General features: G+C 40.9%; 8 protein-coding genes and 1 long non-coding RNA gene across 12 annotated transcripts; 6 read left to right on the forward strand and 3 right to left on the reverse strand.

The window, feature by feature from the left end:
* Window positions 1-4,359: 4,359 nt before the first annotated feature.
* On the forward strand, window positions 4,360-18,029 carry LOC124269635 (NFX1-type zinc finger-containing protein 1-like). Its single transcript, XM_046704672.1, is given in 6 exon segments — window positions 4,360-4,654; window positions 10,306-10,362; window positions 10,842-15,678; window positions 15,681-16,088; window positions 16,091-16,304; window positions 16,769-18,029. Coding segments are annotated over 5 exon segments (5,682 nt in total). The 5' UTR covers window positions 4,360-4,654; window positions 10,306-10,333; the 3' UTR covers window positions 16,963-18,029.
* Window positions 18,030-20,545: 2,516 nt separating this feature from the next.
* Window positions 20,546-27,885, forward strand: LOC124269636 (NFX1-type zinc finger-containing protein 1-like). Of its 3 annotated transcripts, none has more exons than XM_046704674.1 (2): window positions 20,546-20,689; window positions 22,429-27,885. In XM_046704674.1, the coding sequence occupies exon 2, from the start codon at window positions 22,498-22,500 to the stop codon at window positions 27,769-27,771; it is 5,274 nt and encodes a 1,757-aa protein (XP_046560630.1). In that variant the 5' UTR covers window positions 20,546-20,689; window positions 22,429-22,497; the 3' UTR covers window positions 27,772-27,885. The 3 variants fall into 3 exon arrangements, with proteins under 3 accessions (XP_046560630.1, XP_046560631.1, XP_046560629.1); XM_046704675.1 differs by lacking the exon at window positions 20,546-20,689 and adding an exon at window positions 20,713-20,797; XM_046704673.1 differs by lacking the exon at window positions 20,546-20,689 and adding an exon at window positions 21,468-22,034.
* Window positions 27,886-33,868: 5,983 nt separating this feature from the next.
* Window positions 33,869-41,382, forward strand: LOC124269639 (NFX1-type zinc finger-containing protein 1-like). Its single transcript, XM_046704677.1, is given in 7 exon segments — window positions 33,869-34,058; window positions 35,050-35,618; window positions 35,905-36,552; window positions 36,725-36,764; window positions 36,989-38,276; window positions 38,278-38,766; window positions 38,768-41,382. Coding segments are annotated over 6 exon segments (5,475 nt in total). The 5' UTR covers window positions 33,869-34,058; window positions 35,050-35,101; the 3' UTR covers window positions 41,261-41,382.
* Window positions 41,266-42,498, forward strand: LOC124269611 (NFX1-type zinc finger-containing protein 1-like). Its single transcript, XM_046704639.1, has 2 exons — window positions 41,266-42,031; window positions 42,293-42,498. Exons 1-2 carry the CDS (start codon window positions 41,266-41,268, stop codon window positions 42,496-42,498), a joined length of 972 nt encoding a protein of 323 aa, XP_046560595.1.
* Window positions 42,499-42,508: 10 nt separating this feature from the next.
* LOC124269640 lies at window positions 42,509-43,867 on the reverse strand. 2 transcript variants are annotated; one of them, XR_006896558.1, is made up of 3 exons: window positions 43,680-43,867; window positions 43,102-43,348; window positions 42,509-42,610 (listed from the first exon to the last, which is right to left on the reverse strand). It is a non-coding gene; the product is annotated as an uncharacterized LOC124269640 (long non-coding RNA). The 2 variants fall into 2 exon arrangements; XR_006896557.1 differs by having other exon boundaries at window positions 42,554-42,583.
* Window positions 43,868-51,243: 7,376 nt separating this feature from the next.
* On the forward strand, window positions 51,244-62,091 carry LOC124269637 (NFX1-type zinc finger-containing protein 1-like). Its single transcript, XM_046704676.1, has 4 exons — window positions 51,244-51,303; window positions 53,454-53,532; window positions 54,180-59,368; window positions 59,722-62,091. Exons 2-4 carry the CDS (start codon window positions 53,489-53,491, stop codon window positions 59,922-59,924), a joined length of 5,436 nt encoding a protein of 1,811 aa, XP_046560632.1. The 5' UTR covers window positions 51,244-51,303; window positions 53,454-53,488; the 3' UTR covers window positions 59,925-62,091.
* A 1,802-nt stretch (window positions 62,092-63,893) lies between these two features.
* On the reverse strand, window positions 63,894-75,024 carry LOC124269612 (monocarboxylate transporter 12-like). Its single transcript, XM_046704640.1, has 5 exons — window positions 74,823-75,024; window positions 71,197-71,340; window positions 70,116-70,262; window positions 68,962-69,948; window positions 63,894-64,258 (listed from the first exon to the last, which is right to left on the reverse strand). The coding sequence occupies exons 1-5, from the start codon at window positions 75,022-75,024 to the stop codon at window positions 63,894-63,896; spliced, it is 1,845 nt and encodes a 614-aa protein (XP_046560596.1).
* A 33,164-nt stretch (window positions 75,025-108,188) lies between these two features.
* On the forward strand, window positions 108,189-113,128 carry LOC124269613 (monocarboxylate transporter 5-like). The gene is made up of 5 exons (XM_046704641.1): window positions 108,189-108,234; window positions 108,563-108,826; window positions 110,009-110,155; window positions 110,830-111,816; window positions 112,543-113,128. The coding sequence occupies exons 1-5, from the start codon at window positions 108,189-108,191 to the stop codon at window positions 112,728-112,730; spliced, it is 1,632 nt and encodes a 543-aa protein (XP_046560597.1). The 3' UTR covers window positions 112,731-113,128.
* Window positions 113,129-115,377: 2,249 nt separating this feature from the next.
* Window positions 115,378-142,059, reverse strand: LOC124269641. The gene is made up of 18 exons (XM_046704678.1): window positions 141,660-142,059; window positions 135,844-135,896; window positions 133,005-133,153; window positions 132,748-132,878; window positions 131,100-131,235; window positions 130,534-130,602; window positions 129,900-130,009; window positions 128,789-128,870; window positions 128,442-128,609; window positions 124,745-124,831; window positions 124,499-124,593; window positions 122,906-123,013; window positions 121,587-121,647; window positions 120,919-121,026; window positions 119,587-119,651; window positions 117,524-117,595; window positions 116,806-116,975; window positions 115,378-115,581 (listed from the first exon to the last, which is right to left on the reverse strand). The coding sequence occupies exons 1-18, from the start codon at window positions 141,671-141,673 to the stop codon at window positions 115,379-115,381; spliced, it is 1,881 nt and encodes a 626-aa protein (XP_046560634.1). The 5' UTR covers window positions 141,674-142,059; the 3' UTR covers window position 115,378.
* Window positions 142,060-144,179: the final 2,120 nt, after the last annotated feature.

The following is a 144,179-nucleotide window of genomic DNA, read 5'->3' on the forward strand; positions in this document are numbered from 1 at the left end:
TGCGTCTCTGCAAGTTCCTGACAAATACCTTGATGCATTTTAGGATATGTTGTATTATATTTACTGATGTACATAAAAAGAATTTATGTTGATTTTATTCACACACTTATAACAATATGTTCAGCAGTGTAGATTTAAACTGATTGTGACCCCAAAGTATATTATGGATCTCTATAAGAAGATTTTGTAATCATTAACAATGTTTAGCATCATTCATATGCTCTATAAGAAGATTGTGTAATCTTCAATGCTTAGCATCATTCATCAAGCATTGCTGAGATATTTTCAGCATTGATTTGCTAATGTATCCAGAGAAATGTATATATATTACACATATTTATGATGATCTTCACATGCATAATTATAAAAAGCAGATCTGGTCATTAGTACGTGTGTTTATCTCAGGTCAACAGGTGATGAAAGCATCAGGATATAGGCCTTGCTTACTGGAGTCCTGTGTCATTGACTGTGAGATGTATCCCCACAAGACAGTACTAGGAACTCAGCGTGTTAAAAGTAGAAAGTGTACTAAGGAAATATTGCTGTGTGGGCAATTTATTTCTTTTTCACAAATATAGCCGTTACAGTTTTAATGTAGTTTTCCAATTACGACCTGATTTTCTTTATATGGACACACATATATTTTTGTTACAAGCCAGTAAGACGTGATTTAATAAGATGCGTCCTTAGTAGAATAGGGCTTTTGCAAATGTATACTTCAATTTCGTAACATGTTGTTCTCACATGATAAAAATTTCAGTGGACATGACTTAATGTTTTAAAGTTAGTTTCAGAGATGAATATCTGTTGACTTTGGTCTATTACAATCGTGTTAGACTGTTGACAACCTCGCATTTTCATTTCTTATACATCTGGCCAGTTGTGTTATGCCAGCTTAATAATATGATTACACAAAGTCAAGACTACCAGTTGTCGGACTTCAATTTTTGTAGAAGTGGCTGAGCAGGTTAGGCGGCTGACTTTGTGTGCTGACGATTAGGTGACTGACTCTGAGTGTGTGGATTCGAGTCAGTGGATTCGAAAAGTACTAGAATCTATACTTTAGTAAGAACATGTAATTCCAAATATAGCATATGTTGCAGTTTAATAATAGACAATACGTCGGTATGTATGTGTATATCTATTGCTAATTTGGTTTACCAATTTGGATAAAAGGATTAAGTTGTTTCAGGACAGACACCAGCATGTAGGGAACGGTTCCTATTATCCCAATTTCTCCCTCTCTCTCTCTCTCTCTCTCTCTCACACACACACACACACACAAACATACATACACACACATATATATTATATATGTACAATACACACATATATATCAATACACACATCTTTTATGTGTAGTCTCAGTAAACTTAGACTCTGTATTATTCGTTTCACTTCTGTACTGTCTAACATGTTGCACTGCTTTATGTGACAATATATAGTAACAACATGCATGATGATAATATCTTATGTTTGTAATATGTGTGTGTTTGAGCTTAATAAACTGACTAACCACAATTGCCAATATCCCTTTGTATATGTTTATGACGGGTGCAGTCGTTGGAGCAGGTCACCGTTTCGTGAACACTTGGTATCATCACTTGTTGACAGTAATTCATAACGTCATGATATCTGCTTACGATTCCACTTTCGGGTGAGTTTTATTGTGGGTGTGGAAAGGATTTATCGCTTTTGATTATAACAGCTGGGTACAGCTCGGATCAAGCAATAGATACAATGTTCGAGTGTCGGAACGTCAGTCTTCCTTAATATAGAACAACTTTTTTATGGATAACAACTTCTTTATTTCGTGAGTGCGACGTTTCACTCTTGCTTGACAACGGTACAAGAATCTGTATCGAAACGTCGCACTCACGAAATAAAGAAGTTGTTATCCATAAAAAACTTGTTCTATATTGTACGTCTCAACTTCTAAAATGCCACTCAAACAAGTCAGTCTTCCTTGTATTGTATTTCAATGTGCCAAACATTGGTGTAACGTTTTAGAGGCATGGTGGTCGATCCACAGTAACCTAACATGACATCATGTCGACATCAGGGGCACGAGTTGCCATAGTATTCAAAAACTATGGATCTTTGCTGTTGGGAGTTCTGTCCCTTACGTGTTCCAGGATGCAATGGTTTTGTGTGTTTGGTACACCCAGATACATCTCTGTTTTAGCACCCTTATATTGCTGGTTGGTTACCATCGTTACGGCAGTGTCTGGCATTGATTTCCTTTAAGTCAACGTTATGCTGATGTTCAGTGATGTAAGAATGTCTTTCAAAGTGGTGTTGAACAAAACTCACTCCCTCACTCACATATTATGTTGCTGTGGTTAGTTGAAGCCGACCTTGATTATAATGTCGCTCATCACTGGGCTAGTTTTGCCCAGCTTAATATTCGTATTTCAAAACAGGTTTCGTCAAATGGGTTTGACCATCCCTACCTACTCCTCCAAACACACAAAGCTCCAGTACTCATGTTTATTATATGCTCATGTAGACTTAAGATAGGTATACAGGGGTGCAATGCGGATGACGAGGTCAAATTCCGTATTGCAGCCCAGGTTCCGTATTGAACCCCTACCGCTACGCTATGATTTGTTTTAATAAGTAACAGATAAAAATGCAAGATAAGAGGGTATATAATTAATATAGAACGTCATACTAGTGTATTTGGATGTTTTGTATTGAACGAGAAGAGGTCATGAGAGCATGGGAGTTGCTTCTCTGACATCTTCTCGTTCAATGCAAAGCATCCAAATGCACCAGTATGACGTCATGGGAGTTCTATATATTTATTAAATCCTCATTGCATTCAGTGCTCAGTCACTCTAAACCCTTTTTTAATATATTCCAGTGGATGGACATGATGCATCATGAAAATAGCAATTTCATGTAGCATTGAATCCAAACGTGATTCATTTTACAAAAGGTTTTGCTCTGTTTATGAGTCCTATGGTGTTTATGTTTTGAACATGTCAACAAAACCCACCATCCGTAAAATACCCGTATGTAACAGCATGATTTTCAATTTCGGCGTGTAGTGTCACAGAATACACAATTCACATGCAATGCAATGCAATTCCTATATGCGTTTCTTTTTTGGGAGAGTATATTTACTTCTTATTAACATGATGCGGCTATAAAGAGCAGATTTGTTCGTCGTTAATATCTTTTTAAGAAGGTAATCTCGAGACGTTGTGCTTTTGTGTATATATTTTGACTGGTTTGCTTCAAAATAATTGATTTCCTCGTTTAAGAATTTAAATATCGCCTCATACGGATGGTTTTACTTGGATTTGGATATCAATCACGAAACTGGATATGTTCGACACAAAAATTGGTATACAGTCGAGCACCGTTGTGTCGAACTCTGATAACTCGATATCTCGGTTGTCTCGAAATAACAACTCGGTCCCGGCAAAATCGTTCATAATTTATCAGTTTAGCGTTTTGTTTTCTTTCATAGTGATATGTGATGATATGCCCTGGTCGGATGTCTCGACGTTCGGATAACTCGACATTTTTTCTTGGTCCCATGAATATCGAGACAACGGTGCTCGACTGTAGATGATAGACCAACACAGACATTACGGCGAACATAGATAAGAGAGAAGCGCATCCCATTGTTTTAAAGCATAACAAGTTAACTGACACATAAGTCTTGTTAATAATGATTTTAGACGGGTTTACAACTATTTTGTTTCATTTAAGTGAGTAATTTCGTTAATAAACGTAAACTACACCTCGAATTAAGAGCAGTGGTATCCACCCCTTTCCGTAAAGGCTTAAATCCATCACTAAAAAATATGTATCCACGCATATGCATAGACTACACTCCCGTCCTTTTGGTGAAAATATTGTACAACAACTCAACCTAACAGATCGAAAATAAGGCGTACGGACTTGCCTCCCTTACATAGCTTGTCACTGCACTTGCGATGCTGAAAAGAATGGCATGTATTTCTCCTCCACCCTCAATCTACCTGTAGCCCCATTGCCATTAACAGTTCACACCCCAACATACACGCAAATGCATACGCCTACGCACATATCTGTGTTGTTCACTCCCCGACTCGGGTACTGTTCTTCTCTCTCTCTAGTTCAGGTAAGCATACATGGGTATTACGAAACTACCACTCTGATATGTAATTCGATAAACTCGTTACCACATCATGTGATTGAGATAGCCAACATTTTTTCACAAGGCTGTCTGTTCAATCTGGTTTCAACGAAACTGTGATAAAACCCCACCTCTCCATTGCCAGCATCACGGCTATTTATAGACGGTCACGTAACCTTGGGAAATCCCAGGTACGGTCGATACGCTGAGTGAAATTCAATAGGCGCCCTTCACCGACACGGTCCTTGGTGACATGACAATACGTCTCCATGTATCTCTATGCTATGAAGCATGTGATAGCACTTGCTGTAATCGCTCATAGGTCTTATCGCAAACAAAAACGAAAGCGAAAATAGAGTGATTTGGCTGAAATTCTGATGACGTCACAGCTCTAATACAGTTCCTGGAAAGCCCGTGTGGTCGTCACTTGTATATACAAGGGGGTGTTGTGTGTCACTGATCAGTTCTTGGAACTCTAGAATGAGATCTGGCAGAACTTAGAGGTCCCGTCAAAGGCCGATGGTAAGTACAGTAAGCTTGAAGCTACCTATACCCACTAGCTTGTCCCTCTGATCACCGAAACCCGACTCAGCCGTGTTGGTTCGACCTGATATGCAGGAATGTGTGTATATGTGTTTCATTATTGACGAATAATTATTGTGGCCGTCATTCAATCGTCTGTCGACATGGATACTAGTTTGACAATATATGTGAAGGTTGTAAGCGGGAGATGTTATGAGCAGTAAACACGGTTCATTGGTAGAGAGCCCATACATTTTTCCGCAAATGCTCCAGGAAAAAAAATATTTGCTGTGTTTTACATCGTTCGAAAATTGTGTTTAATTTGATTATCTATCAGATGAGTACCATTTTCACTTTGAGATACTGTGAGATATCAGACGATATCTATAAGGTACGATCTTCTAAACGAAAGGGGCGGTAGGGTGAGATTCAGGCATACTGTATACATGCCACATGGTGAGATTCATGCATACTGTAAATATGCCACATGGCGAGATTCATGCATACTGTATGCATGCCACATGGTGAGATTCATGCATACTGTATACATGCCACATGGTGAGATTCATGGCATACTCTATACATGCCACATGGTGAGATTCATGCATACTGTATACATGCCACATGGTGAGATTCATGCATACTGTATGCATGCCACATGGTGAGATTCATGCATACTGTATACATGCCACATGGTGAGATTCAGGCATACTGTATACATACCACATGGTGAGATTCATGCATACTGTATGCATGAAAGATGGTGATAATCATGCATGCTGTATACATGCCACATTGTGATATTCAGCCATACTGTATACATTCCACATGGTGAGATTGATCTATGCAGTATATATGTCACATGGTGAGATTCAGACATACAGTATACATGCCACATGGTGAGATTCTGGCATACTGCATACATGCACGATGGTGATATAACTGCATATTGTATACATGCCACATGGTGATATTCATGCATATTGTATAAAATGCCACATGGTGAGATTCATGCATACTGTATACATGCCACATGGTGAGATTCATGCATACTGTATAATTATGCCACATGGTGAGATTCATGACATACTGTATACATGCTACATGGTGAGATTCATGCATACTTTATACTGTAGATTCATGCATACAACATGGTGAGATTCAGGCATACTGTATGCATGGCACATGGTGAGATTCATGCATACTGTATACATGCCACATGGTGAGATTCATGTATACTGTATACATGCCACATGGTGATTCATTCATGAATGGTGAGCTGTATACATTCATGCCACATGGTGATATTCATCCATATTGTATACATACCATATGGTGAGATTCATGCATACTGTATACATGCTACATTGTGAGATTCATGCATACAGTATGCCACCTGGCGAGATTCATGCCATGTATGTATGGTGAGATACTGTATGGCACATAGCAATATGCAGATTCATGCATACTGTATACATGCCACATGGTATGCCACACGGTGATATTCATGCATAAAGTATACATGCCACATGGTGAGATTCAGGCATACTGTATACATGCCACATTGTGACATTCATGCAATCTGTATACATGCTACATGGTGATATTCATCCATATTGTATACATACTTTAATGTGAGATTCATGCATAATTTATACATGCCACATGGTGAGATTCAGGCATACTGTATACATGCCACATGGTGAGATTCAGGCATACTTTATACATTCAACATGGTGATATTCATGCATACTGTATACATGCCACATGGTGAGATTCATGCATACTGCTGACATGCCACATGGTGATATTCAGGCATACAGTATGTATGCCACATTGTGACATTCATGCGTACTGTATACATGCCACATGGTGAGATTCATCCCTATTGTATACCTGCCACATAATGTGATTCATGCATACTGTATCCATGCCACATAGTGAGATTCATCCATATTGTATACATACCACGTGGTGAGATTCATGCATACTGTATGCATGAAAGATGGTGATATACTGCATACTGTATACATGCCACATTGTGAATATTCAGGCATACTGTATACATGCCACATGGTGAGATTCATCAATATTGTATACATGCCACATGGTGAGATTCAGGCATACTATATACATGCCACATGGTGAGATTCATGCTTACTCTATATATGCCACATGGTGAGATTCATGCATACAGTATACATGCCCATTCATGAGATTTATCTATACTGTATATATGCCACATGGTAAGATTCATGCATGCTGTATACATGCCACATGGTGAGATTCATGCATACTGTATACATGCCACCTGGTGATATTCATGCATACTGTATGCATGCCAGATGGTGAGATTCATGCATACTGTATACATGCCACATGGTGAGATTCATGTATACTGTATATATGTCACATGGTGAGATTCATGCATACTGTATACATGCCACATGGTGAGATTCATGCATACTGCATGCATGCACGATGGTGATATAACTGCATACTGTATACATGCCACATGGTGATATTCATGCATATTGTATAAAATGCCACATGGTGAGATTCATGCATTCTGTGTGCTTGCCACATGGTGAGATTCATGCAAACTGTATATATACATTATGCCATACTTGGTGGTGATTATGGCATACATACTCTATACTGTATATGCCACATGGTGAGATTCATGTCATACTGTATGCATGCAACATGGTGAGATTCATGCATACTGTATACATGCCACATGGTGAGATTCATGCATACTGTATACATGCCACATGGTGAGATTCATGCATACTGTATGCATGCCACATGGTGAGATTCATGCATACTGTATACATGCCACATGGTGAGATTCATCCATATTGTATACATGCCATATGGTGAGATTCATGCATACTGTATACATGCTACATGGTGAGATTCATGCATACTGTATACATGCCACCTGGTGATATTCATGCATACTGTATGTATGGCACATGGTGAGATTCAGGCATACTGTATACATGCCACATTGTGACATTCATGCATACTGTATACATGCCACATGGTTAGATTCATACATACTGTATGCATCCCTCATGGTGAGATTCATGGATACTGAATACATCCCACATGGTGAGATTCATTCATACTGTATACATGCCACATGGTGAGATTCATGCATACTGTATACATGCCACATGGTGAGTTCATGCATACCGTATATATGCCACACGTTGATATTCATCGATACTGTATACATGCCAGAAGGTGAGATTCAGGCATACCGTATACATGCCACATTGTGACATTCATGCAATCTGTATACATGCCACATGGTGAGATTCAGGCATACTTTATACATGCAACATGGTGATATTCATGCATACTGTATACATGCCACATTGTGATATTCATGCATGTTGTATACATGCCACATGGTGAGATTCATGCATGCTGTATATATGCCAGATGGTGATATTATGCATACTGTATACATGCCACATAGTGAGATTCATCTATATTGTATACATACCACGTGGTGAGATTCAGGCATACTGTATACATTCAACATGGTGATATGCATGCATACTGTATGTATGCAACATTGTGATATTCAGGCATACTGCATGCATGCCACATGGTAATATTCCTGCATGCTGTATATATGCCACATGGTGATATTCAGGCATACAGTATACATGCCACATGGTGATATTCATGCATGCTGTATACATGCCATCTGGTGATATTCATGCCTACTGCGTTCATGCTACGTGGTGAGATTCATGCAAACTGTATACATGCCATATGGTGAGATTCATGCATACTCTATACATGCCACATGGTGATATTCAGGCATAATGTATGCATGAAAGATGGTGATATACATGCATACTGTATACATGCCACATTGTGATATTCAGGCATACTGTATACATTCCACATGGTGAGATTGATCTATGCTGAATACATGCCACATGGTGAGATTCATGCATAAAGTATACATGCCACATGGTGAGATTCATCCATGTTGTATGCAGACCGTATGGTGAGATTAAGGAATACTGTATACATGCCACATGGTGAGATTCAGGCATACTGCATGCATGCAAGATGGTGATATAACTGCATACTGTATACATGCCACATTGTGATATTCATGCATATTGTATAAATACCACATGTTGAGATTTATGCATGCCGTATATATGCCACATGGTGAGATTTAGGCATGCAGTATACATGCCACATGGTAAGATTCAGGCATGCTTTATACATGCCACATGGTAAGATTCATGCATACTGTTACATGGTATGTGGTCCATTGGCAACATGTATGTTTCACAGTATGTAGTACATAGACAGTATCTATATATGTATAATAGTATGTGGTACATAAACAGTATGTATGTATCACAGTATGTGGTACATAGACATTATGTATGTTTAATAGTATATGGTACATAGACAGGATATATGTATAAGAGTATGTGGGACGTAGACAGTATGTATGTATCATGTTATGTTGTACATGTACAGTGTGTATGGACCACGGTATGTGGTACATAGACAGTATATATGTATAACAATATGCGGTACATAGACTGTATGTATCATGGTATGTGGTACACAAACAGTATTAATGTTTAAAAGTATGTGGTACATAGACAGTATATATCTAACATTATGTGGTACATAGACTGTATGTATCATGGTATGTGGTACACAGACAGATAGATAGATAGTATCACGGTATGTGGTACATGGACAGTATATATTATAACAGAATGCGGCACATAGATAGTATGAATCTTTAAAAGTATATGGTACATAAACAGCAGATAGATAGATAGATAGATAGATAGATAGATAGATAGATAGATAGATAGATAGATAGATAGATAGATAGATAGATAGATAGATAGATAGATAGATAGATAGATAGATAGATAGATAGATAGATAATATCACGGTGTGTGGTACATAGACAGTTTTCATGTATTACACTATTGATATGAATATCTACAACTGTTATGCAATGCCTTTAACTACCAGTACACCACTAGCCTATTTATAGAGATTGTTTCTGCAACGGGACTTGACGACGAGATAAACACCTATCAGCCGCGTCAGCACAGTCACTGGAACTGCTATATAATAGGGAGTGACGAACGGTGAATACTGGTTATAATCCTTTGTCTGAGGGAATATTTGCCTGTGCTCCTCTCGTTTAAGTGTACATTTTAAATTCACCGACATATTATCTGTTATACCACACGTGTGTGCGCTATGAATATGGTTGATAATTTATCAGTGTTTCATGAAGGAACTACACTGATTGTGACAGAATCTTTTCTGAAAAAAATCCTTCCATTTTTTTTAAATATGACGGATATAATGGATAGTGGAATAACACATAACCTTGCATGTTCATGAATATGAGTTATTTGAAAAAAAATATGTTGATAACACGGTTAATGTAAAGGTTGTTTCGTACTATAAGAAACTCCGATAAAACCGGAACTGCTTACACCACATGCAACAGTAATGCCATAGAACCAGGAAGTTGGAACACCTGCTTTATGCCTATAGAACCATGTATACCTTATATTAATTATAGATATACATGTAATTGTATTTTTAACCGAAACGTTTTGCTATTTTAGATCACACAACACATCTGGCTTCTTTACCATGGACAACGATGATGACCACGTCCATAGGTGGGATGTTATTTCAAGTTTATCTTGATTAAGATGATCTTCTCAAATATTATTCGAAGTATTCATGTTGTCAAATGAATTCATTTGATATATTTTCTGTTGGTTTTAAGGTACCTTAACATTCTAAACTATAGACATTTTCTTGTAAGCAACATGATCTTGATGTAGAAGTAATGCAAAGTATAAATGAATTATCGCGTCACTGGATTTATTAATCCAGATGCTGTCAGTGGATTGTATAGTAGGTCCCCCAAGTGTTGACGCTACCTCCATATGGTGCTGGTATTCAACAGTTCGGGTTGGGGCAACAAAAATTACTTGAATTATTATGCAGATTTTGTAAGGGCCTGGTATCTCCCATATGTCATTTCTTTTCGATGATAACGAAGACACACTTTTCTTAGACGTCACTTTAAATAACGCCGTTTGATCCATATTCTCAGTGGTTGTGTCATGTTGAGTCATCTCTGCCATTACAGACCTGATTACGGACAAGATCAAGGTGATGGGAGAGGACGAGGTCGAATGAGAGGTCGAGGTCGATGGGGTCACGGACGAGGCTTTAGAGGTGCCGGAGGATGGGGAAGAGGTGGTGGACGAAACGAAGACGAACACAATTTGGATCATGGAAGGTTTGGAGGGAGAGGGCGAGGAGAACACAGAGGTAGGGGCGAAGGACACTGGGGAAGAGGTGCTGATCGCGCAGAGGAAGAAGGAAGAGGTCACAATGACGGTGATGGTGCCAGAGGAGGCCGAGGACAAGGGTTCCGAGGAAGAGGTGGAAGAGGGGGAGGTCATTACCTTGATTACAGGCAATTGCAAGAACTGCGGTCAAAGGATCCATCTACAATTGTTATGACACTTGGCCAGGAATCAGGTCTCGGCTCACTCCTCAAACGACACAATCTTTCATCTCATATGATGTATGCGATTGTAGGTGCCCTTGCACAGGCATGTTTATGTAAATCTGCTCAGACTAACCTTATTGAACTCTTGCTCACTGTTCAGCGGTCAAAATTTTACGACCATGTCCCTGATGTTTTGAACGACATCAGAAACAGACCAAATGAAAATCCCAGAGAAAAGAGGCAGTTCATCAAAGACTTGATATCAGTTATGAAGGAACTGGCTACCAGACTGCCACATTCATACATTCATGTTCTTGGAGTGAAGAGCTTCCTGGAAATGATCCTGCCTGAACTTGAACTAAAGTCTGATATCGTAGATGAAGAGATGCTTCAACACCTGAAGCAGCTGCAGGATATGCAAACGCCAACTGTTGACAGGACGACAAAAGAAGAAGGTGGGGATGAGAAAAAGGAGTATACTGATGGGACACCACCTAGTGATTTCAGAGATATGTCCATATTTCCAAATGTCGAGGACATTCACCCTGAGGAGAAACCTTTTCTTCGCAAGAACATAGATGTTGGTAGATACAATGACCTTCATCATTACTTGGACGTCCAGTTCCGTTTGTTGAGGGAAGATTTTGTCTACCCTTTGAGGAACGGCATTGCAGAGTATCAAGCTGCCAATGTTCCAGGAGAGAAAGGTCAGAGACTGAAAGACATACGGGTCTATCATGATGTCCAGATCGTGCGGACAGTGTGCTCAGATGGTGGACTTCTCCACAGAATCATGTTTGACATGAGCAAGCTTCGCAAAATCAGATGGGAAAATTCTAAGCGACTGATATATGGATCGTTGGTCTGCTTGTCACATGACAATTTTGAAACCCTTCTCTTTGCTACTGTTTCTGATAGAGATCCAAAGAAACTTCAGGATGGTATACTTGATGTATTACTTGAAAATGATGAAGATCTTGATGACATCCTTTCCCTGGATACCCGTTTTGTAATGGTAGAGACATCAGCTTACTTTGAGGCCTACAGACATGTCTTGAGAGGTCTGCAGATGCTCCGTGATGGTGATCTTCCATTTGAAGAGTACATTGTCGAATGTGAGAGTGAGGTGAAGTCACCTCAATACCTCCGGGGTTTAAGGACTGTCAAATATGACCTGCGCCCACTTGTGGATGAAAAAACTGTTCTAAGGGAAGACACTGCTTTGAGACTGCAGAAAAGGGAGGTGAGCTACGACTTTAGTCGCGAATCACAGATTGCCAACAACATTGAAATACTGAATCATTTGGATTGGCCGTCTGCCATCCAACTGCATCTTGATCCGTCACAGTACAAAGCCTTAAAAACAGCCCTCACCAAAGAGTTCGTCATTATGCAAGGACCACCTGGTACAGGGAAAACGTATGTTGGTTTAAAGATTGTGAAGGCCCTGTTACACAACACAAAGACCTGGAATGCAAACAACAGATCACCAATGCTCATCGTTTGCTACACAAACCATGCACTAGACCAGTTTCTTGAAGGAATAATATCCTTCTACAGAGGAAGTATCATCAGAGTAGGAGGAAGGATCAAAAGTGAGCAACTGGAGGATTACTCACTCAAAGCACAGAGACAAAGGGCACGAAAATTGCACGGTTCCAGAGATATGAGAAATACTGGACGGATGAGATGGGAAATTCGTAACAGTATGATGACCCTGAAGCTTGAGATTGAAAAGATTGGTCAGCAAATAGAAGCAGCCGAGAGGGAGATATTACATGAAGATGTGTTGCGACCATTCATGGGTGAAAGCTATGATGATATGGTGATGGCGATGAATATGATGCTAATGCAGATGCAGGAAGCAAATGGCCATGTGCCACCACCAACCCCTGTCATGGTAGAGTGGTTGGGCATTGGTGCGTTTGGCGAAATGGTGAACCCAGCTGAGCAACCGCAACCAGGGGAAGACATTGAAAATGAGGACGAGGATGGTGGACTGATAGATGTTCAGGAAGAAGCAGATCTCTTGCAAGAGCAGAGACAGATGCATGACATGGACGATGGTGACATGGAGGAAAGTGAACTTGACAAGCTTCAGAGAATGATTGAGCATCTTCAGTATGAACGAGGTGGATATGTTGCCTTTGATGTGACAAATTTGGACAGGAACCCGAAGGAACAAGAAGATGCAATGCAGTTCCAGTTACAGCCTGAAGCCCGAAGACGTCTTAAAAGACGTATTTTGAAAAGATTGAGATCCACACAAAGGATGACATCAGCAGAGGCTAATCGTGTCCGGGATCCTTGGGCACTCCAAATGAATGATAGATGGAAATTGTACAGATTCTGGGTACACTGTCTCTGTGAAAGACTGCAACGTGACATATCAACAAAGGAGGCTAGATACAAAGCAGTGGTAACTCAGTACAAAGAGTCACAGATGATTGAAGACAAACAGATCATGGAGACTGCAACAGTGATAGGGATGACAACAACAGGGGCAGCCCGCTATCAACAGGTGCTGTCGGAGATTGGCCCCAAAGTCATAGTTGTTGAAGAAGCTGCAGAAGTTCTTGAGGGACACATCATCACAACTCTGAGCAAGAAATGTGAACATCTGATACTTATCGGAGATCATAAGCAGCTGAAGCCAAACCCTACTGTATACAAACTTGCAAAGCAATTCAAGTTAGATCTGTCTTTATTTGAGAGAATGATCAACAATGGCATGCACTGTGACACGCTGGCTCTTCAGCATAGAATGCGCCCTGAAATTGCCAGGTTAATGAAGCCAATCTACCCCAAGCTTGAAAATCATTCCTCTGTCCTCAATTATGAGAAGATCAAGGGGATATCTGACAACATGTTCTTCATCAACCATGGATATCAAGAAGAACATGACATTGAACGTGTCAGTCACGCCAATGAGTTTGAAGCTAGATATGTCGTAGCACTGTGTGAATATCTGATGAAACAGGGATATGAAAGATCACAAATCACAATTCTCACAACCTACTCAGGACAGCTACTGAAACTGAAGAAGATGATGCCAAAGCAGATTTTCCAGGGAGTCAGATTGACAGTGGTGGACAACTACCAAGGAGAGGAGAATGACATAATCCTTCTGTCACTCGTGCGAAGCAATGCTGAAGGAAGCGTTGGATTCCTGAAAATTGAAAACCGTGTCTGTGTGGCACTTTCACGGGCTAAGAAAGGATTATATGTCATCGGGAACTTTGATCTCCTTGCCCAAGAAAGTCAGCTGTGGAGGGAAATAAAGAAAGATTTGCAGATTAACAACCAGATAGGAACAACCTTGAACCTATATTGTCAGAATCACCCGCGGGACACGGGCATTGCTGCAAAGAAACCGGAAGACTTCGGGAAAGCTCCTGAAGGTGGTTGCATGAAGCAGTGCACCTTCAGACTGGAATGTGGACATGTCTGTTCTCGACTTTGCCATCCTTATGACCCCAACCACGAAGAATACAAATGCAATAAACCCTGTCCAAAATCTATATGCCAGAACAATCACCCATGTCCACGATTGTGCTATCAGCAGTGTGAGAAATGCGAAGTGCCAGTCGAAAAGGTGATACCTCGTTGTGGACACAAACAGCTTGTCCCCTGTTGCATGAATCCCAGGAAATACGAATGTCAAGCTAAATGTGATAAGGTCTTGAAGTGTGGACACCCATGTGGAAACCCATGTGGAATTGAGCATCAGTGCAAACAGATGGTGAAGAAGACGTGGAGATGTGGACACACAAGTGATGTTGAATGCATGAGGAAAGACTCGGCTGTCTGCAAGGCAAAATGTTCAACAATGCTGGAATGTGGACATACGTGTGCTGGCAACTGTCACGACTGTCATGAAGGAAGGCTGCACGTATCATGCCGTAAGAACTGCAAGAGGATCCTTGTCTGTGGACACGAATGTAAGGACATGTGCAGCAACTGTCCCCCATGCAGAAATGTTTGTGAGAACCGATGTCCGCACAGCAAATGTTACAAAATATGCGGCGAGATTTGTGTACCATGTAATGAGCCCTGTGAGTGGAAATGTCTGCACCATGCATGCACCAAGAAATGCAGAGAGCCATGTAATAGACCTCCGTGTGACGAACCCTGCCTGAACGTCCTTCGCTGTGGTCACCAATGCATCGGACTATGTGGTGAGCCTTGTCCACGTCTGTGCAGAGTGTGCAATCACGATGAAGTCACATCAATCTTGTTTGGCACAGAGGATGAGCCAGATGCAAGATTTGTTGAGCTTGAGGACTGTGGTCATATTGTGGAAGTATCTGCCATGGACAGGCTCATGCAAATGGATCCTGAAAATGATGCTATTCAGTTGAAAACATGCCCTCACTGCAAGACGCAGATTCGACGGAACACCAGATATGGATCTCTGATCAAGAAAATGCTGAAGGATATAGACACAGTGAAAAAACGTTATATTGGAAAGATGACAGAATACGTGTTCTGAAAGCTAAACTTGAAGCTGAAGCCAACAGGGAAGTTGACCCACAAGAACGGAATGAAAAACTGGATATGCTGAAAAAGGGTTATGTCAACACTGAAGTTGGTCTTAATGCTATTGAGAATCAATTTCGTTTCTTGAAACGTGCGTCCAAATTATTTGATTCCTATGAAAAGCTTGCAGAGGACTGCAAAGAAGCCGTTCTACGTCCCGTTCTCAGGGATGCCATTTCCAGCATGAAGGAGCTGGAGCAATTCCGAAAATGGCTCATGGGGACACGATCATCCCTCAGTGATCAGGATGTCTCAGATGCCCAGGATGAAGTTGACAGGAATAAGGCTATCATCAGGCTCTTAAAGGTAGAGAGAATTATAGCCATCAGAAACCCTGAAATGCCAGAGGCTTTGAAAAAGAACTCCAAGCTCTACAGGGGACTTTGAAATATGGCAAAAGGTTTACCAAACAACGGCAAGAAAGAGTGAAGAATATCTTCGAAATTCTAAAGAAGCATGTTCCAGAATCTGGTCTTGGTATATCTGAAGAAGAAAGGGTGGAAATAGTGAAAGCAATGGCACTCACAAAGGGACATTGGTTTAAATGTCCTAATGGTAATATATTTTTCGTAATGTTCTCATTTACCCATCTTTAAATGCACTTTTAGACTTTAGTTAAATTCCTTATGTTTCGATGCTAAATTTACATACGATCGTCCTGGTTCGGCCTTCACTGTCTTAGTTAATAATTTCTATAAATCACTGTTATTTGTTCAAAACCTGAAGTTATCATTTGAAAACAACCATTTCAAGAAAATAATTGTTGTTGACAGACAGTTACTTCATATACTTTTGACAATTTTATTCACCTAAAAATGGGATATTTTAGATGAATCTCTAGTCTTGAAGTAAAGCATTTGGATGTAGGATATTGTGTTTGGGGTCCAGCCACATCATGGCACAGGACAACAGATCTGGGTTCCAGAAATTGCCATTGAACTCGAGAATTGACAAGCGAACACTCCAAGTTCTATTCCACAATCTGATTCCTTAAGTAACTTAGTTACTTTCGATTTCAGGGCATGTCTATGCAATCGGAGAATGTGGTGGAGCAACCATGGTGTCGAAGTGTCCAGAATGTAACGCTACAATCGGTGGTACCGGGCACAGACTGAGAGGCGACAACGCCCTTGCACCAGAGATGGACGGAGCTGCGTTTGCAGCATGGTCAGAGCAGGCCAATCTTGGGAACTATAACCTGGATATGCTGTGACCATCTGTGTCGGTCTTTGGACTGGAAACCACATCATGTACTGTTGATATAGGAAGTGGGATATCCATAGCGATCGACATATCCATCCATACTTCAACCCAGCTGACGAAAGTAAAGGGTTAAGGATAAGGCAACATGCTAATGCTTCTTTGAATTTACAAGTACAATATTGTCTTTCTCCGCTGTGGTGTAGACAACCTCACAGTATCGTAATTGTATTGAGTGATTCTGTGAAACAGAAATTGTAAATTATTTTCCCTAAATATGGACCTTTTATGTTGAAAACATAAACCAAAGTGTGTAATTGAAGACTGTGTGTGCTAGATATCAGCAAAATATAAAACAGCGTATTTTGCAAACTTTGATTGGTGAAAAAAAATGAATATAACCTGTTAATTGAATGCATAAAATGATGTCATTTGTAAACAGCTAAGATATCATAAGATTTGTAGTTCCTACATTGCAAAGTCTAATAACTCACTGTTTAACACAGAATGGCGATATACACAAATTTCATATTTTTGAGTGAATTGCAATTACCGGGACATCCTAGTTTTTACTTAAAGTGGATTACAGCTGACTACTCGTGAATGACTTGCAAATTAAGATTGATGGGGTTCACATTGTCTGCAATACTAAATCACGAAGTTATCTGTTAGTATAGAACCTCGTATGACTAGATATATGTTGCTGGTTGCCTTCACATGGCAATGTATCTTGGATTAACATTACTTTAATATAGTGTTATATATCCGTCATGGACAAACACCAGGATTATGAGTAATGTTTTTGAACATGTAAAGAAAGTTTTATCCATGGCTTTTTTTGTGGAAGCGGTGGAAGACTGTGGGGGATGGGGGTTTATTTTGAATATTGATACGCGTTAAGTATACTAAAATGTGTGTGTGTGTGTGTGAGTGAGAGAGAGAGAGAGAGAGTGTGTGTGTGTGTGTGAATTTGAAGTTTTGTCGCAGAAATCTTTTTTAGAGTGGACACCTCTGTTATTCGTTAAAATGATTGATCAGCTTTATTTGTGCCTTCACAATAAATACTTACTATTCACTTACTATTCGACTGCTGTTTTAAGTTGTTTCCTATTTATCAAGTACGATTGATGATCACTAGTCAACAAATCACATGGAGAGGGAAAGTCACTCCTCGTGTCTTACCCTCATGTTGACTGAAGCGGAGCTTGGGTTATATTCTAACCAAAATTCCGACTTTTGTGTGATCGGGGAACACCTCTTGGTATGAATCACATTTAATGAACAAAAAAACGTTCGCATCTATTAAAACGCGAGTGTTGGGGAATGAGTTCGCCTGGCAAGAGGTCTGACCATACCAACCCACACACAACACAACACCTGAGTAAATAAACGTGGAGTTTATTACAACGCAGTCACTGAACGATATGTTTCATAGTCAGGCAATAACAGAATGATTTACAATATATACTACCCATCAAAAGTTTAGACTCACTTAAAGCACTCACTATATGTTATGTATATGTATGTGGTTACATCGAAGATGAATTTCTCCACCAACTTGGGGGAACCAACTGAAAACCTTATGCAGATGAATTGCACAAGGATGATGCTTCATGGCTACATTTACACTAGTGAGTCTAAACTTTTGATGGGTAGTATATTATTACAGCATGTTCACAATGCAGTCATCTGTCAAAGAACATGAACATCATGTGTACATTTGTTACACATACTACCTTAATCACGATACACATTCAATAGTATACAACGTAATAAAATTGTTCAATACTCTACACCTCACCCCAGCGGGTGTTCATACAATCTACAAAACAGCAACGTATTCACTACATAATACAATACATAGAGAATCTCACCCAAGTGTCTTCTGATATCAATTATATCAACACGAGTTGATAAAGTTACAAATATCCGAGGCTTGCCGAGGATATTTTTACTTTTATCAATGAGTGTTGATATATTTGATATCAGAAGACACGAGGGTGAGATTCTATTTATCATCCAAAATCACTCTTCATTAATTGTCAATGAAAATGTACATCTCTGAACATGGTACTGCCATTAGACTTGCAGTGCAGCGATGTCATAGCATTGTGACGTCATCAAGTACATGACGTCATAGCATTGTCAGGGCATTGTACAAAATCTACTGTCAAAACGATATCTCCTAGGAGATATCGTTTGATCTCACACAAGCGATATCTCCTGTGGAACACAGTTTTGGATGATAAATAAAATATTCGACACACTCGATAGTCTTGAGAGCATGTCATTTAGTTGGTCCAAACATCGATGACCTGTCGCGAGTATGCCACGAAGGTATATGTGGCACGGGATTTGACCACGTGATAGAAACATATGCTATAGATAAATACAATGCCACTTATCAGGGTGACCCTCGGCAGTTTTAAGATAATGAAACGTTGACAAGTAGTCTGTAACAATTCAAGTTTTCAAAAACACATATCGTTATAAAATATTGGTGAAACGTTGTCCAGTTTTTCCGTGTTAATGCATCCATGAAAATGCAATGAGACTTTGCATTATGGAGCTACATCAGAATCACCGATACCCTGAGAAGGATATCAATGTATGCTTGTTTTGATTACACAGCGGTATTATATACTTCCATATTGCGGCAGTATTCAGCGATGACATGATTGTCCAAATGAAGTACATGCAGCTCTTTTTTCATAATTGTTCTGGAATTAATATAAAACAGACCATAGGATTCTTGTTAAAAGCATCCAGTCAGCTTCGATCCATCCTCAAAAAACAGTCCCGTCTAATATAATAAGAATACACAAACACACACACACATATATATACATACACATATATACATATATTGATAGATCTATTTTTTCTATGCATACAATATGTATATAATTGTGATGCATAATATAATTATAGGGACCGCAAAAAGCGTATTTAATTACATATCCAGTTAACCTGATTATATAGACACGCACGCGCAGACAGACACACACACACACACAGACAGATGAACAGATCTCAGGGCAATGTGATAAGACCACATCTAATTTTCCATATTACGACAATTGACACATGTTGTCATTTGAACGAGGAACTGTGACCAGCAAATGCATCCATCAATCTATATGTGTGCGTGCGTGCGTGCGTGCATATGTGCGTGCATATGTATGTATGTATGTATCCGTGTGTGTGTACATGTATACATTATATATATATATATATATATATATATATATATATATATATATACCTCAAAAGGAAATATATATGTATCGGCTGTTACCTCATAAGGCTATATATATATATTGGCTGTTACCTCATAAAGATATATATATCGGCTGTTACCTCATAAGGATATATATATATATCGGCTGTTACCACATAAAGATATAGATATATATACATGTATATATCGGCTGTTACCTCATAAGGATATATATATATATATATAGGCTGTTACCTCATAAGAATATATACAGTATATATATATCGGCTGTTACCTCATAAGGATATATATATATATATATATATACCGGCTTATTCATCATAAAGATATATATATATATATCGGCTGTTACCTCATCATGGCTTGGCTTGCTGGCGAAACCACACGATGTACGTTTGAACCTATCAAATGTGATAGTAGGACTACTTGGAAATGAATCCGAAACTAGAACAGTCACAGCGGTGATATGTAACCTGTAGGTTGGTTCGAAGTATGTGAGGTGAGTGTTACATACGCTATCCCTACATATCTGGTCGGGGTAACAACGATGTCACTGTCAGGCCAATATTTACATATCTTATCAACATTGTGATTCCTGATTATTACAGTATTTATGTGTAACACATTTGCAAGTGAAGTGCAATACGAACTGATATATGTATGACATGTCATAATTATAATCATGGTCATAGGTTGTCGATGAAAAAACATAACCGTGCTTCATTGTCTTAGGGCTGTGAAAAACTATAATATCGTGTCAGAAGTATTTGGTTAATCTAGCTATTTAGAATAACAGTGCAACACGCATATTAAGGTAGTAATCTCGCAGATTTGCTATGTAGGTGACGAAACGTACTTGTAACTATGTATCCGTAGGTCGCTTGAATAAAGTGATGTTCATTCCTCAAACTGTAAATTATCTTGGGTATCGTAATCGATAGAAGCTAGACTTAACACAACTTAATTGTGGGTGACTGTAATAATAGTAATGGACACCCTGTTATTCGTAATATCGTCTGTTCGCAAATAGTCGGTTTTCTTGTATGTAATAGTAACAGTAGCCTGAGTCGTGTAATATTCTTCCCGAAACTAACTCCGAATGTCAATGGAGCATATTTAGTAGCAGGGCCAAGGTCCAGTGTTGATAAAACTGTGTGATATTTACTCTTGTAGCAAGCACAAACAAGTGATTGAGTTTAGTTTTGTGCCGCTTTTAGCTCTATTCAAGCAATATCATGGTGAGGGACACCAGAAATGCGTTTCCCACATTGTTCTCAAATGGGAAATCGAACCCGTGTCTTCGGCGTGACGAGCTAACACTCTAACCACAAGGCTACTCCACCACCGCCCAGTAAGCACGAGAAAAGCAACGTATATTCAAATATCAACTCATGCCACGTCTGTAATAGTTTCACAACATAATACAAATGGTCAGTTTAGCCACTTTACCAGCACACATATGACAGGTTATAACCACGATATGTTTAGTCATTTTTGGGAATGAGAGTTTGTAATGATCTGAATTCGTTTGAATGACTAATACATCAAAGGACAATCGACAGCTCTATGGCCTTGACATTGGTATCGATGAGGAAAATACCATTGCATTCAACAGCTATTACCTACAGTTGTTTGTGCAGCTTTATTGCACACACACTGCACACTGCACACAGTCAGTATACTTCAGGACACATACGCATAACATTACCGTGTTGGGAGACTGCCAAGGACTATAAATAGGCGCAACGTTAGCAACGGATCGATTGCTGACAAAGGCGTCCTCTGCTGACATTTAACAGTCCCAGCATGAAGCGAATGCCTTATACAGAGTTCGGCGAATAGAGGTAGGGATTTCCATGAAACTGATTCGGGTAGTCAAGTATTCCGAGCGTTACAGTATACACACTGATATACTGGACGTTTGGAAAATCAGTTGAGTGACATGCAGTAGCACCTTGTATCGTTCAAAGATATTTCACGCATCAAACCCACACGTATGACCTGCTGAACAGAGTGGAACTCGGGTATTCAGGTGTTTACATTACAGCTGTGGGATCATGTGACCTCTTTACATAACACCATTCGTCAAGGGTGTGTTCATAAACATAAGCGATACGTATGAAGTAGACAATGAACGAGAAGGCAAAACGACCTGCTCTCGTATAACCACTGAACTATGTGACGATATATTATACTCACAGTGCCCTCTGGTTCAAATAATGCGTTGATATCTTTCAGGTTATTGAGCGTCATGGCGGTGCTGCTGGGCTACTAGTGTTAGGCATTAGACTTCACAAAACGGTCAAAATGGAGGAGTTCCCACCACTGATGCCTGAAGCCAGGGCTGGAAAGAAGACCAGAGGTAAAGAGGAAAAGATGAAAGAACAGCCTACACCTGCACTTGGTAAACCTTGTTTGAAAGATCTGGCAAGCTTTCTGGAACAGAGGGAAACAACCGGCAGAGATGAACAGCTTTCAGATGACGAATGTGACAGCACAAGAACACAGAGCCCCATTTCTATCAGTTTACCACCCTTATCAACAGTTCAACAGGATATGCATGGAACTGGAACGAAGGCTACAACGTCAAAACCATTGATAAAAGGAAAACAGAAAAAGAGAAAGTTTGTTTCTTTAGACTTTAACCTTCCATCAGCTAATTCAGAAACTCATCATGGAATGTATGGGAGCAATCTTCATGGAGCCCAGGGGCGTGAAACAGCCATCAGAGATTCCTTGAGGTCTCCCGCAAATGTGAAGCCAGATTATGAGATTGAAGATGACGCTGCAACACCCAAATTAGAATACCTTGATGACTCCAACACGGTGGCGAAAAGTGTGATGCAGAAATTGGAAAAGCAAAATCAGAGTTCAAATCTGTGCTATAATCATACCAGCACAATCCACATGATCGAAAACCCCTCCATGAGTGACCAAGGCGATGTGGGGAGAAGTCTGGCATATAACCCAGGCCTTCAACAAGGAGGACCATGTGCAGGCAAAAGGTATGACTGTAATACCAACACAATCTCAACTGTCGAGGCAACACGTGTCTCTGAAACACACGTCCTTGTGGATAAACTGACAGAAGACAAAAAAAGCAACAAACCTTCAAAGAAGGGGAAGAAGCACAAGACACACATGGTGCCTGCTCCTGTTGAGATACTGGGATTTAAAACAAAGAATCCCAGTCGGAACACAAAAAGCGACAAAGGGAGTACAATTTCCAAAGCTTTAGACATTAAGATCTCAACGCCTAAACGTCCAGCACAACGAAAGACTCAAAGGCGAGTCATTCCCACTATCCAGCCTGATGACACGGACAGTTCAGATGAACCGGTGGAGCGAGACTATAAATGGATTCATAAAAAACTCACCGATAGAACGATTTCTTTGTCCCTCTTGATGTCTTTACAAAGTCAGCCATCCCCTTTAATAGCACTGACTCTTGCCAGGAATGTTGATCTGGATGATCTGTTGAATGATGAAGCATCTGACATAGAAGACTGTCTTCTACTTTTGTCTCTGATTTCCAGAGGATGTGAGTGTCAAGTTGTGCCAAAGACTGGATTGCAAATCCTTACAAAGATGACAGTGTTTGTCTCAAAACATTTACGCTCCCTAACTACACGACTCGCAGAAAGAGTGCAAACAATTGAGTCATTGACAATTCAAAACTTTTTCAGAGATATGGTGACAATATTGAAAGAGATGGTACACAGAGTGAAGGACACTGGTACTGATCCAACAGCAATACCCACTCTAATTCTTATTGCTGCAGCTAAACAGTTGACAATTCCTGAAGAGTCACTACAGGCGATCCTCCTTGATCTGAGGTCATTGAGAGACGCGAGATTCAAAGTATGTGAAGATACTTTCTTGCATAAGGATGACAATTTCCGTCAAATAAAGCTCATGCCCACAAATGATGACATAAATCCCGCCATGAAACCACTCCTGAAGAAAAACAAGGTAGTCGGCAAATACACAGACGTTGATGAATATTTAGATGTTCAGTACAGGCTACTCAGGGAAGACTTCATTCAGCCTTTACGAGAAGGGGTTTCAGAGTATCAAGACCTATTGGCCATGAAGGACAGAAGAGCAACACGTCTGTATCAGAATGTACTAGTCAGGCGCTTCTTCTGCTCAGAAGATGGAATCGTATACCGATTACAATTTGATGTAAGCAAACTTTCACATGTTGACTGGGGTAATACAAAGAGACTCATGTATGGATCAATGGTATGCATCTCATCTGACAACTTCCAGACAGTACGGTTTGCAATAATTAGTGATAGAAAGCCTGAGAAACTTCAACAAGGGAGAATTGATATCAAGTTTGATAATAAAGTCAAACTTGATCCAGGAACGAAGTTTACAATGGTGGAAACGCCAGCTCTGTTTGTTGCATATCGACATGTGCTGATCGGAATTCAGCAGATAGAGAGTAACAAACTTCCAATGTCTGAATACTTTGTGGAATGTCGTGCAACACTGGCACCTCCAGAGTATTTGACCAAAGATGACGCCATCAGCTATGATATGAGTGGTCTTGCAAAGACGTCAGAAGACGTCAGCAGAGCTTCATTCAAGTCTGTATGTGTACACCAGGAAGTGGAATGGCCTATTGCTAGCGATCTTGAAATGGACGAATCCCAGTTCAATGCGTTCCATACAGCTCTTACTAAGGAACTTGCCATCATTCAAGGGCCTCCTGGAACCGGCAAGACCTATGTTGGTCTGAAGATTGTGAAAGCCTTGATGCAAAACAGACATGCATGGAACCCTGATAACTCGAGACCATTACTGGTTGTTTGCTACACCAATCATGCACTCGATCAGTTCTTGGAAGGAATTTTGACATTTTTCAAAGCGAAGGTTCTCAGAGTGGGTGGGCGATCAAAAAGTGAAATACTGGTTAACCATAACCTCAATCGCAAAAGATCTGAGCTGTTCAGGCGTAAAGCCCTCCTAGATGAAGACATCAGTGAAATTCTGGAAATCCGACATGAATTGAAGGACGACTTCCTTGTGTGCCAAAGGGAGATAGAGGAGTATGGACAACAAGTTGATGCAACAACAGAAGGAGTCCTTCATGAAGACTATTTAAGGCCCTTTATGAAGCAGCATTTTAGGAAGATTACCAAAACATTCGGTAAGAAGGACCGTTTTTCTGCCCTCCTGGAATGGCTGGATATTAAAGGAATAGGCAAAGAGGTCTCAACGCGCCCCACTCATACAGCAGCAGCCAAGGCAAGCGTAGAGAAGGATGACGTTGGGCAGGTTGATGAACACGAAGAAGAGGATGAGACAGAAAAGGAAAGGAAGCTTGATGACATTGATGAATACCTGCAATTACAAACAAGAAATTTATCCATGTATAGGAATCAGTGTCTAGCTGTTAGTCTTCATGACTGTGATTTGACAGATGACAAGTGGAAAACTAAACACAAAACGGCTATGAAAAGGGATAGCAGACAAACACTGAAAACACGTTTGAGAAAGGAACTTTTGTCCCACGCAAAAATGGAAACGCATGAAGCATCCAGCGTGGATGATGCAAGTGCTCTGACAATAGCTGACCGATGGCGATTGTATAGGTACTGGGTTGACCAGTTTTGCCAAAAGATGCACCACCTGATGGGACCTCTGAAGACAGTATGTCAGAATGCTGCTGATAGGTACAAAGAAGCAAATGCTTTGGTCGACAAATACGTCTTTGAACATTCCTCGGTGATTGGCTTAACTACAACGGGGGCAGCGAGGTATCAGAACCTGCTTACAGATATACAGCCACCGGTTGTAATTGTGGAAGAAGCTGCTGAAGTATTGGAAGGACATATCATTACATCCCTTAGTCCAGGGTGCCAGCACCTCATCCTGATCGGTGACCACAAACAACTTAGGCCAAATCCAAACGTGTATGCACTAGCCAGGAGATATAACTTAGATCTGTCTCTATTTGAACGGATGATCAACAATGGTTTACATTGTGATTGTCTGGAACTGCAGCACAGAATGAGACCCTCCATCTCCAAGGTATTAAGGCACATCTATGACAAGTTGAAGGATCATGAATCTGTGTTTGGATATGAGGATGTCCTTGGAGTTTCAGAGAACATTTACTTCATTAATCACTCTGTTCAGGAATCAGAAAACAAGGAACTCATGAGTCATCTGAATGACTTTGAAGCACAGTACATCTCGAAACTGTGCCAGTATTTACTGAAACAGGGTTACAGTCACAGACAAATTACAGTCCTGTCAACATATTCTGCTCAGGTATCACACTTGAGGTCAATGATGAAAGAAGAGAGACAAGAAGGTCTACTGATAACAGCTGTTGACAATTACCAGGGAGAAGAAAATGATATCATTCTTCTGTCCTTAGTACGCAGCAACCAAGAAGAAAAGATTGGGTTTTTGAAGACCGACAACAGAATATGTGTCGCCCTATCAAGGGCAAAGATAGGACTATATGTTATTGGGAATTTTGATTTACTATGTCGGCACAGTGAAACTTGGAAAAATATCACCCAAGACCTTAAAGATTCAAATCAATTTGGACCAGGTTTGAAACTCTACTGCCAGAGCCATCCGAGTGCAGAGGGCATTGTTGTCACTGACCCAAAAATGTTTCAATTGGTCCCTGAGGGTGGATGCATGAAGCAGTGCCATTATGTATTGGACTGTGGACATAGCTGTACTCTGAAATGTCATGCATATGACCCAAATCATGTGTTGTTTTCCTGCAAGAAACAATGTCAGAAGCAGATTTGCAAACTTGGTCATCCATGCCCAGCTACTTGCTCAGAGGAATGCCCTCCCTGTGAGTTCCCAGTCGTCAAAACTATTCCTAAATGTCAGCATACACTGGAGATACCATGCAGCGTGGATCCGGAGTTGCACGTTTGTCCCAATGCGTGTGACAAAATGTTAGAATGTGGCCATAAATGTGGAAATCTGTGTGGGTATGAACACATCTGCTATGAGACTGTTTCCAAAACATGGCCATGTGGTCACACAGGAGAGGTACTGTGTACAGAGCAGGATCAGGCGCCTTGTCTTGTGGGATGTAATGCAATACTGCAATGTGGACATTCATGCGAAGCATTATGTTATGAATGCAACGAAGGACGGCTTCATATGCCCTGCAAACGGAAGTGTGACAAGATTCTTTTTGCGGCCATGCATGCAGAGCCTCTTGTTCGAAATGTCCCCCCTGTACATTTGACTGTGAGAAAGCTTGCTCTCATGGAAAATGCCAGGATCCCTGTGGCCAGAAATGTCAGGAATGTGACAAACCATGTAAATGGGCTTGTGCACATTTCAAATGCACACAAATGTGTGGAGACATTTGCGATAGAGATCGCTGTGACAAACGTTGTCGGCGAAAGCTCGAATGTAAACACACCTGTATTGGTCTTTGTGGAGAAACCTGCCCACGCCTCTGTAGAATATGCCACAAAGATGATGTTTCACCCTTTCTTACTGAGTCAGAAGACATTTCAACAGCCAGGTTTATTCTCCTTGAAAACTGTGGACACATTGTCGAGGTACATTCTTTGGACAGAATAATGGAGAAATGCAAAGCCAGCAAACAAATACAACTTCCAAGCTGCCCATGGTGTAACACTCTTATAAGACGTAATGCCAGGTATGGGGCTCTACTAAATCAGATACACAAACAAATAGAAATAGAAAAGGCTGCCCTGGGTGAGATGACAACAGAAAGGCTCACAACCCTAAAGATGGTGTTGCATACTGACATAGATGGTCTTGAATGTCAAGCTGATGTATGTGAACTGATAGCAGGTGCTGGAGAAGATGAATCTCGCCTGGTGGCAGTTAAAAACCAGAAGACATTTCTCATTGGAATGGAGAACTTGAAGGCACGAATATGTGAACAAGGAGAGGTGGATGATCAAGGAGGAATTTGGCAGGAGATCGCGAATTTTGAGCAGTGGCTGAAAATCCAGCGAGATGCCTTTACTGAGCAGGAAATCTCAGACGCTCGGAACGAATTCCAAAGGATTACCATTTGTGTGTTTTTACATGACTTGTTATCACACGAAACAAAAGATGGGTTGCTACCCTCGGCCATGGCACTGCTGCAAAAGGTTAGGGCTGTCATCAAGGCGAAGAAAAAAATTACTGAAGATGAATATCAGCTCGTTACTGAATTGAAGAATGAGGTTTGCAACCTTTTCCCTGATAGTGAGATGTTTTATGGAAATGACTCGAAAGGAAAGCTGCCTGTCTGGAGACACCTGAAAGCGGCACTAAGACATTGGTTCAGGTGCCCAGTCTGTGAGTATACGACGGTTGATAATAATTACTCAAAGTAAGAATGCAAGCATGCATAACCGTTAATTAACTTACGGAACATTTATGCAGGTTTATGCAAGTAGACACACAGTCTAACGAATTAATTTATGCTTTATTAGAACACATATCTGGCACTTTTCTTGTTTTTGAGAATACTTTCAAGTGATCGTGTGCTTTGTAAATATCTGGTTATGTTTCGACTGTATTCCTAACTAACGAGTGTCTTCACTGAGTGGCACTTTAGAAGGTGGGAAGTACAAAAATGAAGTTATCCATAAGTTTGAATAATATGAAGATATAGATTTTGAACTTGAAAGGTAAATGTTGAGGGAACTATCGTGTTGCGGGACTCAGCCATGTACTATTGTGGCGAGAATTCCGAACGCATTTTTACCATCCTCCACCCCTCGTATGAAAAGGTTGTATGTAACCTGTTGTAGCCGATGACCACGTCTACTATGCTGAAGACGGCGAGGTGGAAGACGAATGTTATATGTGCGTTCGGGACAGAGCTTCAATGGAACACAAGACATGTGAAGGTAGATATTCATCTGTGTCTGAGTATTTAAGTTGTATTTTCGCTTTGAAAGCTATGTAAGATTAATTTTAATTGATTAAGATTAAGAGTGAAGTTAGCCAAATTGGTTGAACTTCCTTTTCTATTCTTATAATTATGTGGTTATCATAGACAGCCTGGCCTTTACGATAATTAACATCACCGGGTGTTTGATTTTATTTTCAGACTCAAAGGACTCAAGGGTAGATGTCTGAATCCAACGGAAATGTATGGATCGCCAATCGTGAACAGTACTGTTGGTTGTACTCGTCCATCAGGAATATGTATCAACATGGACATTATGTATTTGAGGAATATAACAACTTGTATACATATAGTTGCATACACGTCTGGAAGACGAGTATATCGTGTTCATGATGTGATCGTTCACTACACAGACCTACGTTGTGTCACTTGGATGTCCTTGGAGTTTGAATCGGGGAGTGTTTTGTGTCCCTCAGATTGAATGATTGTTTTTGTTTAACGATGCACTCAACCATATTGGTTTGGTTGTTGTTTTACGACGCATTTGGCAATGTTCCAGCTATATGGTGGAGGTCTGTAAATTATCCAGTCTGGACCAGGCAATCCAGTGATCAACAGCATGAACCTCGTTCTACGATACGATGGCATGTGTCAATCAAGTCAGCGAGCCTGACCTCCCGATCCGGTTAGTCGCCGCTTACGACAAGCATGGGTTATGAAGACGAATTCTAACCCGGATCATGACGGGTCTATGGCCTTAGAAATTATTTTTATTGTTGTATACTTGCCATATGCATGGCACGACATTGTCGTTTAAAGATATTGGTTACCATGATGGTAACAACATTACATAATGATTAATGATGTCTGTACATATTCGTCATTTAATACATTAGGATAAGTTGGAAAGTGTATATGTAATAACGCGACACAATTTCTCTGTCAAAAGTGACATAACAATTGGCTGTATGTTTGAAAATGTTGGCTGAAAGACTGTACTTAGTAGATACTTAGACGATATGAAGGTGTTCTCGTGCACTTTGGAGTGCACTACAAATTTAAGTATCATAATAGTATAATAATTGTGGTTGATTGTGAGTCAGGAATTTATATTATGTACTGGCTATTCTCACTCTTTGAAGCAAGTACCACTGTGGCAACTACAGCCCATTGCACACAACAACATGGTTGAATCAGAGACATCTCTACTTGATACCGGAAGTAGAATCAGCTCTCCACTGCCGGAATCAACAGGATTCCTCCATTACATTACAGAGTTGGTGTGTCAATACAACATGCATAAAAAAAATAAAAACAAAAACACGCAACTTCCGTGAGTGAGAGAGAGGCCATGGCCATACAAGGGTTTTATCTCTTCCCATGGTTGTTTGATAAAGTGAAACCATTTTATGATCTATGTAAATATAAGGAAACCAGGCTGAGGCCCACATATTAAAAAAGTGGATTCGGAGGATATTTGTAGTTTCTGATGTATTAATGCAACTCCTACATTTGAAAACCTTCCGACATTACGTGAGTGAGTGAGTTAAAATTTAAAGTCACATCGGTAGTATTTCATCCATACCGTGACTACAAAAGTTTTGCATACACAGTAAATAAATGCTGTTATTATTGGATCCAGGCACCAAAGGATTGGAAAATAACTCATATCATCATATGTAACAGTGCAATGTACAAACAGGCTATAGATCACCAGCAGCTAAAGGGAGATCATCATACCAGGGACCATGGGAACGTACGGTACCTTTACTACCTGCATGGACCCCAGCAGTATTTACATCAACCAACTAGCAATTGGCGATAATCAGCAAATTTAGCCAAACTTAAAATAACAAGACGTCTGCGATTAAAAGCCTAGCAATGGAAAAACATGCTTTGAATGATGTGATCTTAGGTACCGCCTCAGGCGACATTAAGTGATATAGTATTGTTGCACCCAAAACACCAGGGAGATGGGGATTTGTAAGTGGTACTCAAAGGAGATTAATTTTACAATTTCCTACAATGGTATTGTGTTAGCAAGCCAAATTTGAGAAGAAATAAGCCAAGTGATGTTGAGAATATTTCCATAGAAATATGATTGTATGCAATAGATTATTGTATTTTTTCCAAATACTTTTCCGAAATTATATTATTTGAACATTTTCATTATGCTTCCAATACGTTCTCTCTCTCTATATGCATATATATATATAGTATATATTGTATTCATATATTGAATTCACAAACCAAAATGCTCACCTGTGATAAATATGCTCAGTATTACTGTATATATGAGTTTTATTTGCAATAAATAGGTTTATTAAATGGTGTGATTATCTATTGTATATCATATTGTTTCTACAACGTAGGATCACTGAAGCGATGCAGCTCTGACATACTCCATATGAGCACCCCATGAGCACCGCATGTTGTGTATGGTGCAGACAAACTTGACATCAGTTGTAACCTGGTCTTCGAATCCACGAACGTTTGGTTCTTGTCCAAATACGAGATTGAACTATGCATAGTGAGTTGAGAAACCAAGACGAATGGGGCTCTGACGTTGCCACATGCCAGTGGCACAATGGTCGCCAAGATAAAACAAGGTCACAATACTACGATCATCATTCGTTGTTTCTGAGAAAAGAAATGACATTCACTGTGTCTCGTATTGTTTTAATAATGATACCCCCAAATTATATTCAAAAATGTACATCAGCATATATGCAAATCTAAACGATTCCAGTAGTCTAAATTCTATACACCTTTGTATTAAAACATTTCCCCTGAACTGTCAATCTTCCTCTGTTTCTAATAATTGCATGTTGTGTATTTAGTTATTGTAAATATCTTTGGGGAGGGTTTTTATAACTTGTAAGAACTTGTCCCTGATCCTTTTCACTTTGTGAATAAAATTTAAAGTTCAAACTAAACTATACCCCCATTGGGTCATGTCAGGGGCTAGGTGAGCTCAGCATTCGAGTGTGTGTTGTTTGTCGACAATGATTTGTGATTCCCATCGAAGTACTCATAAACTGCTATATTAGCGTAGCCTTAATCGTTAAAGTCTTGCCGATGACCTTTGTCAGGGGGTTCCCATTTTGGCGGACGCGTTTGTTTTAGTAGTAATAGTAGTAATAAAAGACAGATCTTATGGATAACAACTTCTTGATTTATTTTTCACAACGTTTCTGGGCTGGTTCTTGCCCCTTCGTCAGGTGGATTAAACTGCTTCTGACCGCCATCCTCATCCTCATCCTCATCTACCGGACGAAGGGGCAAGAACTAGCCCAAAAACGTTGTGAAAAATAAATCAAGAAGGTGTTATCCATGAAATTAGTCTCGTATTGCTTTTGTTCTGGATAAAAATTCACTGTTGCTCGATAATCCCTTAAGCAGTAGGGGAGTAACTTATAGTCTGTTTCGGCCTAACGAAGTACACACTATAACTTTATCTCGATTTGTTTTCTTTAATCGATTCAACATTTTTGGTACATATTCTCTTAATGATAAAATTCATAAATGCACATTTCGTACATTTTTAGAAAATGAGAAAATGGTAACTGAAGACATAAATAAATATTCATAAATATTTGTTTGCATACATATACATATATAGACATATTATAGACATTCCAGCAATATACACTAGAAATGAATTTTAATTAGACAGTCGGATTCCCCTGGTCCGTGCCAGTTCTGAGTTGGCCGTTGCTTACCAAACGACGCGGCGTCACGAGCGAACGCTTTCACTCCTAGGCTACCCAACCTCCCCCAGAAAAGGAAACGACAAAAGATTTCCGTCAGAACGGCGTGTCCTACTCGTCCACCCACTTATGCATGCACCAACATACATGCAGACATACATGCAGACATACATGCAGACATACATGCATACATGCAGACATACACGAAGACATACACGCAGACATACACGCAGACATACATGCAGACATACATGCAGACATACACGCAGACATACACGCAGACATACATGCAGACATACACGCAGACATACACGCAGACATACACGCAGACATACACGCAGACATACACGCAGACATACACACGCAGACATACATGCAGACATACACGCAGACATACACGCAGACATACAAGCAGACATACATGCAGACATACACGCAGACATACATGCAGACATACATGCAGACATACACGCACACATACGCACATACATACACGCACATACACAAATACACACATGCACACATACTCATACATAAATTCATGCACATACACACACATGCATGCACGCATACACACACACATACACACAATATAAGACAGCACGCACGCACAAGCGCACGCACACGCGCACGCACGCACAAGCGCACGCATACATACATACATTCATACATACATACATACATATATACATACATACATACATACAGAAGAAGTAATGAAAATATAATTTATCTACTTGTTTGTGAAGACGGGGTGTTAATAATAAAATCCAGCCTCCGCCACTCAGTGATCGATACTGTGGGAATACCTATCCACCCTGTCCCACCTGACTACCTATCCATGTTGTCGCCGACCAGCATACACTCTGCTCTCTCTTTACCCTTGAAAATAATGTCGATTTTTCAACACGTCTACGCATACGCCTACTTTCACGTGCATTTCATAGCACTGGATATCTTTTAATAAACATACGTGTACGTATCACCGAAAGCAGTCACGAGGACAGCCAGCCTACACTTATTCACCCATGACAGCAACACTGTGTGTGTTGACGAAGCACAGAGCTAGCGGGCGATGGAAACAGCCAATCGTTACAGGTCTACTTTCCTTTTCCATTTCCCGGTATTTCCAACTATGGCCAACAAAGAAAAAATACATTTTCACTCGTCAAATTCAGTCAAGGCAAAGACATTAATTGTGTCTGAAAATTGTACACGAGTATGTACACTTGAATTCAAGGAAATGTGTTCAATGTCAGCTTGATGGGATGGTCATGTCAGCTAATGTAAGTCTTCCTTTACCCTTCTTCATACCAGTAATGCAAAAGTTACTCACATAACATGGATACCACTAACATTCTAAAATTGTTAACACCGACGTAGGCTGAGCTAATGTGTAATACGTGAGTTTTGTCAATGGTTAGAAATTGTTAGTATGTAATTACTTGAAATAGTCAATTTGTCATTTTGGGTGCTGTTCCGGAATGCAGAGGTTAATCACTCGATAAAGGAGGTTATTATAAAGTGGTCCCTATAGACATAATATATACAGTGGTATTTACAGGAAATTATAGTGATTTCTTACTGGAAAACACTTCTGAAGTATTGCCAGTATTTTTTTGGCTGCAGTGCAGTACTACGTTAATCAATGGCGAAAGGGAGGGAACTCTGTCGTACCCGTTTCGTCTGCATGTACCTTGCAACCGCCTATGAACTCGGTTAGGTGAAAACAACCATCACATATACCTTCTGCTGTGTCCTCTGACTTAAGGTTATAGTGTGAGTGAGTTTAATTTTACGCCGCACCCAGCAACATTCCAGCTAAGTGGCAGCGGTCTGTAAATAATCGAGTCTGGACCAGACCTTCCAATGATCAACAGCATGAGTATCGAGCTACACAATTGGGATACCATGACATGTATCAGCGACCTGACCACCCGATCCCGTTAGTCGCCTACTACGACAACATGGGTTACTGAAGATTAATCCTAACTAGGATCTTCACGGATATAAGGTTATAGTAATTGGATGCGGCATTTGTTGTTATATGACACGGTATGAAGACGTACCATAATGTCGATGATGGACAATATTGGACATGCACAGATCTACAGTGAGGTATTTGTGTTTATACGATTTTATGCTTGCGTTGCTTCTGTGAGGATGTGTGTTTAATGCCTGATACTGTCGTTGGTAAGGTTTAACTGAGTACTCTTTACTTTATGATATATACCATGCTCAAAATGCAATGTCATTTACATCATCTGATATTTTCAGGAAACATTAAACAAGAGCACGGTGAAACAAAACAAGCATACCATCTGCGGAAATGTCCACGTGTGATGTGGAAGAATCGGTTTGTGAAGTCAGTGATGCTTCCCATATCATGGTTGGACCAAAGAACACTCTCAATCACAGCCCATGTTCCATTGATGTGGACTGTGTTGCTGAGTCACCAGATGATTGCTCTGAATCTTCAGTGAATCCGTTGCTGGGTGAAAGCGCATCTTCCAAAGACACAGAGTGTATTGACATGATAGACAAGGTTCAGAACGACACTGAAATAATTATTGACGGTGCATGTTCCACACAGGAGAGCCACGCGCCCGCAGAGAGCTTGGATTTGGGAAGTGAGGCGTCTACCTGCGGGCTTGATGATGAGGATGAAGATGAGGATGATCAAGCTCAGGAGACTTCTAATGGAGGCAACCTTTCCGTGACCATGGTTGGACCGTCAAATACCCTTAATGTCATGCTACCTCACGTCAAAATCAGAAACGTCTGCATGAAAGGGAATACAAAAGTCAACATTAAGTACAACATTACTTCAGAACCCTCAACTGAATGTGAGTACATTTCAGTCTTATATAACAGTTTTCCCAAAAAAATAATGTAACATATCATTATTTATACTATGAACTATTGTTGATTTTATTAGTGCAAAACTTCAAATGTTGACGTACTCATGATGAAATGAAATTACTATTCATGTGGCTAAAGGGAAACACCCAAAGAAAGCCCGAATAACAGTTTTAGATGTGTTACTTTCACCACGGCTTTCTTCGTCAAGCATCCAAAATATTCATGGTGGACACACGCTCACTCATGTAACATTTCGATTTTTCATTTCAGCGCACAAAGAAAAACGGAAGCTCAGGATAACTATAGATATGGAAGGCGATTCGTCGGCAATGGATGCCGTGTTTGCCAATTATCATCGCCCTAGGACAAGACTCAAACAAAATCTAGACAACCTTTTTGATCGGTTAAACTACGCCATTGACTTGATAACACCAGGGTCCATTGTAATAGAGTTACGACCAACAACGAGTAATTCTATTCATACACTGCTGGAATCAATTGAGAATGGACAGTTTGATAATATAGTCAAGGAACTATTAAGCGAAGAGTCTGTCTTCAAGATGATTGCTGGTAAAGAGGTTACTGTTACTGTTGACTTGAGCATTCCAGAGGAGCTGATCCAGAAGGCTGGGACATATCTCACCGATCCCATTCCTGTAGATCAGACTTGTGGATTGTTAGATGTGACTGTGAGAGTGCGAGAGGAGGGCAACGAGGGCATCCAGAAGGCTGGGACATCTCTCACCGATCCCATTCCTGTAGATAAGACTTGTGGATTGTCAGATGTGACTGTGAGAGTGCGAGAGGAGGGCAACGGGGACAACGACAACAGCAGTCAATCTTCATCGGTTGATCCTTCAGATCCACAAGAGGTTGAAGAAGATCTATCCTCCAGTGTTGACCCAGTATCATCAGCAGGTAGAATGACTGACTTATGATCTTTTCAATATATGATATTCATTTTATGATGGTTAAACATGATCACTTAAATCATAACGATTTAAGGGAAAAAAAATCTGACTCAGTCATGTAGTTGTTATGTGGCTCTCGCTTTCTTTCATCTGTTCACTTTAGTTATTTATCAATTTAGATTCCCAGGGTGGTGCAGCCTTCAGTATGTCACGTTCAAGGTAAAAAATACACAAATTCGAAAGTTTTCCAGTCTAGATAGTCATGGTCTACAAGTAGAAAATATCAATACTAAACATGGAATGATTCTTTTTACATTGTAATAAAAGAAAATGCTGTTTGGAGCCACGTCTCTGCCGGAATTCAATATTAAATTAACTAATTGCTCACTCCTGAATCTGATAATACATTACATGGGCCATGCATCTCAAATTTTGTGTTTCAGCCAAATACATGGTAGACCAGGAAGGCTGACTCTTTCTTCACTAAAGGGATTGCAGGACTGTGATCCATCAGTAATAATAACACGCATCAATCAGGACGTAAGAGGTTTTAAAACTATTTTGTCTAGAAAGGACCTGACGCCCAACGACTTTAAGCTGATTGTGTCTGTCCTGAGTAAAGCAGTTCATTGTGAATCAATGCCAGAGTGGATCAATGTCATTCTCAGTACAGTTGTTATTACCCCATTCTTTCGGACATCTTACACAAATGTTCTGTCACATCTGGACACTAATGATTCAAGACAAGTGACTTTGGAGAGTTTTCCAATCTTCAGAGAGATTTTGAAACGGATGCCATCTGAGGGATGGCCTGTTCTGAACACTGTTGCTCTGCTATCACGTGGCTTGATGGTAAGAAATGCCATAAAAGATGTTGATGTCATTAAATGCGCAGAGGAATTGGATGAGCTTCTGCGGATAACTAAACCAGAAACACCTGAAATGAATGTGTCGACTGGCAGGCAGGACATGGATGAGGATGAAGAGCTTGGAACACCACCAGAAAGCTTCCGTGAACTTCCAGTGATTCCGAGGAAGGAGGAACTCGATGGAACTGAGGAGATCTTCCTTCTGCGCAATAAAGTTGGAACTAGATTCAAAGATCTGGAACACTATCTTGAATGCCAGTTCCGCCTCTTCAGAGCTGATGTCATTATGCCTCTTAAGAAAAACATTCAAGCATTCAAAAGGGCCGACGCAGATACTTTTACAGACTATAGGACATATGCCGATGTACACATTTTGCGTCCTGTCTGTTCACCCAATGGTCTTTGCCACAGGCTCGCTTTTTCTACCAGACATCTGCAAAGGGTCAAATGGGAATCAAGTCAAAGATTGATCTATGGCTCCCTACTGTGTTTGTCATTAGATAAATTCACTGACGTTGTCCTTTTTGCAACTGTTGACAGTCGAGATCCTGAAAGTCTAAAACAGGGATTGGTTGATGTGAGGTTTCTGTCAGATTTACCATATTCCGCATACAGAACAAGAGGAGCTCGCTTTGATATGGTAGAATCACCAGCATATTTTGAAGCTTATAAGGATGTTTTGATTTGTATGAAAGACCTGACTGGAAAAAACCTACCTTTCCAGGAGTATATAGTGCAATGTCAAAACATTGTGAAGGAACCTCTCTATCTGCAAAAACAAAGCCAAGCACTGTATGATCTTCAACCCCTTGTAGATGAAACGTTCAAAGTCTCTGACAGAAGGGGAAAGCCACCACACTGAAACAACTTTAAAAAAATCAAAGTCTGCTCGAAATGTAAAGATTCAAGATAAAAGTTCTTGGCCTCAGATTGATGGATTAGATGCTTCCCAGTTAAAAGCCCTACACAATGCTCTGACAAGAGAGTTTGCCTTGATACAGGGGCCTCCTGGAACTGGAAAAACTTACCTTGGCACACACATTTTGAAGACTCTTCTACATAACTCAGACGTCTGGCTTCGTGGGCAAAAACATCTACCTGTTCTTGTTGTTTGTTACACCAATCATGCTTTGGACCAGTTTCTGGGAGGAATGTTGAACGTTTTTGAGGGTAAACTTATTCGCGTTGGAGGGCGTTTCACCACAGAACTGATGCAGAAACACTCTCTTAAAAATGCCAGGGACGGAGTAAAGAAACAGAAGGCAGTACCATCTCATATCCATGAAGCAAAAAATGACAATACTAAGAAAGATGCAATCTTTGAAGAGGACAATTCATTTAAGTGCAGCTAAACTTGAAGTAGCCAAGCGAGAAATTCTTCATGAGAACAGTTTGAGAAGCTACATGGACGAGAGGTTGAGAAGGCAATTTCCACAAGAGGGTCTGTCACCAAGGGGGTCCATCATAATGAAGTGGCTTGGTGTTGATGCTGATCTGGCCCAAACAGACAGGACTGGTGATCAGAGTTACCGAACAGAAGATGACAGCGATGAAGAAGATAGTGGTGACGAGGGGGCCAGTTTAACTGACTATGACCTGCCAGGAAATAGACGTCATGGAGAAATAGTTCAAGACTTACTACAACTATTAGATCTTGACTTCGACTTAGACACAGAAGACATATTGGATGAGAATGAACCACCTGAGACAGAAGATCAAGTTTCACAGAAATTTGTGGCCTTTAGTGTGACAAAACTAGGAGACGGCACAGTATCCCGGTTTGACTCAGCACAAGGGAGAAGAAAGAAGATAGAAACACTTCAAAAGAAAAGGAAGCTTCAACAAAGTCTGATGAATAAAATCACGTCTCTTGACACAATGACAACGGCTGGAGAAGCAAGTATCAATGACATATGGAAACTACCGTACAAAGACAGATGGCGTCTGTATCGGTATTGGGTTGATCAATTTTGCGAACAGGCATGGAAAGAAATTACTCTGAAAGAGGGCGAATATGAAACCTGTTCTCTTCGATTCCAAGAAATTTTGTTGCAAGGGGATAAGCTCATATTAGCAGAGGCAGACGTCATTGGAATGACCACAACAGCTGCGGCAAGGTATCAAAAAATACTGAATGAGATAGGACCTAAGCTAATCATCGTTGAAGAAGCCGCTGAAGTTCTTGAAGCTCATGTTATTGGTACTCTGAGTAAAGGATGTGAACACCTTATACTGATTGGAGATCACAAGCAACTTAGACCGAACCCCACGGTACATGAACTTGCAAAGAAGTACAACCTTGAAATTTCATTGTTTGAAAGGATGGTAAAATCTGGTCTACACTGTGATACTTTAGAATGGCAGCATAGAATGCGCCCCGAGATAGCTGAAGTAATTCGGCCTATATACCCAAAGCTGAAGGACCATGATATTGTGAAAGCATATGGCAATGTGAAGGGAGTAAGCAGAAATATCTACTTCATCGAACATCAACATCAGCACTCCTATGATGAGGAGACTAAAAGCTTTGAGAACTCTCATGAAGCAGAATACCTTGTTGGCCTCTGCAAGTACCTCTTAAAGCAAGGCTATCAGAGGGAACAAATCACCATTCTCTCCACTTACTCAGCGCAAATACGCCGTCTCAGATTCACGATGAAGAAGCAACAAATAACAGGTGTGAGCGTTGTTGCAGTGGACAGTTATCAAGGAGAGGAAAATGACATAGTTCTCTTGTCACTAGTAAGAAGTGGAAACAAACGCTCAATAGGATTTCTAAAAGAAGAGAACCGTGTCTGTGTTGCATTGTCAAGAGCAAAGATCGGTCTTTATGTCATTGGCAACTTTACACACATTGCAGAACACAGTGACCTATGGAAGGAAATATGCAAAAAGGCAAAGCTTTATGATTACCTTGGCCCTGCCTTACTACTGAGTTGTCAACGACACCCAGATACGGCTTACATTGAAGCTCTTGATCCCACCGATTTTTCAAGTGCTCCTGAAGGTGGATGTGATAGACAGTGCGATTACCGTCTACCATGTGGTCATATTTGCACAAAGTTGTGTCATTCAAATGATCCCCAACACATTGAATTTCAATGTTCAAAACCATGTCAGAAACCATGCAAGAATGGGCATTCAGTCTGCACACAGCCTTGCTACAAATCGTGCACTCCATGTGAAGTTCCTGTGCAGGTGAAACTACAAGCGTGTGGACACACACAGGATGTTCCTTGTCATATTGATGCTGGACGGTACCAGTGCCTTGAGCCTATCACTGTGACTAAACCATGTGGCCACCTTTCCTCCGTTGCTTGTGGAAGGAAAGATACTGACGCATGCAACAATCCCTGTAAGGCCCAACTGACCTGTGGTCATTTATGCCAAGGCACATGCGGATCCTGTCACAACGGAAGGCTACACCAGCCATGTACTGCGAAATGCACGGAGATCCTAATATGTGGTCATGAATGTCAGTCAACATGCAACAGTTGTCCTCCATGCGAGAAACCATGTGAGAACAGATGCAGTCACCGAAAATGCACTTCATCCTGTGGAGATCCATGTATTCCCTGTTCAAATCCATGTGACATTGCATGTAGGCATGCCAAATGCACTTCAACCTGTGGAGACATGTGCAACAAGAAAAAGTGCAATGATATATGTAGGAAGAAACTAAAATGTCGTCACCCTTGCATTGGACTTTGCGATGCCCCGTGTCCAAGCGTATGCAAAAATGCAACCCAGAGGAAATACCGAAAGGTCTGGACGTCTTTGGAACTGAAATCTCCGGGAACACCAGGTTCATTCAACTGGAAGACTGCTCTCACATATTTGACGTGAAAGGCATGGATGAATATATGGAAGGACACTCAGGAGAAGATGAGAAAACAGTTGTCCAACTTAAAACATGCCCAAGCTGCCAGACCCCAATTAGACGGAACCAGCGTTATGTGAACATTATAAAAGGGACTCTTTCAGACATTGAAAAGGCCAAACTGAAAGTCAGTCGAAATGGACGAAGAGTGAAGGAGTTGGAACAATTAATTTTTTCGATGCAAAGCAGATTTCAAGGCTCAGACAGGGGGGTCGTAAAACGACTGACAACAGGCAGCCTTGTTCCGTCGGAGGGTCGCTTGTCGGCACAGGTCAATCAGTTGCGAATCATGGAGAGAGTAGTTCGCCTTGAGAAACTTGTAAGATCAGATGCCGCCAAGTACAGCCCTGATCTGTATGACCAAGTTCTAAGAGCCATACATACCTTCAAGGAATGGCTTGTAATTCCGAGGTCTTGTTTTGGGCAGCAGGAGAGGCAGGATAGTGATGACGAGATGAAACGCCTATCTATGAGCCGTTTTCTCATTACCGCATCCCAGTTGGTTGACTCAGCAGGGAAGGGAACTAGTGCTGACATGAATATGCGGCTTCAAGATATCATTCGACGCCTAGCGTCGTCAGAGAAGCACGAATCAGTTCTGCCTGACGCCAAACTATTGGTGGAAGAAGTCAAGGGTCATGTATCAGAATCCAAGACTGGAGCATGTGATGAAGAGAGGGTCGTGTTTCTAGAAGCGACTGGTCTGAAGCAGGGCCACTGGTACAAGTGCAAAGAAGGTAGGTATATTGTATGTTTTGTATGTTTGTATTATGTGTAATAATAAGCCACATGTGCTTACTTTTCTTGCTTGTATTGGAGTATGTCTAATGGTAATACTTATACATCGTCTGACCAGTGCTATCAGAGTCTTTAGTGGACTGTAGATTGTAATTGCACAATGATAAATCTAAGCAAGTTTTAAACTATCGGACAAGAGTGGAAATTGGTTGCATTATCCATTGTATAGACATTAAGTACTGTGTGTTACGTTTCCTCAGGTCATGTCTATGCTATCGGTGAATGTGTCAGACCTTACGAGGAGGTCACGTGTCCCGAGTGTGGAGGATCTATAGGAGAGGCTGCCCAAAGTCTGACAGAGGACAATGCCTTCGCTCCCGAGATGTACGATGATGAGGACCTGCCGTGGTCTGAGGAGAGTGACCATGAGCTTGCACTAAAGCTAGACAAGGAACTTAATGGATAAATTCGTAAGGTTTTATTCAACAACATCACATTATTTTACATACAAGGTTAAATCGACCTATACACTCACTAACAAACCATGTCACCTATACACTCACTAACAACATTATCACCTATACACTCACTAACAAACCATATCACCAATACAATCACTAACAAACCACATCTTCAACAGACTCACTAACAAACCATATCACCAATAGGGGTGTCGCGATACGCGAATGTATCGATGCATCGATACTTTTTTACTGACGATACGATACGCGATACATGCTTCCGTGTATCGATTCCTATTTTAAAACTTTATCGATTAAAATTTGTATGCTATATCCATCTCTTTCGAAGTCTTGATAGTAAAATTATACGAGATCGCTCCGATAAATAGATGTAGCTAGCTGTACTTAAAAAATAGGTTGGAAACTAACAGCTTTTGTGATTGGCTAGACTATTTTGATGGACCAATCAGCGAGCGCGTACATTGCCTGTAAGGTAATGCTATGAAAAGGCGCGAAAATTATGTATCGCGATACGTATCGTATCGTGACCTTAAAATCGTGATACGTATCGTATCGTGAGATTGGTGTATCGTGACACCCCTGATCACCAATACACTCACTAACAAACCATATCACCTATACACTCACTAACAAACCATGTCACCTTTACTCACTAACAAACCATATCACTAATATGCTCACGAACAACATTATCACCTATACACTCACCAACAAACTATATCACCTATACCCACTAACAAACCATATCACCAATACACTCACTAACAAACCATATCACCAGTACACTCACTAACAAACCATATCACCCATACACTCACTAACAAACCATGTCACCTTTACTCACTAACAAACAATATCACTAATATGCTCACGAACAACATTATCACCTATACACTCACCAACAAACTATATCACCTATACCCACTAACAAACCATATCACCAATACACTCACTAACAAATCATATCACCAGTACACTCACTAACAAACCATATCACCAGTACACTCACTAACACACCATGTCATCTGTACACTCACTAACAAACCATATCACCAATAGACTCACTAACAAACCATGTCACCTATGCACTCACTAACAAACCATATCACTAATAGACTCACTAACAAATCATATCACCTGTGCACTCACTAACAAACCATGTTACCTATACTCGCTAGCAAACCATATCACCAATACACTCACTAACAAATCATATCACCCATACACTCACTAACAAACCATATCACCAATAAACTCACTAACAAACCATATCACCTATACATTCACTAACAACATTATCACCAATACACTCACTAACAAACTATATCACCTATACACTCACTAACAGCATTATCATCTATACACTCACTAACAAACCATATCACCAATACACTCACTAACAAACCCTATCACCACCCGCTATATCACCAATACACTCACTAACAAACCATATCACCAATACACTCACTAACAAACCATATCACCAATATCAAACGATATCACCATACACTCACTAACAAACCATATATCACTAACAATACACTCACTAACAAACGATATCACCAATACACTCACTAACAGCATAACAAACCATGTCACCTACTACACCCATATCATATACAACTAACCAAACCATATCACCAATACACTCACTAACAAACCATATCACCAATACACTCACTAACAAACGATATCACCAATACACTCACTAACAAACCATATCACCAATACACTCACTAACAAACCCAATACGCTCACTAACAAACGATATCACCAATACACTCACTAACAAACGATATCACCAATACCTCATAACAAACCATACCATCACTAACAAACGATATCACCAATACATTATCACCTATACGCTCACTAACAAACGATATCACCAATACACTCACTAACAAACGATATCACCAATACACTCACTAACAAACCATATCACCAATATCACCAATCACTAACAAACACCAATATCCAACATATCACCAATACACTCACTAACAAACCGATATCACCAATACACTCACTAACAAACCATATCACCAATACACTCACTAACAAACCATATCACCAATACACTCACTAACAAACCATATCACCAATACACTCACTAACAAACCATATCACCAATACACTCACTAACAAACGATATCACCAATACACTCACTAACAAACCATATCACCAATACACTCACTAACAAACCATATCACCAATACACTCACTAACAAACCCTATCACCAATACACTCACTAACAAACGATATCACCAATACACTCACTAACAAACCATATCACCAATACACTCACTAACAAACCATATCACCAATAGACTCACTAACAAACCATATCACCTATACACTCACAAACTTTACCACATACGCTCATTCAAAGACACAATCATCAATACACTCATTCACCTATCAATCCCCAATGCGTTTGACACAAGCCCACACTCACATTACCTTTTAAACACCAATGCATTCTGTCACAATTTTCTCTCTTCTACCAGCACTCCTACACACACGAGCGCGCACACACACAAGCACAGACACACGCAGATGCACTTATATGCATTAATTGTGTCACAAGCCCCACCAGCCACTCACATATACTATGAAGCACCAAATGCATTACGTCACTAGCCCCACCACTCATTCACATATCCCATCAAGCACCAGTGCATTGTGTCACAAGCCCCATCACTCTAAGATGCTAATAAACACCAATGCATTGTGTCACAAGCCCCACCACTCTCTCACAGATACCATTAAGCACCAATGCACTGTGTCACAAGCCACACCATTGATACCATTAAGCACAAACCATTGTGTCACAAGCCACACCATTCATCTAAAGATACCATTAAGCACCAATGCATTGTGTCACAAGCCACACTATTCACACAAAGATACCATTAAGCACCAATGCATTGTGTCACAAGCCACACTATTCACACAAAGATACCATTAAGCACCAATGCATTGTGTCACAAGCCACACTATTCACACAAAGATACCATTAAGCACAAACCATTGTGTCACAAGCCACACCATTCACACAAAGATACCATTAAGCACCAATGCATTGTGTCACAAGCCCCACCACTCACTCCCTCGCGCAAGCATCAACCTATCAACGTTAAACACTAACAATAATTCACGTTCATGTAATCCACCTTCAAAAACACTGCGTGTATTCCGTTCACAGTCGCCATTGATGCTTTAATTATTAAACAGCATTTTCATTTGCATAACATTTTAATTTCTCATTGCAGCCCTTGTTCAGGATCACATTCATGAAAACAGAATCCCCCAATGATCATGCCAGCAGCACAGTTACGCCCGACCCCGCTGCTGAGTGCATGTTTGTTATGGACAGAGAGTCTATATTCCTGAGGGAAAACATGTGTCTCTCAAATCCTTCAACACGTGATGTTATGAAGGCAACGCGAAGGTTCCAGATGCCTTCTTACGTGCTAACCTTGACCGTCTAACATGTCAGATGTTGGACTAACGCTTAAAACAGGTGTCTCTCAAATCCTTCAACACGTGATGTTATCAAGGCAACGCGAAGGTTCCAGTTGCCTTCTTACGTGCTAACCTTGACCGTCTAACATGTCACATGTTGGACTAACGCTTAAAACAGGTGTCTCTCAAATCCTTCAACACGTGATGTTATCAAGGCAACGCGAAGGTTCCAGTTGCCTTCTTACGTGCTAACCTTGACCGTCTAACATGTCAGATGTTGGACTAACGCTTACTATGATTACATTTCATACATCTAATCTGATGTTGTCGTGTACTCTATAACGTCTTCTAAGAAATATTTATGTAAATTATGAGTGTATTGTGTTTATTTTCTTATTTTTCACACAAAGTATTATTATTATTATTATTATTATTATTATTATTATTATAGGATATTTATATAGCGCACATATCCAGGCAAACAGTGCATGCTCAAGGCGCTGGTATTTATAGTAACTGTTATCACGTTGTTATTATTCATATTGTGCTTTACAGGGAACAGGGGCCACAAACATGTTTAAAGTGTAAAACTGCTTGATAGTTGGATGAAGTTGAACTCCATCTCAGAGCTATTTAAATGGTGAAAATTTGAATGTACAAATATTCTCACGTTAGCATTCCAAATGTATCAGACTGTTCGTGTAATCATGTTGTAGTGAAATGCCTTGTTAGTTTTCAACTTGTACAGGATTAAAGGAAAAGAAAACCCGAAGTATGACTTTTCTTTCCTCAATATTCACTAAATCATTACCAAGAACTACCCGCTGTGGCTTATTATGCCCCAGGAGTTGATCTTATTTTGATCTCATACTTGCAATATACTCAGTCCTATATGTTTCAAATATAGAACAAAACACAAACCTGAATATTGTCACCAGAAGGACCGCCGTGGTTGAACTGAAGGTGCTACTTCAGACTGCATGATGGTAGGGATGAAACATGTCGAAAATATTTAGCGTTCTGTTTAAGTTTTAATTTGGGCGCGAGTGCTCAACATATACAGACTCGTGCCAGTTATATTCGGACACTTGACGTAGTTTCCATAGAGGGGCGGTGGGGTAGCCTAGTGGTTAAAGCGTTCGCTCGTCACGCCCAAGGCCCGGGTTCGATCCCCACATGGGTACAATTTGTGAAGCCCATTTCTGGTGTCCCCCGCCGTGATATTGCTGGAATATTGCTAAAAACGGCGAAAAACCATACTCAGTCAGTCAGTCAGTCAGTTTCCATAGACTTCCATGTTAATTTAGTGTAGCAAAAATAATTTTCATGATATTAATTTTCGAAGATTCATGTCAGATTTTGCACATTTGTGAGGAATCATCTTACCTACAAACACATGATTTTTGTTTAATTTTCCGTTGCTTAATTATCGAATGGAAACAATTTAATCAACATATATATGTACACTAAACGCCAAAAGGAACGTTACCCTCCTGCCTTAGTGACCGAGGTACCTATCTTCAGCTGGCGTTGTGATTCCACATGTGAAATGGATGCAAATACCGCATGAATATTGCTTTGTTTTGGCGATTGATATTGCTATGTGTACACAGAAAGTGGAAAAATGTTACTTTGCAAGCAAAAATGTTAACAAAGCTAATTTTAGATGTCCCTGAACACCTTTTCACAATACCAAAGACACGTTTTACTTGTTTTCACTAATGCAAATCAGCAGAAAAGATTTGAGAATTCCTTTTAATGATTTGCATAAAGCTGTGTTGTTAAGCTTTCTTGTAAACTAATACCTTCTAACATATCTTTGATAGTTTTTCAGTAATTCATAAAGGTAGGAGGGTAACGTTTCTTTTGGCGTGTACGCCTTTAACATGGCCTATGGGATTGTGGAACCTTACGTAAGTTGATAAATGTGATGTCATTAGTTAACTAGTAGTCGGAAAGTTGAGCTGAAATTATGTGCGCAGGGCAGAAATGATTTCACATTTGCCTGTCAAAATTTACAAAGATCCATCCTAAGCTCTCTTCATGATAATTATTTATGCTACACTGAAATAACAAGTAAATCTATGAAGATTACGTCAAGTGTCCGAATATAACGGGCACGAATCTGTATATGAAGTATGCATAGGCACAATCATACATATTCCTGTGTGTGCACACATACATATACATATAATGCATGCATGCACATATACATACAATCATACAATGCATGCACACGTATATACCATACATACATGCACAATACAAACACACATACAAAGCATGCATGCATAGAAACACACACTATGCATGCTTACAAACATACCAGGAATTCATGCACGTACACATATACACATAACATGCAATCATGCATCCATACATACATGCACACATACCATGCATTCATGCGCACATACATGCATATACCATGCATGCATACATACATCTACGCACACCATGAATTCATGCCTGCATACATACATATACAAAAATAATGCATGCATGTACACATACGTACACACATACAATGCATGCATGCACGCATACATGCACATACACATACCATGCATGCATGCACATATACTGTGCATATGTGCGATCATACAGACACATATGCCATGCATGCATGCACACATACGTACACACATACCATGGATGCACAACACATACACAATACAATACAATACAATGCATCCATCCATCCATCCATCCATCCATCCATACAGACATGCTTACTTACTGTTTACACATAACAATATCAATCGCCAAAACGTAGCAATATTCAAGCAGTATTTGCATCAATTTCACGTGTAGAATGATTCTATAGGGTATAAAGAGAAACTAGAATTCATGATATGATACACAAGTACAAGAAATATGCCACGATTAACAGCTGAAGAGAGAGAAAGAGCCATTGGGATGGTGCAGATGGGGTCGACATGCAATGCCGCTGCCAACGCCCCTCGGATACCACCATATCACGGTTATAATACATATTCAGCGCTACATACATACATACATACATACATACATACATACATACATACATACATACATACATACATACATACATACATACATACATACATACATACATACATACATACATACATACATACATACATACATACATGTTTCAATCTGCAGCCATTTAAAGTAACCTGATCTGCATCTCAAAATCTGGAATGAGAGTTTGTGCAGCGTTCATAATACCATCAGATCTTAGGATAAGATAATTCAAGATTCAAGAAAAATACAACTTTGCAAACATCTTGCACAATCCAAATAACTGATTCCTTTCTATAACATCAGATAAAAACTTGGTATTTCTTTTGGGACATGATTGCCTACTGACACATCGATCTCATCACGTCCGTCGAGGCTGGAAAGAGTGCATCAATCTTACATTGTAGCTCTCACAAGTTTCCAGCAACATCATGGCGGGGGACCCCAGAAATCGGCTTCACGCATTGTACCCATGTGGGGAATCGAACCAGGGCCTTCAGCGTGACGAGCGGACGCTTATAACCATTAGGCTACCGCGCGTCCCATTTTGAAAATGAATGGTTTCAGAATAAAATAAGATGACTGAGGGGAAACTTTCATAGTTTCAGAGGGCTTTCATCCAAATAAAGTCTCTCGCATATAATAAGTCAGAGTGTAGCGCCGCAAGGTTAAGGCCAATGTTGCTTGAGACCAATGCTAACTTCTTCACGAGTATATCCTGTAATTAGACGTATACTGATGTGTTGTACATGTAAATAATACCAAGGTTTTAAGTCGAGTTGAAAAGTTGAATGTGAAGATATTTTTCGGACCTATGTTATGCAGAGGGCACCCACACACAAGCATAGCACTTTCACACCTAGTCTCTCGTACAGACCCTGAAGCAAACATATCAAGAAAGCCCACGCAAGTCTAGAAAATGTGGCAAGTCTAGATTTCCGCAGCTTCAAGCTGAAAATGAAGAAAGTCTCAGGGCTCCTTTTCATTATATATTTTTTTTTTTACTATGAACTTTTTTCAGTAAAATATGTTCATTTCAGAGACTAGTTGTTAGTCTATTTCACACCCAGAACTATATTTTGGTAAAATCAATCGAAGATGTTTGCAAACCAGCTCAGGGGAGGCAACTCTTGCCAGTAGATGAGTTTGGGAGATTTCGTGTAAGATTATGTTTCAAAATGCACATCCCCATAAATAAAACTAACCACGTTTTTAAATACTGTTGTATATATTAACATAATCCCTTATGCTGAATGTGACCAAGTATTTTCAGGCGGGTGACATTTTGAAAGGAACCATACTCGGGAAAAGAACTGGTTAGGCTAGTCATTAATGTATTTCTCCTGCTCTGAAGCCAACTGTACACAGATAAACATGTAACAGCTGTTGAAAGCGTAATTAAAACAGTTTTATATAAATGCATAGGAAAACATTTGGTTTTGTGTAACTATATGATTAGGCGTCACACACACGTACCTAAACGTACGTTAACGTACGACTAATAATATGTAGCTTAAACATACATTGTTGCATAATAAATACCTATAAGCATTTGATAATATGCACTAAAGTTAAAACCTGCCCTGTATACTAGCATAAGTTTAGTATTTTTTCAATTTACAGGTTCAAATTTATGTTTTTAATATCATAGGTCAGTAGAATTCACATTGCTTTGTCATGACTAAATGTGGAGGTAAAAAAAACAGAAATGGGATCAAATTGGATCAGTCACATACCATCTACGTATCAGAATCTGAGAAGAAGCTTACCCTGCTAGGGATGCTACATGTATATTACAGGCAGTGTAGAATTACCGGATATATTTTCAAATAACGGCATCTGTTATACACAGTATTTATTGTCCCGTTGTTTAGAAATTCTCAGTCCCCGTGTCCGTCACGGTCGAGGGAACCGGTGCTCCCCACCTGGCACCAAGACATCGTGATTAGATTTTTGGCACCAAACATTAATCGCACTGGATCAGTGCACATTTAAGCAAAAGTTTTAGGATACTTTGAAAAAAACATTATTTGGGATTTAAATTAATCATTACAATACCATAAACATCTTTACACGCCCACAATCAAAACAAACATTAAAATGAAAGTACAAAAAGATGTTGGAATCAGAAATAGACGTCATATGTTAAAATAAATGCAATGTTCTGACTCAATGCACAGCTCATGCAACTTACACGAGTCACCAATGAAATTCCTAGTTTCGGTTTCTGTTCGGGGAAATCCCTACTGTTCCGAGAAGAGATCATTGGAGCCATATATGGCGCTCGACAATGGCGACGGAAGAGCACACGCAGTAAGTTCCGACTGTTCATTCCGTCTTGGCAAAGGTCGTATGTCGTTTCGATAATGATATATATCTTTGTCGTGCAAAGAACTCACTTCAGAGATCCCAACTTCATGCCATTTGTGATGTAGAAATGTTTCGTCATGCGTATTAGAATGTATGTGAGGTGTATGTGAGCAGTTGACAGAATGTGTGCCTTGAGACTGATATGTATTTGTTCAGTATTGGGTGATATGTCATGTTGAATGTTGTCCAAATATAGAAACCAGCAATGCGTCAAGTCGGGTATATGCTAATGTGGTTAGAATATATTACTGCGCAATACGTTTTCATATTTCTATCATGGATAGCTGGAAAGGCGTGGTGATTGGTTGTGGTGTGATTGTTAGCTTTAATCATCTTCGAAATAGTAATTGTTATTGGCCGTCCGCTCAAGAAGACATGTTGATATCCGTCAAAGTGAAGTGTTTCGGAAAAGAGTGGTGCATTGTCAAGGGAGTTAACTCGTGTGGCGCTGTTTTCAGTGAAACCGATATCACTGTGACGGGAACGCATTCATGTCAGTTACACGTTCGAGACTTGCTCCTGATTCGGTTAATTGATATATTTCTATATACTTACTTGTTTGTATTTGGATCATGGAAAGGTTGATTTGCTCAACAATGTCAGTATGTATGTGTTTATTACTGTGTTCAGTGTTACAGGTATTTGCCATTTATTTGATATGCTGATACATGTATTTGCCGTTTAATTGACACCATGATACAGGTATCTTTTCATCAAATGTCACTCTTATTTACACACTAGTCATCCCGCTTGTTCATTATTACTTTACAGCATTTCAAAGTGATTTGTCAAACGATATCCATCAGTAGAATAAAGTTACCTGCATTATGATTGAATCTCCCGTTAGCATCCAAGTTAGAACAAGTTAGATTTGTCTTCATCTACCCTCCCTTGTAAGTGTCGGTGACGACATCAGGTGTTAGGCTTGTTGGGCCACATGGAGATGATTTCGATATCAGACAGAGAGAAGGTTTATTTAGGCCATGGGCCCGGTTACCAAATTTGTGTATGATTGCACAGTCGTGGGTATTTGTGGATGTACATATATAGTTTGATATACAATAATTTAACAGAGAAATGAGGGATGGTAACCCAAGAGTAAATAATTACAGCATATTCATTGTACTTTCAATTTTAAAGATATTATAAACACATTTAGCACTACTAATCAATAGTTGTACATTATTTGTTTGTAACATGTTCTCAAACTTTATCATACTTGGTCTGGCAATGACATGCTTTGGTAGATAACGATTTCTTATACTTAAATATTTTGGACAAATAAGCAAGATGTGGTATTCATCTTCAAAATCGTTCCCACAAATTGGACACAGGAGATCGTGTAATGGTGTTTTAGGTGTAGTCCGTCTGCCCTTTACAATCATCAGTGTATGTGAACTCGATCTGAACCGTGTAAGAGCAATTCTATATTTCCTTATATCAATATGTACTAGATACTTTTCAAAATTTAAACAATCTTTAATTTGCAAATATATATCCCTCAATGTGAATTGTTTCGGAAAGGGGGCGGTGGGGTAGCCTAGTGGTTAAAGCGTTCGCTTGTCACGCCGAAGGCCCGGGTTCGATTCCCCACATGGGTACAATTTGTGAAGCCCATTTCTGGTGTCCCCCGCCGTGATATTGCTGGAATATTGCTAAAAACGGCGTAAAACCTTACTCAGTCAGTCAGTCAGTTTCGGAAAGTGTGTGGCAATGTCAAGGGAGATAACTCGTGTGGCTCTGTTTTCAGTGAAGCCGATATCTCTGTGTCGGGAACGTATCCATGTCAGTCACATGTTCGAAACTGGCAGCTGATTCGGTTAATTGATATATTTTTATGTACTTACTTTTTGCCCAACAATGTCATTATGTCATACTACTCTAGGCTGGATTCTTTGCATTTGTACTCAACGAGAATATGCTTCACATGTAACTTCTGTTACAGCTTCACACATGTAACTTCTGTTTCACATGTAACACATGTAACTTCTGTTACATGTAACCTCTGTTACAGCTTCCTTCTAAGCTTCACATGTAACCAGCAGCTTCACATGTAACCTCTGTTACAACCTCACATGGAACTTCTGTTACAGCCTATAAAGACCAAGTGAAGACGGATCCCTAAACTATGGACGAAGAAAGCGCGGACGAGCAAGCACTGCCAAGGAGGAGGTAACTATGACAACCCAGACAAGCGTGACATACAAATATACATGTACACAGAAACGGTATTTCTGAGGTTATAAATAATTATTATATTAGTATTATTACACAAGAAGAATATATGTTTAGCTGCTGTAACAGTGATTATATGATACAAGTATTGGCCGTATATTTGAAACTTGCCTGATTAAACAACTATCTCAAGAAATATCCTTTCTCATAGTGAGTGAGTAAGTAAGTGAGTTTAGTTTTACGCCGCACTCAGCAATATTCCAGCTATATGGCGGTGGTCTGTAAATAATCGAGTCTGGACCGGACAATCCAGTGATCAACAGCATGAGCATCGATGTGCTAATTTGGGAACCGATGACATGTGTCAACAAAGTCAGTAAGCCTGACCACCCGATCCCGTTAGTCGCCTCTTACAACATTACAGAATAATATAGTATGAAAGTAACTAATATAGCTGCATAAAGCATCAAAAGGTATCTACTCAAATTAGGAAATACCTAAGAAATGTAAGGTTTATTATATTTACATATATATTGTTATACAAAGCCACTCGTACAACATCCAGTTCGGAAATACATGTATTTAGACAAAAACACAAAGCGAGATTGTTCACAACCGTAATACTTCTTTTGCAATGTTTACAGAGGTGGCACTAGTGGACGTGCGGGTAGGGGAAGAGAAAGAAGGCAAAATACACCAAGGGGTCCCTCAAGGATTACAGCTGGTACACTAAGAGACATGAAATCTCAGGATCCTGCTGAAGTACTCACCCGGCTGAGCAGACCCAACAGTGGACTGATGGAGTTTCTGAAGCAGCAGGATCTCAGCGTCGATGGAACCAAATTAGCCCTAGCCGCACTAAGTAAGGCCTGTCTGTGTGAATCAATGCCCGAGGGATTGAATACGATGATCATGACCGTCCTCCTCACACCATTTTTAGAATCTACTTTACTTCGTCTCCTCACTCAGCTGATTATGGAACCACGTGGCGACAATGGTGTGGTCAGAGACTGTTTGCCACTTATGAAGGAGATGCTGAGTAAAATGCCAACAGAAGGTTGGGGCAAAGTTCAGACGATTGCTGTCTTAGTGCAGAGCCTATGGGAGAAAGGTGGCATGAAAGACGAAGATCTCAATAAAAACATGCTTGAAGTTTCCGACCTCCTCCTGAAGTCTAAACCCCCTCCTCCGACACCAGCAGAAGGAGCAACAGGTGGCCCAGGTGTCAATGCACAGAATGAAAACCAACCACCGCCTGAGAACTTTCGTGAACTACCAATTATTCCTCGGAAAGATGAATTGGATGGGACAACGGAAGTTTTTCTTCTCCCAAATAAAGTGGAAGGTCCTTTTAGGGACCTTGAACATTATCTTGAATGCCAGTTTCGTCTTTTCCGAGCAGATGTAATCATACCACTGAAACAAAATATTGTCGACTTTCAAACTGTTTCTGAAAACACGTCAGTTGGATACAGGATCTACACAGATGTTCAGATTATCAGACCTGTTTGCACACACAATGGTCTTGGGTACAGGCTTGCCTTTGATACCAAACCGCTACGACGTGTTAACTGGGATGCAACAAGGAGGCTGTTATTTGGGTCACTACTTTGCTTGTCCTCAGACAATTTCAAAGATAACATTTTCTTTGCCACAGTTGATCAAAGGGAGAAGGAAAACCTAAAGAATGGACTTGTTGATGTGCAGTTCATCTCCCAGTATGATGAGGTGGCACGGATAACTCGGGACGAAAGGTTTGCAATGGTGGAGTCTCCTGCCTACTTTGAATCCTACAGATATATACTAGAGGGAATGAAAGATCTCACAGACAGAAACTTTCCATTCCAGCGGTACATTGTCGAGTGTCAAAATGATGTTCAGAAACCGCGGTACTTGCGGGAACAACAACATGCTCTGTATGACTTGCGACCTCTTCTGGATGACGATCACAAAATAACAGATTTAGCGGACACTGCTAGTTCAGATAGGGCTTTTCCAGCAGGATCAGATATAGCAAAGGATGTGAATGTTGACGACATTTCAACTTGGCCAATGCCAGATTTTCTACATCTCAACGTCTCCCAGCATACAGCTTTGAAAAATGCCTTAATGAGAGAATTTGTTCTCATACAAGGACCTCCAGGTACAGGCAAGACATACCTTGGAATCAAAATCATGAAGACTCTGCTCCATAACTCACAAGTGTGGCTTCAAGGACAGGACAATCTGCCAATTCTTGTTGTATGCTATACCAACCATGCATTGGATCAGTTCTTAGAAGGGATTTTGAAGTTTTTCAAAGGTAGACTCATACGCGTTGGTGCTCGAAGTAAGAGTGAAACCATGCAAGAATATTCCTTGAAGAATGCTAGGCAGAGAGTAAGAGATCTTAGATCCCTGCCTATGACTGTTCATGCAGGGAAACTGGAGACTCTAAGAGCAATGGAGAGCCTGAAGGCAGAAATTCATACCACAGCAGCCAAACTTGAAGTGGCAGAGAGAGAAATTTTGCATGAACGTTGTTTGAAAGGCTTTATGACAGAAGCCATAGCAAGCTGCTTCACTGTTGGGAATGACTATGAAACTTGCCAGATAGCTGTTTGGTTAGGGATCAAGAAGCGATTGTTTGATATTGAAGATAGGGGTGAGTATCTTCAACACGAACTGGAAGAGCGGAAGTTGGCAGATGAAGGGGAGGAAGAAGAGTATGAAGAAGAAGAAGAGATGATTAATATCGAAGTAAATCACAGCCAGAGAAGGTTAGAGGAAGACTTGATTGATTCAGATGATGAATATGACTTCGATGATGTACTTACCAAAGCACAATCATTAGATGCTGATATTCAGCATGTTCGCAGGGAATGCATAGGGTTAAACATAACTAACCTCGATGCTTCCACAGTTACAATGTTCATGTCAAAACAACAGAAGAAAATCCAGGAGGACAAACAGAGGCAGAAGAGATCCCTGAAAGTCAGTCTCCGCGCGAAACTGCGTTCAACTGACAGAATGACATCACGCGAAGCTGTGAATGTACATAACATCTGGAGACTGCACCTAAAAGACAGGTGGAGGTTGTACAGATATTGGGTGGATGTGCTTTGTCGACAGGCCAAAGGTGAAATCAGAGACAAAGAAGGTGATTACAGGCGTCTGACTACACAATACAAAGAGGTCTTAATGCAAGAGGACAGAACCATCCTTCAGAGCTGCTCCATCATAGGGATGACAACAACAGGTGCAGCAAGATACCAGAGGGTTCTGAACGAAATTGGTCCCAAGATTATTGTTGTAGAAGAAGCAGCTGAAGTGCTTGAGGCTCATGTTATAGGCACTCTCAGTCGGCGATGTCAACATCTAATTCTCATTGGCGATCACTTACAGCTCAGGCCAAATCCAACTGTTCACAAGCTTGCAAAGAGGTACAACCTGGAAATATCCCTGTTTGAGAGGATGGTGAACTCTGGTATTCCACATGATACACTTCTTTGGCAACACAGAATGCGCCCTGAAATAGCGGACGTTGTTCGGCCACTCTATAAGGATCTGAAAGATGACGAGTGTGTTAAGAAGTATGACAATGTGAAGGGTATTGCACACAATGTGTACTTCATCGAACATCAGCACCCACATGAATATGATGAAGAGACAAAAAGCTTTATGAATGAATATGAAGCTCAATATTTAATAGGTCTCTGCAAATACCTTTTTAAGCAAGGTTATCATGCGGAGCAAATTACAATATTGACAACATATTCCGCCCAAATGCATTGCTTAAAGAATAGGATGCCAAAATCACAGTTTGAAGGGGTGAGAGTTGTTTCTGTTGACAGCTATCAAGGAGAAGAGAATGATATTGTACTTTTGTCTCTTGTCCGCAGTGGAGATGAAACGAAAATTGGGTTCTTGAAAGAAAACAACAGGGTATGTGTTGCACTCTCAAGGGCCAAGAAAGGACTGTATGTTATTGGAAATTTCAATCACATCACTACATACAGCCCACTGCTAAAGGACATTGCAGCAAATGCATCTGCGAAAAGATGCCTCGGCCCTGCTCTGCAGCTGTCGTGTCAAAATCACCCTGGTGATATGGGAGTTGGAGTATGTGATCCAAGTGATTTTGAAAGAGTCCCTGAAGGAGGCTGTACCAAACCATGTCTTTTCCGACTTTTGTGTGGTCATGTGTGTCCACGAATGTGTCACGTGATTGATGCAGAGCACAAATCCATCCTCTGTTCAAAGCCATGTAAACGACAATGTCAGAAATGTAAAAGTTACCACTGTGACCTCCCTTGTTACAAGCCGTGCAGACCCTGCCCTGTACTCGTGCAGAAAACCCTACCAAGGTGTGGACACGCTCAAATGATTCCTTGTGAAACGGACGAGGGGAACTTCCAATGTCAGGAAACTTGTAGGGAGAGCCTACCATGTGGCCATGAATGCCAGGGCAAATGTGGACAGCCTCATCCGCCATGTACTATACCAGTTGAAGTCTCCAAGCCATGTGCTCATACCATAGCTGTTGCTTGCAGTGATCGAGATACAGCTGCCTGCAATCATGAGTGTGGTGAAATTCTCAGCTGCGGTGATCCATGCAAGGGTAAGTGTGGTACATGTCACCAAGGGCGTCTGCATCAGCCTTGTCCTTCGGAATGTAAACGAATCCTCATTTGTGGACACGAGTGTCAGTCGTCTTGCAGTAACTGCCCACCGTGTACCAGGAGGTGCGAGAACAGATGCAACCACAGCAAATGTCCCAGGAAATGTGGAGATCCTTGTGCTTCCTGTAAGGAGCAATGCCAGTGGAAATGTCGCCACTTCAAATGCAGCATGCCGTGTGGGGATGAATGTGACAGACCTCGATGCAATGATTGGTGCAGGAATAAACTACCATGTGGTCATTACTGCATTGGCGTTTGTGGTGAACCATGTCCAAAGCTGTGCCGAGAATGTGACAAGGAGAAAATGCCTGATGTGTTCCTCGGAAGAGAAGATGAGCCAAAGGCCAGATTTATTGAACTGGAAGACTGCAAACACATTTTTGAAGTCAGAGATTTGGATTTGTTCATGGACGGACCATCTGAAGACGAGGACAAGACATTAGTTAAACTGAAGGAATGTCCTAGATGTCTCACACCAATCAGAAGGAATCTCAGATATGGCAACGTCATTAAGCAGGCACTGTCATGTATTGAGAAAGCAAAGAGGAAGGTTATTGGCGATAACAAGAATGTGAAGGAGCTCAGAGACTCTATTGACAGGATGAAAAATCGGCTTCGTCCAGATGACTTGGGTCCTGTGAATGACCTCTTAAAATCTTTTTCGGTTCATTCAGTGACTATCCTGTCAACCCAAGATCGACAGATCCGTATCGTTAAGCAAATATCCTGCATTGAAAGGACAGTGAAGGAGAGTCTCGGAAAATTCAAACAAGCTGGTAGTGAAACGTATGGAACTTTATTAAAGTGTCTGAAAGACTTCAAAGCTTGGGCCCTTCTTCCAAGGTCCTGTTTCAGCAAACAGGAGGTTCAGGATGCACAGAGGGAACTTGAGCGCTTGAGTCTGCTGAAGTACCTTATAGACGCAAGGGAATGGATAGATCTTGATAAGAAGGACGTTGCTGTACGGATTATGAGGAACTTGGTAGCGACGATCAGGAGGCTCGAATGTCCCGCAAAAATAGAGGATGGCAAAATGGAGGATGCAAAGAAAATGAAGGAGGATGTAAAGGAGTTTGTGCCAGGGTCAGGCATCGGAGTGACGGATGAGGAACGACTGATGATTGTAGAAGTTATGGGACTCAACAGAGGACAATGGTACAAGTGTAAGAGAGGTGAGTTGGTGCATTGGTAAGTTTTGTTTGGTTTTACTTTAAGGGTTTGAAATATATCTTAAGTTTTCACCAGCTAGTGTGACACTATATTAAGATTTGCAGACTGGTGTTATAAATCACATTTGAATCTTAACTAAGATAAATATTCGTCGAGACACCTGCCTGCAGCTTTGAGCCCTTTAGCTGCAATGGGGGGCAGTGTTTATGATTCGAATCCCATATGCGCCGAACTTAGAATAATTATTTTGTCCATTGTTATAACAAGTGTTCATGCATTTCATCGTGATTGTAATGGATAATTAACTTGACTGTATTGCTGACATATTTAATAGTTGTTTTATGTTTTTACCCAGGTCATGTCTATGCTATCGGTGAATGTGGAAGAGCATACGAGGAGGCCACGTGTCCCGAGTGTGGAGGATCTATAGGAGGGGCTGCTCATAGACTAACAGAGGACAATGCCTGGGCTCCTGAGATGGACGATGCAGAGGACCCGCCGTGGTCTGAGGAGAGAGACTATATGCTTGCTCTGCAGCTTCAGTTTGGTGGCCGCTGATCGCGATGTGCACGACATACGACTGCACCTGCATACACTGACGCCCCTGGCTGTTTGGATACAGTGCTTTCTTGTTTCACATTGACGTCAATACCGACATAAGACTCTCCGGTGTGTTGTGGAGAGAAATCGAAACTGTCTTCAAGCATTACTGTTATTGCCAGTATGTAAATATGGATCAACATTATTACAGGATAATTATCTTATCCTGTAATGAAACTAGTTTGTTTGACAAGTAGTCACCACAATACCTTTACCAACCACTTGTATTCGATGCATTTCAACTGTGATGTTGAACATCGAGGAATGTATTTTACATGGCTTTTGGAATTGTGTTAAAATAATTCATTTTCAACTTTGTTGAGTTTTCTGATAAGCCACTCGTCATGTATTTCATTCATTTTTTACATATAGCATAGCAAGCTGTTATTCTAGTTAGTGTTGCTTGTCTTCCCAAGATTGTTTTGTTTTTAATTTCATGTGGCTTTTTCCATTTTATTGATTGATATTTTCTTGCTATATTGATATAGCAGCAGTAGATAATATTGCCATGTCAATTCTTCAAACGTTATTAACTCAAGTTTTATTAATTTTGTGAATAGCGGTTGATAACGGTTGGTCAGGTCACGCTTACCCTTCTCCCCTTCACGAAATGGAATCTGTCTTTGAGGATAGTCTGTGAATTCTATTGTACTCACTGTATGTTTATATCTACATGTATTTTGTTTTGATCACACGACTGTGTTATTTGATGAATACTGTATATGTAATAACCTTCTATGGTTAACAAACAAATGTTGCTTTAAGTAGGACTAGATAAGTGTTGTGAACAGTTTTGAACATCAGAAAAACCAATATTGATAGGATACAGACAACATGTCTGACAATCCTCCGTGCTATCTATGTCGTTGAGTCAGTTTTTTTAGAACGATTCCCGTGACACCCAAATGTTCATACTGGCGAGTATGTTAATTTTTCAGTTGATGATTATCTCCCTTTGTTCACTCAACACATGAAACGGATATGTTCAATGTGACTCTTTACTTTGATAATCATGTTTTGGTAAAATAATTGGTTTGTGAGCGAGACACTCATTATTTTAATTTTTATAATACATTAGCCGTGTTGCCGTTTCAATTAAGATATCTATAATGCATTTTTTATAACTTTTGTGGTTTTATTGGTACACTTACCCAACTGACTTTTATTCCCACAATGCCTAACAGGGTCAGTATTCTGAATGTTGTGTGTGTAAATAAGAATTTGACAGTATTATTACATTTTAATTATTCATTGTCAGATAGTAAAAAGAAAACAACATTTTTGTAGTATTCTGTGTTGTGCAACTTTATTACTTTATGGAGGAAGTATATATGTTTGTTTTGTCCTCCTTTACATGCAATCATTCTCCAAATTTTCGGAAATTTTAGCTCACCTGGCCGATTTTTAGTAAGGAAATATCTCGATTAGTTTTGAGGGCGGTAGGGTAGCCTAGTAGTAAGGCGTTCGCTCGTCACGCCGAAGACCCGTGTTCGATTCTCCACATGGGCACAATGTGTGATAATGTCCCCCGCAGTGATATTGCTGGAATATTGCTAAAAACGACGTAAGACTAAACTCATTTGATATTAAAAGACACTCGGGGTGTGTGTGTGTGGTGTGTGTCTGTGTGGGGGCGGGTGGTTCTCAATATGTTAAGAACAGTAGTGATTCGGTACATACATTTTCACAAAATACTTTCTATGGTGACAATCGGAAAGGAAACCCTTGAATACACTTCGGAATATTATGGTTTCTGAGGAGAAAATGTTCAGGTGAGCTAAACGTCAGGTGAGATTATCTTTCTTGCTCATATTTCCTGATAAAGGCACACACGTCAACTGGTGTATACCTGTAATTATATGTGGGCACACATTTGTAAGATCACCCTAAAATATGAATATTGTTGTCGAAGGTATGGTCTTTTGTGATGATGACACTCCTCTTATCTGGAACTCCGGATAACTCGATATGGTCAGTATGATTTTGACTGAACGAGGTTGTAGAGTTCGATTGGGTTCAAAACATGTCCTATTTACCAGCTCGTTTCTTAAGAGAGCGTTAGTTTGATGTGATGTAAAATGCATGCATTATTAAATATCAGTCAAAATAAAGGTTTTTAACCAAACAACTAGTCGGTTTCATTGGTGTTCAGAGTCCTAAGTCAGTAAGACAGTCTCCGTGGTGAAGTGGTTAGAGCGTCCTCCCGGAGAGCGGAAGGTCGCGGGTTCGATTCCCGACTGCCTCATACCAAAAGACTTTAACATATGGTACTTGTTAGTCCCTGCCCGGCGCTCGGCAGTAATGGGTTCAACAAGGACTGGTCGGCTCGGAGTCAGTATAATGTGTCTGAGTGGGGTATACATGCTCAACTGCGGCAGGGTATCTCAGTGAGATAGCACTATAAAACCAGCTTCAGTCTGAGCTAGTACAAGCAGCTACACATACACCCGCATAAACGTCGTCATATAAGCGATTATGCTTAAAGGTCACATGCAACCAAAAAATCAAACATAATTAAAACACAACTATCACTTATTCATGACATATAACATACATTGCTGATTATGAAAAAACATATAAACAAAATTATAATCGTACAATTGCAAATCAAAAGTGCAATATTTTGTACTTGGGTTTACTTCCCTCGAAACGAAGCATCCTGGATACCGAATCCAGTTAGAGCGGGTGGGTGTGCACTCAAGTGTAACGGCTGGTTCATTTGCCGGGGTGTTCTCTTTTTGCCGGCACGTTTTGTTTAGTGATTAAAATTACTGGACAGTATTAATCCTTCCAACAATGGGGATTAAAGCTATAGTCTGTAGCAGAAATGCAAGTATGCTGGCACTTGTATCACAAGTATGCCGGCACATTTTGTATGCCGGCAATATGAGTCATTTGAAAATATGGTGACATCTTAAAGTTTACAAATATTCCATGTAACATCAGCAAATACATAAATATGCGTTAAAATAAATATTTATGTGTAAATATACAAAAATGAATTATCTGACATATATCATGAAATTTTAAATCAGCAAATACATAAATAAGCGTTAGAAATAAATATTTATGTGCACATATACAAATATACAAAATAAATTATCTGAAACATATCATGTAATTTTAAATCAGCAAATACATAAATAAGCGTTAGAAATAAATATTTATGTGCACATATACAAATATACAAAATAAATTATCTGAAACATATCATGTAATTTTAAATCAGCAAATACATAAATAAGCGTTAGAAATAAATATTTATGTGCACATATACAAATTTACAAAATGAATTATCTGACATATGTCATGAAGTTTTAAATCAACAAATACATAAAATATTTATGGCACATATACATAAATAAGCGTTAGAAATAATGTGCAAATATTTATGTCATGAAGTTTTAAATCAACAAATACATAAATAAATGGCACACCAGAAATAAATATTTATGTGCATAAATACATACATTCACAATCCCACCAGAATACACCCATTTGCCGATGCCCTCATTGTGTGTGTGTGTATAGAGAGATGCAATCAACAGACATCATAACATGTCAAGTATCACACCTGCCTGTCTGTGTAATTACATAATGTGACAGAGACCGAACTCGGGCCATAAATCAATGCGTTTTGTTTATGGTGTATAGCCTGATAGGTGTTAAGTTCAAATTGCATGTGGTCAGTGGGTTACGGCCCGGGAAAGCGAAATCTGGACTAAACCTCCTCAATTTAAGTGTGGCTTTCGCGGGAACGGCAAAGCTACAGTAAACACTGAATTTAGCGTTCACGGGACTCTCAATACACAAGAAAAACAAAGAAATGTGAGTCGTTTGATACCGTAGTCATGGTAGAAATTCAATAAATAAATAACCATAAATGTTTGAGCCACAGGCTGTTCACCGGTAAGTCATATTGATGGATCAGGTCAACGACGTGATCAGTGAAGTCCAGGACAGCAAACAGTAGACGAACTGGAACATGTGGCCTTGATACTCAGCATGCAGTGTGTAGATCTGCTCGAACAACCGGGGAGCTGAGGAGAAGGTGCCGTCGCCATACACTGTATCTGCTGTACACAGGCGCTCATTGTTCTTGTCTGTCGTGAAGATGATGATGTTGTCGTCGATTCGATGGAGGAAGGGTTCTCCTGCTTCGGCCAAGGTCCAGAGCCCCTCAAGCTGAATCTCACGTCCGGTGACAGGGAGTCGAGGAATGGTTTTGTGCCGTTGTCTGTAGAGAATGGTCTTGAGTGATGAGAAGGAAGGTATTTCCTTTAGCAGGTCGTCTGGAACAACAGTCAAATAAGTCAAACAACAAACAAATTTAAGTCAAACAATTTTTAGTCAAATTCGGATATACATTTAATATTATAATAATTCATGATAATATTTTTCTTACCTGCCAGACCTATTGAAGGATGCCATTCTAGGTAATCACTGACGCTTTGCATCCGGTGACTACACAGCTCCAATACTTCTTTTCTCGGAGGGGTTTCCTTCACCTATACTTAAACTTGTCATAGATCAAGTGCTGAAACTTGAAACAACTGAAACTTCATCTCAGTTAAGAGGCTCACAGGTCGAGTATTGGGGTCGCGCGCTAATCTGATGTAAAGCTGGTACAACTGAGGTGATAGAGTGAAGACATAGACGGAAAGATGGTACAACTGAGTTGATAGAGTGAAGACATAGACGGAAAGATGGTACAACTGAGTTGATAGAGTGACGACTAGTCTGTCTCACAGTCCCTGAACCACATTAATTTCCCTACTGCCAAGCCCTCTCTGCAGTGCTAAAGCCCTAAATAAAGCAAGTCTAGATTTCCTCAGGTTTTATAAATGGGCTTGATTTGTTACTATCAAAATTATATATATTCAGAGACTAAGCCTTAGTCTATCATGTTCCATTATCAGGCTGATGAAGTAGCCTGGAAGGTTGATTTACCAACTTCTGTTCAACATGGTATCGTTTCGCATTCTTCTGGAAATCTCATCCGTAAAGAGGAGACTAACGGGATCCTGTGGTCAGACTCGCTGAATAGCGTACACGTAACTCTGTACCCGTGAAGACCCGGGTTAGAATTGGTCTTCAGTAACCCATGCTTGTCGAAGAGGCGACTAACATGATCGGGTGATCAGACTTGCTGAATAGCGTACATGTAACTCTGTACCCGCGAAGACCCGGGTTAGAATTGGTCTTCAGTAACCCATGCTTATCGTAAGAGGAGACTAACAGGATCGGGTGGTCAGGCTCGCTGATATGGTTGATACATGTCATTGTATCCCAGTTGCCTAGACCGATGATCGTGCTGTTGATCACTAGATTGTCTGGTCCTGGCCGCTGCCATATAGCTGGGATATTGCTGCATGCTCAAGCGTGAGTGCGTGAGTGAGTTTAGTTATATTTCAGCTATGTGGCGGCGGTCTGTAAATAATCGAGTCTGGACCGGACAATCCAGTGATCAACAGCATGAGCATCGACCTGCGCAATTGGGAACCGATGACTTGTGTCAACCAAGTCAGCGAGCCTGAACACCCGATCCCGTTAGTCGCCTCTTACGACAAGCATGGGTTACTGAAGATCAATATTCTAACCCGGACCTTCACTGGTGCGGTGCTAAGCTTCAAGCCAAGTGGCACCATGTGTAAATGGCAATGAAACTGACGACATGGACGGCTTTATTGCGGCTGCATGTTCCATATTGCAACATCTGCCATCGTGACCGTTCGATTCTGATTTTCATCGATCAAGTATCAATCTGTATTGTTTCAACAAGCCTTGATGGTGCCATTGTACCCACTTCTTTTTGAATTCCAGCAGTTTCCTGACTATATCCGAAGAATGTATAGTCATACGACGGTGATTGACCAACATTTTACCAATGTTATTAGGGTGACTAGGATGGTATATGAATTTATATTGATCGGTGTTTTGACTCTGAGAGAATAAGCAACGATAGATACGGTAAAGAATTTATATGATCAGTCAGATCACACAGAAAACATGATCCGAAAAAGCCTTCCAATTGCATTGTGAAAACTTTAGAGATGGAGGGGTAGCCCAGTGGTTAAAGCGTTCGCTCATTAGACCAAAGACCGGATTCGATTCCTCATATGGGTACAGTGTGCACGTGTGAAGCCCATTTATGGTGTCCCCGTGATATTGCTGGAATATTGCTATATGCGGCGTAAAATTAAACTCACTCACTCTTTCACAGCATTATGAAGATGTGGTCCAGATATACTTCTGTACAAGGACCATACGATTGACACACATAATCTTTTACAAATTGAAAACAAGCCTCTTGAAACAAGCATGAATGCACATAAAAACAAGGTCTGCAATTTAGATCTGTGTCCTCTCTCAGTTTGCAGGTTGTACATTCGGCAATGTTTTGTTCATGCACACGAGTGAGTGACTATAGCTTTACGTCACTTTTCGCTATATTCCAGCAACATCACGGCAGGATACACCAGAACTGGGATCACACATTTTACCCATGTGGGGAATCGAACCAGGGCCTTCCATGTGACGAACGAACGATTTAACCTCTAGGCTATCCACCCTATCCCGGTGGGATAGCCTAGAGGTTTAATCGTTGGCTCGTCACGCCGAAGACCCGGGTTCGAATACCCACATTATACAGGTAAGCCCATTACCTGAGAAAGTGATGCTGGAATATTGCTAGCGGCGTAAAACCAAATTCAGTCAAGTCAGTTTATGCAGGAGAATTTCCCTTCATGCGTTCAGACCTAATGTAAAGTTAAGGTTGTTCCTCTTCACGTCGCCCCGACTTAACTGACTACAAAAATTCATTTTACACTTTGCTGAACTAGGCTTGATTTAAGGATATGTATTTTGGCTGGACTATAAGTCTCAGCAGTCAAATCAACTCTCGCGCCACGAAAACAACATCCGGGTCATAAACTAAACGTCGACTGTTGTGGAAAACATTAAAACAATTGCAGGACTGGACTGCATGTAAATCGTGAGAGGAGTGTCGACTATTTTTTTCCAGATCTTGTCCTGTTTGTTAATCAGGGCCTGAAATGATTTCAGGCACTCCTCGATTTTAGACCTTTTTCATTTTGATAAAGATCGGACGCCGCCGTTACAAGAGCAAGTGCAAGTGGAAGGTGGCAACTGATTGGTCAGTCGCTACAACATAGACGGACATTACTCAAAACAGCGACTGGTTGCGCGACGACCCACACACGAAGGGTGGAACTTGACAATTTACTCCAGTAACTCCAGTGCACATTGCCAGGGGAAGGTGTCTCCTCTACTATTTCCACCCTGCCGGTTTATGCTATATTTCGTTTTGCTATCGGAAGAAGTAGCAGAAGGAAAGCCGACATCAGTTGGCATGTTCCCAAGAAGTGGAAGGAGGCAGCATAACTCCCTGAGAAATCTCTAAGGGCACCTACAAACAAATAAAGCAAAATTTGTTTTACATAAATGCGAGGGTAATGACAAACATGCAGAGCTGAGAGAATGGTTTATCTAACGTCGCCCAGTAAATGGCAAAGGGTTTCATTTGAGGTCTGTCAGTGCCACAACTGTCTGTATTCTCAGGTGCTACCTTCAAAAGACCATTATGTCTAACTTTAATGAGTGGGAATGGTTGTCTCCCTCCCCACATCCCACAACCCCTACAGCCCACCATCTATTAGTCTAAAGCGGCATTTACCTGTCTGGCATTATGAACTGACCCAAAGGAGAGATTACAGGGTGGAGTATACGAGGGCGTTTAAAAAGTAGTCAGACTAACTAAATTCACAATGTCCGTTTGAAAAGCTTCCATTTTATTTTGAAGAAATTATTAGCAAAACAATATCCAAAATTTTACATATCACAAAACAATGGGGTATAGTATTTCTTTAAAAACTTGCAAAAAAGGAAAAACGATCTATCATTTGATACCTCTTGGATAATGGCATGCCCTTAGATGATATTATGATTCATATAAAATATGTTCAGTATAATAATTGATGACTACCCGTCATAATCAACATTCAAAGATTTAGATTGTTTGATTTACATTTTGTCCTGTTTTTCAAGGACACCAACATTTTAATCTTTCAAAAACTGTGTGCAGATATTTAAGCTGGGACTGGTTACAATATTTTGAGAATGAATTATGAGAATAAGTTATGTCCTTATGATCACGTCATCTGAAAGGGGTTGGGTAGTGTATCCAAAACAAGCTCTTTTAGTAAACGTAAAGGGGGAATTACTTTAACAAGTGACTGTAGTTTCAAATTGCCTTTTTATGCACTTCAGTATCGAAGTTTGATTCTAGCGGACTACCTATCTCAAACACACAAAATGTTCCTTGCATATTTGGTTTCCTGAAGGTTGTGATGCATTTATTGCAGATTTGGCGTTTTGGGGGGTACCAAGGTAAAAAGTCAAACAAAATGGGGATCGTGGGGCTTGAACATAGGGAAACCAATTTGCTTGCGGTTGACAGATAATAAGTAGAAAAATAAAACATAAAACAACATTTAATACGTTATGACATTATGATATTTAGTGAAGTTAACTAAACCTCAATATTATTGAGCTTTGGTTAAAATATTTTTGTTATCATCCATTAAAACTATTCTGTCAAACTCTTAGTTTGGTTATTGCTCATTAAGATCATTCTCTCAATTGCTAAGTGTTGGGGCTGGTCCATTGTATGAAATAGGTAACAGGCAGGAGATTAGCAGTGCACTGGACCATGAACTTTGTTGTTATAAGTTGTAGGGGTTACGGTGGAAATTACGCTTGTCTCGAAATAATTACATAATCCCTGCGTGTCCAGTCCTCAGTCTGCGTCTAAACAGTTAACCTTCACAGTGTATATGTTAGCTGTTTATCTATAACGTCAATGTCTTAATACAAACATATGCAAAGGAGCACTGTTGTGTTGAAGATGATGCTAAAGATATCATTCTTTAAAACTACAGCTGTTTGCGTGGAAGTGGTTTATGCATGTACATACCCATAACTGGATAACAAACCGCCATCATTGCACCGTGGAATACCTGAACATAGCCCAAAACTTTTGAAAAATATTCCATTCCTACAAAGTCTATGATCACGGCTGGATGGAGAGCTGGGTATATTCCATTAAGAATTCCAAATGCTGCAATATAGGACAAGATAAGTCCAAAACCGTTGAGGTATCTTGTTATTTGGTTTAGTACGCCCAGTGCAACCATACTGAAAGCAATAAGATGGTGTCTTTTTATAAAGGGCAACTCTGAAACAACGCCCGACAGAAGACGGCTTACCAGTTCCAAGCCATTGAAAATAGTCAAAAGCATTGCTGCTTGCATTTCGCTCAGACCTTTCTCCTTCGCCAGCGGTGGCACAAATGTCTGCAGTAAACCCACACCAAGAAACCCAAAAGCTGTAAATCCAAATATAAGAAGGTACAGTGGCTTTTTAAAAAATGATAAGTTCAGCGCTTTGTAGCAGCTTGATACAGCAGTATGCGCTGCTGTATCCATCCCATGCTCAGTGTCAGAAGGAAGAAACATATCCTGCTCGAACTCTTCAGGAACAGATGTTTTTCGGGATCCAGCTCCCTCCAAATTGTCATCAATGCCAAGGTAATCACGTATTCCACATTTCGTTTCCTCATCAGGTACCTCTGCAACAGTAGAAACTGGACTATTTCTCTCACATGATCCACCCGATTTAATGGAACACAAATCCTGATCTTTCTTCTTCGCTTCGGTACAAGTGTACGTCAGTGGTCGATAGAGACTTACGAAAGTTAGAATCTGCAGCATCATGCCTGTCATGACGAGGAATGCTCCTCTCAGTCCGTACTCCTGGATGAGGTACTGGACAAGTGGCGGCAGCAGCATCCCGCCAGTGCTGACGCCACAACTGCATATGGCAGTAGCTAGAGCACGCCTCCTTGTGAAGTATTTGCCAACCATGACCAAGCCTGGCCCGTAGAGCATTGCTGCTCCAATTCCTGAAAATAATGTGAACAGTGATAATTTTAAATCTTCTAGAAATTATTCTGTAAGCACAGTGATTAAGACACGTCCACAGTAAATAACTGTGGGGTTTCAATTGTTACCGGAACCAATGAGGGTTCTGTAGTTAACAGGGGCAGGGCTGTTAAAAACAGAAACTAACCTGCTAATCCTCCTTGGGAAAAGATCAACACATAGACGTTACTTGCAAAGGAGTTGGTCAAGACGCCGGTGGCGAGTATAAACACTCCTAGTATAGTCGTTGTCCGGATGGTGATTTTCTCCAAGACAACGTTGAGGACGAACAGTGCTGGAACAGAACTCAATGAGTGAGTGAGTCAGGTTTAAGCCTGAGGTCACCGATGGTAAACTCTGACAGAAAATTGTTCATGATCAAGTCAAAAAGGGAATCAAACCTTCGATCAGCAGATCCAGGCATGACTAAGGGAAGCAACTTGCTAAGGTATCTTTGAACACCTTTGAAACTACCAATATACCAATACAACTAAGCAGCATAAACCCCCGAGTCTTTTAATTCTCAGTTCTTTGATTGAAACTCTGGGTGAGTTATTATGCTCGTGTGGCGTATTGTTGATGAAAAATAGATCATAGTGATTGTATTATGATGTTTACACACGTTACATATGTATCTATTTGAAATATCTCGTAATGACGTAAACCAGCTACGGCGTGAGTTGAGTTGAGCTGAGTTTTACGTCGCATCGGCATTATTTCATTTCATAGAGCGACGAGAGCAAGTCTGCATACATGGACATTTTAAGTACAAAGCTTAAATGAGTTGGGTTTTAAAAACATGCTTATTCATTACATTGATTATTTCCAAACAGAAAAGGTCATAGCACCAAATTCAAAAACAAGCAATCCGTCATTCACATTGCACAGTTACAATTAATGGCACAGGTCAACTTAGTTTAAGTACTACGGTGATGACCCGTGAAGGTCCGGGTTAGAGAATTGATCTTCGGTAACCCATGCTTGTCGTAAGAGGCGACTATCGGAATCGGGGGGTCAGGCTCGCTGACTTGGTTGACACATGTCATCGGTTCCCAATTACGCAGATCGATGCTCACTGAATTGTCTGGTCCAGACTCGATTATTTACAGACCGACGTCATATAGCTGGACTATTGCTGAGTGTGGCGTAAAACTAAACTCACTCACTCACTCACTACGGGGATGAGAATCATTTATTGTTATGTGAGTATGTAACAACGTCATACATACCTGTGACGCTGTAAGCAGCGGCGTTGACGCCCATCAGCAGCGATGCTACAGACGCTGTTGCATTGAACGTTTTTTCCACCTCCACAAACAGTATTCCGAAACATTTGATGTATCCAGCGTTGAGAACATTCATGAAGAAACACGCTGAAAACAATGGAAACATGTCAGAATCGTGAATCTTTGATGGCTTACCATTCTTGGGTAATTCCAACGTTCAAATGCAAATTCAATCACAGTCAATTCATGATCAAATAGCATATAGCGAATTACGGACGATTCAGAACAGAACCGTTTGACACATGTCATCGTGTCCCAATTGCGTGTATCGATGCTCATGATGTTCATCACTGGATTGTCTGGTCCAGAGACTCGATTATTTACAGAACGCCGCCATATAGCTGGAATATTGCTGACCGCCCGGTCGAGCTAGTCGACTCATACGACAAAAATGGTTTATAACACGGACCTTCATGGGTACATACTGAAGGATCAGCTACTTGAATGATTTCATGTTTCATTCCCGACCGCGTCATACCAAAATACGTTAAAATATGGTACTTGTTGGTCCCTGCCTGGCGCTCGGCATTAATCGGTACAACAAGGACTGGTCGGCTATAATGTCAGTATAATGTGTCTGAGTGGGGTACTCATGCTTCACTGCGGCATAGTATCTCAGTGGTCTAGCACTATAGAACCAGCATAAGTCTGGGCTAGTACAAGCAGCCGAACATACACATACACACGCATGCACGTCGTCATATGAGCGAAATATTCTCAAGCATTGAAGAGTTGCCTCCCTTGTTGATTCGCTGATCACATTAGTGCAGAACCAGCATTAGCCCTAATTGTTATTCCCGCTGCGTCAGCATTATCACTGCGCTCGTTGCATCAATGTAGTTTACGTCATTCTCATAACGTGACATGACTGAAGTACTGTTCAAGGTGGAGTCCAACTCACTGCACTCAGTCATGAAAGATAACTTGTTCACAGAATTATATTGTATTTTTTGTCTTTTCCTTTTTGAACGAGTGTGTTACAACTACAAAAAAAATACACACACAAAATACACAAGAAAACCCAATACCTTTTGCATGTTTTATCATTGTTATCCATTTATACATAAATAATGGTATTTATAACAAGGCCATTTATACTGCGATGAATTCAACGCAGCAGCGACAAGATCTAAGCGCATACGAGATGATGGGCATTATTACCCATAGCCCAAACTGCCTGCAATATGGGGGGTATAAAATAAATGTAATTACAAGATAAAACGACCGGGCAGCAGAAAGGACACGTGACAAACAGAGCCAATGACTACCAAAGATGAGCTTTCTGTGAATCATAAGGAGCTGTGATGACAAGGTGGTACAGTCTCCTGGCAGTTTAGCAGAACCGTACTCGTGGTAAAATGTCTGCATTACTCAGTGGTGTCCTTTCACAAAAGGGAATTCTATTTTGAGAGGTTCTCTCACTTGCTTATTATTTTACAAAGTGAGTAGTGTCTGCAACTAACAAATAGCACTCAAACCTATAGCAGTAGCTCCACCTCACCTAACCCTGCTCCAAGGCTGTACTGAGGGGGGGGGTCCCGTTTTGCCGGACGATTTTGTTCTAGATAAAAATTCACTGACGCGCGATAAACCTTAAACAAGGGGATTAACTTATAGTCTTTTTCGGCTATATGTACACACTATAACTTCATCTCGATGTTATCATTTCAGCAATTCAACATTTTTTGTGTATTTTCTCTTCATGATAAAATTAATATATACACATTTCGTACATTTTCAGAAAATGAGAAAATGGTAACTGAAGACATATAAATAAATATGCACAAATATTTTTCCATAAATATACATAAAGATTTTTGTTCATAAATATACATAAAGATTTTTGTTCATAAATATACATAAATAATAATCATTCTAACACAGGGACACCAACTAGGTCTGAGACAAGATCCCCTAGAATTTGGAATGAACTGAATTTTGCAATGATGGAACCATGTCTACATTCTTTATATACAGGCACAATGGCAGAAATAATCATTTGAATAAGTTTCACTCAATGCAGCTGATATAATTCTATTTCACTCAAATTAGTTACTAGACATCGAGTTCGCACAAAACAAATTGGTGCCTTGTAATTATTGAGTTCGAACTCTGCCAAACACTCATGTCCCCCAAATGAGACTATGGGTGACAACTGCTCACTGAAAACAGACTATAGCCAGCAAACTACCAGACCGTTACTCTTAATCCGTTATCATCACATCAGCTGTCCGGCAAAGTAGGGTATGACCTGTACTGAGTGCTAAGACCATGCACGTGATGTTATTTTAGTACGGTGAGTTGAGGTGAAATGGAGTGTAACTGGTACTTATAGGAATATTTCGCTCATAAAAGATAAAGATATTTATTGCATAGCATTCCATGAAGAAATAGTGGCAATATTCTATAAACTACAAATATAAACACAGCAGGTACAAGAAATAGATACATATGACGACGTACGTGTGTATGTGTGGCTGCTTGTACTAGCCCAGACTTAAGCTTGTTTTATAGTGCTAGCTAGCTCTCTGAGATTCCATGTCTGTTAAGCATGAATACCCCACTCAAACACACTCCGTGCCGATCAGTCCCTGCCGTGCCCATTAATGCCGGGCGCCAGGCAGGGACCAACAAGTATCATATATTAACGGTCTTTGGGTATGACGCGGCTGGGGATCGAACCCTTGACCTTCCGCTCTCCGGGCGGACGCTCTAACAATTACACCACCGAGGCAGTCTCTAGTACAGTACAATAAGGACCCCAGTCTAAGGACAGCAGTCTGTTATATATATTTTATTTTAGAAAATATCATTTCAACTATTCGTTACTACCGTAGAGACTTGTTCATGTCTAACCTCAAACCTGCCTACGGTATTATGGAAACCATCATCAAGGTCAACCGTCGGTCAGCGTAGTTATATTTAGAACTCAGGTCAAGTGGAGCTGGTTACTCCGTTAGCAGGACCGACGGACATTTTAAAAACCATCAAAATAATCACTTCGTGTCACTACTTCAAATCCATTCGTTCTACGTTTCAATTACGGCGTCCCCCATTTCCGAAAGTCATCATAGTGATCATTTTCCGTTCAACACCCAACGTTTCGTTGGGCGGATTATTACTTTTTCTTAGAGTTATAGGTATTTGATATGTGATAATCGTTTTCAGCGTGTGTTAAATGTGACATTCTTTTGAGCAACCTGTCCCTTGTCATTCACCCGTGAAGGTTCGGGTTAGAATTGGTCTTCAGTAACGCATGCTTGTCGTAAGAGGCGACTAACGGGATCGGGTCGTCAGGCTCGCTGACTTGGTTGACATATGTCATCGGTTCCCAATTACGCAGATCGATGCTCATGCTGTTGATCACTGGAGTATCTGGTCCAGGCTCGATTATTTACAGACCGCCGGAATATTTCTGAGGGCGGCGTAAAACTAAACTCACTCACTCACCTTGCCATTCATGTTATTACAAAATAGACATGTTAAATGAAGTCACGAAAGATATGGATTTGACATCTATTACCTGCCAATACCACCCACGACCATCCTTCATCTGAAGCCATCCTCACCGGACATAAGACCAGTTCTCAGTGATACAGCTACAAGCTCATGGGTCATGCGCTCCTTGTCGCTTCTATGTACACAGCTCAAAACAAGCGCTGTGATTGTGCATAAGCTGGTTGCCCTACACGCGAGTAGCACGAGGTCAGTGTTTACCTTCCCGATGGTGTCGCTTGCTTTGGGGTTGACGCCATCAGTTAGCTCTATCATGGAGTACAATACATTAAAATATAATCATTCGTATCTCACTTCATTAATTTTGAGATCCATAAATTTATATTATCGCTTTAGCATAACAATGACGGTATGATTGGAATGCAGTGTGTACTTTTGAACACGGACAATTTATTAAAGTCAATTATCAAGCTGCCAATTCAACCATGCCTAACAACAAAATAGATCATCTTTTTTTAAATCATTTTCACCAATGTAATGTGAAAAAAATAATTGTATGCTTGAAGCAGGTTGTGTCTAGTCATTGTGCAAGTTAATGAAGTATTATTAAACTGAATAATTGTATGACGCAATACCATTGTATATATTTCGGTATGACCATGACGTATTTGTGTGCCAAAATATGGGCTAAATAACGTGTTCTGAATACCGTGGCACTTATAAATCTTCGCAAGAATACAGTATAACATGTCAAAACTGAAATTCTGATAGTTCAGAAAATTAAAAATTGTTTTCCCTTGATAAACTCATTTTAAATTCCGTTCTAATTCTGCCCAGCAACGAGACTGAGATTGTGTTGTGGTTACCGGAGAAGTAGTTATAATCAAACCGAATCGCAAGTTCGTGTTAAACTATATAATCCAGACATTATATACAGGTTAACACTGTCAGGGATTATAGGACATCAAGTCACCCAAGTGGCATAACCTGACCATCAAATATAAGAAGCGTCAACAATATTGATAACGCTCCTAGGCCTGCAGTGAAAAAAACGTTACATCGTGTAACATACGAAGCCGACGTAACAGAGTTCTAGACAAGAGAAGCGTCAACACTTGTTATCTCGACTTGCACAGCAATGTCGGCTACCCATTGGTCAAAACCGGTCACGTGCCGTAGGTATATTGTTCTATGTTAAACTGGACCACGCGCGTCCCAAGCAACAACATACCACCAAGAGTTATTTCCCTTGTTTGCATTATTTGTAAACAAACGCTAGATCAAAGGGAATATGACAATGAAGCGTTTCATCTCATAGTGTCGAGGAAATTGATGAAAAACGGAAAAAGTTACATCCCCAAAAGCACTGCCAAGGCAAATGATCAGAGTTCACGACTTTTAAAGGACTATCTAAAAGAAAAGGGTTCGCGAAAGTCCTAGACTTGTTTCCTAGATGACGACGCAATTTAGTATTGCTACGTCAGGTTGGAGACAATACTCTCCTGAAATACATGCCATCACTAAGAAAGAGTTGCAATCTATAAACAGTATACAGCAATCACTCTATCCGTGCCACTGGGGCCACACTGTTGTCGAGGTGTCACTTCGGTGCAGCTCAAATTATAGCCGTCACTGGCCACAAGAGTGTATCGTCTCTCTCTGTTTATCAGCGAGCTGGCGATTCTGAGAAAGAATGTACGGTAAAAGCCATCCAGAATAAACTTAGCACAAATCCACCTCTTCCTCAATCTTCTACTCGTCCTGCCTTGATGCCAGCATCCCAAAACGTCTCTCGCCCGGTCCCGCTGTCCGCCATGACACTTCCTAGCGGCGATCATGACCGAAGCGTTGACTTCCACCAGAGAGGGGTCAGCATGGAATATCTCTTTGGAGAATTCAGCGACACAAATGCTGTAACTTCTAGGCCAGAAATGCCACTTCTGTACCGGTGAACAATAAACAATCTGCACATTCACTACAGAAAGTAGAAATATTGTCCATGTGTTGACCAGAACATGTCTGGCTGAGTCTAATGCGAGTGTAGTCTCCAGAGTGCATTCCAGTACAGGTTATGTTGACCTAACCTCGATACCCAAGTTGATAAAAGTTTCATGTCAATAGAGCTGCAATTGCTTATGTCGTTGTGTGTTATTAAAGAGTTCTTGAAAATTAAAACGTTTGACAGTGAATGACAGTGTGGATTTCGAACGTTTGATTGCCCAGTTTCTAAGGTTGAATGACTGCACGAGGTGTCCTAACCGTTCAAACGCATATAAGAAATCGCCGTTTCAGCTACCGCTTTGCTTAATTTGTACAAATCCTTTATTTCAGTCTAGAACCGTTGCACGGTACTAGATCAAACCTTTCGTGCTGAATTCAATGGTGTGAACCCAAAAATTGTAAGTTCACAAAGAAAAACGTTATGCCAACGCAACCGTCTCCCATTTTGATTGTCTCATTCTTTCAGTCCATATTTAAAGCATTTAGTGAGGGTGCTCTTCGGGATAAATTCGTTACCACGTGTCCGCGAGTTTGATATGGAGATTTATCATGTGTCCGAGTTTAATATCAAACTCATTCGGACACATGATAAATCTTCATATCAAACTCGCGAACACATGGTAACTTATAATAACGCTCCTACTGTGAAGATAACGTTATATCGTGTAACATACTGGACCGACGTAACAGAGTTCTAGAGACTGACTGACTGAGTTTGGTTTTACGCCGCTTTTAGCAATATTCCAGAAATATCACGGCGGGGGACACCAGAAATGGGCTTCACACATTGTACCCATGTGGGGATTCGAACCCGGGCCTTCGGCGTGACGAGCCAACGCTTTAACCACTACACTACCCCCACCGCCCCTAGAGTTCTAGAGAAGAGTTGAGTTGAGTTGAGTTGAGCTTTACGTCACATCGGCATTTTTCCAGCCATATAGTGACGAGAACAAGTTTGCATTAGTAAACATTGTAAGTACACACTCGGAGTGAGTTTTATTTCAAAGACATTTATTTATTACATTGTCATTCAAAAGCAGAAAAAGTCATAGCATCAAATTTAAAGGCAGGCGGTTTGTTACGTTTCATAGTTACAATTTATGGTTGTTACATTTCACAGTTACAATTTATGATACAGATGAACTTCCCTCAGGTAGTTCAGTATCAGATGGGCGCTCACGCGTGAGAACAGATCTTTTAGGTTTGTTGCATCATAATGTGAGTCCCTTGCAGGCGATAAGTCCACGCATTCAAGCAGAATATGCTTGACGGTGATCACCTCATTGCAAGAGACACACATGGGGGGGGTCCATCCCCATCCGTTTTCAGCAGATAGTCATGTGTAAATCGACTGTGGCCAATACGACATCGTCGTAGAATTACCTCATCGCGTCTTGACTGACAACCCAAGTAGGTATAACCAATTGTTGGCTTCAATTCATGGAGTTTGTTTCTTCCTACTTGAGTGTCCCACCTTTTTTGCATCAGGTCCCGAGTATAGCTTTTGATAGTGGGTTTGAAGTCACTGTACGGGATTAGCAGTGGAGATAAGGGCTTTTCAAGAGCTGCTTTTGCTGCAGCATCGGCCTTTGTGTTACCTGCTATGCCGACGTGACCCGGCAACCAGCAGAGGACGATGTCATATTGGCCAGTAGAAAGGTCGTTGTACAGTTCTAATATGTCCAGGATGATTGGGTGACTTGAAGTCACGTTTAGAAGTGCTTGAAGGCAGGATAATGAATCTGTAAATACGATGAAGTTTTGGACTGATTTTGCTGTTGAATGTAGGTCAAAGCTGAGAAGATAGCTTTGGCTTCAGCGGTGAAAATGGAACTGTTGTCGGGGATCCTAGAGGAGACAGTCTTGGCTCCGATGACTGTAGCGCTGGCAACTTGGCCATCGTCCTTGGATCCGTCTGTGAAAATGGATCTGTGAGTGTTATACTTCGTACGTAACTGGTTGTATTCCTGTTGGAACACCAAGGGATTTGTTTCAGACTTTTTGAGTTTGGTGAGGGTAAGTTCGACCTGTGGTTTCACCATTTGCCATGGTGGTGAGGACAGAAGTCGGTATGGTGCAATGATGTCGAGATCAATTTTAGCTGCAGATATGTGTGGTTTGATCCTGATTCCAAGTGGTGGAACCAGGCTTGGCAGTTTAGGAAATAAGTTTTCATAGAGCGGGTTGAAAACACAATTGTATGCTGGATTGGGCTCATTTGAACGTAATTTAGTGATATACTGCAGTGAGAGTTTAATGCGGCGTTGTTCAAGGGAAGGTTCATTGGCCTCTGCATATAGACTGTCTACCGGAGAGGTCCTAAAAGCTCCCAGGCAGAGCCTCAGTCCTTGGTGGTGGATAGAGTCTAATTTTTCTAAATTGCTTTTGCAGGCTCCACCGTAGACAATGGAGCCATAATCTAGTTTACTGCGAACTAATGATCTGTACAAGTGAAGTAGGGTGGTCTGATCCCCTCCCCACTCTGTATTTGAAACTCCTTTTAGCAAGTCTAGAGCCTTCAAGCACTTGGTTTTCAAATATTTTATGTGTGGTAAGAATGTCAGGTGGCGGTCGAATATGAGTCCAAGGAATTTGGCCTCTTCTACTACCTTGATGGGAGTACCATCTAAAGTTAGGTCTGGATCCTTGTGTGATTTGTATTTACGACAAAAATGAATACAATTTGTTTTGGATTTTGAAAACTTAAAACCATTTTCATTGGCCCATTTTTGGATTTTGTTAAGGCAGAGTTGTAGCTGCCTTTCTATTGTGTGCATGTTCTTACCACGACATGAAATATTGAAGTCATCCACGAAAAGGGACCCATCAACGCAACTGTTCAGAACGTTAGTGAGGCTGTTAATTTTGATGCTAAAAAGTGTGAAGAGAAGCGTCAACACATGATAACGCTCTTGCCGTGAAAATAACGTTTTATTACCCACGTGGTGAAAGTATGGGTAGTTGCATACTAATCTCGTACGTCACCCGAGGGTCGTATCGCGTTGACCTGTGTCGTAAGGACTTGACCTGAGATTCGAACGATTTGATTGGATAACCGATGACCTCTCAATTAGGTCACGTTGTGACGGAACTGCTTTTTCATTCATAACAAACACGTGAATTCTTTCATTCTACAACTTATATGCATTGTGGGAATGTAAACATTGCGAACGTTGCCGTATCGATGTTTAATTGTTAGTCGAACTGAGACATTATATGCGTCGAAAAACATAAACGCAAAATTTCCACCAGTGATGTTAGCCGAGGGAAGCTAGCAACTGCAAACTAAGAAACGGGGTGCTACGGAGTAGTTTACTGTAGGAGGCTGTACGTGTCGATGACAACTGACATGCATCGTGACGTCGGTTACCAAGGGCAGACGAGCAAGCGGTAGTGATGTCATTACAGTGTGACGTCATGCAAAAAGTGTACTACAGAACAACATTCTTCCGCAACCTCTTTATGAAACCGGTTTCGGTTTGAAACCATAAAAATAACAAAAATACGCTATTTTGTCACTTTAAAACATGTAAGACGAGGGTAATAAATAAAATACCACACTCGGTCTCATAACATACGAACTATACGAAACTCGTGACCTTCCTATGGTTTCTGATACCGTGAAGATAACGTTATATCGTGTAACACACTTGACCGACGTGACAGTGTTCTAGACAAGAAATTGGTCAACACTTGATAACGCCACTGCCGTGAAGATAACGTTATATGTTGTAACAAACTGCACCGACGTAACAGAGTTCTAGACAAGAGAAGCGTTAATACCTGATCATATCCTTGGTAACGCTTTTTGACCATAGATTTAACGTCGTCTTACACGTTACGTCATGAGAACAATGTTAGAGACAACAGCAGTGACAGCGCAAGACCACATCACAAAAATGAGTTCCAACCGTGACAATAACAAGTGTCTTTTAAATTTAGCAATATAAAAAATGTTGAAATGTTCAGTTTCTGCCAATTTAGAATATTCTAATATAATTTTGATTTGGTCACTATGCAAATTACGCCAATTAATTTTTTTTACGTTGACAATTGTCAAAACTTTAAAACCATTTTCGATCATTGTAAGCATTCCAGGAACGACTAGACCAACAAAGCTGAAAATTCACATTGTTGCTCCTACCCGCCATGGTACTTTAACCGGTTCGAAATCCGATTCTCAATCGGAAATGTATTTTGGACTCTGCAAAACATATTTTCCTATGAAACTGCCTAGCTGGGGAAGCTCAATTTTGTTAATATGTTAAGGATTTTGGAGGTTTGGATTTTAAAATAATATGCAAAAAATTGAATTGAACTTGTTACGAAATCAATGGAAGGAGTATAGGGTTCAAAGTTGTATTGGTTCAAAGTGAGTTCGTGTATATTCAGCGTTGTTACAAAACAGTATCTATTCTCGTTGATTGCGGATTTAGTTTCTTCTTTCAATTTTCTCCTCATTATTTATGCGGAAGTGTTTAATTAGTAACGTTGACACATTTACTCGAGGCAACATATGCAGGTGAGCTACAGGGCCATATGGTATCATTTGTTACGAATCACCATTATTACCTATATTACAGCAACCATGCTGTCCTATGTCACACGAAATGTCAAAATACATGTTCAAGGATAGCATTAAACCCGTGAAGATCCGGCGTAGGATTGATCTTCAGTAACCAATGTTTGTCGTAAGAGGCGACTAACAGAATCGGATGGTCAGGCTCGCTGACTTGGTTGACAAGTCATCGGTTCCCAATTGCGTAGATCGATGACCATGCTCTTCATCACTGGACTGTCTGGTCCAGACTCGATTATTTACAGACCGCCGAAACATAGCTGGAATATTGCTGAGTGTCGCGTAAAACTAAACTCACTCACTCACTCGTTCGAGGATAGTAACTTGTATTATACTAAATATACACCTGGACACGCATCATACGCATGATACTATGCAGGTATACACGTTGCCACACAGACACGCTGCAGTCGAGTTATCTCAGTGAAGATTAGAGGTCATGTAAATTACTTCAGTGGATATGGAACAACAAGCGCATGAATACACCACGTGGAGAAAGTACAACACGTCACTTCCGGTTTACCGCAACAGCCTTGCGAGCTAAAAATAGAAACCGCTTCGTTTTGAAAAAAATATACACGATCACCTTGTACACGACGGGAAATACATTTGATAATAAATTGAAACAGTAATACATATGTCCCCTGTGAAAGGACTACCGTAAGTGTTTTGGTTTTTCAACAGCCCCTGTACTTTATGTGGCCCCTATATGTGAGCCAATTCTCGCTCATGCATGAGATATTACCACGAAACGCTGTTGCTATTGAACGAGAAATATGTGGAAGCCGAAGCGGGTCGGACTGCCATACACACAGAAGCGTCCATAGATTACATTGTACAACAGATTCCCTGGATCATATGTGGCAACGCTCTGGATATGACCCAGATTCGTACACACACGTGTTAACCCCAGTGCTCGCTCGTCGTAATTAACCGATATGTTGGTGGTATGTCAACCGAACAAGCAAAGGCTGCCATTATATGGACATTGACTTTTAGCACCCACAAACAGTTATTGTGTGAAACTATATCGCGATGTCACAGTATCATTACCCTAATTTTCAGTGTGGATATTATCAGATGCATAGACTGTGAACTGGGTTGCAATAATGGTCAAGTCGTATTACAATCGTGACATGTATTTCTTTCTAAGAATATGCGGATAATTAACAACTGAAAGGTAAGTGTTAATTACATTTCAGTAAAATAACAATGAATGTTATTTATTGATATTTTGTATGTATTCTTACGAAATTAACGACATGTGTTTATGTAATCACACGAAGAATTAAATTGTCCCCATTGTTAACTTTTGTTGTTGTTTTGACTATTTCAAAGATTAAATGTTAACCTAAACTGCAAGTCATCCGCTGATAAATAACAAGTACTCCAGAATTCAAACATGGCGTCGGGCAGCTATTGCTGACCTCATGCACGGGGCCTGACTACAACGCGCGGAGTCCCTCTGACGTCACGATTAATGTGACGTCATAGATTAAGCGACAGCAATATGACCAATGTAGAGCGCGTATTTCACCACAAGCAAACAAAGACCCCTGAACGAGGTGTCATGTCTACCGCTACTGCTGTGTAGCGCCCTGTTCGATCTCAAAAGACGACAGCCTGTGTACCTGTGGTATGTACTTTGTAATTGTAAAATATACGTACATTTGTACGTAATCTAACAGTGGTTTGAAACAATGTGGGTGAATTTGTGCAGTGTATTGTGCGTGGAGAATCTATTCAATCAGTCACACACTAACCCTGTGCCTTTTCCTCCGCTCAAGGACAAGCTTTTCGCCAGAACAGCGAATTTTTTAATGGCTCCTTCGAATAATTAAGGATCGTGATTCATGTCAGATTTTGGTTCAGATTCCAAACTGACTTTTAATTATTTTTCGACAATAAATGGAAACAGAACAGGGTATAACATATGCCCTTGGCTGCGACCTTCTAAATTACCGTTTTAACGTTCTAGGGTCAATGTCAAATTATCCAGCTCAACCACTGGATTTAATGGTTTAAAATGTTCGGATATTGTTATATACATATCTGTACAACCACACACTGTGTTTTGTGTTTAAGATGCATGACATGTATGAAATGATGGGAGATTGTTTCCGGTGGGTTCGCCCGTCACGGGACTGTACGAGTTCTATTCCCAATATAGGGGAATTATGTGGAAAGTTCATTTCTTATGTATTCCCGCTTTAATATTGCTGAAATAATACTCAAAGCGGTGTTGATCACTGGAGATATCAATTTAACCAAAAATTGTTTCGGTACGTGAGAGACATAATCATTGCGAAAGATCGACAGTTGTAGGGCTGAAATTCAGATCAGCTGCCACTACAATCAAACCTTTAACTTCTGACACCTATAGTTTCTGCAAATATAATATATCCGTTGTAACACATATCTTTCATATTGGTCAGTAGAAATTATTATGTTGTACAACCACCATGCAACCGAATATGGTACAATATATAATGAACTGTAAACCACCATATTTATGTCGGGTCAAGATGACCTTTTGTTGGATGCTACCCGTGAAGGTCCGGGTAAGAATGAACCTTCAGTAACCCATGCTTGTCGTAAGAGGCGGCTAACGGGATCGGGTGGTCAGGCTCGCTGGCTAAATTGACACATGTCATCGGTTCCCAATTGCGCAGATCGATGCTCATGCTGTTGATCACTGGATTGTCTGGTCCAGACTCTACTCGATTACAAGGTAATGACTTCAGTGGTTAAATGTCCGGTAGAATGCAGTCTGTCACACAGTCCCTGCCACACATGATTTTCCTACTGCTTAGCCCTCCCTGCAATGCCCAAGCCCTTAATGAAGCAAGTCTAGATTTCCTCGAATCTCCCATCTCACAGTGGCTCCTTTTCAATTTATGGGTCTATTTGATACTATCAACATTATACAAGCGTGGTCTAAGTAGGCTCCGGCAAGTCTTGTAAAAATCGACGGAATGCCATATTGAGGAGATAATCATATAAATGATTCCAGTATGGCATCGATATTACCATTTTACATTGACGTTTGCGAACAATATTTTATTTTCATAGTTATTAAGATTATTCATAATATACCTTTGAACTGTTCTTCGTCAATAGGAAGATATGATTTTCAGGTGGGTGGATATTCATCTCAGACTGAACGAAATATGTATTTTCCTGATATGAAACGCTGTGCACATTCGCGTATTTCAAGGAAGTTCACACAAATTTACAAATTACATATTCTTTCTCCCCTTAACCCTAATCTTCTTTTTAAAAAACAAACAAAAAACCAAAACACAAAACAAAAAACAGAAATAACAAAAACAAACCATATCACGATAGCCTTTCAACAACATGTGGATTATACAGTTCAACTGCCAGTAGTCAGTACGGATGTTTCATACCGATGCATATCACACGAACAATGTATTTTTAATACTATTTTTATAACAGGGAATGCCGGTAGAGACACGGAAGTATCTGAGGCACACAAACTAGCAGCAATGAATAAGGTCACTGTCTGGGTAGAAGTAAGAATTACACCCCGCAACGTTCTGCTCCTCCTGACATCCATACATTTTCACCCTTTAGCACTACACAGATAGGCGATATACGCCGTACATGTGCCGTGTCTGACAGGGCAGCTCTCAATGTGATGACCTAGTTATACAACGACAGCTTGTTTAAACAATAATAGTGCAGACCGAGGGGATAGCGCATTGCGGGTTAGGAGTACTGGTTCAAGCCGAACCGGACGAGTTTCAACAGGGCTGTTGTTTTTGTATCAGAGTCATCTCAACCGGTTTGTATCAGGAATCACACCATGAAGGTTTACATCACGTATCACGCCATAACGCGTTTGTATCAGTGATCACATCATAACGCGTTTGTATCAGTGATCACCTCATTACGTGTTTGTATCAGTGATCATATCATAACGGGGTTGTATCACGTATCAGATCATAACGCGGTTGAATCAGTGATCACATCATAACGCGTTTGTATCAGTTATCACATCATAACGCGTTTGTGTGTATCAGTAATCAGATCATAACACGTTTGCATCAGTGATCACACCATAACGCGTTTGTATCAGTGATCATATCATAACGGGGTTGTATCAGTGATCACATCATAACGCGTTTGTATCAGTGATCATATCATAACGTGTTTGTATCCGTGATCACATCATAACGCGTTGTATCAGTGATCACATCATAACGTGTTTGTATCAGTGATCATATAACACGTTTGCATCAGTGATCACATCATAACGCGTTTGTATCAGTGATCATATCATAACGGGGTTGTATCAGTGATCACATCATAATACGTTTGTATCAGTGATCACATCAAAACGGGTTTGTATCTCTGATCACATCATAACGCGTTTGTATCAGTGATCATATCATAACGGGGTTGTATCACGTATCACATCATAAAGCGTTTGCATCATTGATCACATCATAACGCGTTTGTATCAGTTATCACATCATAACGCGTTTGTATCAGTTATCACATCATAACGCGTTTGTATCAGTTATCACATCATAACGCGTTTGTGTGTATCAGTAATCAGATCATAACACGTTTGCATCAGTGATCACATCATAACGCGTTTGTATCAGTGATCATATCATAACGCGTTTGTATCAGTGATCACATCATAACGCGTTTGTATCAGTGATCACATCATAACGCGTTTGTATCAGTGATCACATCATAACGCGTTTGTATCAGTGATCATATCATAACGCGTTTGTATCAGTGATCACATCATAACACGTTTGTATCAGTGATCACATCATAACGCGATTGTATCAGTCATAACGCGTTTGTATCAGTGATCACATCATAACGCGTTTGTATCAGTGATCACATCATAACGCGTTTGTATCAGTGATCACCTCATAACGCGTTTGTATCAGTGATCACATCATAACGCGTTTGTATCAGTGATCAGTGATCAGTGATCATCATAACGCGTTTGTATCAGTGATCACATCATAACGCGTTTGTATCAGTGATCACCTCATAACGTGTTTGTATCAGTGATCATCTCATAACGCGTTTGTATCAGTGATCACATCATAACGCGTTTGTATCAGTGATCACATCATAACACGTTTGTATCAGTGATCAGATCATAACTCGTTTGTATCAGTGATCACATCATAACATCGTTTGTATCAGTGATCACATCATAACACGTTTGTATCAGTGATCACATCATAACGTGTTTGTATCAGTGATCACCTCATAACGTGTTTGTATCAGTGATCACATCATAACGCGTTTGTATCAGTGATCACATCATAACACGTTTGTATCAGTGATCACATCATAACGCGTTTGTATCACGTATCACGTCATAACACGTTTGTATCAGTGATCACATCATAAAGCGTTTGTATCAGTGATCACCTCATAACGCGTTTGTATCACATATCACATCATAACGGATTGTTTGATCGGCATTTTAGAAGTTGGTGACTCAAAAATGAAGCATACAACTTTATGGATGACAACTTATTTATTCAAGTGACTTTTAGCTGATAACGATGCAAGAATCTACATGGAAACGTCGCTCTACGCAATAAATAAGAAGTTGTCATCCATACAGTTGTATGTATCACAACATATAAAGGGTTTGTATCACGTATCAGATCATATCAGGGTAGCATCACGTACCACAACGGGTTTGTATCAACAAATGAAATAAAATGTTTCATAACACCTGATCTTCTGATACCTGTTCTTGCAAGAGAACAATAACTGTATTATGCAATGGGCAACATAAGTGGTTACATTTGTTTTTACATTATTGTCAACATGACTATCGCGACATGTTGACTTTACCTGTTATCTGGTCCTCAGACCTGGCGATGAGTAATGACTTTCTGCGCCATGTACACGTGATCACATCTTGTATGTGAGGCAGGACCGGGCAGTGTTGGGATGACACTGACACCACGACCGCCCTAGTTACCGTCTCTCTTTACTGAGGACTCGACAAGTCATTCTCCGTGTAGAGGAATGACTTGGAAATATATGCCTTGCTTCAATCTAAAACATTCCATATGTTACAAATAAGAAAGCTTAGACACAGCGACTTGTAACGCAAAAAACACCTCAGGTATATAATGTCACTCATGGGATTTTAGCACCACGTAGGACATAGCTCCGTTAGCACTATATAGAAGGACATAGTTCTGTTAGCACTATATTGAAGGACTTAGTGCTATTAGCACTATATGGAAGGACATAGCTCTGTTAGCACTATATAGAAGGACATAGGTCCATTAGCACTTATATAGAAGGACATAGCTCTGTTAGCACTATATTGAAGGACATAGCTCTGTTAGCACTTTATAGAAGGACATAGCTCTGTTAGCACTATATTGAAGGACATAGTTATATTAGCACTTTATAGAAGGACATAGTTCTGTTAGCACTATATTGAAGGACATAGTTCTATTAGCACTATATAGAAGGACATAGTTCTGTTAGCGCTATAGTGAAGGACATAGTTCTATTAGCACTATATAGAAGGACATAGTTCTGTTAGCGCTATAGTGAAGGACATAGTTCTATTAGCACTATATAGAAGGACATAGTTCTGTTAGCACTATATAGAAGGACATAGTTCTGTTAGCACTATATTGAAGGACATAGTTCTGTTAGCACTATATTGAAGGACATAGTTCTGTTAGCACTATATTGAAGGACGTAGTACTATTAGCACTATATAGAAGGACATAGCTCTGTTAGCACTATATAGAAGGACGTGATAGCTCTGTTAGCACTTTATAGAAGGACATAGCTCTGTTAGCACTATATTGAAGGACATAGCTCTGTTAGCACTTTATAGAAGGACATAGCTCTGTTAGCACTATATTGAAGGACATAGTTATATTAGCACTATATAGAAGAACATAGTTCTGTTAGCACTATATTGAAGGACATAGTTCTATTAGCACTATATAGAAGGACATAATTCTATTAGCACTATATAGGAGGACATAGCTCTGTTAGCACTATATTGAAGGACATAGTGCTATTAGCACTATATAGGAGGACATAGCTCTACTAGCACTATATAGAAGGGCATAGTTCTGTTAGCACTATATTGAAGGACATAGTTCTGTTAGCACTATATAGAAGGACATAGTTCTGTTAGCACTATATTGAAGGACACAGTTCTGTTAGCACTATATTGAAGGACGTAGTGCTATTAGCACTATATAGAAGGACATAGCTCTGTTAGCACTATATAGAAGGACATAGCTCTGTTAGCACTTTATAGAAGGACATAGCTCTGTTAGCACTATATTGAAGGACATAGCTCTGTTAGCACTTTATAGAAGGACATAGCTCTGTTAGCACTATATTGAAGGACATAGTTCTATTAGCACTATATAGAAGGACATAGTTCTGTTAGCACTATATTGAAGGACATAGTTCTATTAGCACTATATAGAAGGACATAGTTCTGTTAGCACTATATAGAAGGACATAGTTCTAGCACTATATAGAAGGACATAGTTCTGTTAGCACTATAGTGAAGGACATAGTTCTATTAGCACTATATAGAAGGACATAGTTCTATTAGCACTATATAGAAGAACATAGTTCTGTTAGCACTATATTGAAGGACATAGTTCTGTTAGCACTATATTGAAGGACATAGTGCTATTAGCACTATATAGAAGGACATAGCTCTGTTAGCACTATATAGAAGGACATAGCTCTGTTAGCACTTTATAGAAGGACATAGCTCTGTTAGCACTATATTGAAGGACATAGCTCTGTTAGCACTTTTATTAGCTCTGTTAGCACTATATTGAAGGACATAGTTCTATTAGCACTGTTAGCACTATATAGAAGGACATAGTTCTGTTAGCACTATATAGAAGGACATGAGTTCTATTAGCATATTGAAGGACATAGCTCTGTTAGCACTATATAGAAGGACATAGCTCTGTTAGCACTATATTGAAGGACATAGCTCTGTTAGCACTATATAGAAGGACATAGTTCTATTAGCACTATATAGAAGGACATAGTTCTGTTAGCACTATATTGAAGGACATAGCACTTATTGAAGGACTATAGAAGGACATAGCACTATATAGAAGGACATAGTTCATAGTGTTAGCACTATATAGAAGGACATAGTTCTGTTAGCACTCATAGTTTTAGCACTATATAGCACATTATATATTGAAGCGCACATATAGAAGGACATAGTTCCGTTAGCGCTATAGTGAAGGACATAATTCTATTACCACTATATAGGAGGACATAGCTCTGTTAGCACTATATTGAAGGACATAGTGCTATTAGCACTATATAGGAGGACATAGCTCTACTAGCACTATATAGAAGGGCATAGTTCTGTTAGCACTATATTGAAGGACATAGTTCTCTAGCACTACTTAGAAGGACATAGCTCTGTTAGCACTATATAGAAAGACTTAGTTCTGTTAGCACTATATAGAAGTGTCACCACAAAATTATTGCTGATACAATATACGATATGGTTATGAATGATAAACAACTGTTTGGTTTCTTACGCTCACTTGGTTGACACGTCATTGTATCCCAGTTGGGCAGATCGATGTTCATCCTGTTGATCACTGGATTGTCTGGTCCAGACTCGATTATTTACAGACAGCCGCCATATTGCTGTACACTGCTGAGTGCGATGTTAAGCCCCCGTGTGCCACAGGGACATATATGTCCTTCCTCTTCAACACTCACCCAATAAAATTCAAAATATATCACGCACACAAATACACTTCACAGTTTCGAATTCTGTGGGACATTTGCCGTTTCTTGATACCAACCACTATTAGTTTAGACAACGATAAGGTGCTGAAGGTGAGGTGACATTGGGTTTTACTGTCGTGCTTGAGAATATTTCGCTCATATGACGACGTGCATGCGTGTGTATGTGTATGTGCGGCTGCTTGTACTAGCCCAGACTTAAGCTGGTTTTATACTGCTAGCCCACTGAGATACCATGCCGCAGTGAAGCAGGAATACCCCACTCAGACACATTATACTGACTCCGAGTCGACCAGTCCTTGTTGTACCCATTAATGCCGATAAAGTGCTGAAAATTATCTTTGAAAGTAGGCCTCATCGAAAATGTCGCCATTTTAGACACAATACAAAATCGCGATTCACAGCGTTATTTGCAGTATGTTTTGAAATGAGAAAATCGGATAATTACAACAAGCAAAGAAACAAAAAATTAAAAATAAACGAATCTGTTTGGCGAGTAAAATAACGATGTGTGCGTTGAAACATCTCAAGTGATTACCGTATATATATGGCTGGTGACAATAAAACCTTGTAGACTGAATAATTCTGATTCATATATTGACGCACGTACAGCAGGACGGAGGTCTCAGTTTTGTTCAAGCCAAGCGATCGTACATTGCACGTCATAGCGACCATTGAGTTTGCAGCTCACATACACTGCAGGTTCAAAACGAGCCCTACTTCATTCAGTGATTACATTTGTGACCGCTTCCTTTCCATAAGCCGGAATGAGAAAGTGCATAGTCTTTTACACCGAACTCAGCAATGTTTCCGCACCAACTAGGTGGGATACATCAGAGCGGTTCTATCTCACATTGTACCCAAGTGGGGCTTTGGTATCTGTTCGGGAGCATCGTTTGGATTAACACATTTCCATTTATTCCACGTACCGTAGATACTCACAAATGTCACTTTGACATAACCCTCCGAACTACGTTTTTACGTAGAGGCAGAATAGATGGCCGTACTTTGTCGTTGATTGCCATGACAACCAAAGCTGATTTCAAGAGATCAGTGTTATCGAGTAGTATGCATGGTAGGGGAGACAACTCTTCGCATCTACTTACATTGTTTGGTCTCACAACAAGCGTGGTGTCAGAACATTTGTATTTTCGTGGCAGATGGATTGTAATAGTTCGTGGGCTTATATTCAACGCAAAAGGTTCAAGACATAATTCTATGTTACGGAACTGAAGGTATGATAGTGTTGATTTGCACACTCTTTGTGGTGTAATTGTCTCGTTGAGAACGATGTTTGAACTGACTTTTCGCGAAAAGCGAATAAACGAGTTACATATAGCTGTTTTCTATTAATCGAATTGTCCAAATTTAAAGCGAAGGCTGGAAAGATCATTACCGTGTCGTTATCGCTCCCTTGAAATTATCGTTAATTGTTTGTAAGGCTAAAATATCGGTTTGTTTATGTCCAATGGGGATGCAATTCGGTACTAGACGATGCCATTATCGTTTTGTACACACTGGCATCAAACCGACATTGTAGTTAAGTTAGTCTGGAATAGTTTCGGATTCTTATTCTGTTCGAGTCAATAGATGCTGCTGCAGGGGTGGTTAAGGCGTCCGCTCGAAACGCTGAAGACCCTGGTTCGATTCCCCATATGGGTACAATGTGTGAAGTCCATTTCTGGTATCCCCTGTCGTGATATTGTTGGAATATTGCTTACAGCGTCGTAACACCACTCACTCACTGCAATTATTACATCACAAGAGGTAATTAAAAAAAAAACAAAAAAAACCCCAGCGAAGCACACTTGCGTTGTTTGCAACATATGGTGTTAATATGTTTCTGCCATAAAATGAAATCTGAGATTGTTTCACACTGAATGAATTTTCTTTCTTTCCTACAGAGCTGAATCCGTAGATCATACGTCGGACATTGCATGATTTACACGACATTATTTACAACACATGTTGTGCTTTAATTCAGTATGAATTATGAGATCATGTGATTTGCTACGGAACTGAAGGTATGATAGTGTTGATTTGCAGACTCTTTGTGGTGTAATTGTCTCTTGGAGAACGATGTTTGAACTGACTTTTCGCGAAAAGCGAATAAACGAGTTACATATAGCTGTTTTCTATTAATCGAATTGTCCAAATTTAAAGCGAAGGCTGAAAAGATCATTACCGTGTCGTTATCGCTCCCTTGAAATTATCGTTAATTGTTTGTAAGGCTAAAATATCGGTTTGTTTATGTCCAATGGGGATGCAATTCGGTACTAGACGATGCCATTATCGTTTTGTACACACTGGCATCAAACCGACATTGTAGTTAAGTTAGTCTGGAATAGTTTCGGATTCTTATTCTGTTCGAGTCAATAGATGCTGCTGCAGGGGTGGTTAAGGCGTCCGCTCGAAACGCTGAAGACCCTGGTTCGATTCCCCTGTATGGGTACAATGTGTGAAGTCCATTTCTGGTATCCCCAGTCGTGATATTGCTGGAATAATTGCTAACAGCGCCGTAACACCATACTCACTCACTGCAGTTATTACATCACAATAGGTAATTGGAAAAAAAACAAAAAAAAAAACAGCGAAGCCCACTTGCGTTGTTTGCAACATATTCTGCCATAAAATGAAATCTAAGATTGTTTCACACTGAGTGGTATAACTGAATGAATTTTCTTTCTGTCCTACAGAGCTGAATCCGTAGATCATACGTCGGACAATGCATGATTTACAAGACATTATTTACAATACATGTTCTGCATTAATTCAGTATGAATTATGAGATCATGTGATTTGCTATGCTACTCCTTAATAAATAACGTACATCGTACAAAGGTGAGCAGTAGGGTATACAACAATGTATATCTAATAGATATACATGAGATGGTTCTTTAAATTTACACCTGTCACATATGTAGTGAAAATATATGTAGATTAAAATGACTGTATGATGTATTCACAAGAAGCAAAATCAGTTTTGTCAGTTGAGTCTTAAATAGAAATGACAGCATATGATCGTCGCCAAGCATATCTACCTTCACATATACATCATCGTCAAATTTATCAATCAGGCAGGAGAAAAAATATTTCTGTCAGACATAAAAGATTCACAGAGCAAAATAATATGGCAATCATGATCAAAGCAATGTCGATTGCAGTGGTTACATTCTTTTGCTCTTGGTCTGGTTTTGACACAGAATTGCGGGGTTGTCTCAAATATGAGAGATGCATTATATTAAAAACGACATGCTATTTGTGAGCATGTATGCTTTTTACAGAATCGTGAAAGATCTATTGTCTGTGCTGGTATCCCTCTCAAAACGTTTTGTTCATTCTTCGAGAGACGTCTGATTACAACAGCCAGCCAAGCAGATTTAGTTGGGAATGAACCACTATAAGTAAATTCCTTGATATGATGGTCTACAAAATATGTTTACCAGTATGTACACGTTTGCTACACATGCTTGTCGAGCATCTAGTACTGTCGATAAAGTTGGTAGGAATATGATCCACAGAATATAGATCTTTTGTTGAGCTAAACTCAGTAAATTCAAATCATATTTCATCACATAGTTCAACGTTTTACAGCACCCAGTGACGTAATTCCTTATAACAAAACAGGCACAACATCAAGGTGATTGTATTGTAACAACAAACTTCCAGTTCACGGGAATACTTCATTTTGTTATTGAGTTACAATCGTTATTACACAGCCTTCCTGGTAATTGCAGTCCACATGTATCTATGTAACCGTTCATTGACCACACCCGTAAGTTGGAAACAGACTATTCTGTTCGATGTCTTATGATCAGGCCTTGTATATGGCAAGAGTAACGCTGTGTTCGTTCAATCATCTCAATACCCGTGAAGATCCGGGCTAAAATTGATCTTCAGTAACCCATGCTTGTCGTAAGGGGCAACTAACGGGATCGGGTGGCACATGTCACCGTATCCCAATTATTGCATAGATCGATGCTCATGATGTTAATCACTGGACTGTCGATTATATAAAAAAACAACAAAAAACAAAAACAAAAAACCTCCCAAAACCAAACAAACAAACAAACACGCACTGTTCACAAACGTAAAATAATTGTGTTGTGCTGATCAGCCGTAGCGGTAAATAAATAATTACCCAAGATACACAGGAGCAATGCCGATTTTCGACACGAGGTCTTTAATTTCATTGTCAACATGTATCTGAAATGGGGTGCAAATATTGGACTTGTCATTTAACTAACTCGCTCTCCATTACAACTATTACCAGGTTCAGTTAAATGTCAGAATGCAGTCTGTCTCACAGCCCCTGCAACACATTGTTCCCCCTACTGCTTAGCCCTCCCTGCAATGCTAAAGCTCTAATTGAAGCAAGTCTAGATTTCCCCAGGTTCTGAATTTCCCATATGACTGGGGCTCCTTTTTAATTTAAATGGGTTTATTGTTGCTATCCAAATTATATATATTGTGAGGTTAAGCGTTAATCTAGGTAAAATGCGGAGTAACACGTTTCCCCTTCACTTTCGAAGACCCGTGAAGATCCGGGATAGAACTGGTCTTCAGCAACTCATGCTTGTCGTAATAGGCAACTTACGGGACCGGGTGGTCAGCTCGCTGACTTGGTTCACACGTCATGGTATCCCAATTGCTCTCGCTCGTTCAATACAAAATTTCACACTAGTTTCCTATAAGTCATATGACACACTTGCTCGGGTGTAGTAATTACTTTATTATCCATTTTATTCATGTCTTTTTGTGCAGTAAAGCAAGTGAAGCAAGTGTGACGGCCCTCTTCATTAACGCCACGTTCTGTTGTTTAATGACGTCACAGACGACGAAATATAGAAACAATGGTTTCTAGGCACAAGTGATGTGTGCACATGTTCTCGCATGATATATGTGACACTGTACTGTTTCTGAAATTCAACTTATGGGTAATTAATTCTGTTACGTATCAGGTGAATATGTCCAATAAATGAGTTTGCACGCTGTAACCTCCCAACACTGGCTTGCAACATGTGGTGAACTTGACGATGAACAGATAAAGGTAAATGACAAATGGTTCACAGAACCAACTATTCAACTCCAATTCATTCGACACAATCTGCCTCTGAAACCAGAGACCATATAATAGATTATATGGTCTCTGCTGAAACACGCTGAACGAATGTGTTGAAAGTAAGTGACGCATATATCTGGGGAGAAAATCACATCTTCTTCCATTTAAACGTTTAGTATATATCCCCCCAATACGAACAAACGTTCATACGTAATAGAGAAGTGGATATATTAGATATTATTTCTCAATCTAGATCGTGGTAAGTGAACATCTCTGTGATATTTCTTGGGTAATGTGAAAACTGGGTCAAACCACATGTCCCGTAACGGCGAGAACTAGGCTAATATAGACTTGCCGCAAGTCTCCCTAGGCAGTTCCGCTCCGACAGTTTGCGAAACTCGGTGAGATATATATACCAGGGAGACTATAAGAAACGGGGTTTGTAGATTATCCCAGATTTGACAAAAAGCTTGAAATAGTCAGTCTGTTATATATATAATACGTTAAAACGTTCCTTTCCAAAGGCTTGTCAACGGATTGGTCAGTCCAAAGACGTAAATATTTACGTCTGCGGTTCTCAAAACAACTGTTATCGACAGCCTGAACACGAAATAGTTCCTCGTCACAACTTTAGCCAAAGAAACAAATATAACACGAATGATTATTTTTGGAGAAGTTCCAATATGTAGTGTTGATATTTCATAATTTGAAGAGCACGAAACCTTAAGAAAAATATTAAAACAGTGAGTACGCCAATGGACTGCGCATTAATACATGTAGACAACGACGCGAGAGTCACTGGGAAGGTCGATGAACCTGCTTCGTGGAATGCAGCAGAGGTCATTGTGCCAGTTTTTTGTGGTATAAAATTGAAAGGACACCCCACACTGCCGTGCGTTCAACGTTGAACGCATTTAACACGCCTGGTAGTTATGCGAGCTTCCGTCGTTAATGATGGCTCGCCAGGTTGTAGGCGAGACTGCCGAGAGGCGGGGATATTCAAGTTTACTTGTAAAGCCCGCGCATAGCGAGACGGGGAATCCCGTGACGTCACTAGGAAGTCTAAGTGAGGGCATGCAGGACGGCTCTCGGTTTGCCTTTTTAACTGGTGGCAGGAATGTTAGTGGATAAGCATATATTTACGCTGCTATTGATAATTTTGCCTTGTAAGACTTGATAGAGAGGTGCAGATCATTATCTCAGAACTTGCTAAGCCCCTTCCAAAATCGCCACTGCTGAGTTGTTCAGATTTCGATCAACAACTGACATTTGACAGGTGCTTGCAGTGCAGCTTGGATCAGACATGAGACATATTCCTCTGTTTCCCAGGGTTTACCTTAGAATAGGTGTTAAGAGAATTAACATTGTTGTCATCACCCTAAGTATGTCAAAGGAGAAACAAAATTAGTATCTATTTCACATTAATTATCAGTAGAAACTTTGCAGTAACATGGTAGAAATTTAAGCATTTTTTCAGTATTTAAAACAGAAAGTATGTATATGTTAGCTGTCGTATGTGAACTATTTCAGAATGAACAGTATATTGTAATGATTTGTTTTTCAGGTTGTAAATTGATATTTTGATAATATTTTACAGAGCTACAGATAACTTTTTGGGTCATTGAGTTATGTACTGGCTTCTTGTGTTCATCTCACATTGGGTATCCTAAGTTTCCTTTGAGTAACGGTTATCGAAACGTTACCTGTAGCTCTGGTAACCAAATACATTGTACCCACCTCACTCAAATTCAATTGGGTATTTTGCCATTTTTCATTAATTTCAAAAATATAATGAAGTTTATATGTTAGTGTTTGCTATTTATATTTGATCTGTAATAAGAGAAACGATAAGAAAGACTGCAAGTTGTCAAGTTCATGTCCTGAAATAGATCCTCTCAATATACTTCAGTTATTTTATCTATCCACCGGTACCGAGCTAAGATTTGACATTTGTGTGTGTACTCATGTAAGATCACATTTATTGAGTATTTACAAAAATTCAAGCATACTTGTACGCAATAGACTTAATAGGAATTGAGTTATCTCGTAAATATTTGCGTAATTTACGCAGATACGCAGCTTATGTGTACCACTGATTTTATTAATTAACCGTCACCTGGATTATTTCAATTGTTGATATGCCACTGTCACTTACTTGATCATGTTTCTGCAGTAGAAATGTAAATCAGTAATATAAAATATATTACATGAACTCAAAAGTGCTCCTTCTTTCATAAATATTGTAAACACAGATCTTGTTCATGTGTAAGTTGAAACTGTTATGTGATAAATCTGGTAATTTACTTTCATTGGTAATTTGCTTTCCCTGTGCAATGGTGGTACCGTTTTCTATTTCATTTATGATGGAACATTGTTTGTTAATTCCTAACTCATATGTTTTGTACTAGTAGGATCATTGTCCAGGGAGGATGGACACATTGCATCCTAAGTTGAAGGCGGATGTGAATCCCGAAACAAACTGTAGGCTGGCATGGGCATCTTTCAAGAATCTCAGAGGAACTAACCCGTGGAGATCCTGGTTAGACTTGAGCTTCAATAACCCATGCTTGTCTTAAGAGGCAATTAACAGGATCAAGTGGTCAGGCCTGCTGACTAGGTTGACATATGTCATCATGTCCCAGTTATGTAGATTGATGCTCATGCTGTTGCTAATTGGATTGTCTGGTCCAGCCTCGATTATTTACAGACCGCCGCCACATAGCTGGAATATAGCTTGTTGTCAGTGTGAGACTTATTTTGGTGGTCAATGTTTAGGCCAAAACAAAAAGTAGTTGTGGTTCCGATTACACCTCTTTAAAATTTAGGGTATGTAGGTAGGTAGGAATTTTCTTCTTTTTCACATATTTTTTTAGACATAAAGTACAAACTAATAACACATTTATCAATGTGTAATTGTTTATTTAATCAAGCTTGCAGCCATCATGTCGACTTTCTCTATCAGAATGACCGATCTCTGTCGGTGCCGGGAAGAAACAATGGTATCTGAACGCTTATTTTATTCATACTGCTTAAAAACATGGGATCGGCACCAGAATTCAAGGGTCGGTTGGGTACTAGTAATCGGAACCACAACATTTATTTGTTTAGGCCTTAGCTACAGGTATTCTGTCATCTTCATCTTCACGTAGCTCCACATCAGTCCATGGAAGATTCTTCAGTTCATTTCCAGTTCTTATACTGATATGTAGTGGACATACCAGCCAATGTGATCGGGTGGTCAGGCTCTCTGACTTAGTGGACACATGTCATCTCGTCTCAATTATGTAGAAAGATGCTCGTCTGGCCCAGACTTGACAGCTTACAGAACATAGTCACGATATGGCTGAAATACTGCCGATATGACTTAATATCTTAACTCACTCCCCGACCATCACCCTATAGATGGAATTTTGCTGAGTGCAGTGTTAAAAAAACAAAAACAAAAACAAACAAGACCAAGTGAAACCTGTGTAGATGCAAGATTGAATTGATCTTCAACAAGCATTGTTTGTCTTAATAGGCGACAAGTAGGACTGGGTGGTCGATAACTTTGTTGTCAGATGTCATTATATACCATTTTGTGTAGTATGATGCACATGATGTTAATCACTGGATTGTCTAGTCCAGACATTTTGCACATATTGCTGAAACACAGAAGGAATTATACTGCCACCCAGAGTTGTCAGTATACTTGCCTGATAGTGAATCAGCCACCTGGGGTTTGTTCAGCTTCCAAACTTAATTTTTCATGTGAATGTGTCTTGGGATCATTTCAGTTGGGTATCTGTATATTTGGTATCTCTATAATTGGGTATTGATACTTCTATTGTTTTTATTGATGATGGATTGTGCTGAAGGATAATACTCCTTTCCATCATTCAAGTATCACACACAAGAATAAATTAGACAAGTATTTGCCAAATTGATCAGGTTCAGTTTTTCTGTGGATTCCTCATTTCACAATCATTTTGTGGGGTGATGGGTTAGTCTATTAGTTACAGCATTCGCTCGTTACGACAAAGACCCTGGTTTGATTCCCCACATGGGCCCTTTTCTGGTGCCCCTGCCATTATATTGCTGGAATATTTCTGAAAGCATAAAACTAATCTCATTCACTTTTTTCCAAATGGCAGGGCGGTGGGGTAGCCTAGTGGTTAAAGCGTTGGCTCGTCACGCCGAAGACCCGGGTTCGAATCCCCACATGGGTACAATGTGTGAAGCCCCTTTCTGGTGTCCCCTGCCGTGATGTTGCTGGAATATTGCTAAAAGCAGTGTAAAACCAAACTCAGTCAGTCAGTCCAAATGGCAATGTCCCTCCATGTTTATTTTTTGTGTTGTCATTTTGTTGAAGTCAAATATATATCTGCATCCTTCCTAGTGATTTTCTTCAGTTCTTTTTTTTGTTTTCACCATGTTCAACCTTTATGTCGACGGTCTCAGTCAAGTCCAAGTATATGCTTGACAATACCAGTTCAATGTCACTGGATGAAATGTCACTCATCCTGGTTTTGTTTTTGCTAGCAGACGAACAAAGGGAGACAACTCCCAAGGGAGGTAACTCTTGACGAAGTAGTTCGTTATTCTCAGGCCATGATAATCCTTCTTTATGTTTTCTTTATACAAGCAAAAATACTGTTTTTCATATTCTTGAAAGTGCGATATTATTTTTAACGAAAATAAGGAATACATTCTGTTCATATGACCATAGAAAAGGGCGACCTACTGATAAATATTTCGAGAAAATCGTACTTTTAAGCATTTATGTGTCATGTGTGAGCGTTACATTAGGAGTACATTAATCGGGCAGTTGTTAACAAACACCAACATACCATTCTGAGGAAGAAATATTGAAAAAGAACCAATATTGAAATACAATATACGTATATTCCTATCGTATATCAAACTAACGTACAAAAACTGATTGATATTAGGCTATACAGAAAAATTACTATATTTTGTATTTTTAATCTACTGAATAATTTCTTTTTGTGTGCCGTAAACGTTACCCTTTTCCAAGAGTTTTGCGCACACTAGAACCAGCACACTAGAACCAACTGGTTTCTTTTTTAATACTTGGTTTGACGCCGCACTCAGCACTATTCCAGGGTGTCCTCCCAGTTGTGAGAATTCCCAGTTGTGAGACACATTAACTAATGGTTCAGTGCACACGGGTGGTGCTTCCCCATCCCTACGACGAAAGTGGGAACAGCCCTGTTGCTGAAGAGTACCCGCAGGAGGCATATTTCATTAATGAGTTAATTAACACAGAAGACATTGTTCATTGAAGAGCATTTATTGTTTTCAATAAAGAACCAGTTAAATACTGAAATACTGAAAAAGATTATCATTATATTTACACAGAAGAAATAGTTCATTAAATATTTCATTATGATTTTTGATTCACACATTTTGATGATTTGCGTTATTATGATGTTTGTGTGTCAATATAAAACACTTTTTTACATGGGTCCATATTTGGAGATTTTGACACTTTTCACATTGATCACGAAGTTACCTACACAAAGTGTTTATTTTTTAAAGCCATTTACCTGAGTAGGTTAATTACTTTATCTTTTAAGCTACCTCCACAAAATTCAGTTAAATAGCTAATCCCTAATTAGCTGGGGTTAATCCATTCTATCAGATAGGGAAGTAAGGTGTGTTTTCTTTGCTACTTACCTACTCCACTGTCTCACAACTGGGAGTTCTCACAAATGGGAGTAGACCCTATTCCAGCTATCTGGCGGCGGTCTGTAAATAATCGAGTCTGGACCAGACAATCCAGTGATCAACAACAAGAGCATTTGTCTACGCAAGTGAGTAAGGTGGAATTTGTCAGCGAGCCTGACAACCCGATCCTGTTAGTCGCCTCTTACGACAAGCATGGGTTGCTGAAGACAAATTCTAACCCGGATATTCACGGGTTTGACTATACTGTGAAAGTCTAATCCCAAATAATAACATGTAACAGTGGAAAGTTTTACATTAATTATTTCACTACAACAACAAAAATATTTAAAATACAGAACACGCACACTCACACCCACGTGATATCACGAATATTGGGGACCGAATAATACGAATACGTGGTACCGAGTATAATATCAAGTCATCAGTTAATGTAATTCGTTATATCCAGCTGAACAGTAACAAAATAAATTCGTTGATATGTTTTGACCACGTTGACAGTGTTTGAAACTAATTGTCACAACAATGCCCTACACTGTCAAACTGAATGTATGTCAGCGTTGTCTATTTTCCTGCCTTCTTTGGGCAGTGGGGTAGCCGAGTGGTTAAAGCGTTCGCTCGTCACGCCGAAGATCCGGGTTCATATCCCCACATGGGTACATTGCTTGTAGCCCATTTCTGGTGTCCCTCGCCGCGATATTGCTGGAATATTGCTAAAAGCGGCGTGAAACTAAGCTCGTTCACCCACTCCTTCCTGGTTTGGATATTTATTTGTTCATATGTTGCTTTGATAAATAACACCAAAATTTGAGTAAAACAGTCGTTAATGAAAAAAATCATGAATGTTTCATTGTAGCGATCGCGAATCTTGAATAGAATTCATGAAGGGAATTTTGATTTCATTTGAGACCGTTGAATTGCTCACTAACACAAAATCTAATAATTGCAACAAAACCAAATTTTGCACGGTCACATTAAATCTACAGACCAACTCAATTTCACACGTGCAACGCGCATACCTGGCTGTTCTACCGGGAAGCGCCCCCCTCGTAAGAACTAGCGAAAAGTGACAACAAAACAATGATCGTCTGTTAAACTACTTTTATATTCGGGTGTCCAAAATTATGAGACAAATCATCAGAGTTGGTCTGTCGATTTCATGTGACAGTGCAAAATTTGGTTTTGTTGCAGTTATTAGATTTTGTGTTTGTGAGCAATTCATCGGTCTCAAATTGAATCAAACGGACAGTATGTTATTCACATAATATGTGAGTGAACCATAACATCCACAAAGCATATCGAGAGTGGAAACATCCTTGTCTTGTGCTCTTGAGTGGTGAAGATTATGAAGTCCATTTCATCATATGCTTTGGACATCGCATTATTCAACATATAAACAATGGAAATAAACAGGGACCGATTTTCCCGGCCCTGATCGGGTTTATACGTGTTAACTGTAACCCATTTTCTTGTGAAGGGTAGCGTTATGGTTAAGCCTTCATAGTTTCCACACATGGTACAATGTATGAACCCATTCACCCTTAGAATCGTGGTAACATGGCAAAGACGGCGTAAAACAATATAGCTACTCATCAACTATAAAACCCAGTTCCTGTTACCTTGGTTACATTAAAATATTTAAACTATACCCAGGCATGGGGTAGTGTGAGTCAGTGTGCACAACATGGCTTGGGTGACAAAGTTCACGACGAAGTAAATAAGTGCTTATGTTGTACAGGTAAAGTAGGCCTACACTGGAGCCACGGCCAGTTTCACATGCAGCTGGTTAGCTTTTGTGGATCACATTCCATATTTTCCTACTTTTCAGTCCAGTTCAGTCTGCAAAGGGCAGTAGGGCAGCCTAGTGAAAGCGTTCGCTCGTCACGCCCGGGTTCGATTTCCCATATGGGTACAATGTGTGAAGCCCATTTCTCGTGTCCCCCGCCGTGATGTTGCTGGAATATTGCTAAAAGCGGCGTAAAACCAATCTCACTTACTCAGCCCGAAAGAGACTGGATTGAAATTGTCCTTTCCTTTCTGTGGTCGGTGTCTTTGTGAAAGTAGTGGATGGACGTTAACGTTTTCTTCTTGAAAGATTGATGTAGAGTTATGAACAGATGCTTGTTTGACACTGATCCGACTTCATGATTGGATGCAACCCAGAACAGCCCAACAATCTGTACTTTACTGAAAAGGTGTAATCCCAACCGTAACATACGTTGTGTTTTACCTCTTTCTAAATGTCATAGTCTATTCATTGTGATGACTGACTGACTGACTGAGTTTGGTTTTACGCCGCTTTTAGCAATATTCCAGCAACATCACGGCGGGGGACACCAGAAATGGGCTTCACACATTGTACCCATGTGGGGATTCGAACCCGGGTCTTCGGCGTGACGAGCCAACGCTTTAACCATTAGGCTACCCTACCGCCACCATTGTGATGACATTGTGCTTAGTATTATATACGTAACTCACAGAACGGACAAGAAGGAACAGAAATCGGTTCATTCACATCAACACCATTCACAAGGACGTAAAATAACCCATGTTTTATCAATATTTAGTTGACAGGTCCGTTTATGAAAAATAATTATGTTGTATTTTGTGTCTTCGGACAACCTCTTGCCGACAGATGCAAACATAATGTATTAAAAAGAATCAACATTAGTTTTGCGTTACCAACAAAACGTGACATGACAGGCTCAGTATGACATTCGGAGATTAAAGCGACTTTGTTTACCTGAATATTGCTGTGGTTTTAGAGAGACCAAAAGGCAGGTACATATTACATATCATATTGCAGAGTTAACTCGCAGGTTGTGTAAACACAGAAACAAGCAACACAAGGCATGTTTGTGACACGAAATCCCCCCACTTGTATGTAGTTACACGGACGGGGACCTAGACCTATCACTCATGAACTTGCATGTTTCCACTCACGACATCCTTATATATTCATTTCGAGTTATGGGAACTATCCTACGGGATGTACCTAAGAAATTGGCAATATTTTTCCAAATAATAATGTCTCATTTTAAGCAACGCCCCAAAAGATAAACAAAAGCGCACGAGTAACATTGTTTATATAACAGGTTAAATGCATGCACAGACAGGTGATCCTCGCAACCATGCGATATGTGGTGGTGGAATTTGGTTTAGCGTCGTGCTCGAGAATATTTCGCTCATATGACGACGTGCATGCGTGTGTGTGTATGTGCGGCTGCTTGTACTAGCCCAGACTTAAGCCGGTTTTATAGTGCTAGCCCACTGAGATACCATGCCGCAGTGAAGCATGAATACCCAACTCAGACACATTATACTGACTCCGAGCCGACCAGTCCCCATCGCCAGGCAGGGACCAACAAGTACCATATTTTAACGTCTTTTGGTATGACGCGGTCGGGGATCGAACCCGCGACCTTCCGCTCTCCCGGCGGACGCTCTAACCACTACACCACGGAGGTGGTCCCATGCGATATGTATACATTACCATTTTGTGTATCATACCGGGAATTCCCGTATTTAAGCCCTGGGCTTAAATACGGAAAATCACTGTTCTAGTGATGAAATTATTTTAACCATATTTAAGCCCAGGGCTTAAATTCGAAAATGATCAATATTTGGATAACAAGGAAAAGAATCAGGATTTTTAATAACTCTTTTAATTAGGAAACTGCTCTATAAATTCAAAATTTAAAGTTAAGAAAATGTTTACTCGAGTGAGTATATGTGAACTTGAATGATAAAGTTGACAGTCTTTAATGCAAAACACGAACTTCAAACTATTATGAGAGCACTGACTGACATCTAAGACAATGTCTAGTCTCTAGATCTACAGTGAGTATTTAGAGCCACGCTGTTTTCAGAGTTCAAAGCTGTGAAAATTTTCACTCGAGTGAGTATTTCAACTGTAAACGGAATGATGACGTTATAACAGTCTATTCAATGCAAACATGAACTTCAAACTAATAGTTTGAGTTGAGTTTAGTTGGGCTTTACGACACATCGGCATTATTCCAGCCATATAGTGACGAGATCAAGTCTGAATTCATGAACATTTTAACTTCAAACAAATATGACAGGAGTGACTGACTGATACGATCTATGGCAGTGACACTATTCAGAGGCAAAGTATCCTCGTTTAGAAAGGGACGTCATTCTAAACACCCAAGAATTAAATCCAAAATCCAAATTTAAGCCCTTGATATTTTAGCCCATGGGCTAAATTTCGCGTGGGCCTAAATACGGGAATTCCCGGTACATGTATTTAACATATATACGTTGTACATAATGACGATGTAAGCATTTACCTCTAATGCCGCAGAACGCGACCGGAGTAGAAATAAAGTTCAGTTCAGTTCAACCTAATTAGTAACGTAAACAGGATTTTACTTTTACACCCCAAGACAACCAGTAAGAATCCTAATATATAATCCTACCCATATATTGCGACCCTTAAATCAGTCACATACCCGTACTCCGATATTTAACAACAAAAGATACCTCTAACACCTTGCTGTCTCTCAGACCACTGACAACAGCTTATTATAGGACATATTTTTTCGTGTACTAAATTACTTCCATATTGCAGAGAAAACTGAAATACTTCAATGTCTGGAACACACGTGGAATGTTTATTGGCCTTTCGTCCATCACATAATTAAACTAACAACTATACAGTCCGTTGGATTTCATTTGAAACCGATGAATTGCTCAGAAACACAAAATCTATCACATTAAATCGGCAGACCAACTCTGATGATTTGTCTCATAATTTTGGACACCCGGATTAAAATTTTTTAACACACGATCAGTATTTTGTTGTCACTTTGTGCTATTTTGTACGAGGGGAGACCACTTGTTGGTAGAACAGCCAGGTGTGCTCGTTGCACGTGTGAAACTGAAACTTCACTATACACACGTTTGTTGATTACCTGGCTGTTCTACCAGCAAGTGGTCCCCCATCGTACAAAAATAGAGGTATGAAGCCGTAATAAATACGCATTTGAATGTGTCGATGAGATAATACTTTATCAGAATATTTGGTTAAGGATGACACATACAAATACGAGCATTTCAAAACGCCTTATCCTTTATGGGTGAGTGAGTGAGTACGGTTTTACACCGCTTTTCCCAACAATCCAGCAACACCGCGGCCAGCTATACCAGAACTGGACTTCACACATTGTACCAATATGGGAATCGAACCCGATGATTTGGCGTGATGATCGTACGCTCTAACCACTCGGCTATATAATTTAATCGCTCCAAAATCATCTGTGAGTAAGTGAGTTTAGTTTTACACCCTTTTAGCAATATTCCAGCAATATCACGGCGGGGGACACCAAATCCTTTGAAAAAGAGGAACACAGTCTAAACATGCAACATAAACGTAAACCATCCTTCAATATATTTGCGTAACGTGTTTTGTGTCTTGTCTTTAGAGAGAACTTTATGAAGTATTTTTTTTTTATATTTCAAGCGAAGAGAAGAATGACGAAAGACAACGAACAGAATGGAGAGGCATCCTCAGAAAATCAGAAGAAGACCAAAAATAAGCTACCCATAGACAGAGGATGGGCATGGGTTATTGTGTTTGGTGAGTTCAACCTCAATACGTGTAATTTTATTCAATGAGGGTAGCATTCACTCATTATAGTTTCGGTGCCCCATGTTTGAAATGTTAAGCTCTGCAGTTAACGTGATTCTCATTATCCGCACATTTGTCTTTTCCGGAGCAGAACTCTAAAACCGTTCACTATTTCTTTTCCAAACTTGGCACATAGATAGATCTGGTGGTGTACTGGTGCCTTTTGGTAGTTTTGGAATTCTGAATAAAATATTTTTGGCATTTCCATGGCAACAAGTTTGACTAAAACAGAAATTAGTGGTAGTGCATTTTTCCGGAGCTGAACTCTAAAACCGTTCACTATTTCTTCACCAAACTTGACACATAGAATGGTCTGGTGGTGTACTGGTTCCTGTTTGGTCGTTTTGGAATTCTGAATAAAATATTTTTGGCATTTCCATGGCAACAAGTTTGACTAAAATAGCAATTAGTGGTAATGCACTTTTCCGGAGCAGAACTCTAAAACTGTTCAATGTTTCTTCACCAAACTTGGCACATACACATGTCCGAACAACCGAGACAAAGTAGCCGTTTGAATCGAAATATCGTCGGCACTGTCGTAACTTTCTTTAAAAGAAGCTACAGATGGTTTAATGTTTCCGATTCGGGCTGTAACGAATCCATGTATGCTTGCTTCGCACGAACGCAACATTAATAGCATTCTTTTCTCCCCTATTTAATTTAAGTTAACTCGACCAGCTGTTTGTGCCATTTGACCTCATGCATATGTAGAGTAGCTCAGGTCAAGCTGAACAAGCTGTACACCGTAATTTATTCGTTCCATCTTTTCTTTTCTCATGCAACAGCCACGTTTTTCATCAACCTGATTCAAATTGGCATGTATCGGTCATTTGGCATCCTCTTCGTGGAATTTCTGGAGGAATTCAAAGCACCAACGTCCTGACGTCTTTAGTCATGGGTTTAACCACTGGGCTACCCCACCGCCCCCAGGCATGTGAAGAATCACAGTTAGAATTGGTCATTATTATATCGTGGTTGTGGTTGGGGGCGAGATATGAGATCGGATGGTCAGACAAGCTGGACTGGTTGATGGATGCTATTGTAACCTAGTGGGATTGTCTTGTCAGGTTCGGCTATTAGAGTCATATAGTTGGTTGTTGCTGAGGGGGCGGTAGGATTTTACGCGCGACTCAGAAATGTAGACGCAGAAAAAAAATATGGTGTCCGATGAGATGCACAATAATATTGTTTGTAACAGATTCATGACATGAAGTAAAGGTTCGTGAGACTGAAAGGTTCGTGAGACTGAATCCGGGTAGAATAGGTCTTCGGCAACCCATGCTTGCCACAAAAGGCGACTATGCTTGTCGTAAGAGGCGAATAACGGGATCGGGTGGTGAGGCTCGCTGACTTGGTTGACACATGTCATTGGTTCCCAATTGCTCGGATCGATGCTCATGCTGTTGATCACTGGATTGTCTGGTCCAGACTCGATTATTTTACAGACCGCCGCCATATAGCTGGAATATTGCTGAGTGCGGCGTAAAACTAAACTCACTCACTCACTGAAATTCGTAATTGGGGTCGTCTGGACCCCACGTTGTAAGGTAAGCTAAAACCCTGAAGTACACAACAGACTACAAATAAACACATACATGTATTTGAAATGGTGCTGATTTCGACCTGCAGATTCAGTTACTTATGCCTTTCCGGTCACCGAAAACTGAACACATCCGAAGAAGTGGATGAAGTGCTTCCCAATGTCTTCTGTTCCTCTAGATTCTTCTCTCGAAGAAGAGAAGATGCGTATTGCGAATTTGAACATTCTGTTAAATCTTATGCCGACAGTAAAACAACACACAACATCAAATACTTTTATTTCTATTGTCACCAATGAAAGCCTTACTCACTTCCAGCTTGTTCAGCTTGACCTGATCAAGTGAATACACATGTCCGAACAACCGAGACAAGGTCGCCATTTGAATCGAAATATCGTCAGCACTGTCGTAACTTTCTTCAAAAAGGAGGTTCAGATGGTTTAATGTTTCCGATTCGGGCTGTAACGAATCCATGTATGCTTGCTTCGCACGAACGCAACATTAATAACATTCTTTTCTCCCCTATTTAATTTAAGTTAACTCGACCAGCTGTTTGTGCCATTTGACCTCATGCATATGTAGAGTAGCTCAGGTCAAGCTGAACAAGCTGTACACCGTAATTTATTCGTTCCATCTTTTCTTTTCTCATGCAACAGCCACGTTTTTCATCAACCTGATTCAAATTGGCATGTATCGGTCATTTGGCATCCTCTTCGTGGAATTTCTGGAGGAATTCAAAGCACCAACGTCAGTGACGTCTTTAGTCATGGGGATGTATTCTGCAGCTTATAGTCTGACAGGTATGTGTGGGTCTCAGTTGACGTGTTTATGTCGTAAGTGTCTTGTATCTAAATACAAGTAACGTAAAGTTTTCATAGAGAACAGGTATGCTTCCTCCATAGGACTCGTGAAGATCCTGGTTAGAATTGATCTTCAGCAATCAGTGCTTGTCGTAAGAGGCGTACCCGTGAAGATCCGGGTTAGAATTGATCTTCAGCAACCAGTGCTTGTCGTAAGAGGCGTACCCGTGAAGATCCTGGTTAGAATTGATCTTCAGCAACCAGTGCTTGTCGTAAGAGGCGTACCCGTGAAGATCCTGGTTAGAATTGATCTTCAGCAACCAGTGCTTGTCGTAAGAGGCGTACCCGTGAAGATCCGGATGACCAGCGGTCTCCAGCACCCCATGTTTTGTCGTATGATGCGACTAACGGGATCGGATTATGAAGCTCGCTGACTTGGTTGACACCAAGTAGATCGATGTTCATGCTGTTGATCACTGGGTTGTCTGGTCCAGACTCGACTATTTACAGACCGCCGCAATAAAGCTGGAATATTGTGTACGGCCTTAAACAAAAGCAAAGCAAAAAACATAAGAGTCGAATTAAAAGATCGAGGCTATGTTTCACCAAGCCATCTTAGCGCTGGAATGATCATAGGCCAATGTTAAAGCATGGGTGTTCGATAACCTTATATCTAAGATCACTTCGTGTAACTGGGCCCAGGTGGTCAGGCTCGCTGAACTGGTTGACGAAAATGGTTATCATGTTGTGTGAACATGCCCAGACGATGTTCATCATATCAACCACTGTCTGTTGATTTTTATAGGATGTCGTGATAAAGTTTTGTCAGCGTTGAATTCAACAAAAACAGATAGAAATTCAGCCATGCCTTACAGATGTAATTGGTGTTCATCAGAATGCCACATTTGCGCAGTAAAATTCAGCGTAGCTAAGATACATATATACTTGCATTGATGGATATAGATTCAGCGTGGTATAAGGATGCTTTCTATGAGTTCACAACTCTGTTTGATGGTCGCGTCAATAAATATTAGGGGACACGTGGTCGCTACGTTGTGCGTTCTTGTCAGATAAACCAGGTGTAACTGATACCGCTGTTTTTAGATAGTTGGTAATAACAACAATATGGTATTAAGTTGCACCCATATGTATTTTGAGTGTCCCTTTTGTGAAACATTTCAGCTTTGTTTGGACTCAATTTTCTGCTGGAGAGATTCAGCATCCGGTTTACATGCCTGCTCGGTGGCATATTTATGTCCCTCGGAGGCATCCTCAGCTACTTTGCCATGAACCTTGAATACCTCATCTTCACTCAGAGTATCCTGCCAGGTGAGCTCCAACCTGTACATCATTATGTGACCCGTGAAGATCCGGGTTAGAATTGATCTTCAGTAACCCATGCTTGACGTAAGAGACGATTAACGGGATCGGGTGGTCAGGCTCGCTGACTTGGTTGACACATGTCATTGTATCCCAATTGCGTAGGTCGATGCTCATGATGTTCATGACTGGATTGTCTGGTCCAGACTCGATTATTTACAGACCGCCGCCATATAGCTGGAATATTGCCGAGTGTGGCGTAAAACAACCAACCAACCAACCAATCAACATAATTACGTTGGATAACTGCCATTATGTGACCCGTGAAGATCTGGGTTAGAATTGATCTTCATGTAACCCATGCTTGTCGTAAGAGACGATTAACGAGATCGGGTTGTCAGGTTCGCTGACTTGGTTGATGCAAGTCATCGTGTCCAAATTGCGTTGATCAATGTTCATGATGTCCATCACTGGATTGTCTGGTCCAGACAAGATTATTTACAGACCGCTTTCCTATACATGGGAAATTGCTGAGTGCGAACAATAAATGATAAATATAACATTTTGCTACCATTTGATTAACGACGTATCTTGAAAGCTATACCTTCTCATTACGCGCACATGACATTGTCTACAGTACCACATTGTTGATGAACCGCTAACCAAAGAGATAACAATTCCAGGAATGGGTTCCGCTTTACTCTATGGTCCGGGTATGGTCATCGTTGGGCAGTATTTCGACAAGAGGACTGCCCTTGGCCAGGCAATCAGCAGCTGCGGAGTGAGCATCGGCGGGATGTGTATACCCCAGATCATCAGATACCTCCTGACACAGTACGGACTACGAGGCACAATGCTAATCGGCGGTGCCATACAAATGGAGATTCTTATATTTGCTCTTTTGTACAGGCCAGCCCCAATTAGACCAAAGGAAGATCAAACAGAAGAGACCATACTCTGCAGTGAAACCCCGAGTGGTGTAAAACACGGCGACAGCGACTCCAACGTTTCCGAGAACGGCGCTCATGCAACTCCGAACACCATTGGAGGGATCATTGACACTCTGTCACAGTCAAGTGTTCTTAAATATGCCAGCAGTTGTGAAATTAATATCGTCTCAACCATGAGCCTCAACAGGAACGTTGTCGACATAGAAGATGTAACTGAGGAAAAGGCTTCTTGTTGTCAGAGGATAAAGAGGTCTCTGGACTTCTCGGCGTTCAAACGAGTTAATTTTTGGCTGATTGCTTTTTTCAACTTCTTCGGTGTCGTTGCTGTTACTTTGTTTGATTCCTTCCTCCCAGCCATGGTACAAGAAGAAGGTTTCACTGACATGGACGCGGCGATGCTGATCACTATATATGCTGCAGTGGACTGCGTCAGTCGATTTGCTTCAGGACTGATAGTTGAATCTGGTAAAATCAAGGCGCAGAATTTGCTCGCTCTGTTTATGTGTGGAACGGGACTGATGTGTCAGTTCACAAGCTTGTATGTCTCGTACGACCTGTTGATCATGTTTGTTGTGCTGTTCGGAATGTTTTCGGGAGGCTTCCAAGCAATGAACGCTGTGGTGATGGTTGAGTTCCTTGACATTGAGACGTTTCCAAAGGCTCTTGGATTTGTGCAGGTCTTCCATGGCGTCTCCCTGGCGATAATGAACCCTGTGCTTGGTGAGTAGATTTAGAGGATAGACTGAGTACTTGAGAGAAATTCAGCCATCTTTGTAAACGCAGCTATGTCGAATTCGTCCACAGTATATTTACATCACGCCATGATAAAAAGTATATTACAGCGCTAGGCAAGATTCACTCAGTACAGATATATATATGCTTGACGTAAGAGGCGACTAACGGGATCGGGTGGTCAGACTCGCTGACTTGGTTGACACATGTCATCGTATCCCAATTACTCGATGTTTATGGTATTGATCACAGGATTGCCTGGTCCAGACTGTATTCTGACTGAGTTTGGTTTTACGCCGCTTTTAGCAATATTCCAGCAACATCACGGCGGGGGACACCAGAAATGGGCTTCACACATTGTACCCATGTGGGGATTCGAACCCGGGTCTTCGGCGTGACGAGCCAAACTGTATTCTTTACTAAACCGCCGCTTTATACCTGCCATATTGCTGAGTCCGACGTTAAACAACAACAACAACACGAAACAAACAATCCAGATATAGGTATGCTGTGAAAATATGAATTTGTCGATATGTCTCTTTTGGGAGCTATGCCGGGTAGTTAAGTGGTTAAAGCGTTCGCTCGACATGATGTATTCGATTCCCCATTTGGGTACAATGTGTGAAGCCCAATTCTGGTGTCTCCCGCCGTGATATTGCTGGAATATTGCTGCTTAAGAGCATACCCATTCACTTTGTGGGGGTTTAATTCCAGGGGCTCTCCGGGACATCACGGGTACTTACTACGCATCCTTCAATCTACTGGGTTCTACAGCAATTGCGTCATCCCTATTCCTTCTGGCAGAACCTTTGACAAGGAGGTGGATGGACGCAAGGAAGGTCAAGGCCAAGGAGGAAGAACTGAAGGCTTTGAACAAAGTAACTGGTGATGAGGTTATATGATAGTGCTTGAATGTATAATATTTTTTGACAAACAAATATTATTTTGCCTCAAATACAGTGTGTGGTACAGTCTGTGACACAGGTGTCCAATACGTACATGACGTCGTCAAGCCCGGTGACGTAACTTTATATAATTGACGTCGTAGGCATACTTATGGAAACAAATATATTATTATTACCTTCAATTGCTCCCTAAATTTGAAATCCTCAAACATGGCTCAAATGTCTACCTGGGTCATGCAATTTGTTATAGGTACAGGTCTGTGATACTTTATGGTATGGTTTAGAAGTCCGTTATAGAATCAGCGTCGATTTGTGTGTCCTTTCATCTATGATTTTGGCACCGTATCCATGACATGTACGGCATGACTACAGATCCATTAAAATATCTACGATCACATTCTTGTTAGTCATGTTTCGTCTGCCTTGCAATGATTGTGTCTAAGAACCTCACCATGACTTCAAACGTTCGGCGCATAATTTGACAAGAGACGCAACGACCCACAGATTTAATTTAGTGTGACACATCAGAGGTAGAGTTTGTATGGGAAATACGTCACTCTCGTCCATCGGTTCCGGAGGAACAATTTAGCAGAGCTGGAATTCGAACACATTTCTGGGAAGCACGATTAGAAACGCAGCTCTGTACAGCTGAAAGACTGCAGGATCATCCATATTCTTGCCCATGTTCTGAAATACCTACATGCACTTTTTCAATAGTATCCTTATGCAACTGAGTGGAAATGCAAAAGTACATGAGCATCCTACAGTATCTCTGTATTTCTATATACCTGTAGTAGATAAACTGTAGCTGGAACAGGCCAAATCTTTACACGCGAAGATCTGGGGCAGAATCGTTCTTCAGCAACCCGTGATTGACCGAAGAGACGACAAACGGAATCGGGTGGTCGCAGTGTTGGTTGACACATGTCATCGTATCGCACATCATGAGCTTCGACCTTGCATGTGATATGACATATGTCAATCAAGTCAGAGATCTCAGCCACCCGATTCCATTATGTCAAAACATCAACGCAATATCTCCTATTATCAATCAGGCAATTGAAGCGAGTATTTATAAAAATATTTATTCAGGTATTCATATTTTATATCCATACATGCATTAGCATACTCACAAATGGTATACACAAGCTAAGAATACTGCTATAATATGATACAATATTTATATCTACAATCATGTCAGGACTATACAACAACTGTAGGAACATGATGGACGGGTTGGTCCTGCGTCGATGGCGTGTACTTAATGGCATACATGTAATTTAAACACAACCATTTTCATGGTCACCCGGGATTTGGTACAATATTAAGAAGCGGCATGCGTATACAACAAGCGTACGACGTTTTGACGATCGAGGTCATATTTTTATCACCATTACAAAATTTCGTCCCTCGATTTCACTGTTCAAACCTTACTCTAGTCGCCGAACTCTTTCTCCAACGTATGCACATTTTATCAGCCCTAACTATGATATGCAGGAGGTTAGTTTTTGATGGATGTATGCGTGTGTATCCATCCATGTATGCGTGTCCATCCATCCATGATGTCTGAACTTAGCACTCTCCTTTGTTGCACACGTTGCTCAAACATACCGATCCAAATTGTTGTGTATGTGCTTAATTTTCTGCAATTAAGTCTCCAATTTCGATGACAAAGGCATTGGATAAAGCTAGACAATATTTAAACTTCAATCTTAGACAGGGACTAACTAACAGACGAAGCTGGATTACCAATGTGAACTAACTTTAACAACACACGCCAGAACAGTCCGACATCCCAACTGTTTTGGGTTAAATCGATGGGTGAGCTTTGGACTTAAGCAACTTCAATATAACCTTTGCTTCAATGGTGAGATGAAAAAGTTTGACGAAGAAGGTGGATAAAGACAATGGCGTCATGTTAGCATCATGATGATACATATGAACACGCACTGATGGGTCCAACAACAGTTGGTTGCACACAAACTAATTCACTCATTGCATTGATAAGGCGTGGCCATGAAGAGTCCAGGGCCCCGTTCCTCAAAGCGATCGTAGCGCTACGACAGTCGTAACTCCCATGCTTTAACATAGACTTACGACTGTCGTAGCGCTACGATCGCTTTGAGGAACGAGGCCCAGGCCGTTGTATGTAGAAGAAGGAGGGCAGTACCTGAAGCCCGAGATTGTCCAAATCTTCCGTGTTACACTGCGAGGGTCCCTTCAAGAAGTTTAATCCATAAAATATCACATTTTATGCATTCATGTACAGAATGTCGTCCTTTAACGGGGATGGTAAGTGACCGTTCGTAATTTATGCCTAGATGATGATTTTAACGGGGTCACCAGTTTTGTGCTGGGGAGGTAAGGGTCATCAATTTTGTACACATGTACTGGGGTGGTGGGTGGGGGTGTGTCATTGATATTGTACATGACCTAATATGAACGGTCCCCAATCTGATGCAATTTCTCCAAGGGGAGATGACTCATGCTTTACCTTTTTCGGTAATATAGAGTTTTGCCTGATCGGCTGTGATGTCGAGAACTTCACTTTATGTGATGGATGGCAGACAAGATCGACCTGACAGCCACACAATAAGATAGAGACAGGGTAATCGTATTGTGAGCACTTGCCAGTCACTCAGTCACTAAGACAGACTGAGTGTGATGAGACACAGAGCCATTAGAACGGAGACGTGATGTGCATGTGCAGAGTCTGTGCACGTCTCCTCTACTTTGGAGGGTCTGTAGTTCAGGATCCAGTGGTCCACGATCTCCTCCAGGATGGTGAGAGGCATTGGTCCGTTCTCCAGCACCACGGAGTGGAATTCCCGGATGTCAAAGAGCTCACCTGGAAATAGTACAAAAAATTGAAAGGATTGTTTTTCATTTCCAGCACGTATATATTCCAAATATATACTAAAGGTGATCGGGCGATTATATAAACATGTAATGAAAGTCCTTGAATCGCATTTTGAAGCGAGACATACAAAGACAGGAAAATGCAGCATTTTCCTTGCATAAAAGCAATAATTTATGGATGTCAAATTCTTTAATTTGAGGAACACGTTTCGGTGGATATTCCTACACCTTCATCATTCCCCTGATGAAGGATGAAGGAGTAAGACTGTAGTCCGAAACGTCATGTTCCTCAAATTAAAGACGTTGACATCCATAAAGTCTAGCTTTTATGCAAGGAAAATGCTGCATTAGGTCGTGGGTTTTGTCATTTCTGACACACAGTTCGGAAGATGGTATTAGTCTTTTTTTGTGGGGGAGCTTATTTACGTTTTTTTATGTGTACTATTTACACTATATCCTAGTTTTAATATATTGCAGAAACAGCTTTCAATTATCCCTGAACAGATTACTGACTACATACTTTGTTGTTCAGACATGGTAGTTCATCGCACTTTCGGTCTTACGCATTATGGCCGTCCGAAGTCACATATGACGTCACGAGTGTAAAAAGGTCACGTGAGGTAATGGCCGAAGCTGCGGTAGCAGAAACTGTTTTCGCAATTAAATTATAAATAATAATACTTTTGCATTAACAATAATTTATTGGAATACATGTTTCTGATGACTTTATCTTTAACCCAGTCAGTTATTGCAATTTTCCAGTATTTTTCTTAAGACTTCCTTATTCGGAGCAACAATATTGTTTTCGGAAACACATAAAATATCCTTACATTCTGAATCCGGAACAGAAGGTGACAGTGTAGTCTGCCTCACGGTCCCTGAACCACATTATTTTCCCTACTGCCTGGCCCTCCCTGCAACGCTAAAACCCTAAATGAAATAAGTCTAGATTTCCTCAGGTTCTAAATCTCCCATCTCACTGGGGCTCTTTTCAATTTAATTGGGTTTACTTGTTACTATCAAAATTATATATTTTCAGAGACACCCCATTAGTCTAGTGACAGTGTCTCCTTGCTATGTTTTTTCCCCGAATGCATCATTTATAGAAATTGCAAGTAGAAGGATATGTAGAAGGTGCAAGTTCTTTCTTGTCATGTTCCTACCTAATGTATAATATGTCGAAGAAGCAGGCTCCTTCTTGTACCGTACTTACCTAATGCCTCCTCTGCCCTCTTCCGCAACTCTTTGATTTTGATTTCGCCAATCTTGTATGCGCATGCCTGACCTGGCCACGTGATATATCGGTCGACCTCTATCGTCATTTCCACCCGGGAGAATGATGTGTAGTTGAGCATGTACTGAATCGCTTCTTCTCGATCCCATCTGGCAACAACACAGTCACGAATAATGACTCGTAGGATTCAGAGTGAGTGAGTTGGGTCTATCGAATACTATATCAGCCATGCCACTGTGAGTCAGATAGGCATGGGGAAACTGCCCCTAGACGTCTTAGTGCTAAAACAATGCTGGTCGAAATCGAGACGATTAGAAACATGACCAGAGGGCCACAAGGGACACAACTCTGCACATACATTTGTTGAAGTATGAAACTGGCTTATGCCTGGTAGATTCACATCAATAGAATAAACCAGGGAGCTTTGCATAACGCTTGCATTCACAAAAGGCATAGAAATATTCATATGAATACTACCCTGACAGGGCGACGGGTTAGCCTAGTGGTTGGAGGGTTCGGCAAACATAGGTTCAATTCTGCCCCGTAGGTACAATGTACGAAGCCCATTTCAGGTTTCCACCGCCGTGACATACTCACTCACGACCCTGACACCCTTGTCACAGTTGAGGTGATAGCCCTGGCGTACAGACGCCGTAATGTTCAAGGAAAAGAACGGCAATTGGACACTTCAGCTTACCCATAATAATGCAGTCCTGAATCCACGACCAGTCTACAAGCCCGGAACATCTCTAGGCTGTACCGGCCCATGCTGAAATACAGGGTACACACTGACGTGAGTCACAAGGTTAGTACAGCCTTTGCGGGGAAAGGGGTAGATCCACAGAACAACAGTGAACTAGCCAGTGCAGAAGAACGTTAGATACAGTATATGCTGTTGGCGAGTCTGCTTTGAGGTGTTAACGAGAGGGAAGTACGTACCTACAGTCTAAGAGGTAAGGGCACGACTGGATGTACATACATTTGGTGGGTGTGATGATCCTCAACGATGGAACGTATGTACATTGGGCGGGTGTACTCACAGTTCACTATGGGTGATACATACATTGGGCGGGTGTACTCACAGTTCACTATGGGTGATACATATATTGGCAGGGTGTACTCACAGTTCACTATGGGTGATACATATATTGGCAGGGTGTACTCACAGTTCGCTATGGGTGATACATATATTGGCAGGGTGTACTCACAGTTCACTATGGGTGATACATATATTGGGCGGGGGTAACCTCCCATTCCCCCTACATGCCACTACCCCTACAGCTTATAACAACATAGTTTATGGTCTGTTGCATAACTAATCTCCTGCCTGTTACCTATTCCATACAGTGGACTGGTCCACTTAAGATGCACAACATGACACAAGACAGATTTTAAAAGTGACTTTAATACATGTGTTATCACAAAGTACCACATCATTGAGATCAATTGTCAAGTTTTTCAGTCTATTTACATTCAGTGTTTTCATATCATCATATAAGGATGAACAAAAGATCACATTATCACAAGTGTTTCATATCAACATATCATATCATCCTTGAGCAATCGGAAGAGTCTGGAGTAGGTTGTTGTCTGGCGGTCCGGAAGAAGGGCGAAGATGAGGGGATATGTTGAGCTGCCACGTCTTGCATGGATGATGTATACTTGATTCCACAGTGCAGGACAGGCTGTGAAAGTTCCATCCATGTAGAGGTTGTCAGCTGACTGCAAGGCTTCAAGACTCTCTTGTGTTCCGAAGGCCAAGATCTTGTCGTCATGGCCGTCCGCAAACAGGAGGAATGGTCTACCATCTGCTGTCTGCGTCCAGGGATCTTGGAGGTCGACTTCTGATCTCGTCTGTGGTAAGACAGGAATCGTCTTCTGGCGGTGGCGGTACAGGGCACTGCTAACAGATGGAAAGGAGGGCATGGTACGTGTCTCGTCATCAGTCAGGTTGGTAAGCTCGTTGTTGTAGATGGTGCGCATCGGTATTGACTCCTCCCTGGCTCTCTTCCTCAGGTTGCTGACAAACCGGACCTTCTGGCTATCCTCTGGTGGGTGATTGTGTTCAGTCGTATTTCTTACCACATCGCCAACAGTTGTGACTCTTCCTTTGCATGTTGACTGCACACACTTCCAGTGTACACAGGTCTGTCGCTCAACATTCTTAGTGTGAAGATATCCATCCAACAGAACTTGACGGCTACCTCTCCGTGACATAACAAACTCAACATTGCGAAGACCAGCCATGTTGATGCCATGTTTGTTTCATGTCAGCACTTATATACTGTATGGAACAATCTCAATTTCCTGTATCATCTCCACGTTTTATTTCTCTCAACTTCTCAACATTGTAATATATGTAACATTAAAGTGCACTATAACAACTTTTCTTAACAACATTTAGCAATCACAACACTTTTCCAATTGTATGTTTCTTCTACTCAGGGTTGAGGTTTGTTTTCATCATGAGACCACTAATTTCCTTGCCACAAAAGACTAATCACATTTATGCATCCCTTGATCTCATCTATGCTCCATGCACTAATCCCTCTTTAGGATTAGTCTATTATATCAGACAGGTAAATGCTAGGTGTTGTTTTAACTAGCTGTAGGGTACTGGAGTGTAGGGGTAGTGGCATGTAGGGGTTGAACCTGGGTGGGTGTACTCACAGTTCGCTATGGGTGATACTCACAGTTTACGATGGGCGATGCATACATTAGCACGTTGTGTTAACGGTTGACGTTGGTTGATATACTCACAGTTCACGGTCGTGCTCATAGAAGTTAAGCTCTTCTCCGAGTGATTCAGCGTATAGTGCCCAGCCCTGTCGGAACAATAAGACTGTGTAACCGTCGCATTACCCTCAGAGCACATAACTGCATATTGTTTACCGTCTATAAAATAACTGCACCCACTTTTTTAACACTAAGCTCTACATAGTTAACAGACTGAGTAACAGATTCAAAGCCCATATAGCACAAACGTGCACCTTATGTTAAACATACCCGTGAAGGTCCGGGTTAGAATTAAAAACTAAACTCACTCACTCACTATGTTAGACAATCGTTTCACCTAAACAGTACCTCTACATAGTTTACTCATTGCGTAAAATTGGCATCACACATCAAAATATACAAAAATATACTCTTTTCAATGTTCAATGTTCAAGCAGAGACTCTTTACGCAAACAGCCACTTTAATCTAACCTTAGGGACCGTTCAAAGTATGTAAATTTACGTACAAAGTAAGTGACCCCCTTTCATATCATGTACAAAATCAATTACCCCTCCCCTTCCCATGATTTGTAAGCATAATATTTAAATATTTTTATGTACAAAATTGTTCCCCCTCAGTACCTGTGTACAAAATTACCTACCCCCACCACCCCAGAACAAAATGGGTGACCCCCTTAAAATCATCATCATCACACTCCACCCCCACCCCACCTAGCCATAAATTATGAACGGTTCCTTATGCACTTGATACATGAGTAACCATAAAAATGGTATTCATGGCACCAATCAACCATTTTGCAAATCATGGCACGGGTCATTGACAAGTACACAACACCTGTCAATAGCAGGTATGGGATCCACAAGATGCAGTGACATACTGAAACCTAGGATCCATGCTTACAATAAGCTAAGATATCTAAACCAAATTAGACCCCGCATCATAATTTTATTTGAATCAATGATTTGAACCTTAGCAAAGTGTGAGTAGTATATACATGTATTAAGCACAGGGGTATTATGTAAACCTGAATATTCTGTATTTGGGCCGAAGGCCTTATACTGAATAAAGTCTGTCTGTCTGTCTGCCTGTCTGTCATAGTTTACCCGTTGAGCAGCAGTCGCTTCACCCTAACAGTATACGTACCAGGTTCAACATAGTTTACCCATTGTGTAACAAATTGCGTCACCTGAACAGTGTTCGATGCGTTCTTAAAATCCCCATTTGACCGCCAACAGAGTAATGCTCGTGACCAACATTTTGCCTGGTATTCAGTACGTTAAAGTCTTCTGAAGTTTTGCAGTATGTTTACAGAGTATGTTCAATAGTTACAACACGTAAAGTTGTCAACTTCTCACCTCTACGTATGCTGTATAAAAGGGGAAATGGAACGGCACCTCGTAATACCGAGAAAACTCCGTGTTCCGCCGGAAACTCGGTAGGCTTGCTTTCAGGGCGTAGCTAGCCTGTAATTCCAGAAAGTGACGTCATTAAACAATTGAACGCGACGTCAATGAACAGGCAGTCACACTTGCTTACCGTGTTTTACTGCACAAATGTTCATGAATAAAATGGATAATAAAGAAATTATTACACTCGCAAGTGTGCCACACGACTTATACGAAACTCGTTCAAAATTGTGTATTGCCCTCGCCCTCGCTCGGGCTTACAATAAGCTTGCTCTTGTAATAATCTCTATATAACATCTACTAAACCCGGATCCACTGGTTGTTAGTTCGAATCCCTGATTTTCAGGCTACGATCTAATTGTTCTGTTCTTCAAAGACGATCTGCGTCACGTGTCCTCCTGACACCTCTTACGATGACACGCCGTTATATAACGGTAATTTTCATCAAACCACCATGAAGACCCCAAAATACAACAATAGTAATTTAATACCTGAGGACAGCATGAGCTAAACTGACGTTACATTATTCCGAGTATCAAAGATTGGTTTTAGTACATATACTGTTCTGGCATAGTTCCGACAAAGGTGAGGTTTGACGTCTGTGTGACGTACATTACCTGCAGGTGGTGGCCGGGTATTGATTCATGCAGCGTGATAGGCACCATGACGTACGTTCCCCTGTGTCAAAACAGAACACGCGGTTAGAAGGATGCCGTATACACCTGTGTCGATATAGAACAAATAGCTAGAGCCATGACGTACCTACCCCATGTGTCAACATAGAACACACGGTTACGATATGGCGAATACTCGTGTGTCAATATAGAAGAAACAGCTAGCTAGAGCAATGACGTACGTAACATTGTGTCAGCGCAGAACAAACGACTAATGTCATGACGTGTCAACACGGAAAACAAGTTTAAAATCATGCATGACGTACGTCCCCTGAAACAACAGAGAACACACCGCTAGATCCATGACGTATGCCCTCTGTGTCAAGACAGAATACAGGGTTAGTATCATGCATGACGTACGTCCCCTGAAACAACAGAGAACACACAGCTAGATCCATGACGTATGCCCTCTGTGTCAAGACAGAATACAGGGTTAGTATCATGCATGACGTACGACCCCTGTAACAACAGAGAACACACAGCTAGATCAGATATGCCATGTCGTATGCCATCTGTGTCAAGACAGAATAGATCAGACGTATGCCCTTAGTATTAGTATCATGCATGGCGTACGACCCCTGTAAGAACAGAGAACAGCTAGATCCATGACGTATGCCCTCTGTGTCAACACAGAATACAAGGTTAGTATCATGCATGACGTACGACCCCTGTAACAACAGAGAACACACAGCTAGATCCATGACGTATGCCCTCTGTGTCAACACAGAATACAAGGTTAGTATCATGCATGACGTACGACCCCTGAAACAACAGAGAACACACAGCTAGACCCATGACGTATGCCCTCTGTGTCAACACAGAATACAAGGTGAGTATCATGCATGATCATGCATGAGAACAACAGCAGATCCATGACATCCCTCTGTGTCAACACAGAATACAAGGTGAGTATCTGCATTGCTAACATTCAACTACAACATGCAGTCATGACGTGCTATAGTTAACACAGAGAACACAGTTAGAACAATGGCACAAGACTCTTGGCCTGGACAGTAGCAACAATATTCATGTATTAAAGATAAGTTTTCACCGTATAGACGTCACATCCATGTTCACACTCTTAATAGCAAACATTCTGGACGATACACACAAAGAAATTGTTCAATGGAAACAAGGAGAGATGACAAATGACCTCATCAACACAGAATCAGTATTGGACCGGAGAGTCAGAGTAATGTTCATGTAACATCAGAGGTATCACTGTACAGTGAATAAGCACAGAACTAGCCAGCAACACGTACGTTTCTTTTGGTCGGTACAGATTGACGAGGAAAATACCGGGTCTTGAGCCATCCTCGGATCCAGATATATACTGTCCCCCCGGACCATCATACGGCATGGGCTCCACCCTGAAACACACCCACGGTGACGTGCAAAGGTACAGTACAACCAGAATTTATTGGGAATTTAAGATTGCATTTTAAAAAAAAATATTTCACTCATTACTCACGTATTAAATGTGAATATTAGCAGAACATAACTCCAGATTCAAAGACAGGTGAACAGTTAGCATTTTGTCAAGTCACCATGGGCAGCAATGCAGGTTTCAATGCGGCGGGGCATACTATTGATCAAAGAAGTTAGAAAGTCGTGGTCCATGCTGTCCCAATATCGGACCACCTCTTCTTTCATTTCAGCAATATTTGTCAAATTTTTCTTATTGACACTTTCCTTCATAAGTCCCCAAACATTTTCTATTGGATTTAGGTCAGGGCTATAGCTCGGCCAATCTAATAATGTCATATTTTGTGTCCGAAACCAGGCCTGTGAATGTTTTGAACGATTTTTGGGTCGTTGTCCTGTTGGAAAATCAAAAAATTTCCATAGAACACATGAGCAGATGGAAGTAAATGTCCCTCGAGAATATCTGTGTACCGCTCACTGTTCACATTCCCTTCAAATACACAGAGGGGCGTTGCCCCTAACACAGATATGCCACCCCACACGTTAAATTTCGGACTGTACTTTGGGCGCAGATACAAAGGTTTTTCAGTTTTTTTGGTCTAGAATTGCAGTGTATTAGGAAACAGCCACACAGAACTTTCATCTGAGAAAATTACATTGTCCCAGGTAAAATTTCTATGCTGTAAGCACCAGTTCAACCTTCGCTCCTTTTGTTCAGGTTTCATGATCGGTGATCGAATTCCTCGACTTTTCTGCAAACCCATTGCATGCAGCTCAGTTCTAATTGTCTCTTTACAGACCGCCACATTTCCTCTATCAAGTATATCCAGCCTTAAGTTTTCTAAACTCCTTCGTTTGTTTTTAGAAACATGAATACCAAGCCGCCTCCTGTCACCGACAGTACATTTTCTGGGCCTACCTGCGCCTCCCTGGTGCTCAATGCCATATCCATTTGCAATATTTTTCAAAACACGATAAACAGTGAACAAAGGGATGCCTGTTCTACTTGAAATCACTTTAGCTGATCTGATGTCCTTGTTATAATACTCAACTTCCTCTTCTCTAAATCATCCGTACTGAGGATCACTAAAAATTTCGTCTGCTAGCAAGTAAACAAAGGGGGATAACTCTTCACAAACTAATGAAAAAGGATTAACGGAGTTGTCTCTCTTGAATAAAACCAAGCACTTGATAGCTGGTCAAGGTTGTTTATACTAGAAATCCAGTTAAACATATTCCTAAAATTCTCAATAATTCTTGCTCATACTATGTTAACTCTTTCATAACTCATAACCGCAACACTTTCATGCACTCTTTTTTGTGCTTTTACGCTAGTCAGAGATACGGTAGACATGTTGCGGGAAATGGTTTGGAAGTATATAATTATCAGTTAACAGCTTTTAAAGATGCAATCAAGTTTTACAACTTACTTTACTGGTAGATTTGGAAGATTATTGAATACTTCAGGCAGTCGTGGTCTCACGCGCTCATTTACAATTTTCTGGTATGCCTCCAGCAGTTCCTCCTGTGGGAAACAACGAGAAGGCTGAAACTCGGATAAATTAGTAGATCTTTTTCTTTGCTGAGTTATAAAGTCTTATAAAATCACGGAATATGTTTGAAACAACAGGTACACAGTGAGCGTGATTGCGAACGATTTGTTTGTCCCATCCTACCTCTGTTTCCATATGCAATGAGGTGTCGTTCTTTAACATCGCAAAGTACTCTGCAACAGATCCTTTGAAGTTCTGTCTTTCCATGGCCTGAAGCAGTTAGCAATTAATATACGGTCAAACATCTGAGTGTAATTTTGTTCAGTAGGGTACTTCTTATTTCAAGAAAGATACCCGATATCCTTTTCGATCTATTATATTGTGTGTGGGTGGGGGGGAAAGGGGTGTGCAGCCTAGTGGCAAAAACTTTCGTTCGTTGCACCTGAGGCCCGCGGTCGATTCCCATATGGGTACAATGTGTGGCGTCCATTTGTCGTGTCCCCCGAAATGATATTGCCAGAGTATTGCTAAAAGCTAAGTAAAACCACACCCATGCAGGCATGCACTCGACCTCACAACATGTGACCAACATATTCTTTAACCCCTGTACGCTTTCAGCACCCTTGCGATCCTCCAACCCATGTTGTTGCAACCTATTTTCTGCATCAGCCCCTCTGGCCCATGTTGTGACGTCTCACCTGCTGCATTAATATAGCACCGCGACCAACATTCCAATGCTAGCACGTCTCAACTTCGGCATCAACCCCACGACACCCTAACCAATGTCGCCACGTCTCACTTTCTCCATCAACCCCATGAACCCCAACCCAATGTAGCCATGTCTCATCTTCTCCATCAACTACACGAACCCCAGCCAATATTAACACGTCTCATTTTATCCATCAACCCCACGACCCCCTAGCCAATGTTGCCACATCTCATCTTCTCCATTAACCCCAAGCTAATATTGCCGCGTCTCCTCAACTCCGTCAACCTCACGACCCCTAGCCAATGTAGCCAAGTCCCATCTTCTCCGTCAACCCCACGACCCCTAGCCAATGTAGCCAAGTCCCATCTTCTCCGTCAACCCCACGACCCCTAGCCAATGTAGCCAAGTCCCATCTTCTCCGTCAACCCCACGACCCCCAAGCCAATGTAGCCAAGTCCCATCTTCTCCATCAACCCCGCGATCCCTAGCCAATGTTGCCACGTCTCACTTTCTCCTTCAACCCAATGACCCCCTAGCCAATGTAGCCAGGCCCCATCTTCTCAATCAACCTCACCACCCCCTAGCCAATGTTGCGACGTCTCACCTTCTCCACCAACCTCACCACCCCCTAGCCAATGTAGCCACGTCCAACCTTCTCCACCAACCTCACCACCCCTTACCCAATGTTGCCACGTCTCACCAACTCCATCAACCCCATGACCCCTCAGTGAATGTTGCCACGTCTCACCTTCTCCAACAACCTCACCACCCCCTAGCCGATGTAGCCACGTCCAACCTTCTCCAACAACCTCACCTTCCCTTACCCAATGTTGCCACGTCACACCTTCTCCATCAACATCACCACCCCTAGCCAATGTAACCACGTCCCATCTTCTCCAACAACCTCACCGCCCCTTACCCAATGTTGCCACGTCACAACTTTTCCATCAACCCCACGACCCCCCAGTCAATGTTGCCACGTCTCACCTTCTCCACCAACCCAACGACTCCGAAGCCAATGTAGCCATGTCCACCTTGTCCATCAACTCCACGACCCCCTAGCCAATGTTGCCACGTCTCCCCAACTCCATCAACCACACGGCCCCCTTGCCAATGCTGCCACGTCTCACCTTCTCTATCAATCCCACGGCCCCCTAGTCAATGTTGCCAGGTCGCATCTGCTGCATTAACCCCCAGCCAATGTAGCCAGGTCCCACCTTCTCCATCAACCCAACGACCCCCTAGCCAATGTAGCCATGCCCACCTTCTCCATCAACCCAACGACCCCCTAGCCAATGAAGCCATGCCCACCTTCTCCATCAACCCCACGACCCCCCAGTCAATGTTGCCACGTCTCATTTTCTCCAACAACCTCACCACCCCCTAGCCAATGTAGCCAAGTCCCATCTTCTCCATCAACCTCACGACCCCCAACCACTGTAGCCACGTCCAATCTTCTCCGTCAGCCCCACGGCCCCCAAACCAATGTAGCCGCGTCCCACCTTCTCCACCAACCTCACCACCCTTACCCCAATGTTGCCGTCACACACCTTCCATCAACCCCATGACCCTCTAGTGAATGTTGCCACGTCTCACCTTTCTCCCATCAACCCCACCTCACACCCCTAGCCAATGTAGCCAAGTCCCACCTTCTCCAACAACCTCACACCAACCTCACCACCCCCACCCAATGTTGCCACGTCTCACCTTCTCCATCAACCCCATGACCCCTCAGTGAATGTTGCCACGTCTCACCTTCTCCAACAACCCCACCACCCCCTAGCCAATGTAGCCAAGTCCCACCTTCTCCAACAACCTCACCACCCCTTACCCAATGTTGCCACGTCTCATCTTCTCCATCAACCCACGACCCCCTAACCAATGTTGCCACGTCTCACCTTCTCCATCAACCCCACGAACCCCTAGCCAATGTTGCCACGTCTCACCTTCTCCATCAACCCCACGACCCCCTAGCCAATGTAGCCACGTCCCACCTTCTCCAACAACCTCACCACCCCTTACCCAATGTTGCCACGTTACACCTTCTCCACCAACCTCACCACCCCCTAGCCAATGTAGCCACGTCCCACCTTCTCCAACAACCTCACAACCCCTTACCCAATGTTGCCACGTCACACCTTCTCCAGCAACCCCACGACCCCCCAGTCAATGTTGCCACGTCTCACCTTCTCCACCAACCCAACGACTCCCAAGTCAATGTAGCCATGCCCACCTTGTCCATCAACCACACGGCCCCCTAGCCAATGTTGCCATGTCTCATTTTCTCCGTCAACCCCACGACCCGCCAGCCAATATTGCCACGTCACAACAACTCCATCAACCCCGCAATCCCCTTGCCAATGTTGCCACGTCTCAACTTCTCCAACAACCTCACCACCCCCTAGCCAATGTAGCCAAGTCCCATCTTCTCCATCAACCTCACGTCCCCATCTTCCACGTCCATCAACCCATCAACGACCCCCAAACCAATGTAGCCACGTCCAATCTTCTCCATCAACCACACGGCCCCCAGTCAATGTTGCCACGGCTCACCTTCTCCATCAACCACACGGCCCCCAGTCAATGTAGCCATGCCCCACCTTCTCCATCAACCCCACGGCCGCCAGTCAATGTTGCCACGGCTCACCTTCTCCATCAACCCCACGGCCGCCAGTCAATGTTGCCACGGCTCACCTTCTCCATCAACCACACGGCCCCCAGTCAATGTTGCCACGGCTCACCTTCTCCATCAACCCCACGGCCCCCAGTCAATGTTGCCACGGCTCACCTTCTCCATCAACCCCACGAACTCCAAGCCAATGTAGCCATGCCCCACCTTCTCCAACAACCTCCCCATCCCCTAGCCAATGTAGCCAGGTCCCATCTTCTCCATCAACCCCACGACGCCCTAGCCAATGTTGCCACGTCCCACCTTCTCCATCAACCCCACGACCCCTAGCCAATGTTGCCACGTCCCACCTTCTCCATCAACCCCACGAACCCCTAGCCAATGTTGCCACGTCCTACCTTCTCCATCAACCCCACGACCCCCTAGCCAATGTTGCCACGTCCTACCTTCTCCATCAACCCCACGACTCCCTAGCCAATGTAGCCATGTTCCACCTTCTCCATCAACCCCACGACCCCCCAGTCAATGTTGCCATATCTCACCTTCTCCATCAACCCTTTGATCCTCTCCACTTCCTGCAGTCCTATCTGATGAACCCTCTCTGGACTCATGTCTGTGGACAGATGCCATTCAAGACAGGCCTTGTAATAGTCCAGTCCGTAGTGTAGAGATCCTACACCCCATTTTGGCCTTGTGTTTGGGAAATATTCCTACAGGAAGACATATATGCATAGCAAGCTCGCAACAAATATAACAAATTCGATATCATTACCTACATTTTAAAACAATTTATTGGAAATGAAATCTTTCAGTAAAAGCATGTTAGAAAAGTCACAAAATCAATCAGCAGATTATCTTTTCATCGGAGGAGTTGAAAGAGTAAACTCACTATTTCCAGAAATGCCTTCAAGTCATGGAATGCTTGAAGTACACCTTGATATGCAGCGCGAGCTCTGTCTCTCAAGTCCAATCTGCGAAAATGAAGAAAATACCTTTGATCAAATCGTCTTCATGTCAAAACTGGACGCATTGGCAAGAATAACGTTTATATAATATGCAGCTTGGTACGTGCTGGGTAAGAGATAATTCGTTCCCTGGTTCGTATCCTGAAAGATTGATGTGAGCGAGTGAGTGAGTGGGTTTCGGGGAGTGAGTGCGTGAGTGGTTTAGCTAAGTTTTCTGGATCTTATTAAGAGATTGCGAGATAGGATGGTCTCCGGTACTCACTGTTCCTCAAGAATGTCGACAAAGGTGATGGCAGTTTGATCCATGGAAATGCCTGGCGTATAATATTATTTGCATGACATCATCTTATATCTGACAAATTGCTGATATCGCAAAACAAACCCATTCACTCTCTCAATACTCTTTTTTAACGAATCGTCTATTCCAATATATTTTAGATTGGTAACGTATCTCGGACAAGGACGTATAGTCAGTTTGGCTCAAAAGCTGACCGATGAATTGCAATCTAACTCGAAAACTAATAAACATATAATACTCAATGAAACGCTGATCATAATCAAAACATCAGATCTACTCTGTGATTTGTTTGCAGAATTTATGTCCTAAAAATAAAAAAGTTGTTTAACAAACTATCATTAAAATATTGACACAGTTCACCATTTGTTACGATGGACGAGTGCAGAGAAAGGGACAGCCAGGTGTGCGAGAAAGGATGGAGATGGCGCAGCACAGGTTAATGAATCAATAACGTTGTCGGCACTTGTGCACTTGCTTCTCTAACACCTGGCTGTCCCTTTCTCTGCACTCGTCCCTCGTAACAAATGGTGAACCGTGTCAAAAGTTTAATGATAGTTTGTTAAACAACTTATTAATTTTAGAATATAAATTCTGCAAACAAATCACAGAGTAGGTCTGATGTTTTGATTATGATCAGCCTTTAATTGAGTATTATACGTTTATTAGTTTTCGAGTTAGATTGCAATTCATCGGTCCGCTTTTGAGCCAAAAGGACTATAGATGATTACGTGACTTACTTGACTTGATCGTCTATTGGCAGCTCTTCAAGAATATCTGTGAATGGTTGGTAGAAGGCCGATTCTTCCGGGTCCACCAGCAGCCTCTCTATCTGCCCCGGCACACGATCCTGCAGGATCCAGGAAGACCAGGAATTATGCCATCTTCCTCCTTTGTACGACTTATCACAAATACACTTACACGAAGCTATCCATTCTCTGGATCTCTGTGGTAGCCTTTTGACAAACCAACACCAAACCGTGGACCCGTTCCCTAGTTTCCCGCAATTTCAAATTACCTGCCTTTGATTTATATTTGTCAATTTGATTGGCTACGCCACGCACCAATCAGAATGCGAATGACAAGTAAGCCTTAATGTTGGCAATGGTAACAACATGGCGGCAAGTCGCGTTGATCATGATCGGCGAGTTTGAGAGAAAATGCACATTGAAAAACAGGCTCACACGCAAAAGAAAAGCCCTAAGCTTCTTTGTCTTCATGTCCATTCAACCTGGCGCTGGCTACATACAGTTGGAATACAAATAACCTCATTACCATTTTCCCTTATGTTGAGCGTTGATTGATCGTAAAATGTTGTGGTATACAGTATATGTGCTTGATAGGGTTTAGGAAATAGTAAATATTTTTACTTGCCACTGACGCGTTGTGCGAGGTCCGATTTATTGTTATAGCAGTTCTGTACAGGTCTTTGTACTCGCTGAGCTGTAAAACATGAAAGTGAACATATATTGAGATTATCTTGATAGGGATAGAAGTGGGGTAATCTCCTGATTAAAGCGTTTGATGGTAATCGCTATATCGTAAGCATCGTAAGATGCGACTAAGTAGATCGGTTGGTCAGGCTCGCTGACTTGGTTGTATCCCAAAGGCGTAGACCGATGTTCACGATGTCAATCACCCGATTGCCTGACACAGACACGACTATTTACTGACGCCGCCATACAGCTGGAACATTTTTGTATGCGGTGTTCAACAACAAACTAAAAAAACTAACAAATACTACTGCTGAAATAAATACCTTGTTTTCGTTGTGTTTAAAACACCGTAAATATTTCCAAAACCAACCCAACCCACCCCAAATCCCCCAAAAACACAACCCCCAAAAAAACTGAAAAAGAAACAAAGAAACCAAACCAAAACAAAAACATAACAATAAAAAAATAAACTGTTATTTGACGCCTGTTACCACGGAAACATACCTGGAATGGAGTGTCCTGAAGACGGGCGATGAAGTTCTCATAGTCTCCGCGTGTGAAGAAGGGCGTGGCCTCTACGTCGTGGACCGGGTCCAGATGTATACCCTCCAGGAAGTTCAGAGGATTTAGCGACCCGAATCTGTGGACGAACTATTTACATCAGAAAAAGAAACAACCGTCATCGTATTTTATTATTTCTGCATTTTTTTGCATATGTCTTGTGGGTCGCGACTTCAATGTTAAGTGATACATGGTCACACGTTACTGAATATTCAAAATTATACACACATTTTACCATTGTGACTGGATGCCCAAGGATATACGGACACAAGTTAATGTTATGTGAATGATTTATTTGTAACTGAATATTCAAGATTATACACACACACTTTACCATTGTGACTGGATGCCAAAGGATATACGGACACAAGCTATTGTTGTGTGAATGATTCATTGGTCATAGAATATTCTAGATTATACACACACATTTTACCATTGTGACTGGATGTCCAAGGATATACGGACACAAGCTATTGTTGTGTGAATGATTGGTAACTGAATATTCTAGATTATACACACACATTTTACCATTGTGACTGGATGCCCAAGGATATACGGACACAAGTTAATGTTGTGTGAATGATTTATTTGTAACTGAATATTCTAGATTATACACACACACTTTACCATTGTGACTGGATGCCCAAGGATATACGGACACAAGCTATTGTTGTGTGAATGATTTATTGGTAACTGAATATTCTAGATTATACACACACATCTTACCATTGTGACTGGATGCCCATGGATATACGGACACAAGTTAATGTTCTGTGAATGATTGCCTGCCCCAAAAGATACAGACACGCATGATAGTGTATTGTGGGTGACGGGATGCTATAGAATATACGTGTCTTCGATCACAGGGGCTTGTAACGCTAGAAACTGACATCAAGGTATATACTGTCACTGACGGGGTCTTAGTAGTCTATATAAAAGGAAATGGACGACCTTGGCCTTAACCTGCCCCGCACTTAAACGAGTCAGCGATTTGATGGGACATATTTTATTTGTAGCCAATGAGCTCCCTTGCTCTTTTAAGTGCGGGGCAGGTTAAGGCCAAGGTCGTCAATGGCGAACGGGCACGACACAATTCTGTTTGCGATGATTAAATGTACGTAAACTCATTATGACAGTGAGATGTAAGTGTCTCTGAAAGAATGGCGACTAGCGCGCTGACAGGCGCCATCAGTTCAACATGTTTTGGTGAATGTCGTTTGTGTATACTGTGAAATATACAAGAAAATGGGTGAATTACCGCTACAAATTCTGAGCAGTGATTTTGGCTCGGAATCGAGAAATCACAATTTTTCGAGCTTCCGAAGACCCTAGTTACGAAGGTAGTCCTTCGATTTTTTTGCTGTATATCTAATTTTGTAGGTAAATCTATTGGTTTGAAATGTGTTAATTCTTTAAATGGGATAAATACAGTGAGCATTGTTGAAATCGCCCTGAAACGAACTTGGTGTGTTAACCTCGGTACATTCCTTTTATATAGTACTAAGACCCCGTAAGTGACAGTATATACCTTGATGTCAGTTTTTAGCGTTACAAGCCCCTGTGTAATCGATATGATGTGTTCCTAGCCAACCTGCTCCACTTGAAGCCTTTCACGTAGGTGGTCAACACATCTTTGAAGATACGGTAGTTTATGACGTCAGAGTCACACAGTTCGGCGGGATCTATCTGCTCAAGGTCGAAAAGGAACCCGTCTGCTATGTTCTGGAACAAAGGATATTGTAGCATCAACATGTGTTCCATTGATGATACTTCCGAAATAATGGGATAGCGTGGCTTGAATTCTCTTGAAGCATTTATTCAGAATGTGTCAACTCGCAAAAGACTTACATATCTCTCTATCATCTTTGACACATTGAAGGACTGGAGCCTGTCGTTGAAGCGGTACGTCCCCACGTAGGTCGCGAACTGCGGCGAGTCCGCCAAGCGCCAGGCATAGAAGTCCTTGAACAGTATTTGGAGGACAGAACCGGCATCGCCTGAAAACAATACACAAAGTATCAGTTACTACCCTGGATTCCACCTTAAAAAGTCATCGTGCATCTGGTAACTGATGAAAAGTAACATGTGTATGTAGCGGACACACAATTTCCGAGTCTCGTGCTGGGATTCGAACCACGGACCTTCTGATCCGAAGTCGGACGCCTTGTACACATGACCAAAGAGGTTAAGTCTGTCAGTGAGCGGACAAGGTAAGGGTGCAAGGTAAGATGTGGGATGACTCCACGCCCTGCTACATGTACATACAGATCAATGTCGCAATGCCCCTTTGTCGCACTTTAACACCACTCAGCCATACGGTTACACTACTAGATTACCACAAGTGTTAAACCACAAAGTGCCACCCTACCAAAAACACACTGTGGAACTATCGTACGATCATGCTGTCACGTTGTCACACTACACGACAACGCACTGTCACTCCATCAAAACAACGTGGCACAGTCATTACACGTACACTGTCACACTACCACACGACAACACAAACGCACTGTCACTCCATCAAAACAACGTGGCACAGTCATTACACGTACACTGTCACACTACCACACAACAACAGTAACGCACTGTCACTCCATCAAAACAACGTGGCACAGTCATGACACGTACACTGTCACACTACCACACAACAACAGTAACGCACTGTCACTCCATCAAAACAACGTGGCACAGTCATGACACGTACACTGTCACACTACCACACGACAACAGTAACGCACTCTCTGTAATACTAAAACACAAACGCACAGTGACACAAGCACTCTGTGACACTAACACACTTTGACACTAACACGCTAACTGTCTGTAGTACTAACACACTGTGACACTAACACGCTAACTGTCTGTAGTACTAACACACTGTGACACTAACACGCTAACTGTCTGTAATACTAACACACTGTGACATTAACACGCTAACTGTCTGTAGTACTAACACACTGTGACACTAACACGCTAACTGTCTGTAGTACTAACACACTGTGACACTAACACGCTAACGTGACACTAACTGTCTGTAGTACTAACTACACACAACTGTGACACTGAGTCACTGTGACAAACTGTCTGTCTGTACACTAACACACTGTGACACAACACGCTAACGCTGTAACACAACTGTCTGTGTCACTAACGCACTGTGTAGTACACTGACACTAACACGCTAACTGTCTGTAACTAACACACTGTGACACTAACACGCTAACTGTCTGTAATACACAAACGCTAACTGTGACACACACACTATGACACTAACGCACTGTGACACAAACACACTCTGTCACTAACGCACTAACTGTCAAAACACACTGTGACACTAACACGGACTGTGACACAAACAACTCTGTCACAAACACACTGTGACACTAACACGCTAACTGTCTGTCACACAACGCACTGTGACACTAACACACTGTGTCACAAACGCACTGTGACACAAACACGCAGTCAATAACGCACTGTGACTCAAACACTGTCACAAACACGCACTGTGACACACTAACACTCAGTCAATAACGCACTGTGACTCAAACACTCTGTCACAAACTGCAACTGTGACACAACACACTGTGACACTAACACGCTAACTGTCTGTACTACTGTCACAAACGCACTGTGACAACAAACTGTCTGTAACACTGTCTGTGACACACACTGTGACACTAACGCACACTGTGACAAACGCGCTCAGTCACAAACGCACTGTGACACTGTGGATACAACACTCTGTCACAAAACGCACTGTGACACTAAGGCACTGTGACACAAACACACTGTGACACTAACGCACTGTGACACAAACACTCTGCCACAAACACACTGTGACACAAACACTCTGTGACACTAACGCACTGTGACACTAACGCACTGTGACACAAATACTCAGTCACAAACGCACTGTGACACTAACACTCTGTCACAAACGCACTGTGACACTAAGGCACTGTAACACAAACACACTGTGACACTAACGCACTGTGACACAAACACTCTATCACAAACGCACTGTGACACAAACACTCAGTCAATAACGCACTGTGACTCAAACACTCTGTCACAAACGCACTGTGACACAAACACACTGTGACACTAACACACTGTGACACTAACGCACTGTGACACAAACACTCAGTCACAAACGCACTGTGACTCAAACACTCTGTCAGCAAACGCACTGTGACACAAACACTCAGTCACAAACGCACTGTGACTCAAACACTCTGTCACAAACGCACTGTGACACAAACACACTGTGACACTAACGCACTGTGACACAAACACTCTGTCACAAACGCACTGTGACACAAAGTCACAAACGCACTGACACAAACACACAAACGCACTGTGACACTACACGCACTGTGACACAAACACTCTGTCACACAAACACTGTGACACAAACACTCTGTGACACTAACGCACTGTCACACTAACTAAACGCACTGTGACACTAAACGCACTGTGACACAAACACTCTGTCACAAACGCACTGTGACACTAAGGCACTGTGACACAAACACACTGTGACACTAACGCACTGTGACACAAACACTCTGCCACAAACGCACTGTGACACAAACACTCTGTGACACTAACGCACTGTCACACAAACACGCTAACTGTCTGTAATACTACCACACTAATACTCTGTGTCACTGACACTACCCACCTCGAATGTGCTTGTACTGGGTCAGAACCGACACAAGTAGTACCGATAACAGTCTGTAAGGGAACAACAGTACATTAAAAACAACGTATGCATCTCAAATTAACACATTACGTATCGTTTGAGATTCTCTCCATGATAACAGAATTTAATCACGTAACTTTGGCACAAGTCTCATCGAGTTTCTTCTGGTATTTTTTTACAGTTTCGGTTGGTTCACTCGAAGACTATTTTGGATTTGCTTGAATGTAATCTACAAACCTACTTGGATTCTCGCCAAGTGATTCACTCTGAAAGTAATCTGGTATGGCCCACATTCCCGTCTATACATAGATGAATGTTTATGTTATGTATTTTCTGGGCTTATGGTACGATGTAATCTGACGCAGCATCAAAGTCTGGGAACGCCCTGACCCATCGCCTGCAGGAGAGGTCAATGATCCATATCTCTCTCCCTCGTGACTTCCTTCAACGGTGCAGTGATGTAACCTTGCAAAACGTTTTAAGTCTTCACTCTATCTACTCAGTTGTACCAGCTTTCCGTCTATGTCGTCACTTAGACTAAGGCTTAGTCTCTGAATATATATAATTTTGATAGTAACAAACAAGCCCATTTATATTGAAAAGGAGCCCTAGGGAGACCAGAGATTTAGATTCCTGAACCTGAGGAAATCTAGACTTGCTTTATTTAGGGCTTTAGCACTGCAGAGAGGGCTTGGCAGTAGGGAAATTAATGTGGTTCAGGGACTGTGAGACAGACTAGTCGTCACTCTATCAACTCAGTTGTACCAGCTTTCCGTCTATGTCTTCACTCTATCAACTCAGTTGTACCAGCTTCCCGTCTATGTCTTCACTCTATCACTTCAGTTGTACCTGCTTTACATCTTTGTCTTCACTCTATCTACTCAAATGTACCAGCTTCCCGTCTATGTCTTCACTCGTTCTACTCAGTCGTACCAGCTTCCCGTCTATGTCTTCACTCTATCACCTCAGTTGTACCAGCTTTCTACATCTATCTACTCAGTCTTCACTCTATGTCTTCACTCTTTCTACTCAGTCGTACCAGCTTCCCGTCTATGTCTTCACTCTATCACCTCAGTTGTACCAGCTTTACATCTTTGTCTTCACTCTATCTACTCAGTTGTACCAGCTTCCCGTCTATGTCTTCACTCTATCACCTCAGTTGTACCAGCTTTACATCTTTGTCTTCACTCTATCTACTCAGGTGTACCAGCTTCCCGTCTATGTCTTCACTCTATTTACTCAGTCGTACCAACTTAACGTCTATGTCTTCACTCTATCTACTCAGGTGTACCAGCTTCCCGTCTATGTCTTCACTCTATCTACTCAGTCGTACCAGCTTCCCGTCTATGTCTTCACTCTATCTACTCAGTTGTACCAGCTTCCCGTCTATGTCTTCACTCTATCACCTCAGTTGTACCAGCTTTACATCTTCAATGTCTTCACTCTATCTACTCAGTTGTACCAGCTTCCCGTCTATGTCTTCACTCTATCACCTCAGTTGTACCAGCTTTACATCTTTGTCTTCACTCTATCTACTCAGGTGTACCAGCTTCCCGTCTATGTCTTCACTCTATCACTTCAGTTGTACCAGCTTTACATATTTGTCTTCACTCTATCTACTCAGGTGTACCAGCTGTCCGTCTATGTCTTCACTCTATCTACTCAGTTGTACCAGCTTTCCGTCTATGTCTTCACTCTATCTATTCAGTTGTACCAGCATTCCGTCTATGTCTTCACTCTATCTAAGATATAGAGAGATTTATATAGTGCCAATATCCATATGTGTCCTGCTCAAAGGTACTCAGATGTACCAGCTTTCCGTCTATGTCTTCATTCTATGTACTCAGATGTACCAGCTTTCCGTCTATGTCTTCACTCTATCTACTCAGATGTACCAGCTGTCCGTCTATGTCTTCACTCAATCTACTCAGTTGTACCAGCTTTACGCCTGTCTTCACTTCTACTCAGCTGTATAATGTTTGGGTGAGGTATATCAACGAAACAAGCTTGAAACCATCCGCCAATTTTCTAGGGGCGTGAACTCTGGAAATTTAGGAATGATGATATCTTTGTTTTCTTTTGAAGGTGTTCTTGTTTCTGGTGAACATGAGCTTCAATATCCTTTTGAACCTGGTGTGAACACGTAACAAGCATCTTTATGTGTACTGGTTGAAAATGCGGTTATCTCTCCATGCCGTGGAGTGCCTGCAAACATTGACTCAGATCCTAGGAAGACGGAGGGACCCCCTGGTGAAACAACACTTCAGACGAACCACCATGACGCATATCAAGAGCATTGTAAGAAAGTCTGCCGGAAGTGATTGTTGTGTATCAGTGAACGGGCTTAAACAAGCGTTATAGCCAGGGATGTAACGTCATGGGCTTTGCTCTCAATAAACTGGCACGTGGAACTATGGCTGATAAACATTAACAACCCATGTTTATAGAAATCTGATCATGGTTTTTTTGTTTACATGTCATGATGCATCCCCGGTATATATGACATGATGTTTCCGATGTTTGTACATGTTTCCTGTTTATTTATAGTAACATTTTCTCCGCTTTGATGCCATAATGTTTCCTCTGTTTACATATGGTGTTTCTTTAGTCTATATTCCTGAATGCCTCTTCTGTTTATGTCATAATGTTTCCTCTGTTTACATATGGTGTTTCTTTAGTCTATATTCCTGAATGCCTCTTCTGTTTATGGCATAATGTTTCCTCTGTTTACATATGGTGTTTCTTTAGTCTATATTCCTGAATGCCTCTTCTGTTTATGTCATAATGTTTCCTCTGTTTACATATGGTGTTTCTTTAGTCTATATTCCTGAATGCCTCTTCTGTTTATGTCATAATGTTTCCTCTGTTTACATATAGTGTTTCTTTAGTCTATATTCCTGAATGCCTCTTCCGTTTATGGCATAATGTTTCCTCTGTTTACATATAGTGTTTCTTTAGTCTATATTCCTGAATGCCTCTTCTGTTTATGTCATAATGTTTCGTCGGTTTATCTATGATGTTGCCTTGTTTATTTGTCATTATGTTTCCTATGTGTACATGCCATAACGTTTCCTCTAGTTATATATCATGTTTCCTATGGTTACATTCCACAATGTCTCCTCTAGATCTGTTCAAAACATGACGTTACCTCTTTTATTGATTATGTTTCCTCTGTTTATATAGCATGTTTCCACCGTTTATGTGTCATGCTGTTTCCTCTGTTTATGAATCATCATGTTTCATGCACATATATCACGGTTTCAACAGTGTTCATATCGTGTTTCCTCTGTTAACATAATCTCCTTTTTATATGTCACACTGTTTCCTCTGTGAATATATTATTTGTTATCTGTTTATGCAGCATAATGTTTCCCATGTTTATATATTATTGTTTACTCTGTTCATGTCATGTTTCCTTAGTTCATATGTCCGAATGTTTCATCTACATACCATTATGTTTCCTCTGTTAACATATCATTATGTTTCCTCTGTTTACACATCATTATTTCCTCTGTTTATATGTCATGTTTACGCTGTTGATATGTCATGTTTCCTCTGTTCATATGTCCGAATATTTCATTTACATACCATTATGTTTCCTCTGTTTACACATCATTATTTCCTCTGTTTATATGTCATGTTTACGCTGTTGGTATGTCATGGTTCTTTTGTTTATATGTCCAAATGTTTCATCTAAATATCATTATGTTTTCTCTGTTTACATATCATTATGTTTCTTCTGTTTGTGCATCATGTTTCCTCTGTTTATATGTCCAAATGTTTCATCAATATATCATTATGTTTCCCCTGTATATATGTCCAAATGTTTCATCAATATATCATTATATTTTCCCTGTTTATATGTCCAAATGTTTCATCTATATATCATTATGTTTTTTCTGTTTACATAGCATTGTTTCCTCTGTTTATATGTCATGTTTCCTCTGTTTATATGTCCGAATGTTTAGTCTTTTATTTATTCTAAAGTTTCCTTTCTTACAATGGCTACATGTTTCTATAATGTTTAGATGTTTCTGTAACCTATATAGTTAGATCCAGATATGTTCAAGTACGTTATAATCTGATTTTGATTATGGCACTATATCTATATATATATGTACTGGCGTTTGGTAGCAAAATGTAACGAGGGTTGTCAATCGGTCTGTCACCATGAGCAAAGGGTTGTAATACACCTGGTGATTACATGTAGGTTCACTCAGTGCACCGACCTCAAAGCACTGGCACGGAAGAGAAAGGTGCATCCGCCTGTATGAGTACTTCCGTCCTTGCAAACTCACCATGAACTGGGCTGGTTCTGTTTGGTGGTGCACGTGCAGAGCACAAGCAGATTACCGACTTACCTCAGGAGCGCCATGCTGTGGTTTGCGGATGGTGTTACAGGAGGGTTGTGTTATTGTTGGCTCTGGTTTGCAGGGGAATGGTCGGGACATATGGATGCACTTTGTTCAAGAAGAATTTTCTTGTGTTTTCTTTTCATTTGCAAAGTAAACATGAATGTCTTCCTACTTTTGATCCAAGTGTAGATAATGTGCATTCCAGCTATTGGAATTGACGCTCCTTAGGAATATAAAGTAATCATGCAAGTGTGTTATCTCTGAACATGTTTAAATTTACTTAATAGATTTCAACTCCGCACGATCATTCCACGCCATGCCCTCACAGGAAGCTAATTATGCACACATAGTTCATACCATTTTACTTTACTAATGGTGTAGCCAATTCAATGTGGATCTTCCCCTGTGAGTAAATAAGAGGTACGACTATCAGGCATAACACAATAGCGATAACAGAATAAAGGCATTCATATATCGACAGTCGTGCGGGGATGCTTCTCTCTGTTTTTGTTACACAATATCTTTCTCCGCGCTTGTTAAAGTAATGGTATGGTAATCGTAATGTCAAATGTGGGATAACGCAAGCTATTGGAGTCCTTCTGCCTTTTAATAATCTAGGTCGTTTTTTTCCGAAAGTCCTTACATTTCGCATTCCTTGAGCAGAACCACTTGCCGTTCTCAGATCTGTCTGTCTGGAGCCGTCTTCAAACTCTCATTACACAAGCCGAGGGTGAGGTGTCGATATCATTAGGGGTAAATCATTTAACACGTGTCCAGCTCCGGGCATGGCGGGGGATTCAGTGTTTGTAAGGGGGGGAATGTTGATATGCACTCACTTGACCAACAGCAGCTCCGATGGCTTTATTGAAATGACCATTCGCATTCGAAGTACGGAATATAAAAAGTTCAATTTTTTTCTTTGTAATATATTCTATAATTATGTATCTTTACAAGGTGTATTAAGTTTAAATGTTTCAAAACTTATGCAGCTGAAAGGTTAAAGTGTTTAAAGTATATGCAGTTGCAATGTTTCATATATACTTTGGCTTGATTTGTAAAACAGAACAGATTTAACCGTTTATGTATATTTTCATAGAATAGGGACATGAAGTGATCTTTGATAACGGTTTTGATTGAAATGTTGAACAATGGGACAGGCTGTTGAAGGCTGTATGCACTGTGTCAGTGAGTGAGGGAGCGTAGGTGCACTACTGACATCACTTGTATGTTCAGCCGTTTTACCGTGCACATTAGGTTCACATAACGGATTTCCCCGCCACTGCGTTGTTTCGTTTCGACCAGTTAGAGTCAGGATTGAACAAACTGGAACCATCTTTAGAATGTTTATATAAAATTATTTTTGAAGAAAAGCAATTGTAACATAACATGATACTGTACGTGACATATTCTGTAAGATATGAAAAAATAAATAGCACTTACCTCCAAGTAAACATATTCACGGTGATGACTTAAAGAAATAAAGTTGAATCGTCCAATGTTTGACTGAAGTGTCCAGAGGCCCCACGTTTGATTATGCGGTCAATGTATTGGGCAGATCAGCTACAACCACAACATCGTCTGTTGCTACAACCACAACATCGTCTGTTGTAATAAACCATACAGCACCGTTTCTGATAACTTTATAAGCTAGTAGGCATCACTTGAATAACACCTTCCTCGTAAATTATGTACTGGCCGAGCACGCGGAACACATCAAAGGGGAGGTAAGCGATGTTGGAGGTAGTGATATATGCAATGTCAATCTGTCAGTGAAGGATCAGTTTCTTCAACGATGGAGTAAGAATAGTTTACAAGCGTCAATACACGTGGAGATCATCAGCGGAATGGTAGAAGTAATATACATGAATAAAACTTCACAATCACTGACAAATGTTGGAATTCGTGCACAGTTGGTGTATCGCTGTGAGAATGGGGGGTGATGCAATTGTAGAGGTGCTATAAGAAGGTGACGCAATACTTTCACAAGCCGTATGTACTGGAAGCCAAGATACACGAAGACGGATTTTTCGGAATGCTACAGTAAGGAAGTCCCCAGTCAAAGGATCCAGCTTGCTCTTAATGCGGAAATGGATATCCGATCATGGCATCTTTTAGAGAAGTAGGATCTGTTGAAGGTTACACGGCTCGACGGAAGTCAAGACCGTTGCGCGCGACCTGACACACCTCGGCCGAATATTGTGGGGTAGTGTGTGTACAGAAGGTTACAGGGTGTGGGTGGTGCGTTTAGACGGGAGGTTATTGGTATGTATTATGTCAGACACACGTGTCTTAAGACACCACGTGTTGATGTCGTTAAGCCCTCGTCGTGTTGCAAGTCATGTACGTGAACCAAAGATCGTGTTGTAGGTAATGGGCGATCAGACAGACATGCACATGGGGTTATATAGAACGTTTACGGTTCAGTATAAACTTCTAGTCACTATAAATAAAGTCTCTCTGATGTTGTTGTTGTTGTTTTACATGTTTCAACGATGCTGATGCTGAAGGTATCACGTTGGCTTATTTAAAATTTTGCAATTAATCTGCCATGAATATCATAAATTCTCTTTCTGCTGAAAGTATACTGGCATCGCATTATTGCAACATATATTTTGCAGCAATATAATGTACATACAATGTACAATAGGTTTCACATACTGTACACACAATAGGCTAATGGAATCGATCCAGGGTCGAGCTAGAGGGTTAACCCCACAACCCAATCACCCTCAAATAATGAAAATATATACTTTATAATAAATATCAAAATCTTTGACACCTCGATCGATGGGCAATATCAGTGATGACACGAACATCTTAGACACTTTGATCCTTAGTCTACACATTGTGTAAGAGGGGTGTCATGTGGACCCTTGTGATGTTCAGTTCAAGCTGCGTCTGAAACACACGGTGACTTAATGAATCAGTCTGCTGTATATCACCCTATTTCTTAATCGGCGGCAACTGCATCAACGTGTCAGTTTACGACATGGCCGCGGCGCTCTGCACTCAGTAATGCCCAAAATGTTGTCACTGCGTTGTTTCGTTTCAACCAGTAAGGGTCAGGATTGAACAAACTGGAACCTTCTTTAGAATGGATTATATAAAATTCTTTTTGACGGAAAACAATTATAGCATAACATGATATCGTACATGACATATTCTGATCTAAAAAGATAAATAGCACTTACCTCCAAGTAAACATATTCACTGCGATGACTTAAAGAAATAAAATTGAATCGTCCAATGTTTGACTGAAGTGTCCAGAAGCCACACGTTGACGTGCTTTCATCCAAGCCCGACGGAGACAAACGATGCAGCTACTTTGATATGTAAATAGAGATTATTACACGAGCATGTGAGGCATACGACTTATACGAAACTCGTGCAAAATTATGTAGAAACTTTCACAATCGTTTCGTATGTCACACTTGCGAGCGTAATAATTTCTTTATTATCTATTTTATTTATGTACATTTTCGCAGTAAAACACGGCAAGCAAGTGTGACTGTCCTCTTCATTGACGTCATGTTCAATTGTTTAATGACGTCACAGACGACAAAATACAAAAACAATGGTTGCTAGGCAAAAGTGATATGTACACATGTGCACGTATTGAAAATATGACATGACTTATGTCAGGGCTCCAGATAATGACCGTATCGTCGAGGGTACGGATAAAAAATTATGCAAGATAAGTGTTCATATCTGCTTCTGTGTCCCATATTTGAATTTACGTGATAGCAACACATTGGGGTTTCCGTTGTCGTGTTTTTGGAATCCCGGGTGCTATGGCGATGGTCTGTACCAGACCAAGTTGGATGCGACAAGCGTGGGTAACTGTAGATCAATTCTAACTCGGATCTTCACAGGTCCCAGCGGTACAGAACCATCAAGAAAGTCCACCTTGGCATTGAGATTATGTCATCAACCTTGGCATGTTAAATGAACAGTGGAAAT

Source organism: Haliotis rubra, unplaced genomic scaffold, assembly GCF_003918875.1.
Source record: "Haliotis rubra isolate DU_JTF1 unplaced genomic scaffold, ASM391887v1 Scf146, whole genome shotgun sequence".
Taxonomy (NCBI): domain Eukaryota; kingdom Metazoa; phylum Mollusca; class Gastropoda; order Lepetellida; family Haliotidae; genus Haliotis; species Haliotis rubra.

Bases quoted from the DNA above. Each gene is read 5' to 3' on its own strand.
- LOC124269636 (XM_046704674.1), top strand. From the start codon at position 22,498: ATGGAGGAGTTCCCACCACTGATGCCTGAAGCCAGGGCTGGAAAGAAG.
- LOC124269611 (XM_046704639.1), top strand. From the start codon at position 41,266: ATGGATGAATATATGGAAGGACACTCAGGAGAAGATGAGAAAACAGTT. The intron at 42,032-42,292 runs GTAGGTATATTG...ACGTTTCCTCAG, and splicing joins CTGGTACAAGTGCAAAGAAG to GTCATGTCTATGCTATCGGT.
- LOC124269637 (XM_046704676.1), top strand. From the start codon at position 53,489: ATGGACGAAGAAAGCGCGGACGAGCAAGCACTGCCAAGGAGGAG. The intron at 53,533-54,179 runs GTAACTATGACA...CAATGTTTACAG, and splicing joins CAAGCACTGCCAAGGAGGAG to AGGTGGCACTAGTGGACGTG. The intron at 59,369-59,721 runs GTGAGTTGGTGC...GTTTTTACCCAG, and splicing joins ATGGTACAAGTGTAAGAGAG to GTCATGTCTATGCTATCGGT.
- LOC124269612 (XM_046704640.1), bottom strand. From the start codon at position 75,024: ATGATAGAGCTAACTGATGGCGTCAACCCCAAAGCAAGCGACACCATC. The intron at 69,949-70,115 runs GTTAGTTTCTGT...CATTATTTTCAG, and splicing joins TTCCCAAGGAGGATTAGCAG to GAATTGGAGCAGCAATGCTC. The intron at 64,259-68,961 runs GTATGTACATGC...CTGTTGTTCCAG, and splicing joins GGTTTGTTATCCAGTTATGG to ACGACCTGCTAAAGGAAATA.
- LOC124269613 (XM_046704641.1), top strand. From the start codon at position 108,189: ATGTCTTCTGTTCCTCTAGATTCTTCTCTCGAAGAAGAGAAGATGC. The intron at 108,235-108,562 runs GTATTGCGAATT...ATTTAATTTAAG, and splicing joins TCTCGAAGAAGAGAAGATGC to TTAACTCGACCAGCTGTTTG. The intron at 108,827-110,008 runs GTATGTGTGGGT...GAAACATTTCAG, and splicing joins TGCAGCTTATAGTCTGACAG to CTTTGTTTGGACTCAATTTT.
- LOC124269641 (XM_046704678.1), bottom strand. The intron at 128,610-128,788 runs GTGAGTTTACTC...GTCTTCCTGTAG, and splicing joins TGAAGGCATTTCTGGAAATA to GAATATTTCCCAAACACAAG. The intron at 124,594-124,744 runs GTAGGATGGGAC...TGTTTCCCACAG, and splicing joins CATTGCATATGGAAACAGAG to GAGGAACTGCTGGAGGCATA.